Raw genomic sequence first — 126,854 nt, forward strand, 5'->3', positions numbered from 1 at the left:
ACAGGCACAGTTATTACATGCTTCCTGGATGTGGCTGGTAAAACCTGTTCAATGACTGGTAAAACCTATACTAAGCTGACCCTCTGGAAACATTCCTAAGCATTGATTAATGTTATACAATAACATTTAGCATTGTGCTTCATAAATAGCTAGGCATTGTACTAAACATGTTATATAAATGAACTTACTAATTCTCACAAAACACTCAAAGAGGTAAATGCTGTCAGTATCTCCGTTTTACAGATAAGAGAAAAAAAAGTGTTAGGTCGGGTATCTTGTCCAACTCATTCAGGAGCAGGTAAATAGCAGCACTGGAATTCAGCCCAGTCTGAGGCTGATTCCAAAGCCATCTAATAGGTAGATAGATAGGTGGATGGGTAGATAAACAGACAGAGGGATTGATTGATGGATAGAAGGACACAGATAGAAACAGTGAATACTCTTTGCCTACCACTGCCACCACACAGAGGTCCAGCATGCTGTGCTTTAAGCCAGGCAGGTGAGCAGATGGGCACTCAGTGGGATACAGATTCAAAAACCAGAGCAGGAGCCGCAGAACACACAGTTCTGGGGTTTCTGCACAACCTCTACAAGCAGGTAGCCGCTAAATATATTATTCTCCAGTCTCTTTTACTGAGCACAATGTGGGTAAAACTGCTCTCTATAGTAGCAGAATTTTGTTTTTCCCCTTTCCTAGTTACTGATGAAGAGACAGCTTCAGATGCTCTGGAGAGAAACTCTCTATCCTCTCAAGACCCACAGCAGCCCACCAGTACTGGTAAGTGTCAAAATCATTCAAACTTGTTTTTAAAAAATCATGCTTCCTTGGGAAGGTTATTTTTCTCATTCTAAGTTTTAAGAATATTTTTTGTTTTAATTTTTACTAAGACCATACAGGCCCCCTCCAACTGGCTCCAGCTTTGTAGCATCCTAGAGTAGAACCACATCAGGCATCGGAATACTTAGTGGGATGGGCTTCTGGTTGACATAAAGCTTTGCAAGTTCAGTTCTAGTTTGCCTGAGATAGAGATGTACACATGTACACACACACATTCATGACTGTGACATTTGAATTTCCTCTGCAGTAAAGGACAAAGTTGAATTCATTTATAGAGAGACTCGTTTCTTTGTTTTCCCATCTGAAGCACACCAAACACAAAACACAGACTTGGTGTCAACAAAGAGAAAAGAAGCAGAAGCTGGAGATTTGGTGTTGTCATTGAATAACAAAATCACCTCTGAAGGCACATCGATTACTTGATTGCCAATAACTCAGGTCATTTTTGATGATGGGATTGAACTACCAATACAGAATCATTTAGAAAGCCTGGATTATAATTCCAGTTTTTTAGACAGTGAACTCACTAGAGGTTAACTCAGAGCAATGATTGTATATCTAATTTAACTTTGTATTTTACCTAACATAGTATCCAGCAATAGCAGCTTCTCAGAAAATGAATTACGAAAGAAAGAAAGAAAGAAAAAGGAAGAAAGAAAGAAAGAAAGAAAGAAAGAAAGAAAGAAAGAAAGAAAGAAAGAAAGAAAGAAATTGGTTATGGTGCTTTGAGCAAGACTATTAGCCTCATCCAGAAAGGCATAAATTCCTACATATTCTCTTTCCATTTCATGTAATGTGTCAATAATAATTTCATTTGTTGGAATAAGGGCTTTCAGATCATTATCATGTTCATAGTTCTGAGTATCAGATCACATTTTTAAAAATTTGTATCCTAAATAATATTTAAAAGTAAATGTTTGGGATTTCTAAACACTGATAAATACAACGTGTACCATACAGTTTTTTGAAGGACAATGGAAATTGACAATATTATGAAGTGGAACAGCCACATCACTTGCTTTAATAATCCAATATTTGTAAACGTGTTTAGAATCTAGTAATCTTTAACGGCTCGCTACTGAACAACTCAATTTTCTGCTCTGCTTTTTCATATATAAGACTTTAAAAATAGGGTTTCTAAAATTCCTTTCAGCTTTCCATTTCTACAATTTTATTACCTTTAATACCCATTTTCAATAGAATGGGAGGCTTCATTCCCCTCGGGGTCCACATAGTGGCGCTGTGCAATGGACTGAAAAGCAAGAAACTGCAGAGGGAAAAAAGGAAATTGGAAAGATAAGCAGTAAAATCTGGAAAAAAAAACACACAGAGTTTCTGATTTTTTATAATTTATCTTATCTAGAAAAAACATCATAGTACATCCCACTTCTAATGGGGAGGCAAGCAGAGGTTTGAATAACTGAAGCTATATTTCAACATAAATTTTAGGCTGTAGGTTTTCTATAATTAAAGCTTGGAATGCCGTTCCTCGGTGTTCAGTTGTTATCTTGAAGCATCCTAAAGACCTTCTCCCTAATAGGCCTGATTCAGGATGGAAGTATGAAATAATGGTTTAAATGCTGGGTTCTAGAGTTAGGTAAAACAGAGTTTATGTATTGGCTTTGCCACCTATTTGCTACAGGACTTTAGGTACTTTACATAACTGCTCTAAACCTCCGTTTTCTCAGAGCTGTGGTGAGAAATAATATATACCAAGTGCTCAGTTCAAGGCCAGGCACAGAGTAAATGCTCAAAACATTTACCTTAAAAAAATAAGGCAAAGTGAGCCTAGCCATTTGCAATTATGTTTGCAAGAAATCCATAGTTCAAAAATGATCTCAGTACTGTTTTTAAATTTGGCTTCCCAAGCTGCTCTGGGAAGACTTACGTAACTACAGTTGTATATAGTCACATGTATATAATGTATGCATAGCTCATGTTTTATCTTCTTTCACTTTAGTCTCAGTAACGGAAGATTCTAGTACATCGGAGATTGACAAGGAAGAGAAAGAACAAACCACTCAAGATCCTGACTTGACCACCGGTAAGTGTCACCCACTGCATTTGGAATAAACACTCGACATTTTAACCTCTTAATCGATAAATTCAATGGCCTTTGTCAGTCCTCCCTTTTCTTGACCTTTCTGCCCTTTAGGACATGATTGGTTAATCACTCCCTTGTCCCTCCTTGATTTAGTTACCTCTCGGCTTCGTGACATACTTTTCCTGGTTCTGTTATTTGTTGCTAACCACTGCTTCTCTGTATCCATTAATTATCTTCCTCTTCTGACTTCTTAAATGTGTATATACTTCTGATTTTACTTCTCCATCTTTTGTTCTTCCTTTTTTTTTTTTTTTTGTGAGACAGAGTTTCGTTTTTGTTGCCCAGGCTGGAGTGCAGTGGTGCAATCCCAGCTCACTATAACCTCCACCTCCCGGGTTCAAGTGATTCTCCTGCCTTAGCCTCCCGAGTAGCTGGGATTACAGACACACACCACCACCTCAGCTAATTTTGTATTTTTAGTAGAGATGGGGTTTCTCCATGTTGGTCAGTCTGGTCTCGAACTCCCGACCTCCGGTGATCTGCCTGCCTTGGCCTCCCAAAGTGCTGGGATTACAGGCGTGAGCCACCGCACCCGGCTGTTCTTCCCTTATTTTTTAAAGAGTTTACTCATTCCCAAGATGGTTCCTGTTGCCACTAGGCAAAAGATTTCTCTCTTTTTCTTTTCCGGTTTTGTTTTGTTTTTAGAGACAGGGTCTCTCTCTGTCTCCCAGGCCAGGGTGCAGGGGCATGATCATGTTCACTGCAGCCTTGAACTCCTGGGCTCAAGAGATCTCCTACCTCCACCTCCCAAATAGCTGGGATTACAGGTGTGAGCCACTGTGCCCAGTCAGCAAAAGATTTCTATACCTATATTTCCAGAACATCCTCCTCAGTATTGCTCCCAAATTCTTTCCATTTTCTATGTATCTGTAGCTGAATTTTCTGCAATTTCCCCAAACTCAACATTGCTAAATACCAAACAGCACCTTCTCCCACAAAATCAGCTTGTCCAAAGCATCACACAGGCCCCAAAGCAACACACGGGCCCCAAACCTTGGTGTTATCTATCACTCCTATGTATGTGTACAAATATATCTATGTGTATATGTATATGCATATGCGCACACGTGTATAAAATCAGTCAATTTCCAAGAACTTTTGAGTCTTGTCTTTCAGGTATTTTGTCCATTGTCACTGTTAACGTCCCAATCCAGGCTCTCATCATCTCCTGCATGGAGTATTATAACTTCAGTTTTTCCTCCTCTGGTTCACTTTTAGCACCCTACCATCAAAATATCTCTTTACACTCTGCATACCTGTGTTCTAACACCCTTTATAGCTTCCTGAAGTCTACAACACAGAGCATGAGTCCCAAACACCTCATTAGGTGCCATCTATTACCTACTTCTGCAGTCTCATATCTACAAAGTCCTTACGAGATACATATTTTTCTCTGAAAACATCAACGCTTTTCAATCGCCCTGTCCTTGTTTATCCTCACTGCCCCTGGTGGAAGAGGAGACCTCTCACCTCTCCTTACTCCCCGCTTCAAGGCCAATATCTTCACTGAAAACTTTTTTGACCAACTCAACCCTCAGAGACCATTCTTGCCTCTGAACCCCTGAACACACTATGATATAAATACATATGGATCCAGAATTTGACATATCTTACTTTTGTTTGTTTTTATTAATTTGTTTATATATAGAGACAGCTAATCCCCAAAGCATGTGAACTGTGCCTTCTGTAGGTCCAAGCACAATGTTCTACACATAGCTGGCACTCCTTAATTATTCATTGGTTGAGATGAGGTGACTAGGACATTTAGCAAGACTACAGCCCATAGAATCAGAATTCTAGGTTTAGAAAGCCTTTTTTTTTTTTTTTTTTAAGAGACAGGTCTCATCTGTCTCCCAGGTTGGAGTGCAGTTTCACAGTCATAGCTCACTGTAACCTTAAACTCCTGGACTCAAGTGATCCTCCGCCTCAGTCTCCCAAGTAGCTAGGACTACAGGTGTGCACCACTGCTCCTGGCTAATTTTTTATTATTATTTTTTTTGTAGAGACAAAGTGTCACTATGTTGCCCAGGCTGGTCTCAAACTCCTGGCCTCAAGCAACCCTCCCATCCCAGCCTCCCAAAGTGCTGGGATTACAGGCATGAGCCACTGCACCTGGCTAGAAATATTTTTACAAGCTCATCTGATTTAGCCCAAATGCCTTCCTGTAGGGCCACATTTAACCTAACCAAGATAAATAAATTTTCATTTTATTTGTATAGTTTTTTAAACTCCTTAACAATCCCTCTTGCTACTTAACTATATTTTGCTAAAAATCATTCCTAAAGCTAATTTGAATCTCCTGACTATAATTTAAGTTGATTTTCTCATATGCTTTCTCTAGAAATAAAAAATAACTAGCCCAATAGCTATGTAACTTAAAAAATCTTTTCAAATCATCACACATAATTGCCTTGTTTGTTGTATGCCAGTTTGCTTGTTCTCGGAGAATGAACAATGTAAGTCTCTTTACCTTCAGGGGTAAGCTCTTTCTCATCTCTTCATCTGAGCTGTCTATTAGCTTATATCACATTGTAGAAGTATTGTTACATATTGTCCAGTGGCAAAAAAAAAAAAAAAAAACCCAAAGTATCTAAACTCCTTTTTCATTTTCCTTATAGAAGCAAATCCTCAGTATTTAGGATTGGCAAGGAAGAAAAGTGGCATCCTGCTGCTCACGCTAGTGTCCTTCCTCATTTTCATACTCTTCATCATAGTCCAGCTCTTCATCATGAAGCTGAGGAAAGCACATGTGATATGGAAGAAAGGTCAGTGGGCAGGGAACCTGACGGAGGCTATAAGACGCCAGAACAAATGGCTAAAAAAAGGGAAATTCTGTCCATTAAAGCTTTCTGTCAGACACTACATAATCTATTTGATAAGTGCTGTCTCAGATAAGCAATTGTTTGTTTTCTAGTAAACTCGGGTGTGAATCTCCAGGGACTATAGTCTAAGAGTGTATAATCAATAGAAACTAGCATAGCTCCAGAAATTGGCATTAAATGATAGACACTTCTATTCACAGAAGGATAAAAATCCCAGGACTGCCTAGCACAGTCCCTACAGGAATCAAAAACTATGTGTTGAATTAATGAGGTATGAGTTATGGGAGGGGCATGGTAAGTCTACTATTGCACAGTAACAGAGGTATTATCTTATTCAAATATACATTTCTACATGTCCGTGGCATCAGAAATTAGTCGCTTGATTTTCTTTTTTTGTAGAAAATGAAGTTTCAGAACACACACTAGAAAGTTACAGATCAAGGTCAAATAATGAAGAAACATCATCTCAAGAGAAAAATGGCCAATGTAAGTCAACTGTATGACCTGAGATCTGAACAATGAGGTTCATTAATGTATTAGTCAGATTTCTCCAGAGAGACAGAGACAACAGAATATATGTGTGTGTGTGTGTGTGTATGTGTATATATATATATACACACATATATATACATATATATACACATATATACACATATATACATATATACATATATATATATATATGAGGCGGGATTTATTAGGGGAATTGGCTCATGAGATTATGGAGGCTGACAAGTCCTTGGACAGGAGGTCTGCAAACTGGAGGCCCTGGTATGCTGGTAGCCTGGCTCAGTCCAAGTTCAAAGGCCTGAGAACTCAGGGGACCGCCGGCGTAAGTCCTGAAATCCAAAGCTAGGGAGTCTAGAGTTCTGCTGCCAGGAGAGGAGGGAGTGTATTCCAGCTCCAGCAGACAGATCAACACATTTGCCTTCTTTCTGATTTTGTTCTTTCCGGGCCCCCAACAGAATGGATGGTGCCCACCCACATCAAGGGCAAATCTCAATGCCCACCTACTCCACTCAGACTCACACACTAATCTCCTCTAGAAACAACCTCATAGACAAACCCAAAAATAGTGCTTTACCAGATTTGAGGTATTTCTTAATCCACCCAACTTAACACGTAAAATTAACCATCACAATTAAGTAGTCGCCTTTAAAAAGAAGGAGGCCGGGCGCGGTGGCTCACGCCTGTAATCCCAGCACTTTGGGAGGCCGAGGCGGGCGGATCACGAGGTCAGGAGATCGAGACCATCCTGGCTAACACAGTGAAACCCTGTCTCTACTAAAAATACAAAAAAATTAGCCGGGCGTGGTGGTGGGAGCCTGTAGTCCCAGCTACTCGGGAGGCTGAGGCAGGAGAATGGCGTGAACCCAGGAGGCGGAGCTTGCAGTGAGCCGAGATCGCGCCACTGCACTCCAACCTGGGTGACAGAGCGGGACTCCACCTCAAAAAAATAAAAATACAAATACAAATAAATAAAAAGGAGAAGAATCAAAATCTGATTTTTTAACACTAGAAAGTCTCCTAAATCATCCTGTAGAACTTAAGGAGTCTCATCTGCAAAAATAAATAGTAGCAGTTAAGTTCATGTAGCAGAAGGTGACTTCCTTTTGGGAAGCCATCCTTGACTGTTTGACGTCACACACAGGGATACCCCAAGACCACCAGAGGATCCTATGACACCTTTGTCATAGAAGCACTTCTTCCTCCATATTGTAAGTTTTGGTGTTTTTATATAGCTACTACAATACTCCTTTAGGTGGTGAGTAATCAGATTTACTCTGTATCCTCAGATTCTAGCACAGGTTAGTTGATAAATTTGTGTTAAATGAGTGACTATAGGCTCAACTAATTCAAGAAGGCATGTGTCAGGTCCTTTGGATGACTTCATTGCAATTCCTGAGACAAAATATGTAAAGAAAATGAAGAGAATCGGGATGGGAAGGAGATTGTGTATGGGAAGTGGAGGTTGGGGATTGTATTCTTGATAAAGATCTGGAAGGCAGAAGCTAGGACTACAGAAAAGCAAGAATATTCCACCTTCCAACCATATTATTTCCTCCATACAAACTAACTTATTCTACCCGCCAGGAGCTGCAAGAAATACAGCGAGTTTTGCCACTCTATTCTATTGGTTTTACTGAGGTTTTTGTAGGAGGCTTGTCTTTTATAACACCTCTGCCTCTTTAAGTTTTGACCTACTAGAGCGTGAACTGAAAAGAACAAATAGATGTACTAGCTGGGAAAGGAACACAAGAGAATTGACTGTGTGAAAACTGGGGGTGGGAGGGGAAAATGTGTGTAAACAACATCCAAGTCAATTGTGTTGCAACACCTGTTTCTAAATACCCGTCATCACATACTCACCTGGCGGATAGGAAAATGATGTTAATATCACGTGTGAGTTGGGTTGCTCCCTGAGCTGTTTTTCCTAGGCAAGAAGAACCAAAACAGTGGGAGGAGAATTATGCCTGTTAGCTGGAAAAATGGAAGCCCTTCCAGTTCAACTTTTAAAACAATTTTTCTTTCTTTTTTTTTTGAGACAGGGTCTCTCACTCTGTTGCCCAGGCTGGAGTGCCGTGGTGCCATCATAGGTCACTGCAGCCTTGACCTTTTGAGCTCAATCAGTCCTCCCGCCTCAGCCTTCCTAGTAGCTGGAACTACAGGCACGCACCACCACGCCCAGTTAATTTTTATATTTTTAGTAGAGATGGGGTTTCACCATGTTGCCCAGGCTGGTCTTGAACTCCTGGACTCAAGTGATCCACCCACCTTGGCCTCCCAAAGTGCTGGGATTACAGGCATGAGCCACCACGCCCAGCCAACTTTAAGAACATTTAAAATGAGTACCTGCACTACTCAGGGGATTCCTCCCCAGAAAAGTACATCTTCAGGGGTTTGCTGGGGGTTTCACTTTCTCCTGAGCTCAAGCCTTCACTTGCATCCTCCTTGCCTTAGCACCCACAAATCTAGCATTTTAATTGTGTTGTTTTGCACATATTAAAAATATTCTCTGGGGCCATCTCTAGTCTCTTTGTACAGAATTACGTAGGCCTTGAGTGTGATCTGTCTCGACCCTATTTTTGCAGTAAGCCCTGTTATTTTTAGTGTGCAATTTTGCTAAGGCAATATGTTATGGTCAGCAACAGATTATTTTACAGCAGAAATAACTGTATATTTTATTTCAGGTTTACCAGTATATTGTTTATATAGTAAGACTTCTTTAAAAATTATAGTATAGGCCAGTGCAGTGGCTTATGCCTATAATCCCAGGATTTGGGGAGGCTGAGGCAGGTGGATCACTTGAGCCCAGGTGTTTGAGACCAGCCTAGGCAATATAGTGAAACCCCATCTCTACAAATAATTTGAAAATTAGCTGGGCATGGTAGTGTGTGCCTGTAGTTCCAGGTACTCAAGAGGCTGAGGTTAGAGGATCACTTGAGCCCGGGAGGCTGAGGCTGCAGTGGGCCGTGATCACACCACTGCACTTCAGCCTGGGTGACAGAGTGAGAACCTGTCTCAAAAAAAACCACGAAAAACAAAAAAGAATATAATAATGCCTTCAGATCATTTATATGCATCAGTAAGTTTTAGGTTTTTATAAAGCAATATGTGAACCTAAAAATACGATATCCAATCAAAGTGTTTCAAGTAAATGGGTGCAATGTTATTCAAAATAAATATTCATCTTCAACATGTTTTTCTTTCAGCTTCCCACCCTATGCGTTGCATGAACTACATCACAAAGTTGTACTCAGAAGCAAAAACAAAGAGGAAGGAAAATGTACAACATTCAAAATTAGAAGAAAAGCACATCCAAGTACCAGAGAGTATTGTGTAGTGCTCTCTGCAATGGAACATGTGATTTCAGGGTTGCTGCAGTGTCACCTCAGTGGACCAGCCTGGGGGAAGGAGCTTAATTGCTGAGACATTAATAATGACCTCTTAGTGCAATGCAAGATGGTGTCCTTGGATAATGATCTGCCCCGGAGCTAGGGCAGCAACATGAGGACCAAACCATGCACATAAAGCTTGTAGTTTAAAAAAGAAAAGCAAAAAAATAATTATGCCTGACACTACTTCAGAGCAGGAGGATTCTACGAAGCCTTGGGGATCAGGGTCAGTGTGAGCAGCTAACATCCTACCCCAAATGGAACAGGATTTTTTGATGCTTTGCTCTAATGGAACTGCTTTAAAAAATTTTTTTTTTCTTTTTAATATTTTCTTCTGGTCACAAAATAAAGAAATTTAGGATGCAAAGTACCTAAAGATCTCTGATCTTAAGAAGTTACTTCTGGCCGGGCGCGGTGGCTCATGCCTGTAATCCTAGCACTTTGGGAGGCTGAGGTAGGCAGATCACTTGAGGTCAGGAGTTCGAGACCAGCCTGGCCAACATAGTGAAACCCCCGTCTCTACTAAAAATGCAAAAATTAGCCAGGCGTAGTGGTGCGCACCTGTAGTCTCAGATACTTGGGAGGCTGAGTGTGGAGAATCGCTTGAACCTGGGAGATGGAGATTGCAGTGAGTCAAGATCTCACCACTGCACTCCAGCCTGGGCGACAGAGGGAGACTCTGTCTCAAAAAAAAAAAAAAAAAAAAAAAAGAAGTTACTTCCAAGACAGACTTTTAGGATGTAACCAGCACAAAGCAATGTCAGGGAGGAGTGATACATGACAATAAATGAGTCAGATGGGCAAGAAGGCCCCAGACCCCATGCCCCAAGGCACAAAGAGGAGCTCAGGGTAGGCCCAAAGATTCGAATTCCTTAGATTACTAAATCACATGAGCGGACCTTGTCTGTCAGACAAGATTTTTACCTGGAAATTCCATGACCAATACACGTGCAAAAGAAAATGATGGGTTGAATTTACTGATTATTGACCTAATGGATGGCTTTTTAAAATGTTTTAATAAAAAGCAGAATATATGTTTGTTTTTCTAGTGGTTATACCACGTTATACTTCCTGTTTTCACGTGTGAAAGTAACATGGGACATGCCTTTCTTTTTCGATCAGTTTATTTAAGCTATACAGCAAACTTTGGCATTTATGTGGAGCATTTCTCATTGTTGGAATCTGAATAAACCAATTACAAAATAACATACGTGCACATTGTAAGTCTGTAATTTGTGATAGGGGCCAGATCCAACCATGCTGATTTTTTGTTCTCTTGACAAAACTGTTTTGGACAATCACAACATTACAGAAAAGTGTAAAGATAGAACAAAGCACTTTTCCCCCCGGAATCATTTGAGAGTAAGTTGACACAATACCCATCACCCCCCCAAATCCTTCAGTGTATGCTTCCTACAAATAAGAACACTCTCCTTTAGAAACACAATGCAACCATCGAAAGTGGGAAATTAGCACTGTTCTGCTTCCACGAACAGTCCTCAGACTCCATTCAGGTTTCTCCAATTGTCCCAAAGGATCCAGTTCAGAGTCACACTTCATTTTAGTCTCATTCAATTTGGAACAGTTCTTCAGTCTTGGCTTGCCTTTCATGACCTGGATATTTTTGAAGATTACAGGCTGGTTATTTTGTAGATCATCTCTCAATTTGGCTTTGTCTGCTTCCTCATGGTTAAATTCAAGTTGTGCAGCTCTCACAGGACTGTCACAGAAGTGATGTTAAGTTTATTTCATTGGGCCAGGCACAATGGCTCACGCCTGTAATCCCAGCACTTTAGGAAGCAGAGGCAGGCGGATCACCTGAGGTCTGGAGTTTGAGACCAGCCTGGCCAACATGGTGAAACCCCATTTCTACTAAAAATGCAAAAATTAGCTGGGTGTAGTGGTGCATGCCTGTAATCCCAGCTACTCAGAAGGCTGAGTCAGGAGAATTGCTTCTACCAAAAAATACAATCCCAGCGTGCTGGGATTACAGGCATGAGCCACTGTGCCCGGCATATAATGGGGTTTTGATCTAGATGAAATGTAGTTCTATTGTTCAATGTTGTACCTTCCAAGAGAGAAGCCCTCTCCCTTCCTGTGATTGCTTTGAACAAATTTGTTCAAGAGCAAATTTGTTATAATTGATAATTACTCTAGACCTGTTGAAATACGTTAATTTTTAGGCCAGGCGCAGTGGCTCACACCTGTAATCCGAGCACTTTGGGAGGCTGAGGCGGGTGGATCACGAGGTCAGGAGTTCGAGACCAGCCGGGCCAAGATGGTGAAACCCCATCTCTAACAAAAATACAAAAATTAGCTGGGTGTGGTGGCGGGCACCTGTAATCCCAGCTACTCAGGAGGCTGAGGCAGGAGAATTGCTTGAACCTGGGAGGCGGAGGTGGCAGTAAGCCAAGATCGCACTACTGCACTCCAGTCTGGGAGACAGAGCAAGACTCCGTCTGAAAAAAAAATTTTTTTAAATGTTAATTTTTTCATACGTTTTCTGCTCTATGTCTTGTTTTCAGTTAGAAGCAAACCAAAACTAAGGCCACAAAAATGTCATTATTCTCCCAAATGCCATCTTGCCTAGGTTGATCTCAAACTCCTGGGCTCAAGTGATCTGCCCACCTCGGCCTCCCAAAGTGCTGAGATTATAGGCATGAGCTGCCAACCTGGCCCACACACTTTTAAACAACCAGATCTCGATGAACTCAGAGTGAGAACTCACCCATTAGCAACGGGATGGTACCAAGCTATTCTTGAGGGACCTACCCCTGTGATCAAAATACCTTCTACCAGGCCCCACCTTCAACACTGGAGATTACATTTCGACATGAGATTTGGAGGGAACAAATATCCAAACCACATCAACGAGGCTAGAACATTTTATACTAGAAAGAAAGGAAGCTATCAAAGACTCTTCTGGGACTGTGTTAAAGGGCCCAGAAACCAATTTGTGTACACCCTCCAGGGACTTTCAGTGGCCAAAGATGGGATAATCTGAGCATTAAAAAAGAGTAGTGATTGGGCCGGGCGTGGTGGCTCATGCCTGTAATCCCAGCACTTTGGGAGGCTGAGGCAGGTAGATCACGAGGTCAAGAGACCAAGACCATCCTGGTCAACATGGTGAAACCTCGTCTCTACTAAAAATACAAAAATGTGCTGGGCGTAGTGGCACGCACCTGTAGTCCCAGCTACTCAGGAAGCTGAGGCAGGAGAATCGCTTGAACGCAGAAGACGGAGGTTGCAGTGAGCTGAGATCGCGCCACTGCACTCCAGCTTGGTGACAGAGCGAGACTCTGTCTCAAAAAAAATAAATAAATAAAATAAAAATAAATGAATAAATAAATAAAGAGTAGTGATCGAAACATGTTAAATACATTAAAACTCATGAGTTTTTACAATACTTTAAAAATGTACTGAGCAGCTTTAGAGATTGCTCAGACACTAGTTTTTAAACTGAAATTTGAAATATATCATTAAAATAACTATGTAATAAAAACAGCCATGAGCATAAGAAAAGATGGGAAATGCAAATCGAAACTGGAATATGATGCCACTTCACACCCATAAAAATGGCTATAATAAAAAAGAGAAAATAACAAATTTTGGAAAGGTTATAGAGAAATGAGAGCCCTCAGACATGACTGGTGAGAATGTAAAATAGCTCAGCCACATTGGAAAACAGCCTTGCGTTACTCAAAAAGTTACACATAGGGTTACCATATGCTTCAGCAGTTCTACTCCTAGAAAGAATATACCCAAGAGAATTGAAAAATATGTCCACACAGGTGGGGCGCGGTGGCTCATAGTGAAACTCCATCTCTACTAAAAATACAAAAATTAGTTGGGTGTGGTAGTGTGAGCCTGCAAGCCCAGCTACTCAGGAGGCTGAGGCAGGAGAATTGCTTGAACCTGGGAGCCGGAAGTTGCAGTGAGCCAAGATCGTGCCACTGCACTCCAGCCTGGGCAATAGAGCGAGACTCTGTCTCAAAAAAAAAAAAAAAAAAAAAAAAAATATATATATATATATATATATATATATATATATATATATATATATATATCTCCACACAAAAACTTGTACAGTAATATTGGCCAGGTGCGGTGGTTCATGCCTGTAATCCCAGCACTTTGGGAGGCCAAAGTGGGCAGATCGCTTGAGCTCAGGAGTTTGAGACCAGCCTGGGCAATGTGGCAAAACCCCGTCTCTACAAAAGATTACAAGAAGGAATTAGTGGGGCATGGTGGCCCTCGCCTATTGTCCCAGTTACTTGGGAGGCTGAGGTGGGAGGATCACTTGAGCCCCAGAGGTCAAGATTGCAGTGAGCCACGATGGTGCCATTGCATTCAAGCTGACAATGAGACCCTGTCTCGAAAAAAAACAAAACAAAACAAAACAAAAAAACCTTTTACAGGAATATTAATAGCAATATTATTTATAATAGTCAATAGTGAAAACAGCCCAAATTACCATCAAATGATGAATGGGTAAATAATAGTGCCACTGCACTCAAGCTGACAATGAGACCCTGTCTTAAAAAAAAAAAAAAACCTTGTACAGGAATATTAATAGCAATATTATTTATAATGGTCAAAGGTGAAAACAACCCAAATCGCCATCAAATGATGAATGGGTAAATAAGTTGTGGTATATTCATAAAGTGAGGCTGGGCGCGGTGGCTCATGCCTATAATCCCAGCATTTTGGGAGGCCAAGGTGGGCGGATCAGCTGAGGTCAGGAGTTGGAAACCAGCCAGACCAACATGGAGAAACCCCGTCTCTACTAAAAATACGAAATACAAAATTAGCCGGGCATGGTGGCACATGCCTGTAATCCCAGCTACTTGGGAGGCTGAGGCAGGAGAATCAGTTGAACTCAGGAGGCGGAGGTTGTGGTGAGCCTAGATCACACCACTGCATTCCACCCTGGGCAACAAGAGCAAAACTCCATCTCAAAACAGAAAAAAAAAGTGAAATATTATTTGGTAATAAAAAGAAATGGAGTACTGATACATGCTGTAACATGAACTTTGAAAACATTATGCTAGTGAGAAAAGCCAGACACACACTCACAAAACACATATTGTATGAAGCCATTTATGTGAAATGTTCAGAATACACCAATCCAAAGAGACAGAAAAGAGATAAGTGGCTGCCAAGGGCTGAGGGAAGTGGGGAATGAGGGGTGACTGCTAATGGATATGGGGCTTCCTTTGGGGAGACATTCTGGAATTAGCTGGTCATGATGATTGTGCCACTCTGAATATTTTAAAAATTACTCAATTGTGCATTTTAAGAGGATGAATTGTGAGGTATGTGAATTATACCTCAATAAAGCTGTTACTTTATTTTGAGACTGAGTTTTACTCACTCTGTCACCCAGGCTGGAGTGCAGTGGCACAGTCTCGGCTCACTGCAACCTCCTCCTCCCAGGGTTCAGGAGATTCTCCTGTCTCAGCCTCCCAAATAGCTACGATTACAGGCACACGCCACCATGCCCAGCTAATTTTTGTATTTTTAGGAGAGACAGGGTTTCGCCATGTTGGCCAGGCTGGTCCCAAACTCCTGGACTCAAGTGATCCGCCCACCTTGGCCTCCCAAAGTGCTGGGGTTACATGTGGGAGCCACTGCACCAGCCAAGCTGTTAGCTTTTAAAAATCACTTTGTAGAACTTGTTTGGGTCCTGATTTAAACCAACCAATTATAAAGACACGTAAGAGACAGTCTGGGAAGTCTGAACACTGAGGATTAGACGATATTAAGAAGTTATTACTAATTTTGTTTCAGATGTGATCGTGGTGTCATGGTTATTTACAAATGATCTTTTGGGGACACATCTTAAGTACTTACAGATTAAACCATGTGATAGCTGACATTTGCTTCTAAATAATTTAGTCTGGGAGGAGCACAGTATGTATGGAAACAAGGTTGGCCACATACTGATCTTTGTTAAAGATGGGTGAGAACAATGTGCCCATTCATTATACTTTTCTCTCCATTGTTGAATATGGTTTCAAATTTTCATAATAAAATGTTTTAAAATTATTTTTAAGAAAGAAAACCAAGGACACAAAAAAGGAGAAAAAAGCCTGTCATTAATCATCTGTTCAGGCCAGGCACGGTGGCTTATGCCTGTAATCCCAGCACTTTGGGAGGCCAAGGCAGGCGGATCACGAGGTCAGGAGATCAAGACCAACCTGGCTAACACAGTGAAACCCCGTCTCTACTAAAAAAAAATACAAAAAGTTAGCCAGGCGTGGTGGCGGGCGCCTGTAGTCCCAGCTACTCAGGAGGCTGAGGCAGGAGAATGGCATGAACCCGGGAGGCGGAGCTTGCAGTGAGCTGAGATTGTGCCACTGCACTCCAGCCTGGGCAACAGCGCAAGACTCTGTCTCAAAAATAATAATAATAATAACAATAATAATAATCTGTTCATTTGCATTCCTAAGAGCCATCCTTCCAGATCATCTATTTCCCAAAGCTGATCCCAGCCAGGCTGAATTCTCTTCCTCTGGGCTTCCCCAGCACGTGGCTCGTTCTTCTAGAAGGGTGTCAAAGTTACTCATATTTCTGTCTGTTGAGTTTCATTTTCTGTTTAAACATATATTTATACCATTTCAGTCCTCTAAAATTCTCAGGGCTGACTCTTTCTAAGTAAATACTTTTCTTTTGGATAGTTGAGGTTTATCTCTTGAGATGTTAAATGTTTTAATATTTTGGACAAAAGTCTTTGTAAAATAAGTTACATGACTTTTACCTTTCTAGTCAATATTTATGAAGCTGACTTACCCTATATGAGTTTCAAGAAGTTAATCGTTATGAAAATTAATCTTGGCACTTGCCATAATAGTGTGATTCTCACACAGGATATTCAGGAATAAGGCTGTTTGTTCCTTACACCAAATGAACCCAGGTTGCTTTGTTTGTTTGAACATCTCTTGCTTTTGTGATATTTTGGTCACTTCTCTTGCTGGTACTGCCCCTTCTTTCTGCCCTGAGAGTGCCCTCCTTGACCCGTTTGCTGCTTCTGATTTACCCTACGTGTGAAGAAACCAGACAATTAAACTTATTACAGTTATATGTAGAATGACTACACTGCCTGGCTACCCAGGACAATTTCAGTGTATACCTATTGTCCCAGTGTAATTAATAAATAGCATCCTTTAAAAAAATTCTTGAATGTATCCTAGTTGGCTTTTTTTTTCTTTTTCTTTTTTTTAGTGGTGGGATCTCACTCTGTTGCCCACACCGCAGTGCAGTGATGCAATCATAGCTCACTGCAGCCTTGAAATCTCAGGCTCAAATGATCCTCCTGTCTCAGCCTCCTGAGTAGCTGGACCTATAGGGCATTTACCACCACACCTGGCTATCCTGGATTTTAATAAATTATCTGATCATCCTAGTTATATGCCAAATATGAGTATATCCTTGTTACAAGGTTTGACTGGCCACTCTCACCAGTTCTATTAAAGGGACTGACTACTTATCTACTCCCCAATCATGTGCTAAAGTCTAAGGATATTGTGGCTTTTTTTCAACATTTACTGAGGATTTATTAGGTGCCATTCACTACGTTTGTCCTTGTTCTCTGGTTCTCTGGGAGCTTATAGTTTAGTAAGGAGATGACATAAATATAAACATGTAATTTCAATGCAGTGTTGTACAAGCATATGTATAAAGCTAGAGGCATGCAGTTGGGTGCCTTGAGACCACAGACCAAGGGCCATTAGCCTAGCACAGAGTTTGTCAACCTCGGCATTATTGACATTTTGGACCACATAATTTTGGCAGGGGGGTGGGGGGACTGTCCTGTGCATTTTAGGATGTTTAGCAGCATCCCTGGCCTCTGTCCATTAGACGCCAGTAGTACTCCCTTAAGTCATAACAATAAAAAAATGCCTCCAGATATTGTCAACTGTCCGTGAAGGATAAAACTGCTCCAGGTTGAGAAGCACCCTGGTCCAAGAAGCATCAGACAATGTGGGGAACTGCCACAAAATTCCTGCTGGAGGAGACGCTGCTGAGCTACACATAGGTCTGGTGGACTCAGGAGGGGTAAGACCAAAAAGGAAATGGAGCAGAGGAAGGACCTCATGAACAGAGCATGAGTGATGTGTAGGAGAGGGAAACAGAAAGAAGGGAGTTGCATGAATGGGTGGCATGGGGTGGAAAAGGAGTAAACTCAGTTCAGTATTACTAACCTATGTATTTAAGCGCTTTCTGACTTGTTTTTCCTATACTGTGTATTTTGGTTAGTTCAGGGTCAGGTTGACAGCTGAATTCTAAAAGATAATATATGCAAAAGCACTTTGCAGACCCTGCGAAGTGCTATTCATATGTAAATTATCAATGTTATTACCATAACAGCGGATGAAAACAATGCACTTTATGGTTTTATTTTGTTTGCATGCACTCTGTAATCCTTAAGAATTCTGAAAAGCAGAGCATTACTGTGCTGCTTATTAAACCATTGTCTCTCAGCTTCACTCTCATATACTCTGGTCGTGATGCTGGGGCAACCCCTACAAACCTCATTTTTCTTTGCCAGCCAGCTCTTTGTGTTACTCTGCCAGGAGGGGACAGTAGAGGGAGACCCCAAGCCTGGAGACTGGAAAAGGGACTGCTCCTTCCTTTTCCTCTCAAGGTCACCTTGACAACGTCTCTTCACTCCAGCAGCTCAGTTGGTTTCAGCAGCAGTAGCTGATTCCAGTTTTCCCAGCACTCTCAGAACCAGCTTCATGATTCCTTTTCAAAGACACCAGCACCCACTAGCTTGGGATTTCACCCTCCTGAGAGGCCTGGGTCCCAGCTCTGAGTGTTAATAATTTCAGTGTTAACACTTCTAAGTGTGAATAATTCTTTCCTGTGATTCCCCAGCCATAGAGGTGGAAGCTGCTTCCTGTACTTACCACCCCTATGACACTTGTGTTCCCTTTTCAACTTTTCAGTTAATAAATCTTCATATTATTTCCATTATACTAACTGGCATGGTTTCTGTCTCCTTACTGACCCTGACTACCACTCGTGTTGATTATTCCACCCTTTAGTCACTCCAGATACTCAGGACAGCCATTACAAGGGGAGAAGGAGGAAGATCAAGCCCAGAGTGTCCCACTCTCTATGTGTGACTAGTCTCTGCAAGTAGCTGCTGGATTGACGGACTCCTGAATCACGTAGGGACCACTAATTTTCAGAAAAGCCAGTTAAAATCTCTTCTGGATAGTGCAGAAAACACTTGAAGAGTCTAAAGAACCACAGCATCAAAAGTAGACAAGTGTGAATGACTCAGCATTGATTCTATAACATATTCTGGAAGCCACTATTAGGACTAAATCCACTTGCTTGAAATTTGCTTGCATGTTTGCAGTTGCTATAATAATACCTTGTATAATATACTGGGCAGAATAACACTAATGGTTTCAGCTACCTTGCTTTTATTTCTTCTACAGACATTGAGGTCCTACTGTGTACTCATAAGACAAGGTCCCTGCTGCCAAAAAAGTAAAAAAAAAAAAAAAAAAACTAACTCAAATAAAAAATAGAATAAAAAGTGCTAAAGCTGGGTAGTAAAGACATTTTCCAATTTCCTATGTTTCCTATCATTAATGAGGCAACTGAAGCATTGAAGCATTCTTTTTTTATTTTTATATATTTTTTTTGAGATGGAGTCTCCATCTGTCAACCAGGCTGGAGTGCAGTGGCACATCTCAGCTCACTGCAACCTCTGCCTCCCTGGTTCAAGCAGTTCTCCTGCCTCAGCCTCCCATGTAGCTGGGACTACAGGCGTGCACCACCATGCCCAGCTAATTTTTGTATTTTTAGTAGAGACAGGGTTTTGCCATGTTGGCTAGGCTGGTCTTGAACTCCTGACCTCAGGTGATCCACTCGCCTAGGCCTCCGAAAGTGCTGGGATTACAAGCATGAGCCACTGTGCCTGGCCGAATAATTCTCTCTTTTTTTTTTTTTTATTTTGACAAGGTCTCACTCTCACCTAGGCTGGAGTGCAGTGGTACAATATTGGCTGACTTCAGCCTCAACCTCCTGGGCTCAGGTGATCCTCCCACCTCAGCCTTCCAAGTAGCTCGGACTATAGGCACGCGCCACTACGCTCAACTAATTGTTAAAAATTTTCGTAGAGACAAGGTTTTGCCATGTTCCCCAGGCTGGTCTTGAGCTCTTGGGCTCAAGCAATCCTCCAGCTCGGTTTCCCAAAATGCTGGGATTACAGGGTGAGCCACTGCACCTGGCCTCAAACCAATCTTTGAAGGTAGTTATTCAAATCTACTTGTTGTTTTAATGTGAAGATAATTCCTAATGCTTCCTTTCTTTATTCTTTTTCGAAACCTTTTTTGATAGTGAAATATTCTACCCATACATAAATGTACAGCTTAATGAATTTTTACAAGATGAACATCTATATAACCATCATTAAGGTCGGGAAATAGAGTCTCAAAAACATTCTTCTCCCTACCTGCCAGAACCGACCACAATCCTAACTTGATGGGAATCACGAAGTGGGTAGTGTTTCCCATAAAATTGTTTTTTTGCTTTTTTTCATAGTTTCCTCCACTAAGTATGGAGCCACAATCACTGTAGAGTGTAATTTAGCCTGTTTTTTATATATAAAAATCATACAGTATGTATTTTTTCTGGGTTTTTGTTGTTGTTCAAAATTGTGTTTTTAGTATGCCTCCATATTGTTACACATAGTTGTATTTCATTCCTTTACAGTGCTGTGTAGTATGCCAGTATAGGCAATAGCATAATCTAGTTAACCATTCTTTTGATGGATAGTTCAGTTATTTCCAGGTTGCATGCACAGGAGCACGCACTTCTTAGGGTAAATACCTAAAAGTGAAATTGCTGGATCCCAAGGCATACATATCCTGGCTAATGTCAAACCATTTTCCAAAATGGTTGGTTGCATCGGTTCTCACGTCCGCCCGCGGAAGGTGAGGGTTCTTTGCACTACATCCTCCCTAGCACCTGACGCTGCCAGACGTTTCAACTTTGGACTTTTCGACTCAACTTATGGTAAGTGTGGTATTATCCGCTGTGGTTTTAATTGGCCATCTTCTGATTATTAATGAATTAAAGCACCATTTCAATAAACAGATATTTATTGGCCATTTAGATTTCTCGTGTGTTTGTGAAATACCTTTCCATTTACCCATTATTTAATTGGGTTTCCTTTTCTTCTTGATTTGTAGCAGTTCCTCGCGTATTTTAGTAGTTTTATTTGTGGCAAAGATCTCCTCCCCCGGGTGGCCTCTGCCCTCCGGCGCTGGGAAGTCCGGGCGGCGAGGCAGCCTCTCCCGGGGCGCTCGGGCTCCTCCGGCTCTGCCCCGATGTCGTTATGACGGCCGTTTGCAGCCTCCGTGCCAGGGCCGGAGGTGCGGTTCGGGACGCGGGATCCTACGTCGGGTCCTGCCCCGCCCATGTGGCGCCGGCGTCTGTGTTGTCTGCGGTCTCCAGGGCAGCGCCGGGGCGGGCGGGGGCCCGGGCAGCGGCGGCGGCGGCGCGGGAGGATGCGGGGCCCGTCCGGGTCGCGGCCGCGGAGGAGCGCCGGGCAGGTGACGGGCGGTGGCCTCCCGGATCCGGGGTGGGCGGCGCGCCCGGGGAGGGAAACGGGAAGAGCTGACTGGGGATGGGGACAGCAGGAAACCACCCGAGCAAGCTGGGGAGGAGCCGGCGCGGGAGCCTTCGGGACGGAGTGGGGAGCGACAAGGGGGCGAGGCCGCGACAAGGGGCTGGGGGGCCGCCATGCGAGGCTTCGGCGCCCGGGCACCCAGAGCAGCCCTGTTCCTGGTCAATTAGGACCGGTCCCGGGCACCAGGCCCGCCGACTTGTCACTTCCTGGACCTCCAAACGCCCCTTGTGACAGGCCTTGTTCCTCAGGAACAAGCAAAAGTAGAAAACAAACCGAACGCCTCCACTGGGCAGCTTCCGGCCTGTTTCAAACCAGGGTTCGTTCCTTTTTCTTTACGATTCATCTTGGTGAGCCCAAGCAGGGTTCCTTTTCCCCTCCAGGAGAAAGTTCGTTTGTCCCATGCTAGTGGACTAGACCCACTGCAGGGATCCCTGGGGAGCTGGCTGCTTCTTAGTCCCTAGGTGCCATCGGATCTATCGCTGTCTTGTTTATTCAGGAGACTAGTCACCTCTCTTGGTCAGAAATTTCAGCGGCACAACCTTTTTTTTTTTTTCACTGGACGGGAGGAGGGAGCCACATTCATGAAATTTAAACGCCCACTTTCTGACTTATTCAAGCTGTCAGCCGTTCCTTCTTCCACCCCATGTTTTGGTAAGATCAGGCCTCCACAGAAAACCCAGCTTTTGTGGCGTTTGGCTTTGCTCTTTGCATACTTTAGCAAACTTCAGGAATCTGCTAACATCAGCAAAATTATCTTCTGTGGTTACTGTTTTATTTTTTATTCATTCCAGGAAAGCTTAGCCTATTTCATTTAAGAAGAGAAGTTCAAGGGACTGAATTATTTTAAGAGTAATTCTAAGTTGCACTATAACGCTTAAGCTTGCTCTTCAGGATCTCAAATTCAGTGACCTTAGCTCCTCCAGTAAAACCGGTGTTAAACAAGCTCTTTTAGTTAAAATGTGTTAGTATTTGATAGATTTGCTGCTTTCTTGGCACACCCTAAAAACGCAACAATTAAAATAATAAGGCAGAATGCAATATGTATTTTAAAAATAAGAGACAAAATAATACAACAAACCAGTCTGTAATATCAGAGAATAATATGTTAGTCTACCAACAGGGCAGACTTCGAATTCAATAGAAAACTCACTTCGTGTGTATTTACATATGAACGCTCCCTTTTGCCTGTTGTTTGTTAAGGTGCTTTCCTCCAAGGATATGATGATGCTCCTTGCAAACATTAGCAACAAGGTCAACATTATAAGCAATCCTAGGAATAGTAATAAGGTTGTGTCATTTAATTAAAGTTAGGATTTGCCAAAAGAACAAAAGCAAGCCATTAAGACAAATTTTACAGCAATTTCTAATGGTAAAGGTTTCTGTTACCTGACTCACAGAAAAAAAAAAAAATGGGTATAAAGGCAGTGAGATAGAAAATAGACCAAAATAGAAATGCTAGGTAGAGATGAAAGGAAGCACAATCCAAAAACATCATGTCCGTTGCGTCCTACATGAACTCAAAGCACCTGTTCCATGGCTCTTTATAATGACCCTTACAGACAGTGAAGGTTCACTTGAATCACACTCATAAGTGAGTTGGAAGGGACTCCAGCTAACTCCTAGCTGTAATTCAGGCCAATCTCCCACCCACTCAACTTTCCCCAGGATAGCATCCCGTTTGGTAATGTAGACCTCCAGGCTCTGCTTTGAATCGCTCAGTGGCAGAATTCACAAGGCCACTAAATCTTTTGTTGAACAGTTTTATTTATTTTTTCTGATAGGGTCACGCTCTGTTACCCAGGCTGGAGTGCAGTGGCACCGTCTCAGCTCACTACAGCCTCTGCCTGCCCGGCTCGAGTGACCCTCCCACTGCAGTCTCCCGAGTAGCTGGGACTACAGGCCCATCCCACCATGCCCACTAATTTTTTGTATTTTTTTTTTTTTTTTGTAGAGATGGGGTTTTGCCATGTTGCCCGGGATGGTCTTGAACTCCTGGACTTAAGCGATCTGCCCACCTCGGCCTCCCAAAGTGCTGGTATTACAGGCGTGATTGTTGAACAGTTTTAATCGTTATTATGGGTTTTAAAAAATACTGGATGAGGTTGATCTCCATTTATGTCCACCTAAATTATATGTTCCTATCTAGTCACAACCTGGCTATCAGAAAGTCTTTTCCAAATGATGTTGCCAGCCCATATAGGTCTAGGAATAAAACAGCTTCCCCATTTACAGTTCCAACTATGGAAAACTACACTCTTCTTTCTTCTTACTTTACTTTCCAAAACATAGCCCCTGAACCTGTTTTACTCTATCCATGAATAACTATGGACCATATTTATATTGCCCATAGTTATTTGGGCATTTGAAATAAGGCTATCAAAGTACTGTCCATAATTAACTATTTGTCTTAGTCCAGGCTTGTCTGTAACAAGCCCTTGGAAGCTAGAAATAGGAATCCACTTCCAAGCAGCCATTTATTTCATCAATAAAACTGCATTCGATTACTCAGGCTGCTTATAAGCGCTACATCAGATGTGTTTCTGTAGAGAGAAAAACAATTGTTTTTCTAATAGACCTTTCTTATACACACAAAAGGGTGCATACAAAAGCCTGCAGATAATATAACAAGGTTCTCTTACTCATTTAAATATTTGATTAACGTTGACAGTATTGAGATTTTAGTAGTCGCAGAGTAACATAAATATAATTTTTTTCAGGTAACGCTTTTGTGAACCACAACTTTAAATATCAGCCAGCTGTTCCTATCAACACGAGTATCCCCTGTTAATTTTTTGCATTTTTCAAGATGAGTAAAAGTAAACTAATTCCCAAGCTCTCTATTCAATCTCCTGTCCTTCATACCAACTTAAATGTCCAGTCCACACACCCACCTTCGAAGAAAGAAGACTTACATCGGATTTCAAAAGACTCCTTGGAATCTGATTCAGAAAGCCTCACGCAAGAGATTATGTGCCATTCTGAGTTTGATGATCGAATCCGGGGCAACGGTATGGAGCCCGACAGCTTAGACGAGGAGGAAAGCCCTCGATGGGGAAGCCTGCATGAGACGGAAGAGGAAGCAAGTGGAAAAGCAGCTCAGATGGCTCGCGAGCAAAACCACCATACCTGGGACCAGGGCGCCAATAACAGGTAAGGAATTGGCTTGTGTAAGATAATAATGGGCTCTAAAATGTATCATTAGATAACTACTGTCGTCATTCCAAATTAGAGTAAGGGCAAGCTGCCCTAATGAGCGCCGTGTGTGAGACAGGTCTCCAAGCAGCCAAGGATAGCTGGGCACCATGTTTTTTCCATATTCAGATTTTTTTTAATTAAAAAGTGCAATGGGTATTAATAAGGGCAATTTGCATTTCTCATACCATTTATTTCCTGTTCGTATTCCAAGTGTCTCCACACTAGGACCTCACCTGGGAGAAATTCCAGAAAGCCGGGTATGGAAAAGGATGTGGAGTCAGGTGGACTTGATTTGGTCCAGGCGTTACTGTTTAGTGTATAATCTGGAATAAATCACTTAACTCTTTTTTTATTTTTTAAAAAATTTTATGTAGTATTAAATATTTACAATAGAGATGGGATCTCACTATGTTGGCCAGGTTGGTCTTGAACTCCTAGCCTCAAGCAATCCTTCCACTTCAGCCTCCCAAAGTGCTATGATTACAGGCATGAGCCACCATGCCTGACCCACTTAATTCTTTTTTTGGCTCACTTTTTCTCGTCTGTCAAATAACCTGACTTGCCTATCTCACAGGATTGCTATGAATGTCAATAAAGTACAAATAATTGGGGGTAGAATCTTACTTCGCCCATTCAAAGCTAGTAGAGGTCTACCTCTCAGGGCTTGTATGGTCATATAAAGATTTAATCTAATAACCAGAATTTAAGGGATTTAACCTTGTGCTATGAGCTACCAAAAAAAAGTAAGGGAATATAAAATAATGTGTGATATCACTCTGTTACAATTGAGGCACTGAGGATATGACAGAGTACAGAAGAAGGTAAAAGCTATTGATTAGGAGGAGGTTTTAGTGTGGTGGTGAAGTGCATGGTGTCTGAAGCAGACCATTTGGGTTTAGATAGTGGCTCTGCCACTTACTAGCTGTATAACCTTGGCCAAGTCCAATTATGTTTCTGTGCCTCAGTTTCTTCATCAGTAAAAATGGGATAATAATAATAGTTAACCAGTTATTATGAGGCTAAAATAAATACATATAAATTGTTTAGAATAGTGACTGGCTCCTTATAAATTATATTGTGTTAGATTTTTTTGTGTGTGTGGGACGGGGGAGGAGTCTCGCTCTGTCATCAGGCTGGAGTGCAGTGGGGCAATCTCAGCTCACTGCAACCTCCACCTCCCGGGTTCAAGTGATTCTCCTGCCTCAGCCTCCCGAGTAGCTGGGACTACAGGCATGTGCCACCACGCCCAGCTAATTTTTGCATTTTTAGTAGAGACGGGGTTTCACCATGTTGGCCAGGATGGTCTCGATCTCTTGATCTTGTGATCCACCCACCTTGGACTCCCAAAGTGTTGGGATTACAGGCGTGAGCCACTGTGCCCGGCCGATTTTTTTTTTTTTAATTCAGGCTGAAATATATTAAGGAAAGTTTATTGGAAGGCCTAGAACTTGGACAGGGTCTTGAAAACAAGCTAAGATCTGGATAACAGAACAGAATGGGAGTGACATGTTTGTGGCACATTAGGGAGCCCAGCTGGATTGCAGAGGATTTGTTTTGAGTGTAGCAAAAATAGACTGAGTAGGGGTCTGATTATAAGGGGGCCTTAAAAATGTGCTTATGGTATTGGAAGATACATTTTCAGGTCTTGAGGTGTAACCATCCTACCACAGATGAGGATATTGAGTCTTACAGAACTCAGATGATTTGTCCTTGGGATACAGTCACTGCAAAGGCTCGTGTGGGAGCGAGAAGTAGAGCCCGGTCCCGAGTCTTTTCTTTCTTTCTTATCTTTCTTCTTCCTTCCTTTCGTCTTCCCCTCCCTTTTTTTCACTGGGGATATCTAGTTGAATCAATCTCATAAGTGTCTTAGTGATATGTCACAGTAAAAGTGATAAGAGTTGTCACCAAGGTGCTAGAGGCGGAAGAGGCGTGCAGGACAGCTTCAGAGAGACAGACACCCTTGATAGGACTAGGTTGGGAAAGCCAGGCAGAGAGAATACAGGTTCTTGGGGAGGGCAGTGAGATACAGCAGCATTTAAGGAAGATTATTATGCAAGCTAGTGCATTTTGAATTAGAGACTAAATGCACAATGGGCAAAGAGACTGCTGGATGGATATGACAATAACAATGACGTCACTTTTTAAAAGCCTATCTTAGTTTCACTCAATTCTCCATCACAATCCTGTAGGGAAGTTGCTGCTTTTCCTATTTTACAGATAAGGAAAATGAGGCTAACAGAGATGAAGAAACTTGTCTAAGGTTATAGTGCTTGGAGGATGTCCTTGTTTTGTTACTGATGCTGTTTTTTTTTAATCATGCAAAAATTCTAACCTATAGAAAATTACAGAGAAAAATACAGTATAACCCTTACTGCCATATTTGTTTCAGACACATTTTTAAAATTCATAGTGTATTACAGATAAAGTTTCCATGTACCCCCTTCTCAAACTCATTCCCCTTTCTTCCCCCTTAGAGGTAATCAATACATACTCTTACATGAGTGTGCATCCTTCTCACCAGTCTTCCATTCATTTATTTCATAGGTAATCTATAATTAGTGAATAAATATATATCTATATATGGATGCATGATGCCCATTTTGTTCAGTCAACATTATGTTTTTGGGATTTTACAATTATGCTTTTGAACTAAGACATGGTCTTGGTTGAATATTGATGAATATTTAGTTTTTTTCCAGTTTTCGTTATTTCAGACAATGCTCTGTGCATGTCCTCGTATGCCTCCTTGGGTATGCATGCAAGGCTTTCCTTAGGGTATAAATCTCCAGGAGTGGAACTGTGGTTCATGGGCGACTGGACATCTTCAACTTTACTCACAAGTGCCTGCAAGTTACCAGTCCTCAGAATTACTGTCTTTTTAACTTTTGCCACTCTGATGGGTTATAAAATCCTGTCCTATTATAGATTTAAATTACTTTTCTCTGATAACTTGTGAGCTCAAGAATCTTTTTACATGGTTTTAACCAAATGAGATGGATTTAGACATCCTCTTTGGCAACTGGTTATTTTCATTTAACAAAATACCCATGTGTATCTTGGGTATCTTTCTATAGAGTTGGCTTTCCGTATCCATGGCTTTCGCATCTGTGGATCCAACCAAACACAGATCAAAAATATTTGGAGAATAAATGGATGGTTGAACCTGTACTAAACATGCACAGAGACTTTTTTTCTTGGCTTTATTCCAGAACGATATAACAACTATTTACATAGTATTTACATTGTATTAGGTATTATAAATAATCTACAGATAATTTAAAATATATAGGAGGACATGCAGGGCTATATACAAATATTACCCCAATTTATAAAAGGGACTTTCCTATCCCTGGATTTTGGTATCGGCAGGGAGTCCTGGAAACACTCCCTCGCAGATAACTGAGCGATGATTATATTTATATGTTCATAGTACATGTGTACATGGTACATAGTATTCTAGTATCTGGAGGTGCCATTATATATTTATTCAGTCACCCAAGGGTTTGGGATGTTCCCAGTTTGTTCGTTTGTTTTGGAGACAGAGTCTTGCTCTGTTGCCCAGGCTAGAGTGAAGTGGCACGATCTTGGCTCACTGCAACCTGCGCCTCCCGGGTTCAAATGATTCTCGCGCTTCAGCCTCCCAAGTAGCGTGCGCCACGACGCTCGGCTAACTTTTTCTACTTTTAGTAGAGATGGGGTCTTACCACATTGCCCAGGCTGTCCTTGAACTCCTGAGCTCAGGAAATCTGTGTACCTCGGCCTCCCAAAGTGCTAGGATTACGGGCGTGAACCACCACTCCCGGCCCCAGTTTCTTGTTTTTTTTTTTTTTCCAATGAAACTTTAACTGAAATTATATATATATATAAATGAAAGAATTGACAGGGTTTGGTGACAGATTAGATATGAGGATTGAAGGAACAAGAGAAGCCAAAGATTAGGGTTCCTGTAACAACAGCTAGCATTTATAGAATGCTTATCATGAGCCCATTTCTGTGCTAAACACTTTACATGTATTATCTCATTTAATCTTTATTGCAACCGTGGTAGATACTATCATGATCCCATTTTGAAGGATGCAAATGAAGCTTTAAAAGTTTATATTATACCCATTCATTGCGTCTAGTGAGTGGTGGAGCAGAAAACTCAGGCAGTCTGACTCCATGGCCCCAAACCCTGTTTTTATCCTTGTTCTAAGAGATTTATAGTCTCCTAGGTAATAAATGGGAGTAGTTTTAGTTATAGAGATGGGGCCACTGGAAAGGAAACATCTTTTGCAATGGATAGGTATTTTTGTCTGTATTTTTAAGATGAAGAAACCAAGGTAAGGATCCATTAAGTGACCTCATTTCCCAGTTGTTGGGTTTTTTTCTCCTTTTGTCCAGTGCTCAGGGACCTGACTTTAACCCTTGTTCTTACCAAAGGACAGTTTAAATACAATCTAATATATTTCAAAATAAAGAATAATGCTTATAAAAATCAAAATTATGGTTAGATCCTTGGTTTTCTCATTCAGAGATCCTCAGATAAGGCTGTTTTCCTCAGATTGATTTGCCTTGGACATTTTTTAATGATGAACTGTAAATCCTAGGGTTAGAATAGGTTATAGCCCTAGTCATTGTTTGGCTATATAGTGCTTCATACACTGAAATTAGGATAACCAGTTCTCCAATAAAAAGGAAAACAGAACTGAAGCATTTGGGCAAATAATGCCTCAAAAATATCATTCAGGTAAGCATTTCATTACTGGTCCCTTTCCCTGCCTCATGTTAGTCTTCGAAGCCTCTCCTAGGCACACTCTTGCTGGGATCTGAGTAGTTTATGAGCCCTGAAATAGACAAGGAAATTGATCTCAGACTCTCAATATGAAATTCAAGTAGGCTTTTATTTCTGTAAAGTAGATGGCATTCTGGGAATTGTAGTTCAAAAAAAAAACTGCCAAAGCTTGCCTTAAAACCAAGGAAAACTTCTTTCTTCTTGCTTTTATAATCAATAATTTTAAAAGCTGCCTGACAAATCACTTGAGTCCTACACTTGTGTTTTGATGTTACTAGAACCTCCTCAAAGCAATTATTCCCTTGTATCTGACCAAAGTCAAGCCATAGTTCAATGTATATGGATGAGAGAAAGCCTTTTACTTAATGGAATTTGGAGCAGCATTGACTGTAGTGAATAAATGAAGAGTGGAGAGGGGATCTTCACGTGATAATCCTTAAACCCCACTCCAGAACTGGCCTTATGACACTCAGCACTCACGAAGAAAGAGATCTGTGTAATTCCTAGAGCATTAGAAACAACCTCTTCAGTCCTGGGGACTTCTGAAACCTTGTATATTTAAAAAAAAAAAAAATCAGAGAGCAGCCATACAGTACTTTATATGTGTTTAATAAGGTCTTGTTAACAGGAATATTTATATAATTAGCTACCATTTGTAAAACTCTTTGCTTTATATATACAGTCTCATTTATCCTTACAAGAGCCTCTTGGATAGGCATTATTATCCCCATTTTGCAGATAAGGAACTGCAGATCTGAGAGCTGTGTAGGTATACGTAATTACTAGATAGTAGAGCCAGAAATTAAATTGACCTCTCTCCAAACGCCAAAGCCTGAGCCACTAATTACAAGTATTTAGATAGGTAATCAAGGATTGAGCTGATAGAGGATTCTATTTCACTATCTAGTAAAAATTAAAACTATGACAATTTCAATATAGATTAAACTGAGGCCAGAGTAAATATGCATGTAAAATGATAAACTTTAGGAAAGTAATAAACATTTTTAGAGGATACTGTGACCTCAGACTAGATAGACATGAATTATATTTTCCTTTGGGCTGGGAGGTCATAGTAGCCATTATTCTTCAGCACTTGTCCTGGGAAACAAATGTTTTCATGCAGTGAGGTCTGCAGTGCTTTCCTCTCTGATCACTTCTCACCATAGCCTCCACAAAAGGGCCCATATTCTGTCTAAGAAACCACCTTGTATTATAAATTAATAGGAGGGAGATAGGCACATGAGGAATTACTAGTTAAATTGAGTATCCAGAATTGTCTGCAAGTTAAAAAAAAGGGACTCATAATAATTTGCATTTTTTTGTTTGTTTGTTTGAGATGGAGTCTCGCATTGTCGCCCAGGCTAGAGTGCAGTGAGAGGCGATCTCGGCTCACTGCAACCTCCGCCTCCTGGGTTCAAGTGATTCTCCTGCCTCAGCCTCCTGAGTAACTGGGACTACAGGCGCGTGCCACCATGCCTGGCTAATTTTTTGTATTTTTAGTAGAGACAGGGTTTCACCGTGTTAGTCAGGATGGTCATGATCTTCTGACCTCATGATCTGCCCACCTCGGCCTCCCAAAGTGCTGGGATTACAGGCGTGAGCCACCGCGCCTGGCCAATAATCTGCATTTTTATTGTTGTATATAATTGTTTCTCTCAGATGCTTTCATGTGTGTTGTTTCTGATTAACAATACGAGTCAGGTGAAGTATTGAATGATGACTTCTAGGGCTTGAAGAGTGACACTGGATAACCAAAAGAGACCACAGGTAGAGAAAGACTTAGGGAAGACCAAAACTCAGGATTTTCATTTCCCCCAAATTTCCCAGGCTGTTTTGTAGAATGCATCGGGAATATTTAGGCTGAGACTAGACTACTGTCTCTCCATAGGTGGTGCAGAGATTTTTTTCGTACTGGTTAGGAGATTAAAGAAGCATCTGAAGTTAGGTCTAATATGCTAGGACTGTTGAGAACATTCTAGGAGCTTTCAGGAGTCAACTTTCATTCCCATTGATTTCTAGCAACATTCATCCATGTTGTTTTCTGTTGCCTTTTATTAGATTTTCAATTTAAGGCCATTGTTTTGCCAACCTCTTCCAATACATTACACTACCTGCCATGTTCTAGAGGTTTCCATGCAGTATTCTGGGAGTAGCTACTAGTATTTATTTATTTATTTCTGATCACATGAGAATAGTTATATCAGAGGAGTGACTTTTTGTTGCAGGTATTAGTCATTTCTGTTTTCTGTTCATTCATTTACTCACAAACTATGCTTTAGTTAAACCCCGACACACTCCTCAGAGCAGGCATGGTGCCATCGTAACAGATGAGCCGTCATAGAGGGAAGTAAAGGGTGTGCATGGGCATGAATTGTAGCTATTAAAGGCTGAGTCCCCGCCAGAAATGCTAAAGCCATAGTGACTCCTGAGGCTTGTTGCCCCCGGAGACAACCACTAGTTCCTTTCTAGGTTATTTCAAAACCTGTGATGCATTATTGCGTTAAAATAAGTACATACATAGTGAGTTCAAAACCTCATAAAGTGTGATTTATTTAAATTTAAATGACCTACAACGCTGTGTGTGAGTTTATCAAGAGGATCAAGAAGATCGTAATGAAATGACTAAAGGGATGCTTTAATTCATGACCTTTGCCTCTTCATTTATTTCTACTCCCTGACAAGTTTGAAAATATAGAAAACTTTAATTTTTTTTTAATATATGGAATTAAAAATAAATGATTTTCCCAACACTTCCATATATTGCTAGGTTTTGCCTGATGGGCCCAATCCAACTAATAAAGTAATGGATTATTAGAGCTGTTAGGGCTGTCAAAGTTCAGCCCATTCCCTTTATTTATTGTACAGAGGAGGAACCCAAGGCCTAGAGTGGTGGAAAGACTTGCCCAAGCTCACATGGCTGTTTAGTGCTTGGACTAGAACGCAGGTGTCAAGACCACTCCCTTGCCTTCTTATGATATCACAGCTGCCTTGCAATTTTAATGCTGCTAAATCTGGCACTTAAAATATAAGAAACTTGGCCAGGCGTGGTGGCTTACATTTATAATCCCAGCACTTTGGGAGGCTGAGGCGGGAGGATCATTTGAGGTCAGGAGTTCGAGACCAGCCTGGCCAACATAGTGAAACCCTGTCTCTACTAAAAATACAAAAATTAGCCGGGCCCATAATCCCAGCTATTCAGGAGGCTTAGGCACGGGAATCGCTTGAACCCAGGAGGCGGAAGTTGCAGTGAGCCAAGATCATGCCGTTGCATTCCAGCCTGGGGACAGAGCAAGACTCCATCTCAAAAAACAAAACAAAAAAAAGCAAACAAAAACAAAAACAAAAATCCACGTAAAAGAAGAAGAAGAAGAAACTCTACCTAAAGAAAGTGTAAGCACCTGCACATTTTATAAATCTAGGTCTCTGTCTCTTAGCTATTATTTTGGAGACTGAAAAAAACACTTGAGCCTTCCTTGGAAAATGTCTGGCATTAGCACTGTAAGCTGTCGTTGAATGAGAGGAATTATGTTTCTAAATACTGTGTCATACAGCATTTCCCTTGTGAAGATGCAGTCTTGGTTTCACATGACATAATCTTAATAGAAGTGAGGTACTAGAATTTTACATTGCAATTACAAACATGTCTTCTTTAGATAATTTTCATTTAACTCAGATTGTTCTTGAATCAAGGCTGGTACTATTAAGAACCCAGGAGAAATATCTGGTATTCTGCAGTCACAAATCTGTTATCAAGGAAAAAAAAAAAGGACTTTGGTTGGAATTATCCAAATTATGTATTTTTATAAATAAAATTCACTAAATAACAATCCGGCCCCTTTAGTGTGTTCCTATAGACAGTCTTTGACCTTCCTTTCATTAAAGCATCCTTTTTTCTATTAAAATGCTTACATTTTTAGCAGAATAAATGCCTGCATTAAATAAAATTTTCTGGATTGCAAATAACCTTCACAAAGCATTTCAGCATATTTGTGGAACCATTTTATTTCATATTTACAGAAGTGAATTTTTAATCTTTCGGATTTATTTCATTTTATTTACTTAAAAGCTATTGATAAGAAGATTAAGGTGAGCATAGAATTCAGAAATCCTTGGAAACAATGATCAGTTTTATAGTTCCTTAAAGAAGCATTAAAAACTTTACACTTAAACAAAAATTGAATTTGCTGTTCATATGCATAAAAGATTTAATGGCATATAAATTGGGAATAATTATTCTGTTTAAAAGGATTAAATTAAACCTAAATCAATAATAACATGTGCAGTTTCAATTTAACTGCCTACTTAAAATGAAGTGACAAATAAATAACAGCTAAATGCTTAATAGCAATGCTTTTATTCACCTCCTCAACAGGCAAAATGGCCAGTTATTGAATATTTTATTGTGAGTGCAAAGGATGTTAATTGTACTAGAAACATGCTCTAATTTTAGTAATTTTTTGATTGAATACAATATTGAATATGAGGCTCTTCATTAAATGGAGACTTTATTTTATTTAGTTTGAAGTTATCACAGTAAGTACTCAAATATGGTCCATTAAAGCCAGCAAATATCATGGCATATGCATGTGAAACCGTCCCCCACTCCCTTCCTCTCTGCCTCCATTTCTAACCTAGGCATCTGAAGAGCAGACCCTGCATCTGCTGTCTGAACAGTAACAAAAGAGTTGTGTACTCATTTTCTGTGTAACCTTTCTATCAAATGGGGAGGAAAAGAGGTGCATGTTTTGTGTGCAGATGATGACTAATGAAAGGGCACTTCACACTCATTTTGTCCCAGTGTTGACCTGGACCACAAAACACAATGGAGCTTCCAAGCACACAAGCTCAGTACAATGGGGTTCTTCAGTATCATGTTCTATTTTGACCATTAGATTTGTTCCTGTGAAGTGTTACAGCTTTCTAGGCTCATGATTTTGCAAAACATAACCTCCTATTTGTCTCCACATATGTTTTCCATCCAGAAAGGGGAGAAAGGGGATGTTTTAAGATAGTCTTTTCAGGTGTAAATGGTGCAACGTAATTGAAACTCTTATAAAAGCCACATCTTCAGGCTCTACCCTTATATATACACATTCTTAGAGTTTCTCTGATTCAAAAACATTTTTCTCAGCCAGAGCAACTCATTTAGTCTGGCGTGTTTCTAAACCCTTTGTATTTTCTAGGTTCCACTTAAAACATCAATCTTTTCTGTAGTGGGTGATATTGCTTCTACAGCCATTTAAGAATGGAAATTTGGCTTGAACCCAGGTGGCTGAGGTTGCAGTGAGCTGAGATCGCACCACTGCACTCCAGCCTGGGCGACAGAGTAAGACTCTGTCTCAAAAAAAAAAAAAAAGGAAATTTGCTGAGGCTAGAAATTACAGCTTTTTCAGAAGGTCTAAAATAATTTAATTCTTGGAGTTTTACCTTATTCATCATCTTTCAGCAATTGTTAAAATGTTTCATCATGTGAAAGTACTTACGTTTCTTAATCCCATTCCCTAAATTGTGGTTTGGCCATTCTCCACCGTGCCTAAGTCGTGATTAAAAACTGGATTTTTAAAGATGGGTGTTAATTCTTTCAGGCCATTAGGGAACCACTTAGTGTATCACAAGACAACTTTGTGCCCTGGAAATAAGTTAAGCCCTGGGGAGAGAAGAATCCCTTGAGATCCATCACCAGAAGCACAATACACAACAACGGAGTTATGTCATGGGGACTGAATGTGACGTACAGCAAGGAAGGCTAGTGCTGGAGCTCTCTGACACGTGCTTCCACAGCTAGTCCTCATGGAATCCTTACTGTGTGCCAGGGACACAGTTCTATGCATTTAGATGGTTTGTTTGTTTGTTTGTTTTTTGAGGCAGAGTCTCACTCTGTTGCCCAGGCTGGAGTGCAATGGCATGATCTCGGTGCACTGCACCCTCTGCCTCCCAGGCTCAAGCAATTCTCCTGCCTCAGCCTCCTGAAGTAGCTGGGATTACAGGCACGTGCCACCATGCCCGGCTAATTTTTGTATTTTTAGTAGAGACAGGGTTTCACCATGTTGGCCGTGCTGATCTCAAACTCCTGACCTCATGATCCACCCGCCTCGGCCTCCCAAAGTGCTGGGATTACAGGCGTGAGCCACCGCACCTGGCCAAATTTAGATGTATTAATTTGCATAGTCCTCTCAATAACACGATGAGGTAGGTACTATTATTATTTTTTTAACTTATTTATTTTTATTGAGACAGGGTGTCGCTGTGTTGCCCAAGCTGGAGTGCAGTGGCACAGTCATGGCTCACTGAAGGTTCGACCTCCTGGGCTAAGCCATCCTCCTGCCCCAGCCTCCTGAGTAGCTGGGACTACAGGCGCATGCCACAGTACCTGGCTGATTGGTTTTGCTTTGTTTTTTGTAGAGACGGGGGGTTTCTCTGTGTTGCTCAGGCTGCTCTCAAACTCTTGGCCTCAAGTGATCCCCTTGCCTGGACCTCTCAAAATTCTGGGACTACAAACATGAGCTACCACACCTGGCCAGTACTATTATTATCCCCATTTTATTGATGAGGAAACTGAAGTACAGAAGTTAAATAACTTGCCCACATTCACATAATCTGGTGGCACCAGGAAATGAATGCAGGTAGTCTAGGACCCTTGTTCTTAGATGCTCTGCTGTACCATTTCTCAGAACCAAAATAATCCATATTATCATACAGAGAAACAAAGCACCACAATATTACATGTGATGGAAGGAGGTCTGTAGTCATGACTGTAGAAACTATGCCCTTATCAGCTGACGCTGGTTAAATACCACGACCAGTATGAGTGCACCAGTTTTCTTAGCATAACTGCAGAGATGGAAACCAGAAAATCTATTTCCTTAAACTGAAGACTACCTAATTTTTAAAAATAGTGAGCATTACTCAGTTATTGATTCTTTCATGAATCTATCATAGGATCATAGAACAGTGGAGTTGGAATGGACTTTGCGATATCATCTAGCAATTGAATGTGGAAATAAGAGGCTAACATATTTTTGTGATAAGTCACATCCTCCTGTTTTAAATACCCATAACGTCCTGTATTTCTTTACACATCGAATTCATTAGTTGATTACTGTATTACTATTGGTGCATAAAGCCTGTCCTCCTCATTGAAGGGTAAGATCCAGCAGCCTGCTTCTGTTTTCCTTGCTGCTGTATCTTCTGTGCCTAAGATTCTCCCTGTGTGTAGGGAGGTGTTCCATGCTTATCTGTTGACTGACTGATCCATTCGCTGATTCACATAAGGCAGACACTGCAACCTACTTTCTTCACTGTCACCTATGGGAATAGCTGCAGGGTACAATGCAATATGATGTGCAGGAGCCCGATCCAGAGCAGACTGCCAGGCTCTGTGACCTTGGGAGATGTACATAAGCCCTCTAAGCCTCAGTTTCCTCATCTGTTAAATGGGGGTAATAATAGTACTTCCCTTAACATTGTTCCAAGGAAAAAAACTGAAGACTCACGACAAACATTCCCTAGATCATCAGAGTAACACATGCTCCCTTTCCACATCCCACTCCTGAGTGAGTAGCAGAACAGTGATCCCCAGTGTTGTCACCTGTGAAAGGTGGCCAGCCCTGCTCTAAACAGTACAAAGTAGAGGATTACCTGCTCTAAGTTTTCCAAAAAGGACTTCATAGCCTCTGTAGATAATCCCTTCCAGAAACTCCTCACTTTGGCTGTCCAAATGTATTTACATCTTACTAAAATCTTTGCTTGCTAATTAACTCTCTGGTTAATTTTGTTAAGCCCAAGCTGCTTCAAGAGTTTGCAACGTCCCTCGAGATCTGACCTTTGCTTGCCCTTGAGCTGTGCTCCTCGACCTGCCCTCCTCTCACCCTCCATTTTGTCCACACAGAATTTGTTCTATGAAAGCACCACATTGTGTCTGCCTCCACTCCTTTTTACATGCTGTTCCCTCAGCCTGGCATAGACTTCCTGCCCTTCTCAGCCTTAGCTCTGAGCCACACCAGCACTTCCTCCAGAAGGCTTTCCCTGACCTCCCAAGATAGGACTGGATGTCCCTCTGTGTCCCTATGGCCCGGTGCTCCTCATCAGAGCACAGATCACTCCAAAGTGTCAATTACTGTTTCCTGGTCTGTATCCCCTGCTAGGCTGTGCGTCCACTGCTTCACCATCTACCACTATTCCTGTAGCTTCGTAAGGGCTCGATAAATAAATACCTGCTGAATCAGTGAATGAGCAAATGAATTAAGAAAGTTAAATTCAGTTTTTTTCTTTCAGCACAGCATAAATATGGGAAAATAGCACCTTTCTTTACAAAAAAAAATCTGTATTTACTTGAAGGTAATAATTGAGCTTTCTTCCCCACCTGAACAACAACAGTTGAAACTTATGTTTAATTCAGCACAACATAAGCCCTAAAAATCATTCCCTAATTTGGTCTAATGCAAGAAGCCTTTACATGTTTAGATTTGAATTTATTACTATTGATTTTTAAAAATAAATATTTATGCTGTATTTGTGTTGACTAGAATATTTTTAGAAAAGGAGTTATTTATTCAAGAAGTATTTATTGACTCTTCTATCCATAGCACAGTGCAGCGTACTAGGGCAGAAGTTAGGAAACGAAAGATCACCTGCAGTCCCTGCTGCCTGGGAATTTGTCTAGTGAGGAGACAAGATTATGACAGTGAAAAATTAAGTAAGCACAAACATAGAGCACTTTAAGACACGTTCTCTCATGTTGATCCTCATTCAGTCCTGAGAAATGAAACAAATAGAATTTATCCCGATTTATAGATGAGAAAAACTGAATCAGAGATGACTGATTTGCCAACCAATGCAGAACAGGTAGTGACAGATGGAGAACCTGAGCCCAGGTCTGTGCCCTGCCGGACACTGCTGGACCACCCATGTCCCATATCCCTGCCCCATGATGCTTCAGGGTCAAGTGAAAGGCAGGGACTGGAAACACTGTGAGTTCCTAGGACAGTGCATCACTTGGGAGAAACCTCCCCGTCAAAGCCCCAGAGGCAGGTGACCCTGCAGTGCAGGGAGGTTTTAGGCATCCCATTTTCTAACAAATGTGGACCATTCCCATTTTGCTGAAGAAGAGGAGCATCTCTCTTCTCTTGTTGGAAAAGGAGGTGCCACTTATTTCAAGAAGTTCCTCATCATAATATGTGAACTAAAAAATTCAAAATGACAATTCAGCAAGGCGTGACAGTTTTGGCTTTTTGCTCCAGTTGTTGCTTTACATCAAATCAAAGAAACCTGGGTCCACATTAAGAAAAGTAAATTAACATTAGGGGGACCATTAGTTTGTTTACCCAGCATACAATTATGTCCTCTGTAAACGGGAATATCAAATAGCATAAAAAGCCCGGGTGATTTACATTTTCTTTTTGATTAGAGGGTTGCATCTACTGTACTCAAGGAAGGAAAATCTCTCCCATTTAGCTTTTGAAGATCAAAGAGGCCATTAAATATGCCATACTACCAGCTTTTTTTTTTTTTTTTTTTTTTTTTTGTTAAGACTGGGGGTGCTTTACAAATTGAGATTGTCATGGGGAAAAGGGAGACTTTATTTTGGGTCACATGAACTGATTATAGGCTAGTTCGTTTTTCTCAGGCAGGACCGTATGCTTAACCTTTTATTCAAATAGGCCCCTCCTGCAGTGTCAAGTACATTCTGACCTATCAACTGAGCTTCGTGTGCATAGCTGACAGCCAAGAGGCTATGAACCTTTCAGTGAGCCGTGATCTGGTCCGATTTGAAGCCTCGGGGATCTTTCTGTAGTACATTAGATACACGCTACAAAGACAAAATGAAGTGAAAAGCAAAATCACTGAAAAGAAGAATGAATCTACATAGGTATGCAGTCAAGATAAAACCGTGCTTTCCCCCAAAAAGGAGCAGTCTGAAGCAAATGTTGTCTAGGCAACAATTCACAGTTCTCTTTCTAAACAGCAGATGTCTATACAGTCATGCATTGCCTGATGACAGGGGTGCGGTCTGAGAAATTTTTGGTTAGGTGATTTCATCATTGTGGGAACATCATAGAGTGCACTTACCCAAACCTAGATAGTACAGCCTACTACACACAATTTGTGCAATGTGTTACCATACTAAACACTGCAGGGAATTATAATACCTTGGTAAGTATTTGTGCATCTAAACATAGAAAAGGTACAGTAAAAATACAGCATAAAAGTTTTTTAAATGGTACACCTATATAGGCACTCACCATGAATGGACGTTGTAGGACTATACGTTTCTCTGGGTGAGGCAGTGCGTGAGCAGGAGCGAATTTCAAGGCCTAGGACATTACTGTAAGCTACTGTGGACTTCAGAAACACTGTACACTTAGACTCCTCTAAATTTATTTTTAAAAATATTTCTTCATTAATAAATTGACCTTAGCTGCTGTAACTTTTTTACTTTATACACTTTTAATTTTTTTTTACTTTTTAACTCTTTTGTAATAACACAAATACATTGTACAGCTGTATAAAAATTCTTTATATCCTTATTCTGTAAGTAAGCTTTTCTCTATTAAAAAAAATTTTTTGGCTGGGCGCGGTGGCTCATGCCTGTAATCCCAGCACTTTTGGAGGCTGAGGCAGGCAGATCACGAGGTCAGGAGATCGAGACCATCCTGGCTAACACGGTGAAACCCTGTCTCTACTAAAAATACAAAAAAATTAGCCGGGCGCGGTGGCAGGTGCCTGTAGTCCCAGCTACTCGGGAGGCTGAGGCGGGAGAATGGCGTGAACCCGGGAGGCAGAGCTTGCAGTTAACCAAGATAGCGCCACTGCACTCCAGCCTGGGCGAAAGAGTGAGACTCTGTCTCAAAAAAAAAAAAAAATTTTTATTTTTTAAACTTTTTTGTTAAAATCTGAGACACAAACACACACATTAGTCTAGGCCCACACAGGGTTCCAATCATTAATATCACTGTCTTCCATGTCCATACCGTGTCTCACTGGAAGGTCTTCAGGGGCAGTAACACATATGGAGCTGTCATCTCCTAGGATAACAAGGCCTTCTTCTGGAATCCCTCCTGAAGGACCTGCCTGAGGCTGTTTCACAGTTAACTTTTTAAAAAATAAGTAGGAGTGCACTCTAAAATAATGATAAAAAAATATAGTGTAGTGGCTGGGCACGGTGGCTTGCACCTGTAATCCCAAAACTTTGGGAGGCTGAGGCGAGTGGATCACAGGAGGCCAGGAGGTCAAGATCAGCCTGGCCAATGTGGCAAAACCCTGTCTCTACTAAAAATTAAAAAAAAAAAAAAATTAGCCCGACATGTTAAAACACACTTGTAATCCCAGGTACTCAGGAGGCTGAGGCACGAGAATCACTTGAACCTGGGAGGCAGAGGTTGCAGTGAGCGAAGATCACACCACTGCACTCCAGCCTGAGTGATAGAGCAAGACTTGTCTCAAAAAAAAAAAAAAAAAGTATAGTATAGTGTATTAGCCTGTTCTTGCATTGCTGCAAAGAAATACCTGAGTGAGACTGGGTAATTTATTTAAAAAAAGAAGTGTAACTGGCTCACAGTTCCACAGGCTCTACAGGAAGTATGATTCTGGCATCTGCTTGGCTTCTAAGGAAACCTCGGGAAACTTACAATCATGGCAAAGGCAAAGGGGGAGCAGGCCTCTTACAGCAGAGCAGGACCAAGAGAGAAGGTGGGGAGCTGCTATGCACTCTTGAACAACCAGATCTCACCATAACTCACTCACTACTCAGAACCAAGGGTGGATGGTGCTTGCTAAGCCATTCATGAGAACTCTGTCCCCATGATCCAGTCACCTCCCACCAGGCCCTACCTCCAACATTGGGGATTACAGTTCGACATGAGATTTGGGTGGGGACACAGATCCAAACCATATCATACAGTAAACACAAAAGTCAGTAACATAGTTGTTGATTATCATTATCAAGGATTATGTGCTGTATATAATTGTATGTGCTATACTTTTATAGGACTGGCAGTGCAGTAGGTTTGTTTATACCAGCAGCACCACAAACATATGAGCAACACATTGTACTGTGATATTCCAAGGGCTACAGCGTCACTAGGTGACAGGAATTTTTCAGCTCCATTACAATATCGTAGGACCTCAGTCGTATATGTGGCTTGTCCTTGACCAGAACGTTGTTAGTCAGTGTATGAAATGTATTACCAGCCAAAGTGTGAAACATAGTTTTATCTTCACCAGCTGAAATACTGAGTCATTGTTGGTGTACGTAAGTAATCGCATTCATTGAACCACAGTGATTATTTGTTTAACATTATAGATATTTGTTTTTCAGTTGTCTTCTGACACTTAGAAATTAATTATCCCCCATTTTTATTCCATATTTCAATGAACTTGGATAATTAAGGCCTTTTGCCCTTATGTGTAGTGTGTGGGTCTAATTTGGGCCTGGGATCTGTCTTTATGTTTATTAATTAATTAATTAATTAATTTTAAGAGACAGGGTCTCATGCTGTCTCCCAGGCTGGAGTGCAGTGTCGTGATTATAGCTCACTGTAGCCTCTAACTCCTTAGCTCAAGCAATCCTCCCACCTCAGCCTCCTGAGTAGCTGGGACTACAGGTACAACACCATACCCAGCTAATTTTTTAAAAAAATTTGTTGTAAGGATAGAGTCTCGCTGTGTTGCCCAGGCTGGTTTTGAATTCCATGCTTCAAGCAATCCTCCTGCCTCGGCTTCCCAAAGTGTTGGGATTACAGGTATGAGCCACTGCACTCTGCTGGGATTTGTGTTTAACATACAGATAATAAAAGGAAAACTATAGGAGAAAGACTGAGATTGATTTCAAATAAAATGTTCAGCTGACTATAATGAGTGAATTTATTTCAACTAAGGACTTGGCATTTCTCTTCTGCTTTGGGTAGGCAACAACCAATAGAAGACAAATATTCAGACCTCCGCTATGACCCGAACTGGAAGAGTAAGAAGGAGGAAGGGCAGCTGCTGTCTGTGGAAGCGTTGCCGGAGTCCACGGACAGCTCTTTAGAAAATCTGCCTTTGGCTCCCCTCTACCCTTCCCAGGAGACGTCAGTGGAACTCTCCGGGGGAAAAGGCGAGCAGAAAGAGAGTCCACAGAGTGCACCTTCTTTACTTGGTAGTGAATTTTTAAGCCCAAACTATGAGCATGGTGCCCGTCGCAGCAAGCCGTTTTCAGAGCTGAGCGACAGTGACCTGGAGGAGAAGTCGAGCAGCCTTTCTCCGTACGTGAAGAGCTCAAGTTCACATAACCAGGTTTTCCTGCCGGGATCACGTGGCCCTCGGCGAAGGAAATCCAAACAACATTTTGTGGAAAAAAACAAGCTCACTTTGGGATTACCCACCCCGAAAACGGACTCTTATCTTGAACTTCACAATAAAAAAAGGGGGGAATCTCATCCAGAACAGGTACGTAGTGTCTACTTTAAAATGTCTTCTGAAACATTAAACCAGAATTTGCGTTTGTTTGCAATGTCTAGATATCACTTCCTTTAGGATGACGATGTCATAGCAGCCACCTAGCTGGGTAAAACAAACGCTTCCATGGGCTACCCTGTATGTTTATGTTTATTCGATAAATTCTTATGACCAAAATAAAAACCACCAATGGTTTACAGTGTAATTGCTACAAGTCGATTATTGCTATAAGTCAATTATTATATCCAAAATTGCTATAATTGCTATAAGTAATTATAAGTCCATTGTTATGTCAGTTATTATATCCGAAATTCTCCATTCAAAGAAATCTGGAACTTTTTAAAACTGTGTTTTCCAAATGATAAAATATAGAACTTAAACATTTGATTCCCTGTGTTGATTACCTTTGTTACCACCATAGCAGAGGTTTTCAACCCTGTTAAATGCCCCAGCACATTGTGGGTGACATGGAACATGCCCCAGCTCACATACAGAAGCGATTCTCAACTCAGATTCTGTATACATATTGGGCGGTCGGGGAGGCGGTAGGGTACAACATAAGGTGGGTTTTTTTTTTTCAATCTTCAGATGTTTCTATAAACCCCATTGAAAATCACATCATTTGTTATTGTCCTGTGTAAATGATATGATATGATTAAACATTAGTCTCTTTATTTGTAAAATTGGGACAGTAATAAATGCCTTCTCTTCCTCATCAGGTCATTTTGAGAGTAAATTCTCTCCCACATGATGGATTCAAAACCTTTTGGAGCCAGTAAACTTAGTTCGATTTCACAGGTGCACATAAAGACCTTCTCTGCCCACCTCCTATGGGCATGTCCAGGGATACAGACAAGAGTGGGGTTAGAATGGTAGAGTCCACCACTCTTATTGGAAAGAGCTTGAGATTTATCACCTGCTAATGTGAGGTCATTTTCAAATACAAAGGAGACGTTATTATGTTAAATGTGGTTGCCCTTAGACTTATTCCAAATCCCAATTGGTATTTTTTTTTTTTAACATACTCTAACCTGTTCTAACCTCTAAGCATTTTCTATTGGAACAAAATAGATGAGGTGGATGAACATTTGTGGCTTTTCTTCAGAGACTCCCTTTTTTGTCTTAAAGAATTACGTCTGGTGGCACATTGGTTCATGCCTGTAATGCCAGCACTTTGGGAGGTCGAGGTGGGAGGATCACTTGAGGCCACGAGTTCAAGACCAGCCTGGCCAACATGGTGAAACCCATCTATACCAAAAATACAAAAATTAGCCGGGTGTGGTGATGCACACCTGTAATCCCAGCTACTCGGGAGGCTGAGGCACAAGAATCGCTTGAACACAGGAGGCAGAGGTTGCAGTGAGCCGAGATGGCGCCACTACACTCCAGCCTGGGTTATAGAGTGAGACTCTGTCTCAAAATAAATAAATAAAAATAAAAAAAGAATGATGTCTGGTGAGATTTGGGCCTAAAAATATTTTAATTTAAAAATAAAAATAAAATTCAAAAAAAGAATTATGTCACATCTTTGCCATTGTAACTAATAATTAAATGAAATAAGTGTAGTATATCTAGCTGAAGTATTTAAAAAACTAGATGAATTCAAGCAGTTTTTAGTATTTTTACCCAGTTTTAGATGTTAATATACTCTTGTTCCATAAAACTTACATGAAATTTTGAATTTTGCTTGATTGCTCATTTAAAAATGTAAATAAATTCAACAGTCCAATATCTTTGAAAAAAAATTTCTTTTGAGGCAGGGTCTGGCCTTTCACCCAAGCTGGAATGCAATCGCACGATCATAGCTCACTATAACCTCGACCTCCTGGGCTCAAGCAATCCTCCTGCCTCAGCCTCGGCGAGTAGCTGGGAACACAGGCATGCACCACCACATCTAGCTAAATTTGTTTTTAAATGTCTTTATAGGGATGGGGATCTCATCATGTTGCCCAGGCTGACCTCAAACTCCTGGGCTCAAATGATCCTTCTACCTTGGCTCCCAAAGTGTTGGGATTACAAGCATGAGCCACCATGCCCAGCCTGAAAAATGTTTATAGCCAGTAATTTATCTCAAACTAGGACAATATTTTTCATTATTAAAAAGTGTTCTCAAAAGAAGCTGATCCGGAAGGAGAACATTTGGGGGTTTTCTTCATTCAGAAACTCTCTTTTTAGTCTGAGGTCAAAAGAAATAGTTTTATTTCCAATAATAAAAGGGAAAAATATTTATTATGAACTCTTTAATTGTTGATTTATTAATCGCTATTTTTGTTAGTAGTTATAAGTTAATTTACTAAACAATTTTAGAGTGTATTGATTGTCAGTGATTCCACAGCTGAATTTTCTTTTCTTTGTGCCATGGAGGAAACTTTCTTTAAGCTCTTATATTACTCTCTGAAGGGGCCATTGACTTTTCCCACCACTTTCTCCAAGTTCAAATATCTAAAGGCTAATTGTATTTAAAATTGTTCCTTTACCATTTTCCAATATATATGTACTTCTTCTTGCTCCTATTATTTTTTTAAGAGATGACTCCTATTATTTTTTTGAGACGGGATCTTGCTATGTTGCTGGAGTGCAGTTGCCATGCAGGATTCGATCATCACACACTGCAGCCTTGAACTCCTGGGCTCAAGTGATCCTCTTGCCTTAGACACCTGAGTGACTGGGACTATAGGTGTGCATCACTGACCTGACTTCCTATTACGTCAAAAAGAATAGAGATGAGTTTGACCTAACAGTGACATAATGATATGTGTAACTTAGTGAATTCTAGTCAGTAGCATAAACTGATGTGTTTTTTTTTTTTGAACCGTTATTCATATGTAGACGTGTGTGTGTCTCTCCTCCCGATACAGATTATATGTTCCCTATGGGTAGGAGCTAGGGTTTGTGCTCATTTTTAATCTTCATAGTCACTAGCCTAAGACACTGAAAAGGCTGAGTAAACATAAGGGAAATTAAAAATGTATCTCTTCCATCACCTCCAAACTGTCTACTCTTTATTATAACTTGAAGTTTATATGGGGGGGAATGGCATTTCTAGAGCAGTAGTTTGCTAACCTGGCTAGATATCAGAATCACCTGAGAATTTTTAAAAGTGATTTTTTTGACCAGGTGCGGTGGCTCACACCTGTAATCCTAGCACTTTGGGAGGCCAAGGCGGGCAGATCACCTGAAGTTGGGAGTTCGAGACCAGCCTGACCATCATGGAGAAAACCCGTCTCTATTAAAAATACGAAATTAGCCTGGCATGGTGGAGCATGCCTGTAATCCCAGCTACTCGGGAGGCTGAGGCAGGAGAATCGCTTGAACCCAGGGCGGTGAGCCGAGATTGCACCATTGCACTCCAGCCTGGGCAACAAGAGTGAAACTCCATCTCAAAAAAAAAAAAAAAAAGGGTGATTTTTTTTTTTTTTGCTTCACTCAGACCAATTTAAATCTCTGAGAACCTGAGCAACAGTTTTTCTTTTTTGTTTTTTTATAAAACTCCTTGAGTATTTCTAATGTGAAGCCAGGTTTGAGAAGCATTGTTCCAGACTAGAGCAGTGGTTCTCAGCCTTGGTTTCACATTGGAATCAACTGGAGAATTTAAAAAGTATTGATTCCCTGGATGAACCACTGAAATTCCAGTTCAGCTCATCTGGGTTGCACTCTAAATATGGGGAGTCCGCCACACTCCCCAGGTGATTCTAATATTTAGCCAAGATTGAGAATCACCGATCTAGAGCAGTGGTTCCTAAACATTAGAGTGCACCAGAATCATCTGGAGGGCTTATTTAAAAAGCTTGATGGACCTCATCCCCCCAAATTTCTGATTCAGCAGGTGTAGGGTGGGACCCAGGGATCTGAATTTTCTGCATGGCCCAAGGTGTTACTGCTGCTGCTATCAGGCCTACACTTTGAGAACCACTGATCTTTTCCTTCTCACAATTTAAAGTGCTTATGAACCACTTTAGACGCTTGTGAAAATACAGATTGTGATCCAGTAGGTCTGGGGTGAGATGCAGAGTGTGCATTTCTAACAAGTTCCCAGGAGATGCAAGGCTGGTGGTCCATGGACCTCACTTTGATGAGCAAGGGGCTAGAACAGAGAACACAAAGATTTTATCAAAATCTAAAAGTCAGAGTTGAGTAAGTCGTTATCTACAGAGCATTGATGTTTTCCATGGCTGATAGGATTATTCAGTTGATTTGTGGGTAGGAGGCGGGAAGCTTGGGTACCAAGTGTGGAGGCTCTTGGTTTGTTTTGTTTTGGTTTTTGTTTGAGACAGGGTCTCACTCTGTCGCCCAGGCTGAAGTGCAGTGGCACTATCTCAGCTCATTGCAGCCTCCGCCTCCCAGGTTCAAGCGATTCTCCTGCCTCAGCCTCCAGAGCAGCTGGGATTACAGGCACCCGCCACCACGCCTGGCTAATTTTTGTATTTTTTGGTAGAGATTTCAGGAAATCCTAGAAATCAGTAAGAAAAAGACCAAATTCCAAGGAAAAATACACAAAAAGTATAAATGAACAATTCACAGATTGTTCCTCTCATTACTCTTAATTTCCAGAGCTTTCTTTATTATCCTTGCTTATTCACAGATTGTTCATTTATACTTTTTGTGTATTTTTCCTTGTTAATAAAAGTTAACAAAGAAAAGTTAATATATATGGCTATTACACATATAAGAGGTTACTCAATCTCAGCCTATTAGAGAAATGCAAATTAATACTATAACGGGATTCCATTTTTCAACTATAATTAAACTATCAAAATTCTTTAAGTTTAATGACCCTGTGGGCAAAAAATACGGTCAAGCTGGTGAGAGAATAAATTAGTGTAACCAGTACGGAGGACAATTTGTTAATATCTACTTAAAACACAAATATACTCCTTGAGAAAGTAAAACATAATGGCTAAGAGTATGGACTCTGGAGCCAGGTTGGTTGGCACTGCCACCTGCTAGCTCTCTGACGCTCTGCAAGTTACTAAACCTCTCTGTGCCTCAGTCTCCTCATCTTTAAAATGAGGACAGTAATAGGACTTTCCTCATAGGCTTATTAAGAAGATTAAATAAATGAGTTAGGCCACGTAAACTCAGCATTTTGGGAGGCCAAAGCGGGCAGATCATTTGAGGTCGGGAGTTTGTGACCAGTCTGGCCAACATTGTGAAACCCATTTATATTAAAAATACAAAAATTAGCCGAGCATGGTGGTGTGTGCCTGTAATCCCAGCTACTTGGGAGGCCAAGGCAGGAGAATCGTTTGAACCCAGGAGGCAGAGGTTGCAGTGAGCCAAGATTGCGCCACTGCACTCCAGCCTGGGTGACAGAGCAAGACTCCATCTCAAAAAAATAAATTAAATAAATAAATAAATAAATGTATAGAGAGTGCTAAGATCAGTGACTGGCCCATAGCAAGTATATAGGTATACATACAAGTATAAAAGTGTTTGACATTATTTTTATTTGACCCAACACATTTTGCACCTAGTAATTTATGCTAGATATTTGTGTGCAGTTTTGAAATCACATCTGTACAAAATTGTTCATTTCAGCCTTATTTGTAATAGCAAAAGATTGGAAGCCACCCAAATATCTGTCATTTGGGGACTAAATAAGTTATGGTACATCCATACGGTAGAGTACACTGTGGCTGTTAAAAAAAAAAAATAAGGACACTCTCCATGAACTATGAGGGATAACTTACCAGGATTTCTTATTAAGAAAGAAATTCAAGGTGCAGTATGTTAAAAGTGGAGAGGGGCCAGGTGTGGTGGCTCATGCCTGTAATCCCAGGACTTTGGGAGGCCGAGGCAGGTGGATCACTTGAGGTCACAAGTTTGAGACCCGCCTGACCAACATGTGAAACCCTGTCTCTACTAAAAAATACAAAAATTAGCCAGGCATCGTGACGGGTGCCTCTAATCCCAGCTACTCGGGAAGCCCACGAGAATTGTCTGAGCTCGGGAGGCAGGGTTTCCGTGAGCCAAGATCGCACCACTGCACTCCAGCCTGGGCGACAGAGTGAGATTCTTGTCTCCAAAAAAAAAAAAAACAAAAAACAGTGGAAAGGAATAAAAATATATATTGTATTTTCATGGCACGCATAAGAAATTGTGGACGGCTACAAAAGCAGTTAATTGCAAGAGGTGGAGGGGGAATGGGCGGGAGCACAACTTTTTACTGTGTACCTTTTCAAATCTCTTAATTTTGAACCATACTTATGTATTATCTTTTAAAAATTAAAATGGAAAAATAGCAACAAAAATAGGAGGAGACATTTATAGTATAAATTTTGTAGTAACCCTTATAACTTCACACCCCTGATTGCTAACCTCCTAAATTGCATTTTATGCTTGTAATTAATGGCTTAGGGTAGAACTATTGATTTTTAAAGTCAATTGTTCTGCAGTCTTTTTGCCATTTTGCATAGATCTGCTGATTGTACATTAACATACATTGGAAAAATCACCTTTGAATACATGACAAAATCTTAATCACATGATGTGTGAAGCAAGGAACCGATGTAAAAACCAACACACACTAGAGGGCACCTAAGTATCACGGTCAGGCAGTAACTTTGCTGGTGAATAATTAGTTCTTACTTTTATTCATGATTTGTTCACTAGCCTAAAGTATTTGTCTGAAACTCATTCCACTTTGAGTCCATTTGTAATCCACCGTTAAAGGAAACTGTGTTTTGAAAAATGAACTACCTTTCTATCTTGATTCTAATGTTACTTTAAAGACTGATGAAGGTGAAATTTAGTATGGGTTCAGAAAAGAGTTAGAAATGCTCTATACATGTTATTTGACTTTTTCCTTGTAATTTCTTGGAAAGAAATTACAGATAGTTTACAAATGTGATATGGTTATTGAATGGCCTATAGTCAAGACAATATAAACTCACAAACAGTTCACAGTCCTACCTTCAATTAACACATCTTTGTGGCTGTTGCTGAGACAGCAGGTCAGTCAGCCAACAGATATTTATTGAGCACCAAATATGTATTAAATATTAGGTGCTCCTCTCAATGCTGGGATATTAACAGAAAACAAGACAGGCAGAGCACCTATCTTGAAGGAGTTTACATTCCAGTCATACGGCAAAGATAAGAACCATGTAACAAAATAATTTCAGATACTGATAATACCTCAAAAGAGACTGAATATACTGTATTTAAGAAAGTGATGAGACTGAGCGTGGTGGCTCACTCCTATAACCCCAGCACTTTGGGAGGCCAAGGCAGGCAGATCACCTGAGGTCAGAAGTTCAAGACCAGCCTGACCAACATGGAGAAACCCCATCTCTACTAAAAATACAAAATTAGCTGAGCGTGGTGGTGCATGACTGTCATCCCAGCTACTCAGGAGGCTGAGGCAGGAGATACGCTTGAACCCGGGAGGTGGAGGTTATGATGAACTGAGATTGCGCCATTGCACTCCAGCCGGGGCAAGAAGAGCGAAACTCTGTCTCAAAAAAAAAAAAAAAGAAACAAAGTAATGAGAGAGAATAAAGTCCTTTATTTAATAAAGTGATGACTTTAATAAGTAAACTGGGGGTTGGGCATGGTGGCTCATGCCTGTAATCCCAGCACTTTGGGAGGCTGGGGTGGGCGGATCACCTGAAGTCAGGAGTTGGAGACCAGCCTGGACAACATGGTGAAACCCCGTTTATACTAAAAATACAAAACTTAGCTGGGCCTCGTGGTGCGCACCTGTAATCCCACCTACTCAAGAGGCTGAGGCAGGAGAATCGCTTGAACCTGGGAGGCGGAGGTTGCAGTGAGCCGAGATCTTGCCACTGCACTCTAGCCTAGGTGACAGAGTGAGACTCCATCTCAAAAAAAAAAAAAAAAAAGATTAAACTGGGATGTCTAGCCAGGTGCTTGGGGAAGGTCTCTCTGAGGACGTATCATTCAAGTGGAGGTGCGAATGGATAGGAAAGAGAAAAGTATGCAAGATCTAGAGGAAGAGCTTTGGTTGGCCCCATCCCTGGTAGCAGCATTTTTGCTAGGGAACAACGAAATATTGGAGAAAAACTAAAACCAAAACAAAATACTGATTTGAGAGTCAATCATGGATTAAATCCTGGCTCTTCAGCATAGCCCGTATTAACTCAACCTCGTCTCCATCAAAAAATGCAAAAGTTAGCTGGCCATGATGGGGCACGCCTGTAGTCCCAGCTACTCCAGAGGCTGAGACAGAAGGATCACTTGAGCCGGGAGGCCGAGGCTGCAGTGAATGGATCTCACCACTGCACTCCATCCTGGATAACAGAGTAAGACTCTGTCCCAAAAAAAGAGAAAAGAATTAAAATTAAGAATAAATAAAAATAAACCTCACCTCACCTTCCTCGTCTATATATGGAGGAAGCAAACAAGGAATATAAATATATATCATATATATATATTTCTGCTTCAGAGGGCTATTTGAAGAATTTATACAAAGCTATGGACTCGGGGCAGACACTCAGTGAAGAGAAGCTATCGTTACCACTAGGCACTCCTTAGACCAGGGAGAAGATTCCACCCAGGGAAGAGGCCCTTCTAACCAGCTCTCTCTTTTTTTAAGGCTGCATTGCCTCAAAATGAAAGAGATATATCTTCAGACAGAGTAAGAACAAAGTGTAGGCAAAACAATAACGTTCACATGCCCTAGAAGGCCATTTGATGGTGAGACTCTCAAAAGACTGCCTACAAAGGGGGCCTATCCAGGCACACCCCACACTCGCCATGCTCTCTTGAGGGTCCCCAGTCAATCAAACACTGTCCTAGGGATTACAGAACGCTACAATCTTGTATGCAACTAGTTGACAGTATTTAACAATTGCATGTGGTCTCAGATACTGTTTCAAATATTTACACTTTAAAATAAGGAATTTATTAATAACTCTGGATCATGTATTTGGTACTTTAGTTTTGAAGTACAATTTCATAGGGTAATTCTTTCAACATTGCTTAATGTGACGCCATGTTACCTTCAAAATAAAACTCAAACTCTGAGTGGTACGAAAGGCCCTTCCTGACCTGGCTCCTTCCTGCTCCTGTAGCCTCATCCTTCATCAATCCCTACTTGTGTCAAATGCCTGGCCATACTCCAGGAATTCACAGAGCCCAGACCCGGCATTTCCTCTAGCCCTTTCCTTGTTCGTGCTGATGGGCTACTCTTGCCCTGGCTTGTTTGCTTAGGAAAACCTTATCCTCCTTTTGAGATTCAGCTCATATGTCTCTGCCTTTGTAAAGGCTTTCTGAAGATCCTCCTTCCACTACCTCCCTCATTCCTGAACATCTCCTGCAGAACCCGTAACCCCACACTGCACTGTCTTCATCATGTAAAGATGACTGTCTACTCCTTAAGATCATGAACTTGTTCATCTTTGAATTCCCAGATCCTGGCATACAGCAAGCACTAGCTAAATATTTGATGAAGAAATGTAATTTTTAAATACTTTTTCTTTGGTTCAAAATTTCATTGTTTTCAAAATGAAAAAAAAAAAAAGCGGAGGGGGATTAACAAGAACTTGTGCCGTTAAACACTGGAATCTGAAGCCAAAAGACCTGATTTGAGTCCCATTTGGAGCCATTTATTATTTTGGCAAATCACAAACTCTTACTGAGTCTTCTTCTTCCTCATTAAAGTAAAATTACAAATGTTTGCCTTATACCACAGACTCAGAATTATTGAGATGATCAAATGAGATATGCAATGTGAAAGCTTTTTATAATCTTACAGCCTTATATAAATATAAGTTATATTTATTATTGAATGTTTGGTTTAAATTTACGTCTCCTAATGTGGAAGGTTACCACCTAAAGGATATATTGCTCTTTTTCATAGTTTTAAATTTAGTGAAACTTTTGGTTGTCTATAAGATTAAGCTTTACCTTTATTTAAGTTATGGTCATTTTTTTGTAATTATATTTGGTTAGAAACATAGAATTATCTTCTTATAGGATTCTTCAGATGGGTGGTGTTTTTGTTTTGTTTTGTTTTTTTGGTTTTTTTTTGTTTGTTTTTTTTGTTTGTTTTTTTGAGACAGAGTCTCGCTCTGTAGCCCAGGCTGGAGTGCAGTGACGCGATCTCCGCTCACTGCAACTTCCACTTCCCTGGTTCAAGTGATTCTCCTGCCTCAGCCTCCTGAGTAGCTGGGATTATAGGCGTCTACCACCACGCCCGGCTAATTTTTCTATTTTTAGTAGAGATGAGGTTTCACCATGTTGGTCAGGCTGGTCTCGAACTCCTGACCTCGTGATCTGCCCACCTCAACCTTCCAAAGTGCTTGGATTACAGGTGTGAGCCACCACGCCCGGCCTGGTGGTGCTTTTGAGTCCCACCTATCCTATTATACTTGTAAGAATTATTCTTCTACAGAGTAGGAACTCTATAGATGTTCATCGATTGATACATTTTCTTATTTTGCCCTCTGCTATTACTACAAGAGCACTTACTTATGACAGCATAATTTCAGTTGAACTTTATGATTTTTTTCAATACGAGCCATTTTTAAGGCCTCTTTCTTGTGTGCACTGTTCAACACTTAGCTGCTTAAACTACCAATTTGTATGATCTATAGAGTGACACTTCATTAATTTGACATTATTGAAGAGGGATCCATAAGAAAAAAAATTTTCCACATAACCAAAGCATGCCCCTTTGAAAACCAGAAATTTAACATAAATTTCTATCATTTTTAAGGATAGTTTTCAGAATGTACCTGGCATACCTGATAATTCTATGCTGCCTTACACAGGTCATATTGCACCGTTCTGTAGTAAAGTAAAAAGCTATGGCAATGTGATCGCTTCTTTGCCTCTTTGTTAAATGACCCAGACTGCTATGAGCCCGCGGTCATTTTCTGCTGCTGTCTGTATCTGCTCTTAAGGAGCTTATGGCAGAATGGGAAGCAGACATGTAAACAGTCAATACCAAGTGAAAACTGCTGTGCTAGTATCAGATAAGGTCCCCAAGAAACCCAGAAGAAAAGGTGCCTGACTGTCCAGGGAAGTCAGAGGGGGCTTCACACAAGAGGCAATCATGGAACTGATTCTTTAAAATGAAAAAGGGTATTTTTTTGTTTTTATTTTTGTTTGTGTTTTTTGAGACAGAGTCTCGCCCTGTCACCCAGGCTGGAGTGCAGTGGCGCCATCTCAGTTCACTGCAACCTCTGCCTCCTGGGTTCAAGTGATTCTCCTGCGTCTGCCTCCCAAGTAGCTGAGATTAGAGGTACCCGCCGCCATGCCTGGCTAAGTTTTGTATTTTTAGTAGAGGCAGGGGTTTCACCATGTTGGCCAGGCTGGTCTTGAACTCCTGACTTCAAGTGATCCACCCGCCTCAGCCTCCCGAAGTGATGGGATTACAGGTGTGAGCCACAGCACCCAGCCCTAAAAAGAAGAAGTTAACAGGTGGAAGTGGGTAGTAAGGGCACTGCAGGCAAAGAGGGCAGGGGCAATGGCATGAAGTCGTGAAAGAACACTAAGTAGAAAGCTGTCAGTACAGAAAGAACTTCAATACTGCTGGTCAAGAACTGGTAGTTGGTCAATTAAATCAAAGATTTCATGGAAGTAAAAGGCAGAATGATAGTTACCAGAGGCTGGGAAGGGTCTCGGGGGTAGGGAAGATGAAGAGAGGTTGGTCAGTTGGTAAAAACATACAGTTAGATAGAATGAATAAATTCTAATATTCCATAGCAAAGTTAGGTGACTGTAGTTAGTAAAAATGTGTTGTATATTTCAAAATAGCTAGCAGAGAGCATTTGAGATGTTCCCAACACAAAGAAATGATAAATACTCGAGGTGATGGATACCCCACATATCTTGTTCAATACACATTCTGTATAGATAACAAAATATCACATATGCCCCATAAATATGTACAAACATTATATATTAATACAATTTTGTTTTTAAATTGGTTAAAGCAGATACGAAAAATGATAACTATATACCGTAATTACTTGACTTTCACTTAACGTATATAAATATACACTAATTCACCAGTTTTTTTACCAAGGGGCCAAGGTCTTTTCTACCAGTGCAGATTCTATTGGTTGGAGTTTCATTGTTTTTCTTGCATCAGTTTGAGAGCATCTATGATTTGCAGTTTTGATTTCTTGATAGCAAAGTACAAACTTAAAAAACCTTAAGAAACAATTTAAGAACATAATTTCTAGGTGTGTTTTTTTTTTTTGTTTTTTTGTTTTTTGTTGTTTGTTTGTTTTTTTTGTTGTTGTTTGTTTTTGAGATGTAGTCTCCCTCTGTCAACCAGGCTAGAGCGCTGTGGCATGATCTTGGCTCACTGCAGCCTCCACCTCCCAGGTTCAAGTAATTCTCATGGCTCAGCCACCGAGTAGCTGGGATTACAGGCGCCTGCCACGACGCCCAGCTAAATTTTGTATTTTTAGTAGAGATAGGGTTTCGCCCTGCTGCTTTCAAACTCCTGACCTCAAGTGATGCTCCCACGTCAGCCTCCCAAAGTGCTGAGATTACAGGCGTGAGCTACTGCACCTGGCCATAATCGCTAGGTTTTTGTGAATGCTTCCCCTAATCTTTTATAGTTCCCCCCGCCCCCAACATGTTATTTTGCCATTTGCTTTATTGGGTCATTCTAAATCATTTAACTAAGTTTTCATGAATATAACAACTCTCTATTCATGCTCAGATTTCTTCAGATTATCTAATCTTTAAATACATTTCCTAATTTTAACAACAGGTACAATAGGAATAAACAGGTTTGGGAACAAGTGGAAAAGACTCTTGGTAAACATACAACTCAACAAGTGGAAGTAGAAGTACCAAGGTGTGCTAGAGAGAGCCTAGCAGCCGTAAGCATTTAGCTATGGCCTCAGGATATCTTCAAGACTAGAAAATGTCACTTCATCCAGTGAGTTAGTTAAGGAGAAGGTGGATAGTGCTGTAGTTGTATGTGGCTAGATTGTGAGGATGAGAATATGGATATTTAGGTTAGAGAAACTGGCAGACGTCTTTCATGCAGGCCCCTGTATGTCATTTGAAAGCAGAAGCTCTCATATTGCGTTCCTCGGACCAGGAGCATCAGCATCACCTGGGAACTTAACACAAGTGGAAATTCTTGGGCCCCATGCCAGACCTCCTGAGTCAGAAACTCTGGGGTGAGGTCCAGCAATCTGTGTTTTAACAGGCCTTCCAAGTGATTTTGATACATGCTCACATTTTAAAACCCCTGTGTTAAAATGTTAGGCCTTTCCTCTAAGTCATATGAATTCATTGAAGGATTTTAGTAGTGGAGCAATTTCAGTGCAATGTGTGAGCTTTGTGATTTTTTTGTTTTTATCTCTAATGTGTCCATTCAGAGGTCACGCTTACGTATTCTTAGTTATGGAGAGTTCAGATTGCTGGATAATCAGTCTTTCTGTAAGTTATATGAGATATTCCTAAAAATCTCTTTCACATTCTTAAAAATGGCCATTATTCATTTAGCATATATTTATTTATTTTATTTTACTTATTTATTTATTTTGGAGACACAGTCTCACTCTGTCACCCAGGTTGGAATGCAGTGGCGCCATCTCAGCTCACTGCAACCTCTGCCTCCCAGGTCCAAACGACTGTCATGCCTCAGTCTCCCAAGTAGCTGGGATTACAGGCGTGAGCCACCACACCCAGCTAATTTTTGTATTTTTAGTAGAGACAGGGTTTTGCCATATTGGCCAGGCTGGTCTCGAACTCCTGGTTTCAAGTGATCTGCCTGCCTCAGCCTCCCAAAGTGCTGGGATTACAGGTGTGAGCCACTGTGTCCAGCCTAGCATACATTTATTGAGAGATGATTATATGTCAGACATTGTCATAGGTGCTTGGGATACATCCCTGAAAAAAACAGACAAAAATCCCAGGCCTCCTGAGGAAGGAGATGGGCAACAGACAAAATAGATAAATTAGTGCATTGGCGCATGATAAGTTTTATATTTTAAGGAGGTAAGGAGACAAATAAGGCTGGCAGAACTGCTAAGGATTGCTGAGGTGTTGGGAAATCACAACTTTAAATGGGCCATGAGGCAGAGTCTCCCTGAGAAGATATGGAGGAGGTGAGAGGGCACGCCATGCGAATATTTGGAGAAACAGGATTTCTGCAAGAGGGAGTAGCAAATGCAAATTTCAGGGACTGAAGATGGGAACAAGGGAGAGTGGAATGGAAGATGAAGTTCTAGTTTCCACCTTATTTTATCAACAGCCGGCTACCTGGCTTTAAAATAAACCACACATCTAACCAGATAAACAAGTAGATTGTATGTATTCTGATATAAATGCAAGTTCAGTGAGCAACCCAGATTGATATTTTCATGCCATCGTATTTATTGACCGTCTAGATGCCAGGCACATTCAGAGCATAGCACAGGTGAGTAGTACCCGTAGAGCTATACAGCAAGACAGCCCTGCACATGGTCCGTCGTTTTTCCTGCCTTCCTGGAATTTACAGTCCAGTAGGGAGGAAAAAAAAGCAGTTACCAGGGTGATACTTGTTACAAAAGCAAAGTACAGAGTACTAAGGCCATGCGCTCAGATGCAGCTATTGTAGCTGCCTCTGGGGTGGCAGGGAAGGCTTTCTGGAAAAAGTTATATTTCAGCCAAGGCTGAACAGTGGATGGGATGGGTCAGAATAAGTGAAGTGGGCCAGGCACAGTGGGTCACGCCTGTAATCCCAGCACTTTGGAAGGCTCAGGTGGCGGATCACTTGAGGTCAGGAGTTCGGGACCAGCCTGGCTAACAGGGTGAAACCCCGTCTCTACTAAAATTACAAAAATTAGCCAGGCATGGTGGTGCATGCCTGTAATCCCAGCTACTCAGGATACTGAGGCAGGAGAATCACTTGAACCTGGGAGGCAGAGGTTGCAGTGAGCCAAGATTATGCCACTGCACTCCAGCCTGGGCAACAGAGAGAGACTCTGTCTCAAAAAAAAAAAAAGAATAAGTGAAGTGAAGGGGCAAAGAAATTCCCTAAACAAGTGAATTTCCAGGCAAAGAATGGCCTATGCAAAGACCTAGAGACAATAGTGTCCCTGGCGCATCAGCGAAACTGAAAGGTACAGCAGGAAGAGAGCAAGGGGCCACAGCTGAAGAAGTAGACAGGAACCCAACCAAGGCCACAGGGCCTTATAAATCTTTGAAGACTGAGGGTAATGGAAAAGTATTGAAGGGTTTTTAAGTAGGTGACTGACCATTAGCTTGGGGCTTTTTAAAGTTCAAGTATCTTAAGCTGAAAATGAATGTAGAAAAAAATATATTCAAAAGTTTCGTGGCCAGGCACGGTGGCTCATGCCTGTAATCCCAGCACTTTGGGAGGCTGAGGTGGGCGGATCACCTGAGGTCAGGAGTTCAAGACCAGCTTGGCTAACATGGCGAAACCCCGTCTATACTAAAAATACGAAAAATAAAAAAAAAGTTTCAGTGTCACCCAATTCTCACTGAACATGTGCATGCTAAATACATTATGAGGTAATCTATAGGAATGGAGACTATGGCCAACAGCAGAGCCAAAATATTTCATGTCTTTTGCCTCTAAACAGCTGAATAATACAAACCTTTGGATAATTGAAACAGCTGTGCTAAATATCAGGGTTGCAGCCTCACCATGGCAGACTGGCAGACAATTTCTATCATTGTGTCTCTGCCTCTTTTGCTGGCTGTGTATAAACACAGGCGGCAGCAGTGCTGGCGTGAGCAGGTGTGAATCGACACACAGCAAGGTGTATTAGAAATAGGGTAAAGAAATAAATACTTCAGCTCACTCCTTAGCCAAGTTAATGGAGAAATGCTCACTGAATCCAGTATTATGCCTGGAAGCAAGGAATTGAATAATAGGTGTTGGAATGATGGTAAGCTAATACTACTTAAAAAATCAACTCTATTTAATTTGGATATGTGCTAGTTGTCAATACTATCAAAGAATGAGAGTAACAAAGAACCCAATAAATTAATGTGGGGCTCCCCACAACATCTAAACATAAGGTCAGTATTAAAAACAGAATATAAAGGAAAAAAGGCAAAACCTCCAGTGATTGCAGAACTTAACAGTAACATCCTTATTTAAACATGTTTCAGTGTGTCTTTATGCGGATTCACTGACTCACATACAGCTCTTGGTAAAGCATCAACTTTTTTTGTAGTGCTGTCTGATTCTCTAAGAACCTGATGAGTTTCTTTGAGCAAGAAGTAGCAGCCCAATCTAGCTCAGCTGTACTCAATCTGAGTTGCTTTCCTACCTACAAACCCTCACTTCAAAGCAAGGAACATAATGTACAATTTTTTAATGGCTCTAGACCCAGGCACTCAGCCGCTCTGCTCTGCGCCTTACCTCAGTGTAAACACCTCATCAAGATTGCCTGCGCTTCAACAATAGCAGCCAAATGCAATTCGAGAACCACAAGCCTTTGAAGTCCTCCCTGCAAAGGCCGGTTTTCTAGTCTGGGATAATGACAAGCCATGATTGCTGTCTTTGTTGTATCTTTTCAGTAGAGAAGCAATTATAGGCCCCAATTTAACAGAATAGACATTACACAGCTTATGATGCTCAAAATGCAATTTCATTTGATCATTTTCTCGATTTGATTGGTATTAATAGAATGGTTCACAAAAAAAAAAAAAAATAGCTGGCAGAGGTTGTGTCCCATTCCACTTTGAAAGAGATAATGTAGAAGTATGCTTTACTTGCCCAGGGATCTCACTGGGGTGATTCAGCCACTGTGTTCTACCAAAACAGCCTGTGGAGGGAAATATTGTATATCCTACATTTTCTGGACTAGGAAGCGTGGGACACTGTATTCTTAATTTGTAAACTTTTCACCAGTGCTATGTAAGAGATTCCGTCATTGTCAATCAAACAGTATCAACAGTAATAACCTGAATTAACTAAACTAAGTCCCCTTTATTTCTTAGACACTTACAAAAGTCAGGGAATCAGCATCCTCATGGCAGATCTATGAAAGAGTTCAACTTCCTTTTTTCCCAGGCTTCAGACGACAGTTTCTCTCAGTCATCCCCACTTTGAGGTTTGAAAAGGATGATTTCCTTGCCTGCTAAGTCAGCTTAGTTAGTTTTTTTTACTCTTGACCTTCATTTCTTCTCCAAGATAGAGTTGATTTTTCTTTTAAATGAGTCATGTTTCTGTTGAACATCATGGTTATATGGGATTGAAACCTTTGCTATAACGTTGATAAAAGCTGTGAAATCTAGTACTTTTATAAGGATCTAGTGTTTCATCTTGAACTAGCACTGTGAGAGGGACTGAGATAGAAAATATGATAAATAGCTGGCCTTGGTGGCTCATGCCTGTAATCCCAGCACTTTGGGAGGCAGGCCGATCACTTGAGTCCATTAGTCTGAGACCAACCTGGGCAACATGGTGAAACCCTGTCTCCACTAAAAATACAAAAATTAGCTGGGTGTGGTGGCACATGCCTGTAGTCCCAGCAACTTGGAAGGCTGAGGCAGGAGAATCGCTCGAGCCCAGGAGGCGGAGGTTGTAAGCCAAGATCATGCCACTGCGCTCCAGCCTGGACCACAGAGCAAGATCTGGAAAAAAAAAAAAAAAAGAGAGAGAGAGAGAAAGAAGAGAAATAGCTCATTTATAGTTCTAAGCTTTTCATTTTAGCACAAGTTGAATTATTTCATGATGTGAAGTTTTCCATTTGCCATGTAGGTTAATCATTCAAAACCTGGTGATTACTTCTATTTTTAATCAGAAGAATTTCATGATCAAACAGTCCATTTTTGTTTCGTGTTTTAGGAATGAAAATTCAAGCACGAAAATGTTAAAAAGTTTTTATTTTTTCCCACTTTCAGATCAACCTTTAAGTATTCAAACATTCACACCATCTATCTGCCCTATCTCTCTATATATAGTACAGTAATTGTGATAGTTACTTTAGTAAAGTTAATAGAGATAGCTCAGGTAGAAGTAAGGTTACACCTGAAATAAAAGAAACAAAATGTTGTGTTTTGTCCGGGGAAGCCACGTTGAGTGGTCAGGAATGAGGGTATCTTCATTGTCAAACATTTACTTATCAGTTAATATTTAACAAATATCTTACCTCTTTCTTATTGAATACAAGTCTGAAGTCAAGGTAAACAGCAGAAGGGAGGCTGGGCACGGTGGCTCACGCCTGTAATCCCAGCACTTTGGAGGCCTAGGTGGGCGGATCACGAGGTCAGGAGACCATCCTGGCTAACACGGTGAAACCCCGTCTCTACTAAAAATACAAAAAATTAGCCGGGCGTGGTGGCGGGTGCCTCTAGTCCCAGCTACTCAGGAGGCTGAGGCAGGAGAATGGCGTGAACCCGGGAGGCGGAGCTTGCAGTGAGCCGAGATTGTGCCACTGCACTCCAGCCTGGGCAACAGAGCGAGACTCTGTCTCAAAAAAAAAAAAAAAAAAAAAAAAAAAAAAAAAAAACCAGCAGAGGGGAGATCTGAACACAAACAGGACAGATCCCAAAACCCAAGTTCTTTCTAGTCATACACCTTGCTGCTTCTCCACTACACAGCCCACCAGAAGAAATGTAACAAAACGCACGTAAAGTCCTAAATCTAAATTTTAAAACTAATTACATCAGTTCAGAAGGGACAGACTTGACAGCATTTCTAGGCAGTGGAGCAGAGAGTGGGCAGAGGAGGCTGACCTGAGTACTGCAGCACAGGAGAATGAGACAGTCGGTCCTCTAAATAAGAGCAGGCTCACAGGAGACCAGGGTCAGCTTCTACCCGCGCAGAGCTGTTGTCTGAAGAAGGCGTTAGTCTGTTCTGTGTTATTCCAGAGGGCAGAGGGATAGAAAATACAGAGACATATATCTGCTCATATAAAGAAAAGCTTTCTGGCATTCAGGTTGCTCAGTTAGGGAGCAATATGTTTATCATGCATGAAACAGATTTCTTTTCTCCTCCTCAACCCGTAGAAGATCTTTAAACATATGCTAATACTGACAAACAGGTAAGTCTTGCCAGGAAATGGGGCATGAATTTAGGCAGACAGCGAGTAAACATCTACCAGGGATGATGTGGATGTACTGGAGAACTGGATTATCTCCAGAATCTTTTCCAGCATTAAGATTGCATAACTTTAAGTTTGCTTCCTGCAGTACATCCTGATGGCTGGAATTCCACATGACACAGACACTAATTTCTTGATTTAAAACAGGTAACTAATGGAGGCAATGAAGGGCCCTTAAATAACTTAGGAACCTAAATCCTGCATAGCTGCCTTCATTCATGGTTCCCAAACCTGGCTGCAGATTAGACACACCTGCGGAGCTTTTTATTTATTTATTTATCTGTTTATATTTATTTATTTATTTATTTATTTTGAGACGGAGGCTCACTCTGTCGCCCAGGCTGGAGTGCAGTGGCATGATCTCAGTTCACAGCAACCTCTGCCTCCCAGGTTTAAGCAGTTCTCTGCCTCAGCCTCCCGCGTAGCTGGGATTACAGGCCCCAGCCACCACGCCTGGCTAATTTTTTTTTTTTTTTTTTTTGTATTTTTAGTAGAGACGGGGTTTCGCCATCTTGGCCAGGCTAGTCTTGAACTCCTGCCCTCGTGATCCACCCACCTTGGCTTCCCAAAGTGCCAGGATTATAGGTGTGAGCCACCGCGCCTGGACTTTAAAATTTTTTTTAAATAGTATATAGGGAACTTTTAAAATATATTGATATCTGGGGCCACCCCCAGAGCTTATGATTTAATGGTTTTGAGGTGGGATCAGGGCATTAGTATTTTTTTTAATTTCCTCGGTTTTTCTAATATCTAACTAAAGTTGAGAACCACTGACTTTACATTATTCAAATTCTCTGAGTACCAAAACTACTAATTGTGCAGGTCTAGGATATTTCTAATAAGTGAGTTAGCAACATTGTTGCATGTGCAGGCTCCAGAGATAGACCACCCAGCTCTACTACTTACTAGCTGTTGATCCTGGGCAAATTACTTAACCTCTCCGTACCTTTGTTTTCTCATTTGCAAAAAGGGGGTAATAACATATGCATACCTAATAAGGTAGTTGTGAGGATTACCTGAGAACTAAGGGCCTAGGACAGATGCTGGCACACCGCGAGCATTCCATGTGTAGAAAACATTGTTATTTCTGTTGTCGTCATCATCTTGGCGTATAGTGTTACTTCATAGTGTTTCTATTGGTGTGATCAAACGTTACTTGCTGCATCTAGTTCAGATAACTGTTCTAAAATTGGGTCCCCTGAGTATGTATTGAGCATGTAAAGTAAGTAATAGTTTGACCTTAACGCACCAGTTTTCTCTTCGTGTCTGCAAGAGAAAACATTGTTTATTCCCATTCTCCTTAAGAACAATCAGGTCCCTGAGGACTGATGAGATGAATCCTTGAAATTAACTGAAAATAAAACCTAGCCCAGCAGGACCGTTTTCTAGAGTGCACAGACTTGAGTCCCATGGCTCTAAGACTAAAATGAATCCAGTTAACATGCTGTATGTGTTTTACCTACCTAGATCTCCTACCCCGTCAGAGTAACAGACAAGACGTCTATTCAGAATGCCAAGGAAATGGAAAATGCTGCCATCGATCCTGAAGACAAATGGCATCAAAGAGCACAACAGCTAAAGGTTACCTGCTAGATTGCATTTTAAGTGTGTTTCAAGCGATACTGCTGAATATAAGTAATGATCGTGACTGAGTTCTTATCACTTAAGGGTTTATTTTTATGCCTGAGAATAATTACCCACTTTCCTATGGGTAAGACTGGCTTCTGCTCAGAGGAGCCATTGCCTGCTCAGCCAGCCAACCCTACCTGTTTTTCCAAGGGTTCTGTTTGCTGGAAGAAAATAATCATATCACACTTCCAACATACTGAGTTAGAACCCCACACAGAAGGAAGGCACGGAAAGACATGCAGGAAAAATCACAGTTCCAGAGAATTGTCCAACTCTGTGCTGCTCCCAAATCTGATTCCTTTTGGAGTTGGCAGTTACTTATTATTCCTAGACAATGGGGACACTATTCCTGAAAACTGGATGGGAATTCCCAGAGCCTCACCAAACCCTCATTTTCAGAATATAAAAGCTTACCAACTGGTCATTTAGCGTGATGACATCCTTTCTGGCCGTGGGTTTACTACTTTGAAATCATAAATGTGATTTCAGGGAAGATTTTTCTGAAATTCTCCACACTGTTTTTCTAGAAGAAACAGGAAAAGGTCAGGCACAATGGCTCACACCTGTAATCCCAGCAATTTGGGAGACCAAGATGGGTGGATCACCTGAGGTCAGGAGTTTGAGACCAGCTTGGCCAACATAGTGAAACCCTGTCTCTACTAAAAATACAAAGATTAGGTCAGGCCCGTTGGCTCATGCCTGTAATCCCAGCACTTTGGGAGGCTGAGGTGGGTGAATCACAAGGTCAGGAGTTCGAGACCGGCCCGCCAATATGGTGAAACCCCATCTCTACTAAAAATTACAAAAATTAGCCGGGTGTGGTGGCAGGCGCCTATAGTTCCAGCTATTCAGGAGGCTGAGGCAGGAGAATCACTTGAACCTGGAAGGCGAAGGTTGCAGTGAGCCAAGATCATGCCACTGTGTTCCAGCCTGGGTGACAGAGCAAGACTCCGTATCAAAAAAGAAAAAAAAAAGATTAGCCAGGCATGATGGTGCTCACCTGTAGTCCCAGCTACTAGGGAGGCTGAGGCAGGAGATTTCCTTGAACCTGGGAGGTGGAAGTTGCAGTGAGCCAAGATTGTGCCACTGCACTGCAGCCTAGGTGACAGAGCGAGACTCCATCTCAAAAAAAGAAAAAAAAAAAAAAAGAAAAAGAAAAAGAAAAAAAAATAGAAAAAGCACTAGAAGCTCAGGTTTTTCTTGACCCGTGTATGTGGAGCCACCCTTGGACCAGGCTTTATCCCTGCCTAAGAAGAGATGAGTCCTTTGAAAATTACTGAACCTATAGAGCCTGTTGACATCAGTTAAAACTATATACAGTGATAAACATAGTAAAAATAATAATAAGTTTTACCCGAGCTTCCGAGAGGTTAGAAAGAAGGGACAGCCCGAATCATCTCTTTTCCTCTCCAGTGGCCTCCAGGCCGCTCTTAAGAGTTGCAAAAAAAGAAATAAAAAGTCATTCACCCAGAGCTTCCTGAAAGTTGATGCCAGTGAGGCCATACCTAGAAGTTGAGAGGATGGGGATTGAAATGTCTCATGGCTGTGGGATGTGGAGGACAGGATCCACTACCAGATGTGATAGAGAGCCAGGGGAGCTTGGTCAGCAGGAACCAGGGACAAAGGAAATACCTTAAGATTTGCCATGCATTATGGGTAATGGGCTGGGTCACGAGAGATGAATTTCTGGGCCTCAGCCTGCCATTTACTTGATGCATGACTGGGCAAATCTCAGCTTTTTCAAAACCTTAAATTTCTTCTTTATTAAATGAAGGATTAGTCTAAATGACCTTCAAGGTCCATCTCAGCTGCAAAATGCTAGAATTCTATGACCATGTATTTCTAGTTATTTAAATTATTATAGAAAAATACATTTGAAGCATGTAAGATTATCGCAAGCTGTAGCTTTCATAATTGTCACTAAGGAAAACCATAGGATTCTCAGCTAATGATAAAATGATCAAGGTAAAAAGCTTTGCCCAGTGGCAACATCATAACCAGTGAGGTTTATACAGGGTGCAATTATTGCTAACTGAAAACTTTTCCTAATACCCACCATGATGACTTGAAATATAGTCGGCATTGGCAATTTTGGATAGTCTCTATGGAGACTGAAGAAAAAATGATAATAATCAAGGTCAAATCACAGTGCTTGATATGACCTTTGACAGAAGCAGTAAAACTTTTGTATGGAAGAAAATCAGAAGAAAACCAAAAGAATGCTTTTTATTCCCTGCGTGTACTGTAATTAATGCGCTTATAACCCATTCCTGAATGAAGAAATTGTGGAGCAAACATCTAAAAAGTGTTATTGACCTAAAATGACAATAACCACAAATGGCCTAAGGGATGTTTCCCATTCTTTAGGTGGAAAGGATTTGTGGACTGCCCACTGCGTGCTACACACCAGCCCAGAACTCTGGGACACAGACACTTTAGGCTGCCTTTCTTTTTCCTCTTCAACTACCCAAGTCCAATGCCTTCTTTTTAGTGCCTCCTCAAGGGCCACCTCTGCATGGAGATTCCCAGCCTCTCCCACCCTGCTCCTCTGCCTTCAGCTCCTGCTGTGTCTGTAGTCTGGGCCACTGGCTCAGGGCCTGCCATATTGGGCCGTGTCTCATTAACTGCTGCCTGTGTTTCTTTTTCTTTTCTTTTCTTTTTTCTTTTTTTTTTTTTTGAGACGGAGTTTTGTTCTTGTTGCCTAGGCTGGAGTGCAATGGTAGGATCTTGGCTCACTGTAACCTCCACCTCCTGGGTTCAAGCGATTCTCCTGCCTCAGCCTCCTGAGTAGCTGGGATTATAGGCACCCACCACCACGCCCAGCTAATTTTTGTATTTTTAGTAGAGATGGGGTTTCACCATGTTGGCCAGGCTGGTCTCGAACTCCTGACCTCAGGTGATCTGCCCGCCTGGGCCTCCCAAAGTGCTAGGATTACAGGCGTGAGCCACTGTGCCTGTGTTTCTTTTGTACCCACTACACTACAAGATCTTTTAAGGTACCGATTGTATTTTTCTCTACATCCCCTACCACAATGCTTTGCCCAAGGCTGATGCTCAGTAAATATTTACTGACTGATTAAAGAAACATTTAAAGATCATGGGCCAGGCACAGTGGCTCATGCTTATAATCCTATTGCTTTTTTGGAGGCCAAGGAGGGAGGATTGCTAGAGGCCAGGAATTCGATGTTACAGGTGCCACTGTACTCCAGCCTGGGCAATAGAGCAAGACCCTGTCTGTAAAAAATATAAAATGCAGATAAAAAGATTATTTAGTGTATCTCCAGGAGAAAATGGACCTCATTTGAAAATTTTTTCTTGAAAAATGACTTTCAAAGTTTCATAAACCTACCCTAACAACAATAACCTTCACTAATGTGAAATATCTTTGTGCAAAATCAAAATATTTCACACAACAAATATTTATTGAGTATCTACTGCATTCCAGGCACTGCGGATTAGGTGCCTGGCCCAAAAGATATGGGGGAAAAAAAAAAACAAGCAAACAAACAACAACAAAAATTCTTTAAAACAATAAATAAAACTTGAAGAAAGGTTGTTTTTTGTAGTTGTTGGTTTTTTTGTTGTTGTTGTTGTTGTTTTTGAGACCGAGTCTCACTCTGTTGCCCAGGCTGGAGTGCAGTGGCACAATCTCGGCTCACTGCAAGCTCCGTCTCCCGGGTTCAAGCCATTCTCCTGCCTCAGCCTCCTGAGTAGCTGGGACTACAGGCACCCGCCACCATGCCCGGCTAATTTTTTGTATTTTTAGTAGAGACGGGGTTTCACCGTGTTAGCCAGGATGGTCTTGATCTCCTGACCTCGTGATCCGCCCGCCTCGGCCTCCCAAAGTGCCAGGATTACAGGCGTGAGCCAACACGCCTGGCCCATTTTTTCTTTTTAAGGTGGAGTTTCACTCTTGTTACCCAGGCTGGAGTGCAATGGCACAATCTCGGCTCACCACAACCTCTGCCTACCAGGTTCAAGCCTCCCAAGTAGCTGGGATTACAGGCATGTGCCACCACGCCTGGCTAATTTTGTATTTTCAGTAGAGATGGGGTTTCTTCATGTTGGTCAGGCTGGCCTCAAACTCCTGACCTCAGGTGATCTGCCCGCCTTGGCCTCCCAAAGTGCTGGGATTATAGGTGTGAGCCACCACGCCTGGCCAAGGTTGTTTTTTTGTTTTTTTTTTTAAGCAGTACCTCCCCTCTAGGAGTTCAACACTTTAGTGGGAATCATTATGTAATCATTATAATGCAGTAATATGGACCTGGGTACAAAATGCAGTGGAACTAAAAGAGCAACTAATTCTGCCCTAAGAAGACGGAGAAATAACCCCCATAGGAGTCAGTATCTCAGCTGCCCCTAGAAGGACAAATGCGGGCAAAGGTGTGAAAGCGGGAGGAGGAACGAGGAACCATGACAGCTCTGGCTGCTGTTTGTATGGTCTAGGGAGGGAAAAGTTGACATAGTTGGTAAGGGCTGCTGTCTGCCTCACGCATCCCAGGACTCAGACTGGAGAAGAGATTGTTCGCAATCTGAGCAGGTACCCAGCAGTGAGGTGCCGTGCAACATTACACATGCAAGTCATATATATGGAAGGCTCCATGGCTTGAAAAGACTAAATACCAAAAATACAAACAATAATAATTACATATATGTAGATAGATGTATATTTGTTTGTTTATGTGTGGAGTGATGAAATGTGACCAAATGTTTAAAATTGTTCAATCTGGATAAGAATCCTTTAGAGTTGTCCGTACTAGCAATTTTTCTGTAAGTTTGAAATAACTTGAAAATAAAAAGGTCAAGAAAAAAGTGCCCACAGGATTTGGTGACTAAAAGTTTATTGGTGGCCTGAACAGAGCAATTTCAGCGGGATGGGGAGAAGGAACGCTCTATGGCAGGGGACAGAGGTCAGCATGAGAGATGGGGAGCAGAGACCAGTGCAGTCTACACCATCAAGATGCCCGGCTGTGAACTGAGAAAGAGATAGATTTTTCTTTGCTTTTGTTTTCTGAGAAAGGGTCTTGCTCTGTCACCCAGGATGGAGTACAGTGTCGTGATTTTGGCTCACTGCAACCTCTGCCTCCCAGGTTCAAGCGATTCTCCTGCCTCAGCATCCCGAGTGGCTGGGATTACAGGTGCAGACCAACACGCCCAGCTAATTTTTGTATTTTTAGTAGAGACGGGGTTTCACCATGTTTGTCAAGCTGGTCTCAACTCCTGACCTCAAGTGATCCACCCGCCTCTACCTCCCAAAGTGCTGGGATTACAGGCATGAGCCACTGTGCCCAGCCAAGAAAGAGATAGGATTTAACCAGAGGATGTATTCAAGTGAATGTTTCTTTCCTTCTTTTCATAGGAGAGACTTAAATACATTTACATGCTAGAAAGAACGAGAAACCAGAGAAAGGGCGAGAAAAGAGAGAAGATATGCCTGAGACCATTTCAGCCTATGTATTTTTACTTTAAAAATACTGAGAATGATGGTCATCATCATATTCTATGTAAGAGTCTTATCCATGCCTAGATCCATCACTTGAAGCCAAGTCATCTCTCTTCATTTAACCTTGCCACATAGGCCTTAGCATCCTGAATCGCTTCGCACTTGCCTGTGAATCTTCACAGGTTTTCCAAATCCTGCTTAGGTTGTGTGCCCAGACTGAATGCAGTATGTTTAAGGCTCAGGACTCTTGCTGGGCAGTGTGAGGGGCACATTCCCACTGGCAGAAGATCTTTCCCAGGTATCTTAGTCTGTTTGTGCTGCTATAACAAAATACCATAGATCAGGTGGCTTAGAAACAACAGAGGTTTATTTTTTTCACAGTTTTGGAAGCTGGAAGTCCAAGGTCAGGACACTGGCAGTTTCTATGTCTGGTGAGGATCTGCTTCCTGGTTCATTGGTGATGCTTTCTCACTGTGTCCTCACACAATGGAGGGGGGAAATGAGCTTCCTTGAGCCTATTTTATAGGGACATCAGTCCCACGAAGGAGGGCTCCGTCCTGCTGACCTAGTCACCCGAAAAGACCCCACCTTTAAATAGCATTAACTTGGGGGTTAGGATTTAACATACGAGTTTAGGGAAGACACAAACATTCAAACCATGGCACCAGGCAAGAAACATGTCAGTAGAAAAAAATTAAAAGTTCCCCAATTAAGTAATGTTTCAAAAGGATAAATAGGATGTTTTCTTTCTTACCCCTCTAAAATAACTCTTAGCTTTCCAGGCAAAGAAAAGGTAATGATAGTATTAAAGATATATAGGACCTTTTACTTATTAATATGAAAGCCCTTGTAATCAAATCCTGATTAACCTTTCCAAAAAGCTGTTAATTTGGTTTTGCCTCCAACACTATCAATAGATCTATGCTTCTTCTATTCATCTGAACACAGAGTTCTTCCTTACCCACAGAGAAAATCAGAGCCAATTAATATTTTTGCTTGAGATTCTCTTAATATTATCAGATGGAATTTGTATCTCGGGCTTAAAGTACTCATGTTTTATTGTTCATAAACACAGCAGAAAAGCGGAACACAACAGACATGTCTCCACTTTAGAGCTGATCTCGGAGCCCAGGCACAACTCTCAGTACCCCGCGGTTGAGTCAGGTAAACTAAGAGCAGGAGTGGCTTCTGTGTTGAAACAGATGAACTTTCTGGTTGAGATCAGAGCAGGCATTTGTCCCGTCTGCTCGTGACATGTGAAAAGGAAAGCCGTAAAAGAGAAACAGCAAGGTGCTGGCTTTCACAGGGTCGGGGACAAACTTCTCTTGGGTGGCACAGTATGAATGAGCATTAATTAATAACTAAGGATGAGTCCCACCAAGAAATTATCATCCCAGCATTAGGCATCAGGATTCCCCCATGCTAACACTCCATGTGTGACGCAAAAACCTACTGCCATTAAGCAGTTATTCTAAGTGCATGGAGTATGCAGCGATTGCGGGTGTTGGTAACAAAAGAACCCCAGTGAGAGCAGGATGGAATAGAGGATTTCAGTGCTGATGGAGATTAAATCGTCTGAGAATGGCTTTGTCTATTAACTTCAGGGAACTCAGGTCTTGCCACCTAAAGAGTGACACCTGATGCCCCAATTGTAGGGTAATAAATCTTCAGTAAACCACAGATCTCAAGTAGGCTGCTTGGAAGGTGAGAAAAATCGTATCAAGCCCATAAATGGCTTCCTTTCTGGGGACTGAAATGCCATCTCTGGGCACTTATATGTACGTGAATAGCAGATTTAACACTTGAGACAATTGAAGTTTCATAAAATGATGAGTCCTTGGCCTTGTTGTCAGAGCGCCCTGTGAAGAGTACTATTGTGATTGGGATTGTCAGCAGCAAAGGTAATAACATGATTAAGATCAAGTGGTAACCCAGGATTTCACATCTAGTACCCAAGAAATTTCTGAGAAGTAAGTATTTTCTTTTTTGGTGAAAATTAAGAGAGAAAACTAGGAAAAGTACATTTAGATGGCAGCATCCTGGTTACTTCTCTAGCGAGTTAAAGGCTGAACAAATATTGAAAAGAATGACATTATCAGCATCAATTAATACTTTTAGGTCACAGTCAAGGGGGGCATTTTTGACCTTCACGAATAGTGCTGCCAACCATAAAAAGAGCTGCTATATTCCACGACCACACCTATAATATTGTAATATAGCAATTATTTTCTGGATCCACTACAAGAAAGGATTTTCTTGGAGCTATGTATTTGCAGAGCCTTCCTGCCCACATTTCCCCATGCAGCTCAATTTACTGCATGGAAGGAATACCTAGAATTTACCTGGAATACAGAAAAGAAGTTTTCCCTTTTTTGGGAGCACCACAGGGAAAAATTTAAAGTAAGTAGGAGCTAATCAGAGCCTGGCCAATCCCCCAGAAAGCTCAAATTCTCAAAAGAACAGCTTCTAAATTTCAAATTAGAAGTTGTTATTTCTTAAAAATATGATAAGTAACATTGTGTATTACTGTTTTAAATTTAACAATCTCAACATTATCATTACAATGTGATTTCACTAGAAATAGAACACTGCTTAATATTATACAGGAATAGGATGAGTCTTAGTGGTTGTATCAGAATGTATCAGAAAAGAGAAATCAAAGCTGAACTCATCACAGTAATTTGATCATTCTTTCTAGCAAGCTAAAATAATCATTCATCCAACTGTTGCATTTTTCAGTTAATGTTTTATAGATATAAGCTAAAGAGATTTTTTACTGTATGTGTTCAGAAAGGAAGAAATATGTTGCAGTTATATAACACACTGATGCATATGGTCATCCTACTGTTTTCAATAAGCATTTAATCATTCTTTGCAAAGGCCTCTTAACTCAGCTAGTTTTCCACAAAGTAATGAGTGCTTTATTCCTTGGAAAATATTTCTAAATGGCAATAGCACAATATAGTTACATAGTGTATCTATTATACCAGGAGTACATTTTGTTGTTAGGAGACTTTGAAAAGCATAAAGACTGTTCTGAAATTGAAATATTTCCCCCAGATGTTTGATTGCCTAAGCGCAGGCTATATTAAGGAACAGAAGCAAAACAGCCCTTGTGGCTTCACAGATGTCCTATCACAGCACAGGCTCTTTTATAATCCTCTGAATAAAATCTAATTTGTTTCATCTGGTGAAGAGGTCATTTCTAGCTTCTGACCAGCATGAGTAAAAAGATCTGATCATCTGAATTGTATTTAATATTAGATTTGTACTTGGTTTGTAAAGCAAATTATTAGTGTTTTCTGGTTAAGATTTTTAAAAATATTCATGTTACTTAAAATAAGCTTGTATATTGTAATGTAGATTTGCATTTGTACTTTCTCCGTATCTCTCGAAGTAAAGCTTCCCCACCTCATCCCCCAAGTTGGCAACACTTTTAAGTCAAAGACTTAACTTTTAAAACTTAAACTTTGAAGCCAAAGACTTGTCCTTAATATAAAGCCCATTCTAAGCTTTCTATTTCTTTCTAGGCTTATAATCCTAAATTTCCAGGAGGAATCACTCAGTTATTAACTCTCCAATTCCCTGAAATTAGGAAAAAAAAATCTTCTACTTTTTCTTTATCTGCTTTCAGTTCTATGGTCACCTTCCTAGAAGTCTCAACCCCCAATCTGGAAAACACTAATTTAAAATTTGTGGGCTGAGGCAGGAGAATGGTGTGAACCTGGGAGGCGGAGCTTGCAGTGAGCCGAGATCGCGCCACTGCACTCCAGCCTGGGAGACAGTGAGACTCCGTCTCAAATAAATAAATAAATAAATAAATAAATAAATAAATAATAAAATAAAATTTGTGAAGAGTGCCAGTCTTCTAATTTTATGTTAACCAAAAATATCTCTTTAGAATTACCAGGAACACTGGTCTCAATACGAAAGTACAAAATCAAGCAATGTACCAAGAGGGCAACCTTCTGACATGGTGAATGACCATCAACCTTCCAGAAGACCAGCCAAGCTCAAGATTCGAAAGCAGCGTAAACACCAGAATGGCCTGACGTCTTCCACAATGGAAGAGGTGACTGCCAGTCAGGGGAACCAGAATAACCCTCCCAGGCAGCAACAAAACCAAAATAAGCCTCTTGATACTTCAACAAAGCCTGAATCGACTGTGATTATGCATGCCTCTGACAATGATGTACAAGCCTCAAGGGCACTTAGAAGCCACAGTCTCAAAGAAACCTCCAATACATTTGCTCCACCAAAACAGGCTTTTGACAAGGTCTTATCTAAAAACTCTACTGGATGTGACTCTGGGCTGAATGTTAATAAAGAAAGAGGACACAAAGACCAAGAAGAGAAAAGATTTTCATATCAGCAGCTACACACCCTTTCTGACATGGATTTGAACAACCTTAATGAACTTTCTAAGAGACACGTGCTCCTGAGCCAGAAAGGCTCTCAGTTTGTTTATCACATAAATACTCATGGATCAACCGAAAATAAGAAACAACTCAAACAGCCTTATACAGAGACAAAATACAGGAACTTGGAAATGTTATGGTAAGAATTCTCTTTTCTCAAGTGGTTTTCTAGAGGAGAAAGGAGAGACTGCTGCAGAAAGACGGGAGAGGGAGAAGGGGAAGGGGAATCCATAAGGTGGCTAGGTGAGAAGAAGAGTTCACCTAACAACTTCCTTAGCTCTGATTCCTGCCTCAAAGAGTCCACTTTTTTTTTTTTTTTTTAGACAGATTCTTGCTCTGTTGCCCAGGCTGGAGTGCAGTGATGCGATCTTGGCTCATTGCAACCTCCGCCTCCCGAGTTCAAGCAATTCTCCTGGCCCAGCCTCCCAAGTAGCAGGGATGACAAGCGTTCACCACCACACCGGGCTAATTTTTGTATTTTTGGTAGAGACAGAGTTTCAGCATGTTGGCCAGGCTGGTCTCGAACTCCTGACCTCAAGTGATCCACCCGCCTTGGCCTCCCAAAGTGCTGAGATTACCGGTGTGAGCCACTGCACCCAGCCAAGAGTCTACTTTTGATGGATTTCTTTTCCTCTTCCCTGTCTCCGCTATTTTTCCACTGTAGTTAAACTAGAAGTTGAAGGGAGAGGAGGACAGAGGGACCCAGTCAAAAAACATCAGTGTGTTTTGGGGGTTGCAAGTAATGTTTGGAGGAAACAAATGATCTCCAACATTATCATGGCCTATCCTGAGAAAATAATCTAAAATACAGAAAAATATGCACATACAAAAAAATCATCATTTATAGAGGTGACCTAAAAATCCAACAATAGGGAATGTTTAGGTAAATTATGATATTTAGTATCATGGAACCACTAAAAATTATGGTTATGAGGAAATGCTTCTATAGGAAGAAAATAGTAAGGTACAAAATTACACCTTGGGTTGAATGACACTGGTAGAAGAAAAAGTACATCTAAGGAGTATGAGTTCTACTCTGTTAAAATATGCACAGAAGAAAAATTCAGCAAAATGTCAATAGTGGTTATCTCTAGCAAGAGGGATTGGGATTTTAAAAATTTATTCTTTATATTTTCAGAACAGTTCAAGTTCCCTACAATGTAGATGTATAAATTGTATAAACAGGAAAATGAAAGTTATTTTAAAAATTACTTCAGACACCATTTCTTGGTGTTCTTTGATCAAACGTCCTTTCTACATACCTAATATGCTGAATATAATGCTACAGTGCTAAATGCTATACAAGGTACAAAAGAAGTATGGTGTGTGAGGCACCTTCAAGGAACTTGACTTTCAAAGTAGGGAGACAATTACTCCCTCGTGAGTTGATCAAAGAACATTTAAGTGCCACACTTGGTGATATGGAATGTAGAGTTAATAAGATTTAAAGTTAGCTTCCTAGAAGAGATAATGATAAATAGCAGGCATCTTTGTCTTTTTTTTTCCCTGATTTTAGAAAGATTGTTTCTAACACTTTTACCATTAAAAATAATATTTAGTTTTTGGTAGATAGATAGATGATAGGAAATTTCCTCCTATTCCTCTTTGCAAATAACTTCTATCATAAACGAGTATTTGATTTTATCAAATACTTTTTCTGCATTAATTGAAACATTTCTCCATTAATCCTTTAGTGTGATGAAATATGTTAACAGATTTTTCTGATGATGCACTGATTTTTCTGATAACCCTTTTATTCCTAGGGTTAACCCAATTTGTCATACTGCATTTTTAATAAGTTGCTTGATTTGATGTGTTAACACTTTGTTTAAGATTTAACGTTTTCATATACATGAAGTGAAATTGGCTTATAATTTTCCTATCTGCCACTGGCCTTGACTGGGTGGATTATCAAGAAAATACCAGCCTTATAAAATGAGTTGAGGACTATTTCCTCTTTTTGCATCCTCTGGGACACTTTATATACAATTGGCCTTACCTGTTACTTGAAGGTTTGATAGAATTTTCCTCTAAAACTATTGGGCCATTGGTGGGTTTTGTTTGGCTATTTGTTGTTGTTTGTGAGCAGATTTTAAACTCCTGATGCATTTACTATAATCATTATAAGACTTTGCAGTCTTTTCATTTTCATTTTAGTCAGTTTAATACATTATATTTTTCTAGGAAAAATTTTCCTTTTATGCTGTCTTAAAATGTACTGTCATAAAGCTTTTTGTAGTATTTAAATAACTTTAATATTATTCCACCTTTATTATATCTATAATCATGTCCCTCTTTTCATTTCTTTTTTTTTTTTTTTAATTTTTTTGGCAGCCTCAACCTCCTGGGCTTCTTTTGCTTAATTTTCTCTGTACATATAGCTAATTGATCCTACGCTTATGAGTAGCCTCTTAGTATAAGTTTCCATAAGGACAACCCCATCGGGCAATTTCTCAATTCTTCTCTCTTTCTTGGAGCCAGACTTTGTAGACACCTTTACTTTCTTTCTCTTTCTAGACTTGCTTCACAGCTGTCCTGGCTGAGGATTCCCTTTGCCTTTCTTCTGATAGGATTCTCTTTTTCAGTATCTCACATTTTCCTTATTTTGTTTGAGCACCCCTTCTGGCGTTTCTTTCAGATTGAAAATGTGGTACAAGGACAGGGGACAGGGGACAGGGTGATGGGCAGTTCTCAGCGTGCCAGTGTCCTGTGCCACACCTGTTTTCTGACTGCGTTCCGCTGTTGTTGTGCTCATATTATCCTTAAGAATCTCCATGCCTTCATGGAGACCCTCTTCACTCTTCTCCTTCGTCACCCTTCCTGTTTTTTCCATCCCCGTTCTCTTTCTTAGTTTCCTCTCTAATTTTGATAGAGAACATCCTCCATTGCTTGAGAGGTAAATGTTTTGAGATCTTGCTGAAATTATCTTTCTTCTGCCCTCGCCCTGATTGGTAGCTTGGCAGAGGATTGTAGAATTCTAGATGGAAAATCATTGTCCCTCAGAATTGCCTTCTTGCATCCAGTGCTGTGTTGAGAAATCTGAAGCCACCTTATTCCTGATCCTTTGTATATAATCTGTTTTTTTTGTTTGTTTTTTGTTTTTTGTTTTCTGGAAGCTTTAGGATCTTTTCTTTTTCTCTACTGAAGTGAAATTTCATAATATTGCGCCTTCGTATAGGTCTATTTTCATAGACTGAGCTGGGGCCTTTAAACCTGAAAACATGTGACCTTCAGTTCTGGGAAAATTTCTTGAGTCATCTTTATGGGTAGTTCCTTTCAACCATTTTCTGTTTGCTCTTTCTAGAAACTCCTGTGATTCAGATGTGTTTTTCCAGGACTGTTATTATGATTTTATTTTCTCTTTCTTTCTCCATTTCTTTGTAATTTTGTTCCACTGTCTGGGAGTGTTTCTCAGTCCTAGCTTCCAGCCTTTCTACTGCTATCATGTTTGTTAATTTCCGACAGGATTTTTTTGTTGTTGTTTCTGTTATTGGTTTCTGAATGTTCCCGTTTTATAGCCTCATGTTTTTGTTCATGGATACAACATCCTTTTTTCTCAACATCTTCTTAGATTTTCAACAAGGCAAAATAGGGTGTAAGGGCCCTTGTGACTGAATTTGTAAGTGTTTTTAATTCCCTGCTTTGCTTCTCTTTCCTCTAGGTCTTTGTCAGTGATGTTTGTTTCTCTTCTCCTATTTTGCTGCCTTCCACCTTAGGGCTTGTGTCAGATGTCTGGCAATTCTTGATCGTCTTCTCATGATCAAGTATGAGGGACTAGAAAGCTTATTGGAAGCTCTGAGTGACAGTGCTTGTTGACTTTGAGTGCCTATAGAATGATCTTTGGGGGCCATGTGATAGGAAGCCCTTCCTGTATGTTTTAGGTCTTTTCTCTTGGTGGTCAGATTTATTATCTGTGCTTGGTGCTTCACAGGCAGAAGACTTGTTGGCTTCTTCAGAATGAAAACCTCCAGTGAGCTGCAGAGAGAGGGAAGGGACAGTTGCCTAGGTGCACAAAATGGAGAAGATGATCTGGAGATCCGCCTGCTTCTTCTTTTTTTTTTTTTTTTTTTTTTTTTCCGGAGACGGAGTCTCACTCTGTTGCCAGGCTGGAGTGCAGTGGCACGATCTCAGCTCACTGCAACCTCTGCCTACCGGGTTCAAGCGATTCTCCTGCCTCAGCCTCCTGAGCAGCTGGGACTACAGGCGCCCATCACCACGCCTGGCTAGTTTTTGGATTTTTGGTAGAGACAGGGTTTCACCATGTTGGCCAGGATGGTCTCGATCTCTTGACCTCATGATCCACCCACCTCGGCCTCCCAAAGTGTTGGGATTACAGGCGTGAGCCACCGCACCCAACCCTGACTGCTTCCTAAGCAGACTTTCAACCAAATCTTTTTAAAGTAACTCTCACATAGACTTTCACCACCGCCACTCCCACTTGCAGCTCATGAGCCTTACAGGATTCTATTGTGTAAACTGTGGCTTCTCTGCTTTCCCTGCTGCTAACTTAGATTCCACTTTTTTGAGTCTACTAAAATAGTTACTATTCAACCATCTGTTCTCTGCTTCCAAAATATTTGCTCTTTTCCCCCCATTTTGTTCTCTTAATCTTCATGGGTTGATGTCTTTTAAAAATCTCTTTATATATAATTTTGATTTGCATTTGAGAGTTAAATTGCATGCTTATTCTGCCATGTTTTTTCTACCACCTTTTCATTTTGAAATTGTTCACACCTAGTAAAAACTTGGGGGAAAATATCTACAATAAACACCTGTAGTCCTTCATCTAGATTCATCAGTGCTAAAATTTTGCAACATTTTCTATCTATTTACTGAATCATTGGAAAGCAAGTTCAGAATCACAATATTTTATCTCTAAATATTTCAACATTCAGCCCCTAAGAATAAGGACATTGTCTTATACAACAATCACACCATTATCACAGCTAAGAATATTAACGTTATTGTACACAATATCATGTAGTATCAGTACATTTTTAAATTGTATTACTTGTCTCCAAAAAGCCTTTTACAGCTTTTTTTTTAAAATTCCTGATCCAGTATTCAGTGTTCATACATTTCATTTACTTTTTGTCCCTTTAATTAAAAAAAAAAAATCTAGAACAGACTGGGCATGGTGGCTCACACCTGTAATCCCAGCACTTTGGGAGGCCAAGGCGGTGGATCACTTGAGGTCAGGAGTTCGAGACCAGCCTGGCCAACATGGTGAAACTCCCACTCTACTAAAAATACAAAAATTTGCTGGGTGTGGTGGCCGGCGCCTGTAGTCCCAGCTACTTGGGAGGCTGAGGCAAGAGAATCTCTTCAGCCTGGGAGGCAGAGGTTGCAGTGAGCTGAGATCCTGCCACTGCACTCCAGCCTGGGCAACAGAGTGAGGTTCTGTCTCAAAAAAAAAAAAAAAAAAAAATCTAGAACAAATTATCCAATGCTCACTTTTCATTGTTTTCTATAACAATGCCTTTTTAGAAAAAATTTATTGTTTTTGGATAGTTATATTTAGTTTGACCATTTCAGGCAAGAATATACTTAGGTGATTTGGTGTACTTTTTATTACATTATACCAGGGGATACATACTATCAGGCTATCATATTATTGGTGATGCTAAGTTAAACCTTTTGATTAAGGTAGCGACTACCAGATCTCTCCATTGTAAAGGAACATTTTCCCTTTATAAGTAATTATTAATACTCGAGACAGTGTAAATATCCTAGTTTTCAATAGCTTTTTGTACAGTGGTTTTAGCATCCACTGACAATGCTTACCTAAATCATTCATTACATTGGGGTTGCAAAATGGTGATTTTGTAATTCTATCAATACCTATACATTTATTACATGGCTGTTGAAATAAGACCTTTTCCTCTTCCTTTTTCTCCTTCCTTCTTTCCTTCCTTCCTTATCTCTCTCTCTCTCTCTCCCTCTATCTCTAGTATCATTATGGACTCATAAATCTTTTTCTATAAACATGTTAAAGTCTATTACCATCATTATACTGTATATGTTCTCACTGTCTTGGATTTGAGCAGTGGGAGCCCCTTCACTCCAGTTCCTGGGTCCTTTTGATGTAACATCTTTTGTCTTCGAGCACTTCTTTGTTTTCTGGCATAGTAATATGTTCTAGGTTTACCTTTGGACTTCCCCTGAACTCATGCGGAAGCATCAGTTTCTCCAAAAAGCCCTAATTCTTTTTAGTAGGGAATGGAATTTAGAAACCAAGATTTGAGAGCTATGTGTTCTCATTGCTACTGAAATGTTATTGCTTCTAGACTCAAGATCTCAGCAGTTAGACCTAGAAAATACCTGTACCTGAACCTCTTTCTATAATTATGCCTGTGCCAATACATATTTCTGTATACTAGTGGGGTCACACAGATACCTCAAATCCAGCAGCTCTGGGTTCTTCCTCATGCTTCTCCTTTTCCATATTTGTATCTCCTTTTTCCAACAGTGAAAACCTTAGTTTACCAAAACATCAATATGTTTACACATTTACCCTTCCCTACAGTATATGTACAAATAGTTTTATAATTACAATGCCAGTACCACTACCAAACAGTCAGTCAAAGTAAAGCTTGTGATTTCTTTGCCATTCTTTTTCCTCCCTCTATATCCTTCTAAGGGTGTACAACCAAACTACATTGACTCAAAATTACTTCATAAATTAATTCTTTTCTCTTGGTAGAGGTAATCAGTTCAACATACAGTTAAATTCATTTGTTTTGTTTTGTATTCAGTGTTAGGATTTTCTTTTCTTGTCATTGATTTTAAATTTTATTTTATTTTTTGAATATGTAAAACATTACATGGTAATCAGCTGCTTGTAGGATGTGTGACTGCAGGTCACTGTGTGTGCCTCCTGTTTGGTAAGGACCATGACAAGAAATAGAAATTCCCTTTTTGTTGTTTGTTTTAGTTTATTTATTTATTTATTTTTAGACAGAGTCTTGCTCTGTCACCCAGGCTGGAGTGCAGTGGCACAATTTCAGCTCATTGCAACCTCTGCCTCCCAGGTTCAAGTGATTCTCCTGTCTCAGCCTCCCAAGTAGCTAGGATTACAGGCACGTGCCACCACGCCCAGCTAATTTTTATATTTTTAGTAGAGACAGCATTTCGCCATGTTGGTTAGGCTGGTCTCGAACTCCTGACCTCTGGTGATCCACCCACCTCGGCCTCCCAAAGTGCTGGGATTACAGGCATGAGCCACCGCACCTGGCCAGAAATTCCTTTTTCAAAGCAGAAATTTATTCTGTCCTAACTCAGAAGAAACCACAATAGTTTATTTGTGCTTTCTCTCTCTTTTTCTTGATCAGCCTTGCAAAAGGGTTGTCTATTTCATCTGTCATTTCAAAAACAATTGTTCCTGTATGTTTTGGTTTTGTTTTCTCTTTTATCCATCTTTGTTCTCATATATTTACTTCTTTTCTTTGATATTGCTTGAATTTACTTCAGTGTTTTTGACTTCTTAACTTCTGTTATTTATTTATTGAGACAGAGTCTCACTCTGTCGCCCAGGCTGGAGTGCATTGGCATGATCTTGGCTCACTGCAACCTCCATCTCTCGGGTTCAAGCGATTATTGTGCCTCAGCCTCCCAAGTAGCTGGGATCACAGGCATACGCCACCATGCCCAGCTAATTTTTATATTTTTAGTAGAGACGGAGTTTCACCATGTTGGCCAGGCTGGTCTTGAACTCCTGACCTCAAGTGATCCACCTGCCTTGGCCTCCCAAAGTGCTCAGATTACAGGCATGAGCCAACATGCCCAGCCCTTAACTTCTGTTTTAAATGCTTAGCTCATTATTTCTAAGGCTTTCTCCTTTTCCAATATAATTTAAAATTATAAATGTTCCTCTAAGTATGTTTTAGTTGCTTCCCACATGTTTTAAAATGTAGCATTTTTATTATTGTTTAGTTCTAAGTATTTTCTTCTCTTTTTAGAGGCAGGGTCTCACCATGTTGCCCAGGCTGGAGTGCAACGGAGTGATCCTAGCTCACTGCAGTCTCCAACTCCTGAGCTCAAGTGATGCTCCCACCTCAGGCTCCCCACTAGCTGGGGCTACAGACAGGCTCCACCACACCCAACTAATTTTTAAAATTTATTTGGAGACAGGGTCTCATTATGTTGCTCAGGCTGGTCTTAAACTCCTCGGCTCAAGCCATCTTCCTGCCTCAGCCCCTTGAGCTGCTGGGATTACAGGCACAAGTCACCTCGCTCAGCTAGTTCTAAGTATTTTCTAATTCCATTATGATTGCCTCTTGGATGATCAGTTATTTGGAAGTATGTTTATAAATTTCAAAACATATAAAGTTATTTTAGATATATTTATTGTTATATATCTAACAAAACAATTATTGTCAGAAAACATCATTCACATGATACCAAGTTTTTGATATTTTTTGATACGTGTTTTTGGCCTAACATTTTGGTCAATGTAACCAAATGTTCCTCATTTGTTTTCTGCAGTTGTTGATTACATCATTCTATATACGTACATTCTATGTACGAGTAGGCTTGTTGAATAGGTCTTTTAAGTCTTCTATAGCCTAGTTAGGTTTCTCTGTTTGATATATCAGTTACTGAAACTGGTGAGGTGGCATCTCCCTCTTTAAGAATTGTCAGTTTTGCCTCACAATTCCATTAATTTTTGCTTTATGTATTTTGAACTTATGTTATTAGGGACATGCGGATTTATAATTGATATATCTTCCTGATGAATTCTTCTTTTAATCCTGATGTAATCAATATTTTTATTCCTAATAATGCTTCTTTCTTAAAGTTTATGCTTTCTGATACTAATACAGCTACACCAGCTTTTTAAATTTAGCATTGAGTCTGGTATATTTTTTCCATCATCTTCAAACTTTTCAGTCTTCTTATGATTTAAGTGAGTCTCTTTTAAGTAGTATGTTGGATTTTGTTTCTTTATTCATTCTTAAACTCACTTTTAACTAGTGACTTAAAACTATAGGCCAGGTGCAGTGGCTCACAGCTGTAATAACAGCACTTTGGGAGGCTGAGAAGGGAGGATTGCTTGAGTCCAAGAGTTCGAGACCAGCCTGGATAACATGGCAAAACCCTGTCTCTACAAAAATTAGCCAGGCATGGTGGGGTGCACCTGTGGTCACAACTAATCAGGAGGCTGAGGTGGGAGGATCACTTGAGCCCGTAAGTCAGAGGTTGCAGTGAGCCAAAATCTTGCCACTGCATTCCAGCCTGGGTGATAAACTGAGATGATGCCTCAAAAAACAAACCAACCAAAAAAGCTACTTACATTTATTGTGGCACTGATACCTTTGAATTTATTTCTACCATCTTAATTTGTCCTTCCGAATCACCCTACTTTTTCTATACTTCTCTATATCTTTTATATCCTCTATTAACCTGATAGAATTTTCTTTATTTTTCCTTCTACTGATTTGCAAATATATATTCTCTTTATATTCTTTTATTGTAACTCATGTACTTAACTAGTCTAGCATTAAATTAATATTCCCATTCTCCTCTAGAACATGTTCAAAATTATTAGATTGTTTTAATCCAATCACCTTTCCTGTCATACATATTACTTTGTTCAACAACTTTTCTATCACCTTATATATTCAAAATTAGTCACTGCTTTTATTATTGTTGTCTAGAGTTAATACTGTATTATGAGTTAATACTGTATTATATTTAGCCAATTGTTTATTAATGTCTTTGCCTCACATCCTTTCTTCCATGTTACCCTTTATTCAGAAGTAAATCCTTTAGAAGTTCTTTTAGCAAGTATGGTAAATTTACATGAAAACTTCTTTATTTTACTATTTTGAATTATAGTTTAATATTGTGAAGAATTCAACTCTTTGAAAACATTACTTTTCTGTCTCCTGGTTTCTGCGTTGCTTTGAAAAGTCTTTTGTCAATATAATTAACATTTATTTTGTTTTGTTTTTATTTTCTCTTATTGGTTTGTAAGTGTTTCCTCTGGTTTTGGTGTTCTGAAGTTTCATTGTGATATGCTTAGGTATGAAATTTTTAATTCTGCCTGAGACTCTTCTATAATTCCTAAATCTTAAGATTCATCTCTTTCATAAATAATGAAAAATTATCACACATGTTCCCTTTGAATATTATGTCTCTCAAATTTACTCTATTTTCTCCTATAGGAACCCCAAATAGCTGTGTGTTAGATTGTCTCTTCTAGACTTCGTGCCTTTTTAACTGTTTTTATTTTACACCTTTTATTTCTCAGTGCTTCTTTCTGAATAATTTCTTCAAATAAGTTTTCCAGCGTAATAAATCTCTCTTTACCTGTGTCCAATATATGCTCTTTAATGTATCCACTATGTTTTAAATTTCAATAATGGTATTTTCCATGTCTAGAATTTCTATTTGGTTCTCATTAAAATCTCTCTGTTCTTTTTCCAAAATACAGGATTTTAAAATATGTTTCTTGGGTTCTTAGCTTCTTTTCTCAAGTCTTTACTCATCTTAAACTACCTTATGAATGTTATCTAATATCTCTTATCATCTGAAGTTCTTGGAAGTCTACTATTTCTATTTGTATGTGTGTGCATGTGTGTCTGCTGACTCTCATATTTGGTAGATTATTTCCTCTTATGGGCAAGGACTTTGGATTGTGAACTTACATTTAGCCACCTTTTCCGTGGAAACATAGGCAGGCTTGGGTGGGAGTGTATTTCTCTAGAGAAGTTTTGTATTTGCTTCTGCCAGATACTACAGAAGTATCCCTCATCCAAGATCATTGTTACATTAGTTTCTTCATGTTGGATTTCCGTGATTACATGGGTAAGGTAAATTTGAAATCCAAATATTGTCCTATAGATATTCACAAGAGCTTGTTGTTGTTGTTGGGTTTTTTGGAGAGAATGGGGGTTGTTTTTCTATTCAGAGCCCAGAGACCAAGACAGACAGACTTGCTTGTTGTTTCTCATGGCTGGTGAATGGGTTTTGAATTAATGTAGCTTTTAACTGAGGGTGTAGCACCTCAAGTTATAGTCTTCTTACAACGATCTTAGTTCTGATTCCCTGCCTCACACAGGACCAAGATCTTGCATATCCTATACCAGCGTTAACTATTAAAACTCAAGCCTGTAGACCCAAAACTCTTGTAAAGAAAGCTATAACTTCAGCTAATCTAAAATCTGCTTTGGTTTTTATTCCTTTTGTTCATTTTGGTCTTTAGAGATTTCCGTTTATCTTACCAATTCAACTATGTGTTTAAAGGATGTTTAATGTAATGCAACATTTCTAGGTATTTTGCAGTGGGAAGGTCTTTGATTTTTCAAAATGGTGTTTTTTCTATTCTGAATGCACTAAACAAAAGTTCTAAATAAAATGTAGACTGTCCTAAAGGAAAAAGAGGAGGAGTTTAAGATAAATAAGAAATTAATGTATTCATGAAAAGATTAAGCTAAAGGTCATTAATTTGATTTGAGAGTGATAAATACATCAAATTAATGGTTCATAAAGACTTTTATGCTAGATGTCTTATGTATTTGGATTTTATTAATAGATTTGTGCCTTTTTTTTTTCATTAAGGAAATTCCATTCTTCTTCTGACAGCCAGATGGTTAGAGCTTCTCCAGATTCATGGCTCACCCAGATAATGGAGCAGCATCAGCAAGCCTTGGTGCAGCTGACCGACGTGCAGCCCAGTGAAGGGGCCTTATCCAGCATCACACTTCCACCTATACTGTCAAGGGTAGAAAGTGAATCCCAACTCAGTTCAGAGAGAAGCCAAAGAAACCAAGTGAAAATTAGCCGTAGCAATTCTGAAGGCTATCTGTTTCAACTGGAAAAGGGAAAAAAGCATAAGAAAAGAAGGAGCAGTAAGGTAATAAAAGCGCCATTTTTACCAAGTAACCCTTCCATTTTGAGAATACAGATGGACCTTGATGTAATTATAGCCCTGGAATAGGGATGGTCATTACTGAGTTGCTGCCACACTGGGTCGCCCAGAGTCCTAAGGAGTTTCTTACCCCTGCCCCTGCTACTCCCTGGGGTTTCCCTCCCCTTCTTAATAGAAGTTGTTGCTGCCAGGGATGCCCATTTCTCCCTCCTGTTCAAGTCATCTTGGCGAGAGGTCTCCATTTGCAGAGTGGCAAAACTCCTTTCATCCCCAGCTGAAACATCCCTTCCTTAGGAAAGCTTCCATACTCCACCCCAAGCCCCATGCTAACCTGAGTCTTCATGGTTATTAAATCATTTCTTCCCAGCTCATTCTCATATCTTAAAAAGTAGAGAAAGTAGGGCTGAGTGAGTGAAAGCACCTGTTGCCATTGCATTTTCCCACCATCTGCCACTATGAGGACTCATCTTGGCCCTAATCTCACCCCAACTTCTGCAGTAAAATACCTGGGCTGGCCAGTGATTGAACTTTCCTCTCAAACATTAGCTGACCTTTACTGAGTTCTTTGTCTCAAATCACCATTACTAGCACCTTTGCGCACTTCAGTCTTTTCTCATAGGGCCTACATGATTTAACAAGTAAAACTGGGGACCCAAAGTAGAATGTTTTCAGTAAGAAATGAAGGCGCCTAGGAAGGGGACTTTTTATGTCCTGTGTATTTCTCTTCTGTCACTGGCAATAAAAAGCCCTCAGGAAAGGTCACTTGCTTCCAGTGTCAAATCATAAGAAAAAAGCTGGAAATGCATTCTGTTTTACAGGCAACAGGGAAAGGCCTGGTTGAAAGCAATAAGCCCGTGGTGAGTTGGGTTTTCAGGGAACAGACTGAAATGGAGATTTGCATGCAGGAGGTCTCTAGACTGAAATGGAGATTTGCATGCAGGAGGTCTCTAGCAGAGCAACCTGGGGTACCTTTAAGGGAGTGAGAGAAGCGGGGCTGGGCAGAGGTGGGCTGTGATGCAGACACAGCAGTAGCCTTGGCCAAGGTTCTGAGGGTTCTAAAGTTGGGGTGGCCCTTCAAAGGCAAGGGACCCAGGCTTTTGTTCTCCCATACCAACCTGCCATTGGATAGTGACTGCCCCTGAGGAAGGGTGGTGACTTTGTGCACAGCAGCTCCACGTGGCTGAGGCAGTGTTTAGGGAGGAATTCAGCTGTGAGCCATCAGCAGACAACACTCCCAGCGTCTGGAGGAATGAGTGCCTCAGTACAGAAGGGCCTCCGCTCTAAGACAACTTGAGAGGAATTAAGCAAACCATTCCTAAATTGAATTCAGTTTGTTATTAAATAATTTCTAGGCCGGGCGGGGTGGCTAACGCCTGTAATCCCAGCACTTTGGGAGGCTGAGGTGTGTGGATCACCTGAGGTCAGGAGTTCGAGACCAGCTTGGACAACATGGTGAAACTCCGTCTCTACTAAAATACAAAAATTAGCCGGGCGTGGTGGCAGGTGCCTGTAATCTCAGCTACTGGGGAGGCTGAGGCAGGAGAATCACTTGAACCTGGGAGACGGAGGTTGCAGTGAGTCGAGATTGCGCCATTTCACTCCAGCCTGGGCAACAAGAGTGAAACTCTGTCTTAATAATAATAATAATAATAATAATGATTTCTACTAGGAACTTGGAAGATGCTGGGATGTAAAGATGAGCCATGACCCTTCCTCAGAGGAAGCTTCCAGTTGCATGGAGCTTGGGAAGGCAGACGTGTAAATGCTTATTATGTTGCAGTATAATGTTGCAAGCAAAAAACAAATAATGATATTAATTAATAATAAAAGTAATAATAATAATGTAGGCATGCATGGGGAGCACAGAGGAACATAAGGGAAAACTGATATCCTGACCTGGGGTCAGGCAAAACTTCAGAAGATAATTCAGAACTGCGTCTTAGAGGGTGATGAAGAGTTGGCAAAGAAGACTGCAAGAGCAGGCCGGGCGTGGTGGCTTATGCCTGTAATCCCAGCACTTTGGAAGGCTGAGGTGGGCGGGTCACAAGGCCAGGAGTTTGAGACCACCCAGGCCAATATGGCGAAACCCCGTCTGTACTAAAAGTACAAAAATTAACCGGGTGTGGTGGCAGGTGCCTGTAATCCCAGCTACTCGGGAGGCTGAGGCAGGAGAATTGCTTGAACCTGGGAGATGGAGGTTGCAGTCAGCCGAGATTGCGCCACTGCACTCCAGCCTGGGGGACAGAGTGAGACTCCATCTCAAAAAAAAAAAAAAAAAAAAAAAAAAGAAGACTGCAAGAGCAATTCAGGCGGTAGTACCAGTACGAACAAAGGTTCTGAAGCTATAACATGGTGCATGCTGGGTATGAGAGCATTTCAGGTCCTTGTGACTAAACCTGGGAGGCAAGGAGTGTTGAAAAATGGGAGCGGAGTGGTGGATAGGGGCCAGGTCTTAGAAGATCTCGTTTTACATTCAAAGAAGTACTTTATTGTGTAGGACAGCGGGGATCATGGAGGAATTTTAAACTGGTCAGATGTGTATTTTAGAAAGGCAGCTCTGGCTATGGTGTGCAGGGCAGATGCAAGACATCCCAGAAAGTGATGGGATTATGAAGTCCATGGATCCTCAAGTGGGGCCTTTAGAGAAAAAGATAAGGGGTGGCCTCAAAGAGAAAGCGAAACTGGCCTGGATCAGGCAGCGAGAGATACTAACGAGAAGAAAAAGAGGATGTCTTGGGGCTGAGATATGACCCCACCCCAATCCTGCAGCTCCCATCTTGAGCCCCTCTGTGTACCCCGGGTCTTCAGCTCACAACCCTAGAGTTCTTACCCCAGCTCCTTCACATACCCCCACCTGGGGGCTCTTTGAACTCCTCATTCCAACTTCACGCTCTCATGTCCTCCCCTCTGCTGGGGACGGGACCCTATCCGTGCCCACGCTGTGGAATCTGCAACTAGTGACTTGGAGCTGGGAGAATCCCCGGTTCCACTGTAAGTAAGGAGAAAGGTGTTCCTTTTTTCTTTTCTTTCTTTCTTTCTTTTTTTTTTTTTGAGACAGAATCTCGCTTCATCGCCCAGGCTGGTGTGCAGTGAAGCAATCTCGGCTCACTGCAACCTCCATCTCCCGAGTTCAAGTGATTCTCCTGCCTCAGCAGGAGTATCTGGGATTACAGGCGCACACCACTACACCCAGCTGATTTTTGTATTTTTAGTAGAGATGGGGTTTCACCATGTTGGCCAGGCTGGTCTCAAACTCCTGACCTCAGATGATCCACCTGCCTTGGCCTCCCAAATTGCCGGAATTACAGGTGTGAGCCACTGTGCCCAGCTACAAACATGTTTTTTTAATCACAGGTAACTTCTTTTTCCACAGAAACATCATTACATGGCAGTTAGGCTGTAAGGTACTATTAGCACTGTTTTCAAGAGTTTTGTGAATAAAGTAGGTTTTGAAGACTTGACTGGGAAGCTGGACATCATCCGTATTATTTCTATAAGGACATGTATTCAGAACACATTTTCGAGGTGAGGACAGCCTGTTCACTGCAGTACATATAGATTACCAGGGACTAAATTTAGCTCAAACACACTAGCTCACAAGAGAATCTTCCAGGTTGGGGTTCTTGCCAATGATGGGTTGTTGCTGAAAATGCAAGCTTTTGAGCTCAATTCTCACTCGGCAAGATTTAGAGGAAGCCATGGACCCATTCATTCCTAGGTTCTCATCTCTGTTCCCAATATCTCTTATGACTTGGACAAGTTATTAATTCACCTGAGCCCTCATTTCTTCATCTGCACAATCAGAATTATTCTTTCTTTTTGTAGACTTAGTGTGATGTTAAGTGAAATAATGTATTAAAACTACAGCTTAGTCCCTAGCAAAGAAGACATCAACTAAATGTTAGTTTCCTTTTCCTTTCCCCTTCTATTAGTTAATTGAATTTATGTTTTACTGAGAAAAGTAGAGGAAAGTACTCCGACGACAGTGTGTGTCACCAGAAATCTAAGCGCATGGGAGGTCAGGGGAGAGGAAGGAAAATTTGCAATTGCTGCCTTCCCAACCATCTTTCCAACTGGGGACATCCCCCTTCCTGCTTTCTATCAGGAATGTTACAGTCTGTGTATCCATTTTCTCAACCCAGCACTTTCAGCTTACATCTGACAAATTCACAGAAGTGCTCTTTGTCCTTTAAGCTATTCCAGAAGCTAAAATGACTTAGAAATGAGCTATTTGTATAGGACAGCAGGTAGTCAAGGCACCAGACAGAGGGGATCATTATCCAGGTCATGGCCATTTGCTGGTCACGTCAAATCTTTTGGTTTCCAAGAGAATCGCCCTGAGTCACATTAAAACTTGGAGGATTTGTAAAGATAATAGGCCCAAGCACCCTTCCTCTTCTCCTGACAGCTCTGTTGTAACTGAGTTCCGAATGCCAGGCATTGTCCATGCCATGAAATCTAGACATCAGGCAGTCAGGGATCAAGGGATGGCAAACGGTATAAAAATATCCGTTGCAACCCACCACAAAATGACTGCTTCAGGAGTTTGCTGACAGCTAACTGTGCTGAGCTGGTAATTAACTCATGTGTTTGTTGTCACAGACAATCTGGGCATTGCTGCTTGACTGCTTCTAAGAAGGGGTTTATTTGGATTAAGTTTAGCAACTGCAGAGCAAATTTCCTTCACTTGCTGTTCCACAGTGTTTGAGGCATTGTTTTTTGTTGTGTTTTTCAGTAACTTTCTCACACTTACACATCTGAGGAATTTTCTGGAGAATAGCTCTGCAGTGGCCCCCACAGCAGGGTACCACCTTTCAGAGTTGAAACAGGTCCTCATTGAACAGTCAATGTCACTTCCAGTCAGGGCACACTGTGTCCCCAGTTTACAATTAAAAACTCTGCTGTCTTGAGAAGAACTGTGGTTAATTCCTGGTACAAACCTTGCATCAGGAGAGTCCTATGCCATCGTCCACTAAAGCGATCAAGTGTGAACACCAGTGCAGAGGGGCTGGTCTGGCCTTAACAATCCTCAGAAGGTGCCAGAGTCAGTAGATGCCAGCTCATGTGCATCTTATGCAAAGACTAGCAGCAAATCTCATCAGGGACTGGTTGAGAGCATGCCTGTATTTTCCAATTTGTTCCCCTTGTGTTTGGAGACTTAACCAGACTATCATTGTTGATTTACTTTTTTTTTTTTTTTTTTAGTATTGTGTTACTATGACCTTTTAGTCTTGTAACAGCCATGGAGAGGTAAATCAAAGTAAATTCTGGGGATTATTTTTACTATAAAAGACTTTTGAAGAGCCAGAAAGTAGATTAGTGGTTGCCTAGGGCTGGAGGCGGAGGGGGCAAAGGGAGTAACTGCTAATGGGGACAGGATTTCTTCTCAGGGTGATGAAAATGTTCTAAAATTGGGATGTGGTGATGTTTACACAACTTGGTGAATATACTGAAAACCATTGTATTGTACAACTTCAAGTGGGTAAATTTTGTGGTATGTGAATTATATCTCAATAAGCTGCTAAAAAGACTTTTGATGGAGAGAGATCAAACAAAATTGCACCTCTGAGAACAAATCAAGATTACTTGCGCCAACCTTAAGTAAATCCAAGATTTTTCATTGCCAGTCACCCAGAACAAACTCCGTTAGGAGCCATCACCATCCCTTGAGAAAGGTCCCGTTGCTATAAGCACTTCATCCATCCTGTAAAGGGATCAGCAGCACTTGGAGATCACCCTTTAGGCCACACTCTGTCCCTTCATATCGAGGCGTAATACTAGACCCTGGCTCTGGTTTTCTGTGATAGCCAACATGTTTATTGGAGTTGATAGTAAGAACTGTGGCTGGAGAGTACTGGGCAATTATTCATGCTTCACAATGTGTCTTTTGTAAGTCAGTGGAATGATTAGAAGTTAAGCTGCTTCAGACTTAGGATGTGATTTGTGAGCACTGATCATTCCTTTCTCATCATCTTTGGACAAATTGGATTTATGACTTGGACATGAGCAGGGTTTTTTCCTTCCTTTTAATCATTGGTTTACTTTGGCAAATAGATAGTAATTCAGTGACTGCAAAACAACCATACAGATGGCATACGTGAGAGAAAGAACAAATTTGCAATTGTGAAATATAAGTTGTCTGAGTTCATTCACCTATTGAAAATTGGTAAAGGTTTTAAAATGTGAAAATACCCAGTATAATCAAGGTTTGGACAAAAAGAGCAATCCTGTGGCTCCATTGTTAGTGGAAGTGTTAATTGATGGCCTTAAACGTATTCATTTTATTTCAATAATTCTACTGCTATTAACGTATCTCAAAGAAATAATCAAAGTAGCCCAGAAAAACAATGCTTACCCTAGGACATCTTAAATGTTCAACATTTAGAGGAATAGCTAAACAGTCCAACAAAACTAGACAATAGAATGTTATGCATAAAACTCACATTTAAAAATATATATATACTGACAGAAAAAATGTACTGTAGTACTAAAATGCTTAGAAAAAATAAGAATTTGGGCTGGGCACAGTGGCTCACCCCTGTAATCCCAGCACTTTGGGAGGCCCAGGCAGGCAGATCACCTGAGGTCAGGAGTTCGAGACCAGCCTGGCCAACATGGTGAAACCCTGCCTCACTAAAAATACAAAAATTAGCCAGACATGGTGGCAGGTGCCTGTAATCCCAGCTACTTGGGAGGCTGAGGCAGAAGAATCACTTGAAACTGGGAGGTGGAGGTTGCAGTGAGCCGAGATCGCACCACTGCACTCCAGCCTGGGTGACAGAGTGACACTCCATCTCAAAAAAAAAAAAAAAAGAAATGAAATGAAAAAATAAGAATTCATAGTGAATGGACAATTGTATGAAAGTATGAACAGACAGATATAATGGAGAGGAAGCAGCTATCATGGTTTTGCTGAGTAGTGACTTCTGTTTTCTTAAAGGAGATGTATGATTTTGAAATACCCTTCAATGAACAGTGTGTCTTCTGCATACTTTAATGTTACTAATTTTTTTAATGATTTTAGTTCAAAGGCTTCCTTAAGAATCTTGTTTTACTTTTTAGAATTAGAATTAGAGTATTGACCATAAATGTTTAACATTCTAATGGGGCAAATTCTATTTTACAGAACTTTGAATCCTTGTAGTGTAGAAGTGTTGCCTATGTAGCACATCATTTTGGCCCTTTTAAATTATTAATGCAACATAAAAGTGCTGAGATGTTAGGAATATTGCCTTCAGTGGGCAAGTAACACAATTACCATTTACAGTGATTTCTGAAATATGAGTTCATTCTTCTTACATACAATTAGTCCACAAGTGATTGCTAGCACTGGTGGTTCCACAGCTCAGAACATCAGAACCAGTATTGTTGTGATTCTCCTTTTTCCTGGCTACAAAATTGCTGCTGCAGCTCCAGCTCCAGGAATCACATCCTTACCAAGAAAGGGAAGGGAAGGGGCTACCACAGCCTTAAAGCTTTCCAAAATATACACTGTACCCCAGCAAACTTTTGCTTAGACTTCATGGGCAAGAGTTCAGTGCTGAGGAGAATGTTTGTCTTTTGAACATCTACAGTGGGAAGTGGCAGTGGAGAAGTGAATTGGGATGACTCTGGGTACTCAGTAGACCACAGTGAGTAGGACATGTTCTTGTAGTGGTTGACACAGTGTGTTTACCCAAGTTCATTTTTAAGATTGAAGAGTTATATGCAATAATTATACCTAATATGAGAAAATGTCCTATTTTAAGTCTCTGGACTACCTCTGCTAAATTCTCTCTTAGAAAAGGGCAAGTTAGATGTATATCTTAGGGCTTAGTACTTAACAGGAGCACAGCTGGTCGCGGTGACTCAGACCTGTAATCCCAGCACTTTGGGAGGCTGAGGTGGGTGGATCACTTGAGGCCAGGAGTTTGAAACCAACTTGGGCAATGTGGTGAAACCCCGTCTCTACCAAAAGTACAAAAATTAGACAGTCTCATAACCTGGCCTCAAACTAAATAAATAGATACAATTTTTAAAATGGAATAATTAACAGGAGATTTCAAAATTGATAAAAATCCTGTGCTTTGTCATTAACATATAGACAGGGACTAACATCCACAGTTAGGTACACAACAGCTGCTCCTTCAATGTGGCTGATTTTTCTCCATTTTAAGTAGTAACTTACGTGTGCCTTAAGAAATTACTGTCATCCAACCACCTCTTTTATATCGTCTTTCCTATCCTTCCCAAAAAGGAAACCAAATTAATTAACAAACTGAAATTTAAAAAGGATGTGAGTTCCCTGTAAGGGGAAGTAGCGAGTCTAAACTTCAGGGTTTTTTGTTGTTGTTGTTGTTGTTGTTTTGTTTTTTTAAACAGAATCTCTCTCTGTCACCCAGGCTGGAATGCAGTGTTGCAATCTCAGCTCACTGCAACCTCCGCTTCCCGGGTTCAAGCGATTCTCCTGCCTCAGCCCCCCGAGTAGCTGGGATTACAGGTGCCTGCCACCACGCCCACCTAATTTTTGTATTTTTAGTGGGGATGGGTTTTCACCATATTGGCCAAGCTGGTCTCGAACTCCTAACCTCAGGTGATCTGCTCACTTCAGCCCCCCAAAGTGCTGGTAGTACAGGCATGAGTCACCGCGCCCAGCCTAAGCTTCAGTTTTAATTTTGAAAGCAGTGGTTTGGGGAATATCTTAATCTATCAGGAGACAGATAGGCAGTAGAATATTAGGGTTTTTTCCTGCCTATTATTGTGCTCAGGTGCCATAATCTAATCAGTCAGTTGTCTCACTTTCTTGCTTTCTGTCCTTTTAAATGGGCAATACTAATAAGAGTTGTCATATTCAATTCTATGTGCCCTTCAAAATATCTGAAATCACACTGACTGAACAATATGAGTTTCTTAGTGAGTCTTGCCAAGACTCTCACTTACTTTTCTTTTGAATATTATAAATAGATTATCATTGTTTTTCCCTTAAAATTATCTTTTTCCCCCAATAATCAATAGCAAAACTTGAAAGGTTGCTACCTTCTTCACTTCTCTTCTGGATTGTCTCTAACGGGTAATGCTGTGACATCATTGGACAGGGTATTCTCTTTTTGAAGCACTGTGTTTATCTGGTGCATTTAGATACCTTCTTCCAGGGAAGTCATTTGGCCCAGCAAACTGTCTAAGACTGGACAAAATGGTAATAGGAGCAGTGGCAAAGTAATAACATATATGTTGTGTTAAAAACGTTAATAGCAAGGGCCAAGTGAAGTGGCTAACATCTGTAATCCCAGCGACTCAAGAGGCTGAGGTGGGAGGATCACTTAAGCTCAGGAGTTCAAGCCCAGGAGTTCAAGTCTAGCCTGGACAACACAGCAAAACCAGGTATCTCCAAAAATAAAATAAAATAAAAAACATTCGTAAGAAAACAGGACATCACTAGCTTGAAAACTTTTATTCGTAATTTCAGAATTTTAAGTTTCTTTATTGCAGAAGTGGAAAAGTGAAAACATGTTAGCTAACCAGCTACAAATTACCAAAGAGACTATTACCAATAACTACCATGAAAATGGAAGCATTGTCAGGAAATGCAGCCATTCTCTGACAGTGCACACAGGCTTTCATTATTTTCTTTCTTACTTTATGTGGCTATGACACCTTACAGGGTGGTAGGAGTGGGGGGACACACAAGTCCTTCAAAGAAACTGTTTCTGTGGTTGTATTTTTAGAACACCAAGCTGAAAGGTTATCAGAAAAGAGACGTGAAGCTTGGAGGCCTCGGACCTGACTTTGAGTCCATCAGAGACAAAGTGAGTGAGATGCACATACAGTGTTTCCAGACCTGACTCAGCCCATCTGTCTGTTAGGAAACTTTATGAAGACGCCCCCCAGAATTAAACCCTAATTCAAACTTCTCACTCTGAATAGAGACCTTCTGAAATAATATTGGTATAGAGACCCAGACACCTGCCTTTTGCCTTAAAATAAAAATATTTAGCCCGTGTTGTTACATGTATCTGTCTTTCAGTTAGTTTTGAAGGCCCGCACGGAAAAGTGGGGCCTGTGCACCTGAAAAGAAATGTGTATGTTATGTGGTTGTTGGTCTTTCCCACTAGAGTTATCTTGATAATTGTGAAGAGTGGCCACAGAGAAGACACTTAGGGGAAGAGTTTCCCAACCCCTGAAAAGTGCATCCACTTTATTCTCTTTCCTCTAGTGAAAGGAGATCTTCATTTAATGTGTTTTAACTGCAGTTGCACTCAAGGCATAAAAAGAGAGTATAGTTCAAAGTTGGAAGCAAAAATGAAAATAAATTGGGTAAATGCAACAAAGAAGGTTCCGAATGTGATTTAGCCCCTGTTAAGGGAATACCGGGCGTGCTATTGCAGTGATGCGCCTCCTCACAGAGAGACTATTTCAAGGAGAAACAATTAACTTAACCATTTCCCTGCTGCCACCTTACTCAAGGTGATCCCATTGCTCCTGTACAGCTGATAAGATATGCCCAGTATACTGAAACCAGGGCATCACTTTAAATAGAGAGCAGAGAGAACTAGCAGCACCTGGATTCATCATAACTTTGTTTCTCTGAACAGACGCAAAAATTAATACAGCAAAAGGAATACGCAAAACAAGTCAAGGAGTACAACATGAAGACACTATCCATTCTATCAAAACCACAAACAGAAAAAACTCAAAATAAATCTGCTATCCCTCGGCAGAAGGTAAGAAATTCTCAACAAGGCATTTATTTTTTCAATCAGAATTAAAAGGAAACTTTTATTACCGCTTTTTTTTTTTTTTTCAATTAGCCACAGAGTCTTGCCATCTTGCCCAGGATGGTCATAAACTCCTGGGCTCAAGCTATCCTCCAAACTAAACCTCCCAAAGTGCTGGGAGAGGCACCACACCCAGCCCGTTTTCTTGTAACTTAAAAAAAAAAACCTTCCCATGTTTTTTGGAACACAGGAGATGTTTTAGCTACTTCCATTCCTGTAGCTACCCATCATTCACAGATAGCAATGCAATAATGACACACACGCAGTCACACACACACACACACATACACACACACACACTGCTGTAAAGTTAACCTTTGTTTTTCCTGAAGTTATTGTCTCCATGTCTTTTCTTCCAGGAATAGTATTTTAAATTTGTCACACATAAAAATTAAATAATAATGTGATTTCTTAAATGAGCAAGCTTCATCATCAATTTTATTTTGTATCATTGAATAAGCTTTAAGGCAGTTGTTGTCTTCTTGCTGCTTATATGTCAAAGAAAAGACCTATAAACACTGTTTCTCTCAACTTCATTCCCCTACACTTTCCGTAGGGATTGTAATATATAGGTTCCTCTATTGAAGAAAAATGATTTCATGGGATACAGAATGTTCTCCCTCTCAGATGGCATCAACCATCATTTGTGATGTGAATGAAATATGTACACAGAGCTTTGCAGTACAAGTCTCTGCCTCAATTGATCTATCCAGTCCCTGTAAGGACACGGGACCCTTTGCATGAGGAACAAGAGATCCTTTGGTGCCTGCAGGAATTTGTACTTCATGTTCTCTTTCACAGACCATCATATTTTCTATTTATTGCCTTTCTTCCTCAGACCTTGAAGACCTCAATCCACTTGATTGAGTTTCTGTGGTGCTACTTTTTCTTTTTTCTCCAATCCATTTTTTTTCATGAAGAGTTTCAAGGCAACAAACCTATAATTAGAAAGATCTGTAGCATTCACCTACATGCACTGAGAAGTCTAGACTTTTCTTTTCTACATTTTAGAGGGTTTTTTTTCCCCTTGCAGGACTGAAAGCATACAATCCATTTGTATTTCAGCTATCAACAACCTCTTACTAAAATGCAAAACTGTTATAAAGGCAGGTTTAGGAATCATATTTAGTGATCTCATTTTTATTGTAATGCCTTTCAGAACTGACATCACTGAGAAAAAGACTGCCTTTTTCAGCGTCTAGATTGCTATAGAAAGAAAAAAATTTCAACCTCAAATACTTTCTAGATCCTAGGAACAAGAATAGCTGGTATAATGATGGGAGCTCAAGTGTATGTAAACTACAGTGATGTCTTTGGTCTCAAGCTGTAACAAGTCTTCTTTGGATAGAAAGGTCTATTAATATCTCCTTAATAGAAGTTTGGTTTTACTAAGACTTCCAGAAACTAAGTAGACCAAACACATAAGAAGGAACACTTGAAGGAAACTCAGTTTTATGACAAAAGCATCCAAAGGACACAACTGTATGTATTATTCTTCAACTCCTTTTTTTCCACAATATATTGTTTTGTGGCTAATGTATTTTGTTTAAACTGTGTGTTATATTGCATTATTTGATCTCCATTTCCACCAATGTCTTAGTAAGTTATAGTGATAGTCTCCATTTATATTATAAATAAACATTTCCTAGATTTAATTTAAGGAATCCAGGCTCACTTCCCATTTCAAATAAAATTTCATCTTTATGCGTTTAGGCTTTGGAATACGCTAAGACCATCCCCAAACCCAAACCATCAAATCTGACTCATCAAGCATCAAAGGAACAAAAAAATCCAACCTATGCTGGGAAAGAAGAAAGTTTACCTGAAATCTCACTGCTGGAAATACTGCAGAACAGACACGAAAGGGAAAAACAGGCTGTGGCTGCTTTCAAAGTCCTTCACATTGTATAGACAACATTTGATAGGAAGGAGACCAAAAATGGTCCAGGAATGGACGCGGAGAAAAAGAAATGCCAACCACCTTCTCTGAGTTGAGAGTGATGGCCTATTATTATCATCTATCTGCTGTCCATGTTTGCTTTCTGCACGATTTAAAATATGAGGCCCAATTGGATTATGGTGCCATATTTTACTTTCTAGGAAGAACATTTTTTAAATTATTTATTTTCAAATCAGTTAGAATTGGAGCTGAATAATAACTAGAGAATAAAGCTTTTGGTTTTATATTGATCTTTTGATTTCTTCATCTCTACCCCATTCCTTAGCATAACGGAAACCTTAAAGTTACCCAGAAATAAATGTAGCTGTGTTTCTCTCTTACCTTCCTAGTAGAAAAACAAGTATAAACACTTCAGTTTCTCCTAAAATGAACTCAGTCATCCATAAATTTTGTGATAACATTTCAAAATATTACTAAAATCTCCAAGTTTGGCAAAGGGCTTATATATATAAAGTTGAGGCCGGGCACGGTGGCTCACGCCTGTAATCCCAGCACTTTGGGAAGCTGAGGCAGTTGAATAGCTTGAGGCCAGGAGTTTGAGACCAGCCTGGGCAACATGGTGAAACCCCATCTCTACTAAAAATACAAAAATTAGCTAGGCGTGGTGGCGCATGTCTATAGTTCCAGGTACTCAGGAGGCTGAGGCATGAGAATCGCTTGAACCCGGGAGGCAGAGGTTACAGTGAGCCAAGATTGTACCATTGCACTCCAGCCTGGGCAACAGAGCAAGACTGTCTGAACAACAACAACAAAAGGTTCCTGCCCTGACAGATTCTCTGGTCGGGGTCAAAGGGATGTTAAGACAGCTGGCTGCCTGGGTCTTCGCTGACCATGCTGTCCTGGGTGGCACTTTCTGCCACTGCCACAGTGGCCCCCTCTCTGTAGAATGCAGTTTTCTTAGGTCCAGGGGTATTGCAGGCAACAAGGACCTTTCACACAGGGCAGCCACTCCTTGCCCCTCTACCACCTCTTCCTTCCTTTTCCTATAGAGGAAAAGTTCGTTTTGGGCTGATCCCTGAGGAATTCTTCCAATTTCTTTATCCTAAAACCAGTGTAACAGGACCCTATGTGCTCCAATCTGGGCTTATCTTGTATGCTTTATCCAAAGAAATATACATGATTACCCCAGAGACCTTTTCTACTATATCAATAGTAGGGTTACTTGTCTATGTAATTTAAAAATATGGTGCCTCTATTGGATAATCTGCTTATCAACTCAATGAGCAAAACATTGCCCAACTAGAAGAGGTGAAGCAGGCTTCCATCAAACAAATCCAGGATGCAATTGATTTGGAGAAGTCGCAGCGTTCACTGGTTCAGAAGCGCCATTACCTTTTTGATGTGCAGAGGAATAACATTGCTATGGCTGTGGAGGTTACTTACTGGGAATGACTGCATAGAGTGTATAAGGAAGTAAAGAATCGCCCGGACTATCATATATCTGTGCAGAACATGATGCGTTGAAAGGAACAAGAGCACATGATAAATTGGGTGCAGAGCATCTCTGCACAGCAGGAAAAGGAGACAATTGCCAAGTGCATTTGGGACCTAAAGCTGTTGGCAAAGAAGACTCATGCACAGCCAGTTATGTAAATGTATCTATCCCAATTGAGACAGCCAGAAACAGTTGACTGACTAAATGGAAACTAGTCTGTGTGGCAAAATCTTTCTGTATTGCCCTCTACTGAAGTAGATAGTTTATATCTCCTAAAAATGAAACATTTGTTCCCTATACTGAGAGAACTCAATCTATTGGCCAGTCAGATGTTTCCCATCCTTCTTACTCAGCATTTGAGTTGTTCCATGATCATTTTTTTATTGTTGTTTTTTTTGCTGTTGTTGTTGTTTTTAGACAGACTCTCGCTCTGTCGCCCAGGCTGGAGTGCAGTGGCACAATCTCGGTTCACTGCAAACTCCGCCTCCTGGATTCAAGCAATTCTCCTGTCTCAGCCTCCCGAGTAGCTGAGATTGCAGGCGTGCACTACCACGCCCGGCTAATTTTTATACTTTTAGTAGAGACAGGGTTTCGCCATGTTGACCAGGCTGGTCTTGAACTCCTGATCTCAGGTGATCCGCCCACCTTGGCCTTCCAAAGTGCTAGGATTACAGGCGTTAGCTACTACACCTGGCCCTATGATCACTTTTGAATAAGCAGTTTGCCTTTGTTAAATCTTGGTGCCTGACTAAAGATTACCAAGTTATAGTTTAAATTTGTAATTAATTCTACCATCTTGCAATAAAGTGACAATTGAATGAAACACAAATAAATAAAGAATAAAGTTGAAAAAAAATGAAGGTACATCTGGCTGTGCCTGCTCAGATAGAACACATCCTAATATTGTTCTAACAGAGCATCAAGACATTAGTTAGAAACCCTCCAACAAGTCCAGAAACACCTAATGCAGGCAACTCTGAGAGACACACTTTATCAAAGCTCCTTACTTCAAGTACATAAATTTGCTGGCCATTTTGCCATCACAAATATCTTAAAATATTGTCAAATGTGTGTTTTCACACACACAAAAATAGATAAGACAGAAGCATTCCATAGTTTACTACTGAATACAAATGTTAATAAATATTTTTTAGTTTTTAAATCTTTTTTAATATTGCAAGAATTCCCAGTCTTAAAATAATTACTGGAGAGTTTAATTTTCTACTTCCTTCCTTATATTAGATGGACATTACATTTTTCGGTAGGCTTATCCAGAAGTGGATAATTTGAACATCAATTTGGGGAAAATCTGTTTATCTATACGTGTGATGTAAGGACTAGCTTTGGAAATTTACTCCTATGTTGTATACATTTTACATATACCAAAATGTAGCATAAAAGATGCCTATATGAAACCTTCTCTTAAAACTGAAAGCAGTTAGAATTGAGAGTCTGCAAAGATAACAAGTATCTGAAGATAAACAGAAAACTGGTGAATCATGTTTCAGTGGGATTTGGAAAATGTAATATATGAGGCATTAGACAGGAAAATCACAGGCCAAAACTACTCCTAAAATGTATTTATAAGAGAAGAGGCCCTTCTGGGTGCATGAAGACATTTCTAGAAATATGAGGTAGAATGAATAACCTTCATTAATTGTTTCTGAAATGGCCTTAAATTCGAACTTAATTTGGAAGGGAAAAAGAATGCATATAGAGACATTCATATTTAAAGGGATAGGGTAAAATTTTTAAATATTCCATTTGTATTATCTTAAAATAATTTAGAGCTTGGAAAGTTTGTCACATTCAACTGCCAGTTTTTCAGAAGATGAAATGGAGGTGAAGAGAAAGGCTACATGACTCAGAAGTCCATCAGTCCTACTGAGAGTAATGGGAGGGTAGCCAGGTCTGAATCTCCCATCTTTGAACACCAGGAATAGTACTTTTTATTTGTCTATGGAAAGAGGTTATCCTTGTTTCTCTGTGTGGATGAGCAACATATAGTTGCTATGAATTTCTATTTTGGACCTGAATTTCCACCAAGTTCAATTTTTAGAAATATGCATTACTATGTACCTAATAGTTTTTTAGCATGTACAATCTGCCAACTTCCTTACAACATTGATAAAAGTAGAATACACATATAAAGCAACTCAAACTTAGAAACTGACCAATAAAAGAGACACTATTTATTTTCTTTTTCTTTTCCAGAACATTTCAAAAACTTCCCATACTGTTTCTCTGTTAGCTTAAGTGTTGTTAAATCCTTCACTTTCACACCTACTGTCAAGAACCCAAATTTGGCTGAAGCAGCTTAAGTGATTCATTCAGTTCACGTCAAACAACATTTCACAGGATTCTTACCCCCAAGGCAACTCTTTACTATCCAGTACGTAAGACTCTAGAACATTAAAATTCTTTATATAGTGCCATGTGGCATCTAAAATAACTTTGGCTAGGAAATAAAACATATTTGCTGAAAGTTTGGGGTTGAAATCAAAGAATGGATCAAAGTGGCCCTTCATTTGGCTCCACGTCATCTCACAATAGTGAAATAGAGCAGAATGTCACTAAACTACCATAAAACTAAGGGGAGAGATTTTGCAAAAACAGGGAGTGACAAACACGTTTTTTGCTCCTGTTTTAAAGTAAATTGTACTAATGACAACAATAGTGATCTTTTATAGGCCCAAGTTGGATCAGTGATCAATTTATAGCATTTCTGTTTCAAATATTCAAAAGCAAAAAATAATCTACCAATTAAAAAACAAAAAACTTCAAACTTAAGTGATGTAATGATGGAGCACCTGTATTTGACTAGATGTTATATACATGCCACTGAAAGACATAGTACCTAATCTGCCTAATGTCTATAAACTGGTGCAAATAAAAGACATTTAAACCATGTATTCTCTCTTATTAAAGCCTCCTTTTAATTGTGTTTTTCCATCTTGAGTTTCCAACAAGAGCATCCTTTTAAAGGGAGCTTTTTTTTTTTTTTACAAGTAGCTGAATTTAATGACAGCTGTCTTCCTGATATTGTTTTGTATAGTAAGGAGTCTCTTGGGAGTTATCCAGAAACCAAGTCAGGAAAAGACAATATTGAGGAACAAAATAAAAGGTAAGCCTAGCAAAGGCACTGATGCTTAATGGTTCCAATTGGGGCCTTATTATTGGTTAATGAATCATTGTCAAAACATCACAGCAAGCAAGAACGTGCACAGTCTAGTCTATAGTGAGAAAATGACTCTTCATCCCAACAGTTATTAACTGGGAGTTGTTTGAAAACACGTCCGGTAATTATAACAACACTGGAGCTAATTGAGAACTTTGAGCTGATAGCAAATGGCCCACAATAGCAGACTAGATAACTCGGGGGATTCTTCTTTAATTACTTATTGAAAAATAGCAGAAAATGAATTGGATGTGGGTTATAGTCTGCAGATATCAATACAGGTTTCGGTAATTCTATCCCAAGATGTGCTTCAAAATGTATCTGTTACCATTATATTAGAAGTAGCATCTGAAAATGTGAAGTTCCTAAGTAAAAATCAGGGTTGCTTTCCTAAATATGCGTTTTTTAAGATTACCTTTTCCTATTAGAGTAAGAATCAGGCTTTAATAATATACATTTCATTCTAACAGTCAAGTATTCATAGGACGACTATAGGAATTCTCCTCCCTAATGCTAACTGTGTTTCCACAATTGCTATTCCCAATGGGTAAAAACAGGGAGACACAAAGATACAGAAATACTCCATTTGCCTCTTTAGTTGTTTTCCCAGTCAGGAAAGGATTTAAAACTGTAGCATGAAGTGAAATTTTTGAATGACTGTGGATTTTGTTTATCCGTTGTGCTTGTTCTCCCTACATCAGTGATGATAAGATATTGTCAAAATAATATTTTTCCATACTATAAAGGCAAAATAAAAGCAAGGACATATGTTCTAATAAAAAGTTACGTTTAGACGTTTATTCCACTTTTTGAAATATATTGAAGGAGGGTCCCAGAAGCTGAAAATCTGATGCTCAGCACTGTCGCCCCACCCTACTGCCTCCAGACTAAGTGCAGTGTTTATTTCTACACACCCTCTAGCTTCATTAAGCAAAACCACACATCTGTCTCACAAAGAGACAGAGGAAACGTAAAATATCCCAATTTCCTAAGCAAACACCTGGCCAATGGAAAGCAAAAGGCTTCGGATGGAAGACTTCATTCATTCATTCGTTCATCAGACTCTCTAAATTACTTCCTAGTGTGAAACACTCCCACTTTTCATGTTTGGTTATTTACTTTTGGCTCAGTAAAATAATTGGAAAGTTGACACTTTTCCAAAATGTTAGACAACACATTGCAAGATACAATAAGATACAAAATGAATAATATTTTCAGCTCTCTCCACCTCTCAATATATGGGCTCTGGAAAATATGAAGAAAGGGAAAAAGAATTTGGTGAACAGGATTTATCTCCCTTGCTGCCTCTCCATTGCCTTTTCATTTTCCCCTTGCAAACCTGGGTAATGTAAGTAATTAATTTTCAATAAGCTGAATAAATGGTCTTCCGCTATTAAATAGCTCTAACAGGTTGAGAGGTTTACAATGATGTGAGCATTCCAGGCAAATGTATTTAGTGAAGCCTTGGAAATCTCTGATAAGATTTCATAAATACCCTTTGCTGAACTGGCAGCTTGTAGAGACCAGCACTGATACTGGGGCTGCTAAACGGGCTACTCAGGGCATCCTCTGTCACTAGGGTCTCAAGCTTTTGCAAGAGAGGTTTTAGTGCTAGATATCCCTATGGTTCAAATTTCACAGTAGGGGAAATAACTGCCCAAAATTTAAAACCCAGAAAATATGATCAGCCGTCCTTTGGGAAGCTGTCTAAGCAGAGGAAGGAAGTCAAGAACACACTGAATAAAACCAGTTCAGATCTCTATGTTTTACTCTTTCCTCTGTGGCAAAATCATCTCCCAAATTAATCTTACACTTTTTTTTTTACCATCCAGACAACTATCAAAATCATTATCATGAAACCTGGTTGGCCCTGCCTCATATCATATCTCCACCCTGTCACCTGGCAGTGATGTCTTTTCCCATTTCCCCTGCTTCCACACAATGGTGACACTTTGAAGTAGTGCTGATGAGGTTCCCAAATGTGTTGTTTCTGCTTAAAATTGATAATCTCCTATGATAAAAACCTCAAGCATCTATTTTTAATGAAACCTTTAGATGAATATCAAAGAACTATTTAGCCATGCCTAATATTTTAATTAGATTATATTCTCAATTTAACCCATTAAACCTCCTTTGATGATCCCAATATTTAGTGTTTAGCCTCAGATGCATGAGGTAATGAATACTGGACCTTTCGATTTAATGAGAATTTCAGCTCTTCCAGCCTGCGCTTCTTTGTATACCTTTTATTTTGCTGGCTATAGAATTCAGTTAATTGAAGGAGTCTCTTACCATCACACATTAAGGAGTATAAATTAGCATCCCTATTCTGATTGGAAAATGCGAGCAGACAGTTTTGCTTTGATCTGAGGACTGAGCTGCAGAAGCCAGCAGCCCTCTGAAAATGAGCTGATGGCCCTTGTTCCCAGGGCAAAATGCAGATGCATCCATGTGTCACAAAACACTTAATGTCTTAATTGATCATCTCCCAATTCTTCCTGTCCTGTGTGCATCATTCTCTTTAGAGACTTGTATATGCGTCTGTCTGTATATGTCTATTTGTGTATCTGTATCTTTGTCTTTCTCTCTCTGCTCATCCTTTCTGTTTCTCCCCTCTCCTCAGGCAGCTAGGGACCTAGGTTTTAAATTAATCTGAGACAAAGGAAAATGAAATAATATAAATTCCCTCACCTTGAAATTTATAAGACTATCTGGTAGAGCTATTCAGAACCTTCCACAGGCAAAGATTCTTAAGAACTAACTCTAACTTCCGATGCTCTCAACCAGGCAGATCCCAAGCCGTTGGTACTGCGTCACTTAATATGAAGTAGATAGGCTATTCTGTGTTTTGGCAAGGAAATCAGCCTTCTTATCTGTTCCAGTGATAATGCAATTCTCCTGTAGCTCAACAAGTCAGTTACATAAAAGAAATGTCAAGGTAAAAGATCAACACCTCCATCACTCACTGTAAATGCCAAAATAAAACAGAAAATTCAAATTATAGGACTTCTGGATAAATATGGTATACTGAACACACACACTCACACACACACACACACACACATCTATTTCATTCCCTTGACAAGTCCTACTAAAATAATAGTAAAGGTTTTTAAGTGACATAAGTATATAAGAACAGGGAGAACAGGAGGAGGGACAATAGTAACAACATTTTGAAAACTGGAAAGCATATGAGTTGTTTAAAAGAATTAGCAGACTCAAAAAACACTAAATTCTTTTTATATTTTCATATAATATGAGATTTCTCCAAAATACTAATTTCTAAGCTAGCAATAGGAAAGCCAAGAATCAATCTGACTTACATTCTAGAATACCCAAAATGCTCAGGAATTAATGGTGTCAGTTACCTCTCAAAGTAGGGATGAATGGAGATGTGGGGCAGGGGGAGCTAATGAAGGGTAACTGCATGAAAATCAGTTTAAGAGCAGTTACACCTGTAAATCCTTTCCTCAATTCCCACGCAGCCAAGCACAGCCCTTCCACTGTCCCAGTAAAAGACACTGCCCTAGTATCTTTGGAGTCAGGGACAATTGGTTCTGTTAAGGATGCACAGTAAGTGCTGAAAAAAGAGTCAATAGTGAACATGTGTACTGTAAACACAGAAACCTCTGGTCTTCCATTTGCCTCCCAGAACGTTGGGACTTTATCCTACAAGGAGGAATTTGGAAGGAAAGTTCTTCTCTGGGGAATCTGACCAGCCTAAAAAAAGACCTAAAAATCCTGACTTCAGAGGTTCTCCAACTAAAGACCCCAACCTTGTTATCCTACAGTTAAACCTCACAATCAACGAGTCCCATCCATGTACTCAGTTTCCTATCAGCTTTCTGGCCTCTCACTTAAATATGAGCAGACAACCAAGAATTTCCAAACATCTGAGGATATGACACAGGACCATTTTAAAAAGGAATAAGAAAATTAAAAGAGATCTTGGGAATTAGAATTAGAGTCAAAAAATTAAAAACACAAAAATAAGGTTAGAAGACAACATTGAGGAATTTTTCCAAAAACCAGAGAAAAAAGGCAAAGGGATAGAAAATAGGAGATAAGAGATTAGAAATTTAGAGAATAAATCCAGAGGGTAAAAATCCAAATAACAGGAGATCTATAGAAATCATTAAAGAATTCAAGAGTACTCCCCATAACTCAAAAAAAAAAATACATTTTCAGACTTAAAAGAGTTTATTGAATACCTGGAACAATGGATGAAAATAAACCTAAAGCAAGGCATATAATTGTAAAATGTCAGTATACTGGCTACAAAGAAAGTATCCTACAAGCTTCCAAAAAGGAAAATAAATGAATTAATAAAACAAGACACACATAAAAAATCAACAGTCGAAGTCGTTTTAGACTTCACAATAGCAATTGGAAGCTAAAAGTCAGTGAAGTGATGCATTCAAAAGTATTCAAAAATGATTTCCAACTTAGAATGCTATACTCAGCCAAATTACTAATAAAGCATGAAATTAGGAGAAAGATACTTCTAGATAAGGAAGATCTCCAAACATTTACCTCTCATGTACCAATTGTCAAGAAACTGTAGTAAACTGTGCTCCACCATAATGCGAGAGTAAACCAAGAAATTAAAAAGATATGAGAAACAAGTAAAATACAATGAAATTAAAGGAATCCCCAAGATGTTGGGAAGGGAGAGCCATTTACATAGAATCCAGAATGGAGCAGATCAGAAGGCTCTGGGAGAGGTGTGTTGAGGAAAATGAAATGTTAAGAATTTGTGAATATCTTGAGAGTGTGATACAGACAAATGGCAAAGAGTTTGGGAATAAACTAGTCATAAGTACATTAAAATTAAGAATAATAAAATAAGTGTTAATTCCAAGGAAAACAAAAAGTCTTGCAGAAAAGTCATTGATTACCTGGCTTAGCTGAGAATTGCATGTACACATCATCACAATGCTCTAGGCCGAGCACGGTGATTCACTCTTGTAATCCCAGCACTTTGGGAGGCCAAGGCGGGCAGATTACTTGAGGTCAGGAGTTCGAGACCAGCCTGGCAAACATGGTGAAACCCTGTCTCTACTAAAAATTCAAAAAATTAGCGAGGCGTGGTGGTGGGCGCTTGTAGTCCCAGCTAGTCGGGAGGCTGAGGCAGGAGAATGGCGTGAAACTGGGAGGCGGAGCTTGCAGTGAGCCGAGATTGCGCCACTGCACTCTAGCCCGGGCGACTGAGCGAGACTCCGTCTCAAAAAAAAAAAAAAAAAAAAAACCCTCATAGAACTATTTGACTCTTTAAACAATGTTCATGGTGATAAAACCCTAATCTTTAAAATTAAAAGTAAAGAACTTAGGAAGGGAAGGAGAAAAAAAACAGATGGAGAAAGAGCAGAGCACGCATACAGTATTCGTTTTTTGCTCATAGCATGTAAATTATTCTCATCTGAAACTCAGGATGAGGAGCACCCTTCTATCTTATACCCATTGTTTTCCACAGCCTATTTCCAATCTCAAGTCAAGCTCTGTGGAAAAATAAAAACTATTTAGCCATTCTTTAATTTCCAGCTAGAATTTGGCAACTACACTTAGCCACTCCATCATCTATAGCCATGGAGACTAGGGTGACAATAGATGTTAGAAATGTTCAGCTAAGGGCAGGCGTGGTGGCTCACGCCTACAATCCCAGCACTTTGGGAGGCCAAGGCAGGTGATCACGAGATCAGGAGATCGAGACCATCCTGGCTAACACCGTGAATCCCCCTGTCTGCTAAAAATATAAAAATTAACTGGGCATGGCGGCATGCACCTGTAGTGCCGGCTACTTGGGAGGCTGAGGCAGGAGAACCGCTTGAACCCAGGAGGTGGAGGTTACAGTGAGCCAAGATGGCAAGATGGCGCCACTGCACTCCAGCCTGGGCAACAGAGCAAGACTCCATCTCGGAAAAAAAAAAAAAAAAGAGAAAGAAAGAAATGTTCAGCTAATTCCCAAAGTTTATATTAGTCAATATTGTTAAACAACTTATTCTTGTCATAAAGAGATATCCATCATGGGTTTTTTTTGGTCTTTTTTTTTTTTTTTTTTTTTTGAGACAGAGTCTTGCTCTGTTACCCAGGCTGGAATGCAGTGGTGAGATCTTGGCTCACTGCAACCTCCACCTCCCAGGTTCAAGCGAGTCTCCCTCCTCAGCCTCCCAAGTAGTTGGAATTACAGGCATGCGCCACCACTCCTAGCTAATTTTTGTATTTTTAGTAGAGACGGGGTTTCACCATGTTGGCCAGACTGGTCTCGAACTCCTGACCGCAAGTGATCCACCCACCTCAGCCTCCCAAAGTGCTAGGGTTACCGGCGTGTGCCACCACGCCTGGCTCATCATGTCTTTTTTTTTTTTTTTTTTTTTTTTTTTTTGAGGTGGAGTCTCTCTCTGTCTCCCAGGCTGGTGTGCAGTGGCACGATCTTGGCTCACTGCAAGCTCTGCCTTCCGGGTTCACGCCATTCTCCTGCCTCAGCTTCCCGAGTAGCTGGGACCGCAGGGGCCCGCCACCAGTCCTGGCTAATTTTTTTGTATTTTTAGTAGAGACGGGGTTTCACCGTGTTAGCCAGGATGGTCTCAATCTCCTGACCTCGTGATCCGCCCATCTCGGCCTCCCAAAGTGCTGGGATTACAGGCATGAGCCACCGTGCCCAGCCCATCATGTCTTTTTTTAAGCTAAAAAGTTCTGTAAAAACTTCAGAAGAAATCGTGCCTTTTCCCTGGTAGATTCCATACTGGAATCGTAGGCAAGTCTTTATCACTTAAGAGGCTTCCCATGAATTTGAATTCTAACTTCTCTCCCCACATAGCATTACGTCTGTCACCAAATAGGGTAACAGAAACTCCGGGGCTGGATGAGTGTTGGATAAGTAATGGGGCGGAAAGGACCCTTGTAATGGAAACATCCTCAATGAAGGCTCTGAATCCTATTTCATTCAGGGCTTACACATCCTCTCTTAGCCCAAGAGGTAGAACAATGACAGACAAAGAGAAAATAAGATGAAGTTATTTTAGAAAATAAAATTTCTTTGAAAGAGACATAACTCCTTTGTAATGATGTGGTTAGGCCCAAGACTAATACCTTTTAGTTAACCATGTAACAGTTGTAGTACTATGGACGTTTGGAACATATCACATTTATCACTGATATGTTCAGATCTATATTGTAATTCATTATCTTCCTGTAGCTCTTTTCATCCAAGACCTCACAGTAGGTACTTTCGTAGTTCTTATCTCATCCCCTCACCATTCTAAACTGATTCATAGGGCACTAACCTCATTTTTCAGATGGCAAGTTAGAGAAATAATGTTATCATTGGTAAAAGTGAAATTAGAATTTAAGCATCGGCCTGGCACAGTGGCTTACACCTATAATCCCAGCACTGTGGGAGGCAGAGACATGCAGATCACATGAAACCAAGAGTTAGAGGCCAGCCTGGCCAACATGTTGAAACCCTGTCTCTATCAAAAATACAAAAATTAGGGCCAGGCGTGGTGGCTGACACCTCTAATCCCAACACTTTGGGAGGCTGAGGTGGGTGGATCACCTGAGGTCAGTAGTTTGAGACCAACCTGGCCAACATGGTGAAACCTAGTCTCTACTAAATATATATATATATACACACACACAAAAAAAAATTAGCCAGGCGTAGCGTTATGTGCCTGTAATCCAGCTACTCTGGAGGCTGAGGCATGAGAATCACTTGAACCAGGGAAGCAGAGGTTGCAGCGAGCCTGGCTGACAGAGTAAGACTGTCTCTAAAAAAATAAAATAGGCTGGGCATGGTGGCACACACCTGTAATCCCAGCTACTTGGGAGGCTGAGGCAGGAGAATCACCAGAACCCAGGAGGCAGAGGTTGCAGTGAGTCGAGATTGTGCCACTGCACTTCATTCTGGGTGACAGAGTAAGACTCTGTCAGGAAAAAAAAAAAAAAAAAAAGAATGTAAGCCTCTAAGTCAAGCCATTCATCATGCTAAATCTAATGTGGTTACCCAATACTGTAAAGAGAGTAATGGCCGGGTGTGGTGGCTCAAGCCTGTAATCCCAGCACTTTGGGAGGCCGAGGTGGGCGGATCATGAGGTCAGGAGATTGGGACCATCCTGGCTAACATGGTGAAACCCCGTCTCTACTAAAAATAAAAATAAAAATAAAAATAAATTAGCCGGGCGTGGTGGTGGGAGCCTGTAGTCCCAGCTACTCTGGAGGCTGAGGCAGGAGAATGGTGTGAACCCAGGAGGCAGAGCTTGCAGTGAGCCAAGATCGTGCCACTGCACACCAGCCTGGGCAACAGAGCAAGACTCCGTCTCAAAAAAAAAAAAAAAAAAAAAAACAGAGTAACAAGAGAAGGCTCATGGAATTCTTATCAATGAAATCATGGAGGAAAGTTTATCATTGTACACACTGGGAATTCTCAGAGAACAGGCATAAATGAAATGGAAAAGAAATGTGTCATTGGGAGGGGGGTTACAACCAGAAAATACAATAGGAGAGAAAACACAAGAACCATTCTGAATTTTCATCTCACTCCTAAATATTATTGGAATTATCTCTGACTGTTAGATGTATTAGTTTCATAACTTGCCTGATAACAGGCTGTGTAATTTCAGACAAGTCAATATCTCTGACTGTCAGTTGCCTCATCTGTAATTAAAAGAGATCAGTTCAAAATTTTTATAGTAGAGAAATGTAGAAATTTAAGATAGCTAAGAGATCATCTAGCTCATCCTATTGGATATAGGACTACTTTCTAAATAGGTTTCAATGAAAAGGGCTAAGGAATTTAGTACCTTCAGGAAAGCTCATCCAACTTTCAGATGGCTCTTAATCAGAAGTTTTTCCAAAAGTTGATCTAAGATTTTACTAGATAATTTCTACCTGCAATGTTAAAAACTTATACCCAAAATTGCTATGAAAAATCTTCTCCTCCACATGCTACAATGACAGTAGCTCCACAATCACTTTTATCACAACATGAGTTATTTGTAAGGTAAGATAATTAACGTTGGCTTCTAGTCTTAATTCCGCCACTGTCTATGTGATGTTAGCAAAGTACTCACCACTATATCTGGGCCTTAATTTCTCCAATTTATAAAATGAAGGGCTTAGATTTTGTCAAATGTCTCTTCTAACACTGACAATTTCTTCCTGACTGTATCTTTGTCCTTGACTTAGTGGAACATCACTTTGTTCTCGCTGACTTTCTAGAATGAGGTGTTGGAACTTCTTTAATAAATAAAGAAATATCTTTTTCCTCTCTTTGTTGTTTCCCTTAAAACTTCTAATTGCTGTGGATATATGTGTTTAAGTTAAAGTATAGAAACTGAAATCTTTGTGAGATAAAAAAATTTAATAACTTGGGACTTGCAGTCCCTTTCCTACAATAAAAAAGATAGATTAGGATCTTTACAGTTAGAAAGAACCGTACAGGATATCTAGCCCAATCTCCAACTACTGGAGAAATCTGTAATAGACAAGCCCTTATGTTTTGTCTTCCAGCTTCTGGGATTTCTAGTGAAAACGTACTCAATGTTTTGTGGACTTATCCTGTTCTATTGATGTACGACACAGTGCCTGTCTTCAAATGTTGCTCCAGAATCTGCTTCCCTGGAATCACCCATTGATTCTGGTTCTATCATCGGTTAGCATGGCAGAATAGATAAACCTCTTCATGCTTAATAGCCCCATAACCATTCAGATTCAACTACCATAGCTGAACCTCCTTCCCCACTTCTCCCCCAAAGCTTTGCTCCTCCAAGCTAAAGCTCACACTTCTTTATTTGTTGTTTTCCACACCCTTTACTATCCAGGTTCCTGCATAGTGGATGAGTTTTAGCTTGTCTATATTCTCTTTAAAATGTGATGCCAAAAATATAAATATGTAAAATATGTCAATTAACTTGTTATTTTTCACGTATATTGAGCCCAATTCAGGAAGACCAGGGAGTCACTGCTTCAACTAAATATGTTTATTGCACAATTCTCTTAGCACCAGAAAGCATTCTGCTTGCTCTGTGCCTTCACATCTCTCTCTAATTATCAAATACATTGATGAAAGCCAGCCCTCTATCTTTTGAATTGGTGTCATGGACTCCAGCTCAGCATTTCTTAGTGCTACTATCAGCTAAAACCGGGCTGTATGGTATATTGTCCATTTCTTACATTCTCACATCATGTGAGCAGAAATATTATCAGGAATCCCTCTCTGAGAATCTATGAAATGAAGTCCATCAGAAACACAGCATTCGAAGAAGTGCAGAACAAATTATTTATGACACATGGGATTAGATCTAAAATGACTTCCCTACCTTGGCTATTTTGTGATATTTTTGCTTCTTCAAAATTAGACCTCTGAATGTCTTTTTAAAAATATATCATAATAAACATAGTTTTGTCAGATCTTTACCACAAGTGAAACTGAGTTGAGGCAAAAGCCTGGGTTATTCAGACAAAATACTTTTTCAGCCTATGGAAGCTTTGATCAGTATTGAAAGCCAAAACCAAAAAGTGCTGTCATGTTACATTAAATCAAGACTAAATGGTGCCTATCCTTTACCACTATCACTCACTCACTATATAAAAATAAATAAAACTAGAACTTTGCTATTCGATTGTTTGCCATCAATTTCAGGGAATTTTTTGATGAGAAAACTGTGCCATAGTTGGTGTGGCTGGTGCCACAGTTCTCACCTCTTCCCTTGCTACCTAATCCACCAAGAAACCACCACAGGGGAGGACCAGAGTAAGGAGGAATGAGTATCTTCCCAAGTTTAATGACCATGAATTATAGACCCAAATAGTCCCTGGGCTCCAGGACTCATCCTGCCTCCAATCAGGCAGAGCTGTGCATATACTAACAGCTTCCCTATTTACCTGCTTTTTGAAGACAAAAAGGTAATGAAATACACCCAATCCACTCCTGTTAGACTCAGAACAGGCCCTTGACAAGTTATTGTGAAAGCAGAAGACAGAAATGCCTGGTGCTTTTGAGTTTGGATTCACCATCTAATTTACACACACACACACACACACACACACACTTTTGCCCAAATACAGTTTTTCTACTCACTTTAAAGATTCTTTCAAACTCCTATTTAGTATTTGTTCTTCGTGGGATTAGAAGAATTCGATTTTTCCCTTGGCTCCATAATCTTGTGTAATAGTATCCCTATACACAAGGGATACACACACTTTCCCTTCCAAGTTACCAAGAACATTCTCAGTCACAAATCACTTTTTTTTCCACCAAGTCTTTTGTCATATTGTAAAGCATTTGCCAAAAAATTCTGCCTTAAAACAGTACTGCCATTATCTGAACAAGGGAGGGAGGAGAAAAACCTGAGCATAGATTTGCTTTTAATAGCCACAATCTTTAGGTTGTGTAATCTAAAGAAATGAGAGAGGTGTTCTTATAAAGTGATAGAGACAAAATGCCAATCAATGCACTGTTACCAAAAAAATAAATAAATAAACTGCATGAGAAAAGAAGTGAACAAGGAGACAGAAGAGACATTTTTTAATCCTTCCTTGGCTGTTAGCTAGTCCTGATTTCATTAGTAAATCCTTCAATCTTGCTAAGCCTCAATTTCGTCATCTATGAAAGGGAAAAATACTCATATGTCATCTGAGACTCACAAGATCATTGATTGATTACAGAGCACTTTGGAAAATCCAAAAGGCTATACAATGCTTACATTTTAAAACCAATAATTTTGCCTCCTAAATGATGCACTTGGTTAAGCTGTCACTCTGACACTTATCTTTACCTGGGATAATGTTTCTCCAACAAGCCTATTGCAGAAAAACGAAAAGGCCTCCTGCTACATTCACATAAGGATAGAACTTAGACCTAAAATGATCTTTAGGATTCATCCCCATATTGGAGAAATAAGAAAACAAAAAGATTAACCCACGCTCACACCCACTGTGGTTTTTATAATTATTATTAATCATTAGAACCCGAGGGTCAGGATTCCACTCAGTCCTACTAATTCTTTTCCAGCCTTCCTGGACTCACTTACCTAGAGATACAACCAGAAGCGAAAGAATCAGAAGGTGAGAGTGCCTCTGGCACAGCTGCTATATTTATATGTGTACTGAGTGTGTAGGGTCATCACACAATTCGGTAGTATAATTTCAAACTCCAAATATCAATACATCTCTGTCTCTTCAGCATTTCAGAGCCACAAAATACCAGAGCCACTTTTCCACGTAGGTGGAACTCAAGACCATTAATCAAACGATTCGAAACAGAAAATTTGGAGTGAGAGGGAGGGGATCTGTTAATGAAAGGTTATTCGCAAGTTCATTTCTACAGGGACTAGGAAACTGCCTAGGGCCGAGGGGAGGGGGCGTACGCGTAGGAGAACGCGGTGGCAAACCATTCCTGGAAACGCGTGATCATTCCCAGTTTTGCCCTGCGAGCCTACAAACCCGGTAAAAGAATAAGAGACCTCCCAGGGGAAAAGGAGAGTGGTAAAGCGCAAAGTCAATCAGACCCCCGCCCCATCTATTCCCCAAACAGGTGCACGCCTGGAACGCCTTTAGCCTTAACCCTTTGGCCTTCATCTTGATTTCCTAAAATGCACTGAGAATGAATATCTCCACACACAACCCGAGGAACACTCACTTTTAAAATATCAGTAGCCCGTGGAACGTGGAAGCGTTGCGGGACAGGAGCGCAACAAGTTCGGGAAGCAGAAATTGCTCTAGGGGTTTTCTGTGCCCAAGTTTCCCGCCGCGCGCTGGCGCCGCGCAGTACGCGGGAGGCAGGGCGTAAGGGGCGTCTGCGCCTGGGGGCTACAAACTCAGGAAGGGTGCCAGGATGCAGAACCGCGAGCTCTAGAGGAGAACCGGGACGGGAGAGGATGGAAGCGCCGCCCAGAGAAGGAGGGAGTCGCCTTAGTATTTGAGTCAGAGATGGGACTCTGGGGATGGGGAATGGGGGTGAGTGGGAGGTTAGTGACGAGCAGTGCACGAGTCTGTCCTGACACTGGACGTTTTAAAGATCAGATTGTGGTTCTATCTGGATCTCGGCGGAGCGGAGGCCCCAGAGACCTGGTCCCTTTGCAGCCAAACGGACTGCCCAAGAATGGGCAAGGAGTTGACGTGGAGAGGAAAGAACAGAGCTAGGGGCAAGTTGCTGAGAGGCGAGGGAGAAAGGGGTCTGTGATCGGAGAAAACAGAGAGCCGAGAGCTGAATTTCCAGTCTGGGACGCGGTACTTGGGCTGGTCCCCGACCCCAAGGACGACGGACGCAGGAAAATGGGCGCCCGGGCTCACAGTCTCCCGTGGCTGGGACCGGGAGGGCTAGAGGGGAGGCGGGAGGCCGGGCCGCGGGCCGTGCTGGCTCCGTACCGGCCTGGAGGACAGGTGGGTTTTGTTTGTCTTCCAGGAGCGGATCTCCAAGGCCCGCCACGAGACTGGAGTCTGAGTCTTCCGGTCCGGGAGGGAACCGCGCTCGGCCCCGCAGTCTCCTCCCCTGCCTACTACCCTCCCCAGCCTGGCGGCTCAGAGCACGTGCGGCCCTGAGCCCAGCTCCCCCTCGTCTCCAATGTCCACCTCGTCCTCTGGCTCGGTGAGCACGAAGGGACCGGCGGGCAGGCTCAGCCGAGCCTCGGCGGCGGCGGCCTCTGAACCGCGGGGGCTGCCCTCGGGGCTTTCTGGCCCGTCTGGTGCTTTGGGTTCGTCTTGGCTTTTCCGCAGTTGCTTTTTATGCTTCATCCGCCGGTTCTGGAACCACGTTTTCACCTGATTTCGGGGAGATAAAAATAAAATCATGTCATTCCTCCAAATCGCTGGGGTTTAGGAAAATGGGCTGCAGTCCGTTGACGAAGTATCCAAGAGCGGTGATAGCCTCAACTGCTCATAAGTTATCGCCTTAAGCCGAATGAGAATCGAACAGTCTGAGGCTTTCAAGAATAACTGTCCCAAAATAATGATGAGGATTAACATGGGTGGTTAGCAGTTATGCATATTGTTACGAATTAGAACTACTAATAGTAGGTGCTGCGTGGGCAAGTCTCTTTTACGCTCAGCTGATGTTCCTCTGATTGAGACATCTAACCACCTGATCCGCAAGACTCCTGGACAGGAAGATGAGAATTGAAACCCCTGGTTCTCATCGGAGAGAAAATCAGACCCGGGCCTGGCAGAGCTAATGATTTCATAGCAAGAGGCGTTCCGGGTAGAGACTATGAAAGATGGGGAAGAGAGGATGGGGTTTTGAGGTTGCAGGTGAATAGCGCCTAGAGGAAGATAAAAACCGTTCTTCCACTCAGGACAGGGGAACAGGGAGTGGACTTAAACCATAGTGTGTGTGTTGGGGTCGGAGCGGAGGTGCATGTGAACATTGGCCGCTGTGAGAGAGATTGAAGTGAGAAAGGGGGAAAAAATCTCCTTGTGTGGGCTTCTCTCAGGACAAGAGCTCGCCTGAACTCTTACCATTTACCTCTGACCCGGGTTCCCAGCCTGGTCGGAGAGGAGTGAGGAAGGCATACGAATAAGAGTTCTTAACCTGGAGGTGGTCGTCAGAATTACCTGAGGAGTGTTTCCTTCCTGTCCAGAGCCCCGCTCGAGAAATTTTGCTTGGGTAAGTATGACATGAGGTTGGGGAATCGGTACTTTTTTTTTTCTTTTTTTCTTTTTCTTTTCTTTTTTCTTTTTTTTTTTTTTTTTTTTTTTTTTTGAGACGGAGTCTCGCTCTGTTGCCCACGCTGGAGTGCAGTAGCGCGATCTCGGCTCACTGCAACCTCCGCCTCCCGGGTTCAAGCGACTCTTCTGCCTCAGCCTCCCCAGTAGCTGGGATTACAGGCGCGCGCCACCACGCCTGACTAGTTTTTGTGTATTTAGTAGAGACGGGGTTTCACCATATTGGTCAGGCTTGTCTGGAACTCCTGACCTCGTGATCCCCCCGCCTCGGCCTTCCAAAGTGCTGGGATTACAGGCGTGAGCCACCGCGCCCGGCCAGGTATAGGTAATTTTACGAAAGCTCTTGGGAAAGGCCTAGAATAAGCGTCAGCGGGGTCTATTTCTACTCGAACTCCACAAGGTCCCGAAGGTATTAAGACTTGAAGGCAGAGAGGAACGAAGCAGAGATCAGGGCCTCCCTCTCCACCCGCCCACCTGCGTCTCGGACAGGCTGAGGGCCGTGGCCAGCTCCACTCGTTCTGGCGTGGACAGGTAGCGCTGGATCTCGAACCTCTTCTCCAAGCCCGAGAGCTGCGAGTCAGAGAAAACCGTGCGGGCTTTGCGGCGGCGGCAGTGCTTCCCCGGCAGCTCCGCGTGCTGCGGGTGCGGGAACAGCGCTGGGACTGGCATCCCTGCAGAGACAAGAGCAACCAAGTGGGCAGAGCGTGGGTCGCCGGAGAGCAATCTCCGCTCCGCTCCCCTCCCCTCCCCTAGCCCCCAGTGCCTTCCTCCGCCCCTCGCCTCCGTCAGTCTGCTCGCCCCAAAGCCCCTCAAGCCTTTCTCTCAGGAATCCAGGGCAGAGGAAGGAAAAAAAAAAGCCGCAAGAATAGCGCTTGGAGATCTTTATCTGGAAAGTCATCTAGAAATACAAACAACAAACAGTAAATAAAACAGAAAAGAAAATCGGAAAATAGATCCGGAGGCTGTTTAAAAATGTCTTCTTGGAGAGACTTCCGTAGGGTCGGCCAGCGCAGAGTCTTCAGTTGCACCTGGCCAAGTTTTTTGCAAACGTCAAATGGCCCAGGAGCAGTCCCGTCCCCAGACCCCACCGTATCCTCCTAGACCCCTGATGACACTCATTGCTGTTCTGGGGCTGGTAGATGCATGAATATAATCTTGCCTCCAAACCTTATTGAAAAATGCCTTTCTGTTTCCCAAGCCACCCCTATCCCCTGCAGCCAAAGGGAGAGCAAAACTGCCTTATCCGGAGAAGCCCCGGAGCCGAAACAGAGGAGCATTTCTCGCCTCTCACGTCTCCTCGTCCGTTTCGGGGTCGCGCTAGGGACCCAGCTATCTAATACAGTCCTCATTCTTTTTCTCATTCTTTCCCTCTCACTCCAAGCCCAGCGAAGCAGAAGGGTTTGAGGGGCTTTTCCATGGCCGGGTCCGGGGAAACTTGTCTTTCCTGACCCTCGCAGGCTTGACTCTGTCTGAGACGCACCAAGCAGACAGAAGCTGCCACAAGCAACATCGGCCAATCCCAGAGAAAATAAACAAACATAACAACAACCAGTGCGGGTACTTAGGGCTTTGGCCACTGCTGTATGGGAGGACCACCGGCGCAGCTGAGAATAGATTGTCACCGGCGGGTGGTGAAGCCAGTGCAGAGATGCGGACCTGGATTTACAAACACTTTTAGCTTTGTTCTGGATTCCAGCTCGCACAAACTGCCTCCTGTCTTGCCCCCAGCCCCTCCACCGACCATGGTTGTTGCCGCCTCTGAGCTATGAGTCTGGACTCAACGAATTATTCTATTCTGGCTAGATTGAAAACGCCAGAGAAAAAACCATGGATGTGGCCTTTCAGAGGGAGACAAAAAAAATCTGGGTATTTCCCCACATCCTCCTGTCCCAAACAGACTTTGCTAGCCCTTGCTTTTTGTCAGACCAGAGAAATCAAAATACTTTAGCACCAGGCTCCAGCAATACTGGCAGCTGGGGCAGAGGAGGGTAGCCCAGACTAAGATTGTGAGTTAAATGTTAGATATTGAGGATGCGGAGGGTTAAAGAGCTGCATCTCCCCCTACCCCCCTTTTTTCTCACCCTTTCTCTCTTATTCAGGCTAGCCCAAACCTTCATTCACTTCTATGCCCCCAGCGGTATCTGCAAATGCTCAGTGCCTGGAAAAAAGAGAGCTGGCCTGGACAGAGTGTTTTGAGTTTCTGTGCAGGAAAAGTTGTGTCCATGGGGTGGGATGGTCAAGGGTCTCCCTCTGAGTGGGCAGAGGCGGAGAATCAGGATTGAGAGATGGACCAAAGTGGCCAGGAAGATCACGAGCAGGGACACTGAGCACTGCCTACCAAGAGTATCGTCAAACCCTATACGCTGCCTCTTGACCAGGCACCTATCCTCCGTTATGAAGAGTGCGGAGGGATCACGAATTATCCCCGTGGGTTGTCATGCCTCTAGGGAGCTCCGCATGGCCTCAGCAGTATCCTCAGCCTTCCACTGTCACTTAGGGAAAGAGGCCACCAAGCCAGGCCGAGCCAGTCTGGCCTTTCCTTGGCTCCATCACAGGCTTAGGGTCTGTGCTAGAAGCCCTGCTCTCTCACTGCCCATACCTTGAGGTTCCTGTTACTTACCCGAGGTGGTGAGGAAATAAGGATGGTGGTGGTCTCCCTTATGCAGAGGGTGATGGGCGTGAGGAGCCAAGAGGGTGGGTGTGGGCATGAGGGGGTAGCCATAGTCTAGCAGAGGCACCCGAGAGGCCAGAGAGCTGGCGAAATGGTCTGGGGCCACCTCTCTCAGCGGCTTGGGCTTGTGCAGCAGGATGTCTTCGATGAAGAAGGATGTGGGCCTCTGAGAAGACGCCGGGTGTAGAGGAGAGGTGAAGTTGAGATTCATCTTGAGCGGAGCACCTGCCACAGGACAAGGGCCGGGACGAAGTGGAGGACGCAGGCAGAGTCTCCAAGCCTGCTCGAAAGCCGGCAACCACCCTCCGAGGCTCGAATCTCCGCTGCTCTCTCCCGGGCCTGGGCTACCCCGGGCGCTGGAGAGGCAAGAAGACAAGCTCCTGGGTAGGTTGGGTCTCTGTGTTGGAGAATTGGCAGCTTGGAGAGGGGGTCCGGGAGAGCCAATGACGAGGCTGCCAGAGGCAGAGGGGAGGGTGCGGGAGGCTCGGGGCGGGGCGGGGAGCTGTCCGCGGTGCTGAACACCACCGGCCGAGCCTGGGAACAACAGAGCCCGCAGGGTTCTTGTTCCTACCAGGTTTCTCGACCTCAATTTCTGCCCCGTCACTGCAGGGGCTGCTTTGTTCCCAGTCGTTTTTAAAAGAAAGCTAAAAGGAAAAAGTCTCTGTTGTCCGGCAAACTCCTCTTTACAGAGGAGAAGGCACTAAAAGGGCCCCAAAGCAATATGGATAAAGCACTTATTCAGGCATTTAGGCCTGGGTTTTAAGAGTTTCCATAATTTTGGTGGCAAAAAAAGAAAGGAGGAAGTGAGGAGAAAGGGCATCTGATATTTCAAATTGCTAGATTCTACTTAAGTTTATGGCTGAGGGAAGACTGGATTATTAAGGTAAAGAAAGAAAATGATGATGGTCATCACAACAGTCTTTACCTCAGTTATAGGCAGTGGGCAGGAGGAGGGTTATGTCTACATTAGTCGAGTTATTTGGTCTGTGTAAATATGTCCAGAGTCACCTCTTAGTGCCATCCTCCATGTCCCCTCAAATCTTTACTTTCTCCTCATTTCACTCACACGGTTTGCTATTTCTGCTCTTACTTTTTCAACCCTAGCCCCCCGAATTAATTGTACTAGGTTTTTGTTTTCCACTCCTTTTCCCAGCCTGTTTCCTTTCATTTCTGTCCCTCCCAATCTTTTGTTTTTTCTGTTTGTCTTTTTCTAATCTGTCACATTTATTTCCCTGGAGTCAATTTGCTAAAATTAGGGTTATCATCTACAACACAGCAGCTCACATCTCTGAAAATTGCTCTAATTATTGATGTTAAACTCAGGGAAATTAGAAGAAGCCACTTCTCTCCCATCTCCCCATTTTTAAGCTCTAATTTGTTGAAATCTAGTCATCATCACAATTCCAATCACTACTGCTAATAGTAAAAGTGTTTTAATAGAGACTGAGTCCTCACAACCCATGCTATTAGATAATTAGAGGAGGTGTTAGAAAGCCAAGTGCTAATCCTGGGGCGCATGGGTAGGATTTCCATCTGATCTAGCAGGTAGAACAAATTAATTACCAGAATCAATTAGGCCCCAAACTACAGTGCACAAGGAAGTGGGAGCATTCTATTCCATAAGCATGAACTGGTAAATGGTAAGTAGATGAAGAGCTTGAGAGGAATGAGGAAGGGATGTGGGGGAGACTTTAAAATAAGATCTTGGCAAGTAGGCATCTAAATGAAATCAGAATGCTTTGATCTGAAGTCCAAAACGTGATTTTTAAAAAATTCTAATAGTAGTAAGAACTGAAGAGGCCCAGCGTGGTGGTTCGCATCTGTAATCCTAGCACTTTGGGAGGCCAAGGCGGGAGGATTGCTTGAGCCCAGAAGTTCAAAACCACCCTGGGCAATATAGTGAGGCCCCATCTCAGAAAGAAAGAAAGAAAAAGAAAAAGAAAGAAAGAAAGAAAGGAGAAGGGAAGGGAAGAAGGAACGAAGGGAGAGAGAGAGGGAGGAAGGAAGGAAATAAAATATGTGTACAAAATAAAAAGAAAGGAAAGAAAGAAAGAGAAAAAGAAAGAAAGAAAAGAAAAGAAAAAAGAAAAGAAAAGAAAAAAGAAAATAACTGAAGACCTGAAAGCAGGTGGCCGTGGAGATCAAGACAATAGACTTTCCAGAAGTCCTTTCCTAGCGCTAAGCCCTGGCCCATCGTCCTCAGTCACCAGACGGAGGAGACTGGTGAGGAGGGGCCGGGGGTGACGGTCCACACTTTACAGACGTCCACGTCCACCCCCGCTTCCATTGTGAGCTTACAGCATCAGCAGAGTAGAAATCAAGCCGTTCTGTCTCTCCACCCTATAGGCCGAGTGGCTATCGAGGGCTGGACGGGTGTACAACCAGAGTGTGGCCTGTGCCTGAGGGCGCCCTACACTCCAGCCTCACACAGAGCGCAGATTTGCACCCAGCCTTGGGGGCGGGATTTCGGCTTCATTCTGGGGAGGGGACCAACTTCTGTCGCAGAAGCAGAAGTGATTATTGAATGTCCCTTTGAGAGCAGGGGCAGTAAAAACATCTTCGAGTGACAGTTACCTTTGAGCCAAGGCACTGCAACCACCCCGTCAGAACTTACACACCTCTCAGAGTGTTTGCGGGATCGGGAAGGGAGTGGGGGGCAATGTAGACCGCCTCCTCCGTCCTTATCTTTCCCTTGTTTCGTAAGCCCTGGACTCAGCGTCCTGCTTTCCCCCAGAGCTAAGGCAATGTCCCCTGGCCCTGCTCTCAGGCGGAGAAGCCAGGAGCGATGAGGGGCGGGGCGGCTCCTGGCGCCCTCTTTTCCAGCCCCGCTCCCGCGCTGCCTGCCCGAAGCCCGCGCTGCCGCCGGAGAGGGACTCGGGGCGCAGCCGCCCCGCCTCTGCCGGGGCCCCAGGAGGAATCTAAGAAAGGAGAGATGGAGGGAGGAAATGGCATCGCTTCAGGAAGGGGCAGGACCCCAGGACCGAAGGCGTTTTCTTTCTCTTTCCTTTCAGCGACACTGGGAAACAAAGCTCCGCGGCTGAAAGAACACCACGCGCGGCCAGGACCTGAGCAGGGCCCTGGGGCGCTAAGGGCGAGGAAAATAGGGCATCCGGAGTGTAGGAGATTCCTCAGGGCCGCCCCCTTCTCCGGGGGTGCCCTGATGAACCGCGGCGGGGACTCGCCGCTGGCAGGCTGCGGGTCCCGGTGCCAGCGCGCATGGGCGGGCTGTGCGGACGTGGCTGGTCCTCCAAAGGTTTCAGATCCCGTCCGGGCCCCTCAGTCCCTTAAACCTGTGTCCCAAAGCCTAGGGGAGATAGCGAGGCTGGGGAAGCCGGGAAGTTTCTCTGAGGTGTGGGGCTCCTGAGCAGAAACGCGCGGGAGATTGCCAGGGCTGCAGAAACTTTGGCTCGAGGCGGTGGCTGGCCCGCCTTACTTCCGTGGTGGGGTTAGGGAGGCCCCTCTGAAATTCAATCTTGGTATTGAATCTGGTATTTTCCTGTGGCAGGCAACGCATACCAAAGGAAGCGGCATCACCTTCCTGCCTGCTCGAGCCCTAACCCCCACCCCACCCACCAGCCGCGGGCCCCAGGGCTGCCCAGGGAAGGAGTACATTTTTAGACATTTTTAGATAGCTTCTAAAGGTTGTCCGTGGCAGGGAACGGGGACAGGGAAACTATTTTCTCTTTAAAAGCAGAGATGTTACAACGCCGGGTTTATCTCTAAAGTCTACACCAGTGCTTCCAATAAAAATATAATGCAAGCCACACAGGCAATTTTAAATTTTCTATTAGTTACATTTTTTAAAAAGCAGAAAGTCACATTTAAAAAGTAGGAGAAAACAGGTGAAATATTAATGTATTTCACTGAACCCCAACATATCAAAAATATTATTTAACATGTAATCAATATAAATATTATTAATGAGATTTTTGCATTCCTTTTTCATACTAAATCTTCTAAATCCAGCGTGTATTTTACACTTTCCACAAACCTCAGATTAGTCATATTTCAGGTGCTCAATAGCCACATAGGGCTAGTGGCTACTGTGTTGCACAGCACTTTTAGTCAATTGCCATAGTCCCTATTACCCTTTCAAATATCCATAGATACACACAGAAAATGGAAATCAGTTGCAGAAAGCAGCCTAGCACATTCTCCAGACTTGTCCTTCATCCATTCATTATATTCGATTATTCTAAGTATTCATTGAGCACCTACTATATGCCAGGCTCCTTGCCACACACCTTCCCAAGTCTTAGGAGATTAAGTAAATGCACCTAAATTATACTTACTTTTGATTCTTACTTGACTAGAATCTGTCACCCAGGGCCAGCAGGCTGTCTCTCTGCAAAGCTGACACATAAAGCCCAGATCCTACACAGTGCCCAGAGTAAAGAAATAAAGATCAAATGAAGCCACCTCCCCAAAAGTACTCTGTTTGTGGTTTCAGCTGAAGAATTATTAAAGAAAGAAAAAAACATGCCTTTCAGAGAGCTAATAATTAAACGGTCCCTCTCCCTTTCATGTCAGCCTCAGCTAAAATGGTCATCTGAGCTGGGACTTAGTTTCCCGAAAAGATAACTCTATTGATGATCAAAGGAAGAGACTGGTTCCATTAGCCAAGTTGCCTATACCGTGGCCTTCAAAATAAAGGAAGAAATGTATTTTAGAAGTATCTGAGTAACACACTTTACTCATAACATTTTGTATTATATTGCTTGTTGTCTGTTGCAACTTACCTTCTATCTGAGTACTTTATTTTAAGCACTACCAAAGTGGATGACATGTCTACAAAAAGAAAGGGAGTTGCTGGCTGCTTCTGACAAATGCGTCTTCAAAAATAATATGTTTGCAGTGGAAATTAGGGTGTGAACCCACATGAGAACAACATGCTTAAGGATGTGGTATTCAGATCACAGTGTTCCTAATATAAGGAGGACTAAATCCATCCAATTTGCTCCTTCAGGTTGGTCAGTCTATAGGGTCAAAAACTCATTTCATTTCTCTCGAAGTTCTCTATTCTGCCTTTGATATCTCAATTCAAAGCATGTTTCATGAAGTGATAAAGAGAAAAGAAGACCTTTGAAGCATGAGAAAATGTATGCCACTTTTTTAATCCTCCAAAAGATATATGGTGGAATAAGAATGCTCTTTTATCAGTCTTTTGTTAGTATCCCACCAGTTTCTCCACTGTAGCCCAAAAGAGTAGCCAAATATATTATTAGGGAAAAAAACCCAATAAGCTAATAAACATGCCTTTTGAATATTCTTTTCTTCCTTTCTAAACCATTCAAATTCTATGATCAGATTTAAAATAAAGTTTGACACAAAAAACTTCAGTTATACCAAATTAATATGCATACTTTTGAAAATAAAAGGACATGAGAGTTATTACCATTGTATGTTGGGAGTATCTGGTGTTAGAGATTATAAGACCCTATCAAATTGTACATGTGGTATGGAGACGAGCCTGTAAACATTTCTCAAAAGGACTTTGTGTGTAGAGCTAAATATTAGGTATATGTTTGTTAAAGTGCTGTTTTGTTTGAAGATATTTTTCATGAAGCCAATTGATTTTTATCTTCTAACTGCCATTGATAATGCAATCAAGTTATGAACCAAAAAATGGAAGGTCCAAATGTTGTCACTCTAAAGGGATTTGTCTTACAATGATAAATAATCTTAAAAGGAACCAAGGAAAAAATATTGAGAAAATACTTTTAAACAAATTAAAATAGGAAAGACCATTCTGTGTATAAAATGAAAGTTTAGAAGTCATAAGAGAAAACATAGATAAAATTAACTGTGTTAATTTTTTTAATTCTGTATGGCAAAAATTATCTTAAGCAAAATAAATAAGAGAAACAACAAACTGGGAGAAAATATTTGCAGTTCATCACAAACACAGGGATAATTTGTTATATATGAAAAGTTTCTACAGATCAACAAGATAAAAAATGAAGAGCATGATTTTAAAATGGGCAAAGGATAAAAAGAAATAGTTCACAAAAAAGAAACTATAAGGGACTCTTAAAAATTTGAAAAGGTGCAAATATAAGGCTAATGCAAATTTAACTTCACTGAGACATCTTTCATTTATAGAATTAAAGACTGAAAAGTCTAATTACCCACTCTGTTGGTAAATCTGTGGGGGAAGAATAACTCTCATCTATTGATGCAAAGAATGTAAATTTATACAACCTCTATGGAGAACAATTTGATAATGTCTATCAACATTACAAATGTACACTGAAATTTATGCAACATATATACTCTGCACAACACAGCTCAATTATACACACTCAAAAAAGGAGCTTTAAGATGTATTGTTAAGCAAAAAAAGGAAAGTACAGAAAGGTAATATGTCTGACGAGGGAGAAAATGATACACATTTGATTGTCTATGCATACCTCTGGAAAGATACATAAGAAACTCACAACATTAGTTGCCTCTACAGACTGAAGTGCTGGGCACTTGATGAGAAGGAGTTTTTTTTTCCCCGTTTACCCTTTTGTACCTTTTGAGTACAAATCATGTAAATGTAATATTTATTTGTAAATAAATAATACTAAATTTTCAAACATTGAAGCAGAAAGGGAAAAAGAATGATTTTGCTTCAACACAAAAAATGTCCAAATCAAATTCACTAAATTTTAAAATTATAACTTTAGCTTTTCTCCATAAGTTACTGAGCCCAAATTGCACATAGTTCTGTTTGACATTTGCCCATAAGGAACATCAAACTTTTATTTCTCAGTACAGATTATGCAACTGTTTCTTTTTTTCTTTTCTTTTCTTTTTTTTTTTTTTTTGAGACCGAGTCTTTCTCTCTGTCGCCCGGGCTAGAATGTAGTGGCGCGATGTCAGCTCACTGCAACCTCCGCCCCCCAAATGATTCTCGTGTCTCAGCCTCCTGAGTAGCTGGGACTACAGGCATGCACCACCACACCCGACTAATTTTTATATTTTTAGTACAGACGGGGTTTCTCCATGTTGGCCAGGCTGGTCTTGAACTCCTGACCTCAGGTGATCCGCCCAAGTCAGCCTCCCAAAGTGCTGGGATTACAGGAGTGAGCCACCATGCCCAGCCTCGCAAACTGTTTACTTTCATACAAATTA

The 126,854-nt window shown here is 41.2% G+C and overlaps 3 protein-coding genes, 1 non-coding gene and 1 pseudogene across 13 annotated transcripts; 4 read left to right on the top strand and 1 right to left on the bottom strand.

Annotated features, from left to right (window-relative positions):
* Positions 1 to 561: 561 nt before the first annotated feature.
* Positions 562 to 10,373, top strand: LOC101126001 (cytotoxic and regulatory T cell molecule). The gene is made up of 5 exons (XM_004052304.5): positions 562 to 778; positions 2,799 to 2,882; positions 5,561 to 5,707; positions 6,164 to 6,250; positions 9,478 to 10,373. Exons 1-5 carry the CDS (start codon positions 643 to 645, stop codon positions 9,606 to 9,608), a joined length of 585 nt encoding a protein of 194 aa, XP_004052352.2. The 5' UTR covers positions 562 to 642; the 3' UTR covers positions 9,609 to 10,373.
* Positions 10,374 to 21,102: 10,729 nt separating this feature from the next.
* On the top strand, positions 21,103 to 119,883 carry JHY (junctional cadherin complex regulator). 10 transcript variants are annotated; one of them, XR_002007992.4, is made up of 11 exons: positions 21,103 to 21,236; positions 24,031 to 24,463; positions 42,188 to 42,707; positions 63,185 to 63,298; positions 72,691 to 73,346; positions 84,770 to 85,064; positions 94,784 to 94,864; positions 95,651 to 95,779; positions 102,284 to 102,352; positions 114,417 to 114,469; positions 119,869 to 119,883. XR_002007992.4 is itself a non-coding variant. In XM_055355800.2 (10 exons), the coding sequence occupies exons 3-10, from the start codon at positions 24,120 to 24,122 to the stop codon at positions 97,742 to 97,744; spliced, it is 2,337 nt and encodes a 778-aa protein (XP_055211775.1). In that variant the 5' UTR covers positions 21,106 to 21,236; positions 23,265 to 23,348; positions 24,031 to 24,119; the 3' UTR covers positions 97,745 to 98,023. The 10 variants fall into 10 exon arrangements, 8 of the variants coding, with proteins under 8 accessions (XP_018893240.3, XP_055211777.1, XP_030872268.1 ...); XR_008669748.2 differs by lacking the exon at positions 119,869 to 119,883 and adding an exon at positions 115,809 to 115,894; XM_055355800.2 differs by lacking the exons at positions 102,284 to 102,352; positions 114,417 to 114,469; positions 119,869 to 119,883 and adding exons at positions 23,265 to 23,348; positions 97,547 to 98,023 and having other exon boundaries at positions 21,106 to 21,236.
* LOC115936426 (U4 spliceosomal RNA) lies at positions 65,318 to 65,457 on the top strand. Its single transcript, XR_004071905.1, has one exon. It is a non-coding gene; the product is annotated as a U4 spliceosomal RNA (small nuclear RNA).
* LOC129525437 (ATP synthase F(0) complex subunit B1, mitochondrial-like) lies at positions 98,163 to 102,138 on the top strand (annotated as a pseudogene).
* On the bottom strand, positions 115,846 to 120,109 carry BSX (brain specific homeobox). The gene is made up of 3 exons (XM_004052307.4): positions 119,685 to 120,109; positions 117,539 to 117,735; positions 115,846 to 116,164 (listed from the first exon to the last, which is right to left on the bottom strand). The coding sequence occupies exons 1-3, from the start codon at positions 119,944 to 119,946 to the stop codon at positions 115,925 to 115,927; spliced, it is 699 nt and encodes a 232-aa protein (XP_004052355.1). The 5' UTR covers positions 119,947 to 120,109; the 3' UTR covers positions 115,846 to 115,924.
* Between the last annotated feature and the right edge of the window lie 6,745 nt (positions 120,110 to 126,854).

The sequence above is a fragment of the Gorilla gorilla genome, chromosome 9, assembly GCF_029281585.2.
Source record: "Gorilla gorilla gorilla isolate KB3781 chromosome 9, NHGRI_mGorGor1-v2.1_pri, whole genome shotgun sequence".
Classification (NCBI taxonomy): domain Eukaryota; kingdom Metazoa; phylum Chordata; class Mammalia; order Primates; family Hominidae; genus Gorilla; species Gorilla gorilla.

Excerpts from the sequence above, each read along its gene's own strand:
- LOC101126001 (XM_004052304.5), top strand. The coding sequence starts at position 643 with ATGTGGGTAAAACTGCTCTCTATAGTAGCAGAATTTTGTTTTTCCCCT. Across the intron at positions 779-2,798 it reads ACAGCAGCCCACCAGTACTG|TCTCAGTAACGGAAGATTCT; the intron begins GTAAGTGTCAAA and ends CTTTCACTTTAG. Across the intron at positions 2,883-5,560 it reads AGATCCTGACTTGACCACCG|AAGCAAATCCTCAGTATTTA; the intron begins GTAAGTGTCACC and ends TTTTCCTTATAG.
- JHY (XM_019037695.4), top strand. The coding sequence starts at position 24,120 with ATGAGTAAAAGTAAACTAATTCCCAAGCTCTCTATTCAATCTCCTGTC. Across the intron at positions 24,464-42,187 it reads GACCAGGGCGCCAATAACAG|GCAACAACCAATAGAAGACA; the intron begins GTAAGGAATTGG and ends TGCTTTGGGTAG. Across the intron at positions 95,780-97,546 it reads CTGCTATCCCTCGGCAGAAG|GCTTTGGAATACGCTAAGAC; the intron begins GTAAGAAATTCT and ends TTATGCGTTTAG.
- BSX (XM_004052307.4), bottom strand. The coding sequence starts at position 119,946 with ATGAATCTCAACTTCACCTCTCCTCTACACCCGGCGTCTTCTCAGAGG. Across the intron at positions 117,736-119,684 it reads TTATTTCCTCACCACCTCGG|GGATGCCAGTCCCAGCGCTG; the intron begins GTAAGTAACAGG and ends TTGTCTCTGCAG. Across the intron at positions 116,165-117,538 it reads TCAGCCTGTCCGAGACGCAG|GTGAAAACGTGGTTCCAGAA; the intron begins GTGGGCGGGTGG and ends CCCCGAAATCAG.